The sequence below is a fragment of the Ovis canadensis genome, chromosome 1 (assembly GCF_042477335.2).
Source record: "Ovis canadensis isolate MfBH-ARS-UI-01 breed Bighorn chromosome 1, ARS-UI_OviCan_v2, whole genome shotgun sequence".
In the NCBI taxonomy this organism is placed as follows: domain Eukaryota; kingdom Metazoa; phylum Chordata; class Mammalia; order Artiodactyla; family Bovidae; genus Ovis; species Ovis canadensis.
The window spans coordinates 262,863,992-262,997,236 of NC_091245.1; the positions used below are offsets into that span (position 1 = coordinate 262,863,992).

A 133,245-nucleotide genomic window follows, 5' to 3' on the forward strand; every position below is an offset into this window, starting at 1 on the left:
CATGTGTCCTCGGCTGCACTGGAGGTGGGGGGAGGCAAGGCAGAAAGTGCTGAGAAAAGCATGTTCTCCTGGTTCCACAGAGAGAAGGATCCAGTACTTGGGAAAAACTTACACACCCACTTAGCTTACATAATACTCAACAACCCTGTTCCAAGAGTAGCCACTGTTTTCTGCCCCGTGGACTTTGGGGACAGTGCCATCCATGCATGAGTATCAAAAACCAAGTTCATGTCTCAAGTGCCTCAACAAGCTTCCTTTCATCTGTGTTCATGAACTTAGATGTCATGTTACCAAATGGATATCATATAATAGCAGAAATAACAGGCGTATCACACCATTATTCATTTCTTTTGATTTTTTCTGCTTTAGAATATCATTCTCCAAAGTGAGGACCTTGAAACAACAGTCCTACAGTATGTTCTTTGAAAAGTGGGTTGTGTGTGTGTGTGTGTTAGTTGCTCAGGCATGTCTGACTCTTTGTGATCCTATGGACTGTAGCTTGACAGGCTGCTCTATCCATGAAATTCTCCAGGCAAGATTACTGGAGTGGGTTGCCTTTCCCTTCTCCAGGGAATCTTCCCAACCCAGAGATTGAACCTGGGTCTTCTGCATTGCAGACAGATTCTTTACCATCAGAGCCACTAGGTTACATTATTGGACATGTTTGGAAAAGACTGTTGTCCTCATGCCCTTTTTGATTATTCATAATACAGGCTCTGAGAAGGCCTGCACTAAAAAACCATATGGACTAGATCTCCCAAAGTTGTTAGTACCTGAGACTCCAGACACTGTTTTAAATATGTTTAAATACATTTTTAATGCCCAGGGGACAGACTTGGGCAAATGCTGCCCTAGCATACACAAACCACAAAGACCTTAAATGTCATGTTCTTAAGTTCAATAAAAAATGAAGAAGAGTTGAAAAAACATGGGTAATGGACTGCAGGGCTGGTCCTGGACCTCTAAAGATGATCTTACTTTATTTCTGCTCCGTGGAAGGGAGCTGGCATACCACTGATTGACACTGGTTTTCCTTGACCCACCCCAGCACACCCACCAGGGGCTAAAGGGAAGAAGTGTTTGAAAGGTAGGAGCTGGAGGGGAAGCAGAGGGCCCTAGCTTACAGCTTTGGAAGCAAGCGGTGCCCTCAATTCCTTAACCCCCTCCCTGTTCTGTACGTCACTTCCCTAACCAACATGATGGTTAGAATTGGAAGGAAATGTCCCTATGTTCAGGTCTAGAGAAACTGAGGGCTTGGGCAATGTCCTAGGGGTGTAAGATGTGATCTCTGGGACAATGGAAGGAAGGAAGAGGGTGTTGAGTGGGCTGGGGGCCCCGTAACCTCCTACAGAACAACTTCTGACCTTCCTTGTTTTGGGGTATTAGGGGTCCACACATACTCCGTTTGTAAAGGGAGTGTCTAATGTTAAAGTGTTAGTTGCTCATTCATGTTCAACTCTTTTCGATACCATAGTCTGTAGCCCACAAGCCTCCTCTGCCGATGGGATTCTCCAGGCAAGAATACTGGAGTGGGGTGCCATGGCCTCCTCCAGGGGATCTTCCTGATCAAGAGGTTGAATGTGGGTCTCCTGCATTGCAAGCAGATTCTTTATCATCTGGGTCACCAGGGAAGCCCCTTCTAATGTTAAAAAAAGATGGAAAACAATGATGAAGTCTAAACGATGAAGTCTTGGCTCTCAATGGTGAATGATGTTGGGTGACTGTTATGAGTTTACTAGCTGTCCATATACCTTCTTTGGGGAAGCGACTGTTTAAGTCTTTTGTACATATTTATGTTCAGTTGTTTGTTTTCTTACTATTGAGTTTTGAAAGTTCTGTTTTTTAAAACTTCACTTTTTATTGTATGCAATTCAGAAGTTTTCAGCATATTCATGGAATTCTGCATCCATTACCACTAACTGTATAACATTTTCGTCATTTCCAAAGAAATCACACATGCAGTAACTGATGGATTTCCCTGGTGGCTCAGCTGGTAAAGAATCTACCTGCAAGGCAGGAGACTCTAGTTTGATTCCTGGGTTGGGAAGATCCCCTGAAGAAGGAATAGGCTAGCCACTCCAGTATTCTTGCCTGGAGAATCCCCATGGACAGAGCCTGGCGGACTACAGTCCATGGGGTCGCAAAGAGTCAGACGTGGCTTAGCGACTCAGCACAGCATAGCACATGTAGTAACAGACACTCTCTATTGAGGTTTTTTTTTTTTAATATTTGTTTCTTTTTGGCTGTGCTGGGTCTTCCTTGCTGCATGGGCTTTTCTCTAATTGCAGAGAGTAGGGGCTACTCTTCTAGCTGTGGTGCACGGGTTTCTCACTGTGGTAGCTTTTCTTATTGCAGAGCATGGCCTCTAGGCACGCAGGCTTCAGTAGTTGCAGTGAGTGGGATCAGTACTTGGGGCTCCCAGGCTCCAAAGTGTGGGCTCAGGAGTTGTGGTGCACTGGCTTATTTGCTCTGCAGCATGTAGAATCTTCCCAAACTAGGGATATAACCTGTGTCCCCTGCATTAGCAGGTGGATTCTTTACCACTGAGCCACCAGGGAAGCCCTCTTTTGAGTTTTGAAAGTTCTTCACATATACTGGATACAAGTTCTTCCTCATCCCCCGACTTAGAATGAAGTGATTCTTCCTCATCCTCCCATGACATTCTGTTAAACTTCATTCACATCCAGATTTAACTCTTGAAATGAACAGTTACTGATGAGTTGGTCTCTCTCCTGCCACTGGGGCTCCTGAAGAAGAAAGATAATGACTTTTATCTTCTTCTGTGCCCTCCTCAAAGGATGAGCAATGTGTGAAGACAATGCTCCAGAGTTTGTGCTTTTGAAATGAAAGTCTGCTTTTGCAAATGGTCCTCAGGAGGCGATTCTCTACAATGACCCTCTAGGAGCAAAACTCAAGACATGTATAAGTCTCAACTGTAAAAGAATATTTGATTGTGAAGTTGATTTCAACACCCCCCAAAATAGTTTCAAGGTAGGTAGACAGCGTCTCTGACAATGATGTGCATACCTCCAAAGAATGGCTTTCTTGAGAGGAGGGCAAATTCTTCTGAAGGCAATGCTGACATAAGTGGTGGGGACTCTCATATAACCCTCCATCCTGTTGCCCACTGTTCAGGTGAGGATACTGGAGGAGCCAACTTCCAAAGACAGCATCTTGCAGAATCAGAATGACTGGACTCTCAGTGACCCCACCTTTCTGTCACCTCTGTGACTTGGAACTTCTATCCTTAAGATGCAAGGTGAACATCTGTTTGTAGACTTCAGAATCTGGTTAGGTTTAGATGTTCCAGCATTCACTGGAGATGTCAAGGGATGCAAGGCAAACACCTGTTTGTAGACTTCAGAATCTGGTTAGGTTTATCTATTAATTTTTTCGGAGGCTAATTACTATACAACATTGTATTGGTTTTGTCATACATTGACATGAATCCGCCACGGGTGTACATGTGCTCCCCATCCTGAACCCCGCTCCCACCTCCCTCCCCATCCCATCCCTCTGGGTCACCCTAGTGCACCAGCCCTGAGCACCCTGTCTCATGCATCAAACCTGGACTGGCGATCAGTTTCACATATGACAATATACATGTTTCAATGCCATTCTCCCAAATCATCCTGCCCTCGCCCTCTTCCACAGAGTCCAAAAGACTATTCTATACGTCTGTGTCTTTTTTGCTGTCTTGCATACAGGGTTATCATTACCATCTTTCTAAATTCCATATATATGTGTTAGTATACTGTATTGGTGCTTTTCTTTCTGGCTTACTTCACCCTGTATAATAGGCTCCAGTTTCATCCTCCTCATTAGAACTGATTCAAATGTATTCTTTTTAATGGCTGAGTAATACTCCATTGTGTATATGTACCACAGCTTTCTCATCCATTCATCTGCTAATGGACATCTAGGTTGCTTCCATGTCCTGACTATTGTAAACAGTGCTGCGATGAACACTGGGGTACACGTGTCTCTTTCAAATCTGGTTTACTTGGTGTGTATGCCCAGCAGTGGGATTGCTGGGTCATCAGTTCAGTTCAGTTCAGTCGCTCAGTGTTGTCCGACTCTTTGCGACCCCATGAATCGCAGCACCCCAGGCCTCCCTGTCCATCACCATCTCCCACAGTTCACTCAGACTCACGTTCATCGAGTCTGTGATGCCATCCAGCCATCTCATCCTCTGTCGTCCCCTTCTCCTCCTGCCCCCAATCCCTCCCAGCATCAGAGTCCTTTCCAGTGAGTCAACTGTTTGCATGAGGTGGCCAAAGTCCTGGAGTTTCAGCTTTAGCATCATTCCTTCCAAAGAAATCCCAGGGCTGATCTCCTTCACAATGGACTGGTTGGATCTCCTTGCAGTCCAAGGGATTCTCAAGAGTCTTCTCCAACACCACAGTTCAAAAGCATCAATTCTTCAGCGCTCAGCCTTCTTCACAGTCCAACTCTCATATCCATACGTGACCACAGGAAAAAACCATAGCCTTGACTGGACGGACCTTTGTTGGCAAAGTAATGTCTCTGCTTTTGAATATACTAAGTTGGTCGTATGGCAGTTCTATTTCCAGTTTTTGAAGGAATCTCCACACTGTTCTCCATAGTGGCTGTACTAGTTTGCATTCCCACCAACAGTGTAAGAGGGTTCCCTTTTCTCCATACCCTCTCCAGCATTTATTGCTTGTAAACCTTTGGATAGCAGCCATTCTGACTGGTGTAAAATGGTATCTCATTGTGGTTTTGATTTTCATTTCTCTAATATGAGTGATGTTGAGCATCTTTTCATGTGTTTATTCAGTTCAGTTCAGTTCAGTTCAGCCGCTCAGTTGTGTCTGACTCTTTGCGACCCCATGAATCGCAGCACACCATGCCTCCCTGTTCATCACCATCTCCCGGAGTTCACTCAGACTCATGTCCATCAAGCCCGTGATGCCATCCAGCCAGCCATCTGTATGTCTTCTTTGGAGAAATGTCTGTTTAGGTCTTTGGCCCATTTTTTTGATTGGGTCATTTATTTTTCTGGAATTGAGCTGCAGGAGTTGCTTGTATATTTTTGAGATTAATTCTTTGTCAGTTGCTTCGTTTGCTATTATTTTCTCCCATTCTGAATGTTGTCTTTTCACCTTTCTTATAGTTTCTTTGTTGTGCAAAAGTTTTTAATTTTAATTAGGTCCCATTTGTTTATTTTTGCTTTTATTTCCAATATGCTGGGAGATGGGTCATAGAGGATCCTGCTGTGGTTTGTCGGAGAGTGTTTTGCCTATATTTTCCTCTAGGAGTTTTATAGTTTCTGGTCTTACATTTAGGTCTTTAATCCATTTTGAGTTTGTTTTTGTGTATGGTGTTAGAAAGTGTTCTAGTTTCATTTTTTTACAAGTCATTGATCAATTTTCCCAGCACCACTTGTTAAAAAGATTGTCTTTTCTCCCTTGTATATTCTTGCCTCCTTTGTCAAAGATAAGGTGTCCACAGGTGAGTGGATTTATCTCTGGGCTTTCTACTTTGTTCCATTGATCTATATTTCTGTCTTTGTGCCAGTACCATACTGTATTGATGACTGTGACTTTGTAGTAGAGACTGAAGTCAGGCAGGTTGATTCCTCCAGTTCCATTCTTCTTTCTCAAGATTGCTTTGGCTATTTGAGGTTTTTTGTATTTCCATAGAAATTGTGAAATTATTTGTTCTAGTTCTGTGAAAAATACTGTTGGTAGCTTGTAGATATTGCATTGAATCTATAGATTGCTTTGGGTAGTATATTCATTTTCACTATATTCATTCTTCCGATCCATGAACATGGTATATTTCTCCATCTATTTGCGTCCTCTTTGATTTCTTCACCAGTGTTTTATAGTTTTCTATATATAGGTCTTTTGTTTCTTTAGGTAGATATATTCCTAAGTATTTTATTCTTTTCGTTGCAATGGTGAATGGAATTGTTTCCTTAATTTCTCTTTCTGTTTTCTCATTGTTAGTGTATAGGAATGCAAGAGATTTCTGTGTGTTGATTTTATATCCTGAAACTTTACTATATACATTAATTATCTCTAGTAATTTTCTGGTGGAGTCTTTAGGGTTTTCTATGTAGAGGATCATGTCATCTGCAAACAGTGAGAGTTTTACTTCTTCTTTTCCAGTTTGGATTCCTTTTATTTCTTTTTCTGCTCTGATTGCTGTGGCCAAAACTTCCAAAAGTATGTTGAATAGTAGTGGTGAGAGTGGGCACCCGTGTCTTGTTCCTGACTTTAGAGGAAATGCTTTCAATTTTTCACCATTGAGGATAATGTTTGCTGTGGGTTTGTCATATATAGCTTTTATTATGTTGAGGTATGTTCCTTCTATTCCTGCTTTCTGGAGGGTTTTTATCATAAATGGATGTTGAATTTTGTCAAAGGCTTTCTCTGCATCTATTGAGATAATCATATGGCCTTTATTTTTCAATTCGTTAATATGGTGTATTACATTGATTGATCTATGGATATTGAAGAATCCTTGCATCCCTGGGATAAAGCTCACTTGGTCATGATGTATGATCTTTTTAATTGTTGTTGGATTCTGTTTGCTAGAATTTTGTTAAGGATTTTTGCATCTATGTTCATCAGTGATATTGACCTGTAGTTTTCTTTTTTGGTGGCATCTTTATCATGTTTTGGTATTAGGGTGATGGTGGCCTCATAGAATGAGTTTGGAAGTTTACCTCCCTCTGCAATTTTCTGGAAGAGTTTGAGTAGGATAGGTGTTAGCTCTTCTCTAAATTTTTGGTAGAATTCAGCTGTGAAGCTGTCTGGTCCTGGGATTTTGTTTGCTGGAAGATTTCTGATTACAGTTTCAATTTCCATGCTTGTGATGGGTGTGTGAAGATTTTCCAATTCTTCCTGGTTCAGTTTTGGAAAGTTGTACTTTTCTAAGAATTTGTCCATTTCTTCCAAGTTGTCCATTTTATTGGCGGATAGTTGCTGATAGTAGTCTTTTATGATCCTTTGTATTTCTGTGTTGTGATTTCTCCATTTGCATTTCTAATTTTGTTGATTTGGTTTTTCTCCCTTTGTTTCTTGATGAGTCTGGCTAATGGTTTGTCAATTTTATTTATCTTCTCAAAGAACCAGCTTTTAGCTTTGTTGATTTTTGCTATGGTCTCTTTGGTTTCTTTTGCATTTATTTCTGCCCTAATTTTTAAGAGTTCTTTACTTCTGCTAACACTGGGGTTCTTCATTTCTTCCTTTTCTAGTTGTTTTAGGTGTAGAGTTAGCTTATTTATTTGATTTTTTTCTTGTTTCTTGATGTAAGCCTGTATTGCTATGAACCTTCCCCTTAGCACTGCTTTTACAGTGTCCCATAGGTTTTGGGTTGTTGTGTTCTCATTTTCATTCATTTCTATGCATATTTTTATTTCTTTTTGATTTCTTCTGTGATTTGTTAGTTATTCAGCAGCATGTTGTTCAGCCTCCATATGTTGGAATTTTTCATAGTTTTTCTCCTGTAATTGAGACCTAAACTTAGTGCATTGTGGTCAGAAGAGATGCTTGGAATGATCTCAATTTTTTAAAATTTACCAAGGCTAGATTCATGGCCCAGGATGTGATCTATCCTGGAGAAGGTTCCGTGTGCATTTGAGAAAAAGGTGAAATTCATTGTTTTTGGAAAATGTCCTATAGATATCAATTAGGTCTAACTGGTCTATTGTACCATTTAAAGTTTGTCTTTCCTTGTTAATTTTGTTTAGTTGATCTATCCATAGGTGTGAGTGGGGTATTAAAGTCTCCCACTATTATTGTGTTATTATTACTATCCCCTTTCATACTTGTTAGCATTTTGTGGTGCTCCTATGTTGGGTGCATATATAATTGTTATATCTTCTTCTTGGATTGATCCTTTGATCATTATGTAGTGTCCTTTGTCTCTTTTCACAGCTGTTGTTTTAAAGTCTATTTTATCTGATATGAGTATTGATACTCCTGCTTTCTTTCGGTCTCTATTTGTGTGGAATATCTTTTTCCAGCCCTTCACTTTCAGTCTGTATGTGTCCCTTGTTTCGAGGTGGGTCTCTTGTAGACAACATATCCATTCAGCCAGTATTTGTCTTTTGGTTGAGGCATTCAACCTATTTACATTTAAAGTAATTATTGATAAGTGAGTAGCCATCATGGTCAACAAAAGAGTCCAAAATGCAGTACTTAGATGTAGTCTCAAAAATGACAGAATGATCTCTGTTCGTCTCCAAGGCAAACCATTCAATATCACGGTAATGCAAGTCTATGCTCTAACCAGTAACGCTGAAGAAGCTAAAGTTGAATGATTCTATAAAGACCAACAAGACCTTTTAGAACTAACACCTAAAAAAGATGTCCTTTTCATTATAGGGGACTGGAATGCAAAAGTAGGAAGTCAAGAAACACCTGGAGTAACAGACAAATTTGGCCTTGGGATGCGGAATGAAGCAGGGCAAAGACTAATAGAGTTTTGCCAAGAAAATGCACTGGTCATAGCAAACACACTCTTCCAACAACACAAGAGAAGACTCTACACATGGACATCACCAGATGGTCAACACCGAAATCAGATTGATTATATTCTTTGCAGCCAAAGATGGAGAAGCTCTATACAGTCAACAAAAACAAGACCAGGAGCTGACTGTGGCTCAGATCATGAACTCCTTATTGCCAAATTCAGACTTAAATTGAAGAAAGTAGGGAAAACCACTAGACCATTCAGGTATGAGCTAAATCAAATCCCTTATGATTATACAGTGGAAGTGAGAAATAGAATTAAGGGCCTAGATCTGATAGACAGAGTGCCTGATGAACTATGGAATGAGGTTTGTAACATTGTACAGGAGCCAGGGATCAAACTATCCCCATGGAAAAGAAATGCAAAAAAAGCAAAATGGCTGTCTGGGGAGGCCTTACAAATAGCCGAGAAAAGAGAAGTGAAAAGCAAAAGAAAAAAGGAAAGATATAAGCATCTGAATGCAGAATTCCAAAGAATAGCAAGAAGAGATAAGAAAGCCTTCTTCAGTGATCAATGCCATGAAATAGAGGAAAACAACAGAATGGGAAAGACTAGAGATCTCTTCAAGAAAATTAGAGATACCAAGGGAACATTTCATGCAAAGATGGGCTCGATAAAGGACAAAAATGGTATGGACCTAACAGAAGCAGAAGATATTAAGAAGAGGTGGCAAGAATACACAGAAGAACTGTACAAAAAAGATCTTCACGACACAGATAATCACGATGGTGTGATTACTCATCTAGAGCCAGACATTCTGGTATGTGAAGTCAAGTGGGCCTTAGAAAGCATCACTATGAACAAAGCTAGTGGAGGTGATGGAATTCCAGTTGAGCTGTTTCAAATCCTGAAAGATGATGCTGTGAAAATGCTGCACTCAATATGCCAGCAAATTTGGAAAGCTCAGCAGTGGCCACAGGACTGGAAAAAGTCAGTTTTCATTCATCCCAAAGAAAGGCAATGCCAAAGAATGCTCAAACTACCGCACAAATGCACTCATCTCACATGCTAGTAAAGTAATGCTCAAAATTCTCCAAGCCAGGCTTCAGCAATATGTGAACTGTGAACTCCCTGATATTCAAGCTGGTTTTAGAAAAGGCAGAGGAACCAGAAATCAAATTGCCAACATCCGCTGGATCATGGAAAAAGCAAGAGAGTTCCAGAAAAATATCTATTTCTGCTTTATTGACTATGCCAAAGCCTTTGACTGTGTGGATCACAATAAACTGTGGAAAATTCTTCAAGAGATGGGAATACCAGACCACCTAACCTGCCTCTTGAGAAATCTGTATGCTGGTGAGGAAGCAACAGTTAGGACTGGACATGGAACGACAGACTGGTTCCAAATAGGAAAAGGAGTACATCAAGGCTGTATATTGTCACCCTGCTTATTTAACTTCTATGCAGAGTACATCATGAGAAATGCTGGACTGGAAGAAACACAAGCTGGAATGAAGATTGCCCGGAGAAATATCAATAACCTCAGATATGGAGATGACACCATCCTTATGGCAGAAAGTAAAGAGGAACTAAAAAGCCTCTTGATGAAAGTGAAAGAGGAGAGTGAAAAAGTTGGCTTAAAGCCCAACATGCAGAAAATGAAGATCATGGCATCTGGTCCCATCACTTCATGGGAAATAGATGGGGAAACAGTGGAAACAGTGTCAGACTTTATTTTTTTGGGCTCCAAAATCACTGCAGATGGTCACTGCAGCCATGAAATTAAAAGACGATTACTCCTTGGAAGGAAAGCTATGATCAACCTAGATAGCATATTCAAAAGCAGAGACATTACTTTGCCGACTAAGGTCCGTCTAGTCAAGGCTATGGTTTTTCCAGTAGTCATGTATGGATGTGAGAGTTGGACTGTGAAGAAGGCTGAGCGCCGAAGAATTGATGCTTTGAACAGTGGTGTTGGAGAAGACTCTTGAGAGTCCCATGGACTGCAAGGAGATCCAATCAGTCCATTCTGAAGGAGATCAGTTCAGTTCAGTTCAGTCACTCAGTCATGTCCGACTCTTTGTGACCCCATGATTCGCAGCACGCCAGGACTCCCTGTCCATCACCATCCCCCGGAGTTTACTCAGACTCACATCCATCGAGTGCATTTTGCCATCCAGCCATCTCATCCTCTGTCGTCCCCTTCTCCTTCTGCCCCCAATCCCTCCCAGCATCAGAGTCTTTTCCAATGAGTCAACTCTTCTCATGTGGTGGCCAGAGTACTGAAGCTTCCGCTTTAGCATCAATCCTTCCAAAGAAATCCCAGGGTTGATCTCCTTCACAATGGACTGGTTGGATCTCCTTGCAGTCCAAGGGATTCTCAAGAGTCTTCTCCAACACCACAGTTCAAAAGCATCAATTTTTCAGTGCTCAGCCTTCTTCACAGTCCAACTTTCACATCCATTCATGACCACTGTGAAAACCATAGCCTTGACTAGACGGACCTTAGTTGGCAATGTAATGTCTCTGTTTTTCAATATGCTATCTAGGTTGGTCATAACTTTCCTTCCAAGGAGTAAGCGTCTTTTAATTTCATGGCTGCAGTCACCATCTGCAGTGATTTTGGAGCCCTAAAAAATAAAGTCTGACACTGTTTCTACTGTTTCCCCATCTATTTCCCATGAAGTGATGGGACCAGATGCCATGATCTTTGTTTTCTGAATGTTGGGCTTTAAGCCAACTTTTTCACCCTCCTCTTTCACTTTCATCAAGAGGCTTTTTAGTTCCTCTTCACTTTCTGCCATAAGGGTGATGTCATCTGCATATCTGAGATTATTGATATTTCTCCTGAGAATCTTGATTCCAACTTGTGTTTCTTCCAATCCAGCATTTCTCATGATGTACTCTGCATAGAAGTTAAATAAGCAGGGTGACAATATACAGCCTTGACGTACTCCTTTTCCTATTTGAAACCAGTCTGTCGTTCCATGTCCAGTCCTAACTGATGCTTCCTCACCAGCATACAGATTTCTCAAGAGGCAGGTTAGGTGGTCTGGTATTCCCATCTCTTGAAGAATTTTCCACAGTTTATTGTGATCCACACAGTCAAAGGCTTTGGCATAGTCAATAAAGCAGAAATAGATGTTTTTTCTGGAACTCTCTTGCTTTTTCCATGATCCAGCAGATGTTGGCAATTTGATCTCTGGTTCCTCTGCCTTTTCTAAAACCAGCTTGAATATCAGGGAGTTCACGGTTCACGTATTGCTGAAGCCTGGCTTGGAGAATTTTGAGCATTACTTTACTAGCATGTTAGATGAGTGCAATTGTGCAGTAGTTTGAGCATTCTTTGGCATTGCCTTTCTTTGGGATGAATGAAAACTGACTTTTTCCAGTCCTGTGGCCACTGCTGAGCTTTCCAAATTTGCTGGCATATTGAGTGCAGCACTTTCACAGCATCATCTTTCAGGATTTGAAACAGCTCAACTGGAATTCCATTACCTCCACTAGCTTTGTTCATAGTGATGCTTTCTAAGGCCCACTTGACTTCACATTCCAAGATGTCTGGCTCTAGATTAGTGATCACATCATCATGATTACCTGGGTCGTGACGATCTTTTTTGTACAGTTCTTCTGTGTATTCTTGCCACCTCTTCTTAATATCTTCTGCTTCTGTTAGGTCCATACCATTTTTGTCCTTTATCGAGCCCATCTTTGCATGAAATGTTCCCTTGGTATCTCTAATTTTCTTGAAGAGATCTCTAGTCCTTCCCATTCTGTTGTTTTCCTCTATTTCTTTGCACTGATCACTGAAGAAGGCTTTCTTGTCTCTTCTTGCTATTCTTTGGAATTCTGCATTCAGATGCTTATATCTTTCCTTTTCTCCTTTGCTTTTCGCTGGTCTTCTTTTCACAGCTATTTGTAAGGCCTCCCCAGACAGTTATTTTGCTTTTTTGCATTTCTTTTCCGTGAGAGTGGTCTTGATCCCTGTTTCCTGTACAATGTCAGGAAGCTCATTCCATAGTTCATCAGGCACTCTATCAGATCTAGGCCCTTAATTCTATTTCTCACTTCCACTGTATAATCATAAGGGATTTGATTTAGGTCATACAGCCTTGGGATTTCTTTGGAGGGAATGATGCTAAAGCTGAAACTCCCGTACTTTGGCCACCTCATGCGAAGAGTTGACTCATTGGAAAAGACTTTGATGCTGGGAGGGATTGGGGGCAGGAGGAGAAGGGGATGACAAAGAATGAGATGGCTGGATGGCATCACTGACTCGATGGACGTGAGTTTGAGTGAACTCCGGGAGTTGGTGATGGACAGGGAGGCCTGGCGTGCTGCGATTCATGGGGTCGCAAAGAGTCGGACACGACTGAGCGACTGAACTGAGCTGAACTGATGATCCCGTTACCATTTACTTCATTGTTTTGGGTTCAAGTTTATACACCTTTTCTGTGTTTCCTGTGTAGAGAAGATCCTTTAGCATTTGTTGGAGAGCTGGTTTGGTGGTGATGAATTCTCTCAGCTTTTGCTTGTCTGTAGAGCTTTTGATTTCTCTTTCATATTTGAATGAGATCCTTGCTGGGTACAGTAATCTGGGCTTAGGTTGTTTTCTTTCGTCACTTTAAGTATATCTTATCAGTCCCTTCTGGCCTGAAGAGTTTCTATTGAAAGATCAGCTGTTATCCTTATGGGAAGCCCCTTGGGTGTTATTTCTTGTTTTTCCCTTGCTGCTTTTAATATTTGTTCTTTGTGTTTGATATTTGTTACTTTGATTAATATGTTTCTTGGGGTGTTTCGCCTAGGGTTTATCCTGTTTGGGACTCTCTGGGTTTCTTGGACTTGAGTGATTATTTCCTTCCCCATTTTAGGGAAGTTTTCAATTATTATCTCCGCAAGTATTTTCTCATGGCCTTTCTTTTTGTCTTCTTCTTCTGCGACTCCTATGATTTGAATGTTGGGGCATTTAACATTGTCCCAGAGGTCTCTGACTTTGTCCTCATTTCTTTTAATTCTTTTTTCCTCTCTGTTTCATTTATTTCTACCATTCTGTCTTCTACCTCACTAATCCTATTTTCTGCCTCCTTTATTCTACTGTGGTTCCCTCCAGAGTGTTTTTGATCTCATTTATTGCATTATTCATTATATATTGACTCTTTTTTTATTTCTTCTAGGTCCTAGTTAAACCTTTCTTGCATCTTCTCGATCCTTGTCTCCAGGCTATTTATCTGTAACTCCATTTTGTTTTCAAGATTTTGGATCATTTCCCCTATCATTATTTGTAATTCTTTATCAGGTAGATTCCCTATCTCTTCCTCTTTTATTTGGTTTGGTGGGCATTTATCCTGTTCCTTTACCTACTGGGTGTTTCTCTGCCTTTTCATCTTGTTTATATTGCTGTGTTTGCAGTCGCCTTTCCGTATTCTGGCAGTTTGTGGTTCTTCTTTATTGTGGAGGTTCCTTGCTGTGGGTGGGGTTGGACATGTGGCTTGTCGAGTTTTCCTGGTTAGGGAAGCTTGTGTCAGTGTTCTGGTGGGGAAGCTAGATTTCTCTCTGGAGTGCACTGAAGTGTGCAGTAATGAGTTTTGAGATGTCAGTGGGTTTGGTGTGACTTTGGACAGCCTGTATATTGAAGCTCAGGCTTATCTTCCTGTGTTGCTAGAGAATTTGCATGGTATGTCTTGCTCTGGAACTTGTTGGCCCTTGGGTGGTGCTTGGCTTCAGTGTAGGTATGGAGGCATTTGAAGAGCTCCTATCGATTAATGTTCCCTGGAGTCAGGAGTTCTCTGGTGTTCTCAGGATTTGGACTTAAGCCTCCTGCCTCTGGTTTTCAGTTTTATTCTTACAGTAGCCTCAAGACTTCTCCATCTATACAGCACCGATGATAAAACATCTAGGTTAATGATGAAAAGTTTCTCCACAGTGAGGGACACCCAGAGAGGTACACAGAGTTACATGGAGAAGAGAAGAGGGCAGAGGGAGATAGAGGTGACCAGGAGGGGAAGAGGAGGAATCAAAAGGGGAGAGTGCAAGCTAGCCAGTAATCACTTCCCTATGTGCTCTCCACAGTCTGGATCCCTCAGAGATGTTCACCGAGTTACACAGAGAAGAGAAGAGGGAGGAAGGAGTCAGAGGTGGCCAGGAGGATAAAAGCGGGAATCAAAAGGAAAGAGACAGATCCAGCCAGTAATCAGTTCCCTAGGTGTTCTCCACAACCCGGAACACACAAAGAAATTCACAGAGTTGGGTAGAGAAGAGAAGGGGGAGGGAGGAGATAGAGGTGACCTGGTGGAGAAAAAGGAGACTCCAAAGGGGGAGAGAGCAATCCAGCCAGTAATCCAGTTCCCATGTAAACATGGGTACTGAAGACTGGGTTCTTAAAGGTACAAAATTGATAACAAATACCAAAAAGCAAGGATTACAAATCTAGAGTAGAGGTTATATTCTCAAAAATACAATATTAAAGGAAAACAAAAAGTCGCAAAAATTATAAAATATATACATATATGAAGTTTGCTTTAAAAATTGGGTCTTTTTTTTGCAAAGTAATATTAGGTTATAAGAATGAAAATTAAAGGAGTAATAGAGGACTTAAAAATTAAAAAAATTTTAAATTAAAAAAATGATAATAGAAAAAATATATCTAGGAATTTCTCTGGAGTTGTTGTGGACACTGTGGGGGCAATTCATTTTCAGATAGTTCCTTGATATGGCTTACACTTCTCAAGATCTATAGGCCCCTTCTTATGTAGTCTGTGCTAACTGCAGGGTTTTAATCTATTGCACTTATCACTTCCAAAGCGGTTCCCTCTGTTTACTTTAGCTTCTTCTGTTTGCTGGCCTCTTCAGTGTCTAATTTCTGCCCTGACACAAGGGGGTGGTGGTGGTCACTTTTTTAGGCTCACTTGTTCAGTTGTGCTGTGGGGAGGGAGGAACACTGCAGACAAATATCACTGGTGTCTGTGGGGAGTGCTTCCAGTGTCTCGGCCACACTGGGTTTGCCCCAGCTCATGGCGTGTGTGCTTTCCTAGTCTACACTGCTCAGGGTCTAGGTTGCTCTGGCGGGAACTGTCTGAGGCTAGCCCTGGGTTGTATGCACTTCCCAGGTCTAAGCCGCTCAAGTTCAGGTACTCGCGAACTCCACAAAGGCACAGACTCAGTTGGGCCTGCGTTTTGTGCCCTTCCCAGGTCCGAGCAGCTCAGGTGACCAGGTGCTTGGCGAGCGTGGCTGCTGTGCCTTATACTGGCACGCCTTCTCAGGTGTACTGTTTGTCTCTCCTGGGGAGCTGATATCTGGTTGCGACCCTCCCGGCGGATGTCAACCGTCCAGAATCCCAAGGAGTCTTGGTTAGCAACAGAGCCTGCTTGCAGTTTGGTAGATGATGCCTCTCTGGGGCTGCGAATGCCCCCTTCCGGCTCTGTCTGCCCTCGCCTGCCTGTCTCTGGCAGGGGATGGGCTGGTCCGCAGCTGGCTAGCTCTGCTCAATACTTTGTTCTGTGAGCGGGCCTGGCGGTGTCTTAGGTTAAAGGGGCTTTTGTCACTGGATAGCTATCCCACAGTCTGGGTTGCTATCTCAAGCTAGTTCCCTCAAATTGCCCGCAGGGCATTCAGGCCAGGTCCTTACCCTAAGCAATGCAGCCCACGCCTCCCTGTCCAGCCCCTGCTTGCTAGTGGCAGATGCAAGTGTCTCTGCTGCTTCTCTGCTGGGAGTTGCCTTTAGGCACGTAACCTGCGGGTTTTAATTATTTATTTTTCCTCCTGGTTATGTTGCCCTCTGAGGTTCCAAGGCTCGCCACAGACTTGCAGGTGAGAGTGTTTCCTGGTGTTTGGAAACTTCTCTCTTTTCTAAGACTCCCTTCCCGGGAGGGATCTCTGTTCCTACCTCTTTTGCCTCTCTTTTTATCTTTTATATTTTGTCCTGCCTCCTTTTGAAGACAATGGGTTGCCTTTCTGGGTGCCTAATGTCCTCTGCCAGCATTCAGAAGTTGTTTCGTGGAATTTGCTCAGTGTTCAAATGTTCTTTCGATGAATTTGTGGGGGAGAAAGTGGTCTCCACGTCCTATTCCTCTGCCATCTTAGGACCGCTCCCCTCCTGGTTAGGTTTAGATGTTCCAGCATTCACTGGAGATGTCCAGGGGAGCATGTCCCTGTGTGAATGATGTGCACTATGCTGAGAAGTTAAAAGTCAGTATGGTCAGAAGTTAGCATACAGCATGAAAGTAAAGTGTTAATTGCTCTGTCCTGTCTGACTCTTTGCAACCTTATGGACTATTACCCATCAGGCTCCTCTGTCCATGGGGATTCTCCAGGCAAGAGTACTGGGGTGGGTAGCCATTCCCTTCTCCAAGGGATCTTCCCGACTCAGGGATCAAACTCCAGTCCCTTGCAGGCAGATTCTTCACTGTCTAAGCCACCATGGTAGCCCAGTATACGCATTATAATGTGTACTATGCAGAGAAGTTAGAGCTGATTCTCAACAGTTGAAAGTTAGAGGGGTCATTTTATAAGAGTCTTTGGGTTTCTTATGTGTCATGAAACTGCATTATTCTGAAATAATTCCCTCAATAAAATACACGAAAGTACAAAATACAGAATATACTGATGCAGGTTTATATACACTCTGGCCATGCCCTGAGGGCTGAAGCACTCTATTTTTTCTGAGATGGCTGGTGTCATCCAAACTCAGCCCTCCTTCCTAACCTGACCTAGCTAACTCTAACCCTCTCTAGCTGAAGATTGTCTCTGTGGTGCCCCTCAGAGTGTGAAGCTCTTTATTATTTGGGAAGGTGTGGTCCTATCTACTTATAGGAATGAGCAGCTACCCTTATTCCAATCTGTAGGGCATGACTGGCCATAGCTTTGTCTTGTTAGGACCACATGGGCCAACCTGGCTCTAGCCAGAATCTCCTCACTGTCTCCTGTATTGGCAGGTGGGTTCTTTACCACTAGTTCCACCTGGGGAGCCCACATACACCAAACCCTGAGCTAATTTCAGCCACTTCCTCTGAGTTCAGAATATCAGTTCCCAAACCCTTCACCTTGGCCCATGAGAACCTTATTTAAGGCTTCAGGAAACTGCTGATGGCCTGAAAAACCTCACTGGCTCAGTCATTCTAATTGGTAGTGAATTCCCAGGAAGCACTATTTTTCAAGCTTCAAAGAACCTCTGATCAGCTCTCTAATTTGCATGAAGGCCCGGGGACCATCCCAACAGATGCTGGTTCCACCAGCTTCTTGAACGCAGGACTCCTCACTGGCAGCTGTTCTCTCCTCTCTAACACAGATGAGAAGTAGGCAACACGCCCACCTCCTGTGATCACTAATGAAGGGAAGGATCTTTCCCTGCCTCCCACAACACCTGAGACCCAACCCAATGGCATAAAGGGAGTTTTCTCCATCACTCCAGCCCCTCTGCACTCTCTGCCCTTGGTCCCTCCTCCCGCCTGTCTATCCAGAAAGTATGGTTCAAGTATTCACTCTGTGCCAGGGTGAACTTGTGCTGGGGATATGCTGGCCTGCCCCGAAGTCCCTGAGGTTCTGGAAGGGGAGACAAGCACACGCAAGGGAGCAGATGGTCTTGGCAGTGCCAAGGGGCAGAAGGGTAGAGTCATGTGATAAGGAGTGACAAGGGTGGAGCATATGGGCACTAGTGGTGTTCAGGGGAAGCCTGTCTGGTACGTGGTACCCAAGTAGGATCCGAGTAAAGCCACGGAGAGTCCCAGGGATATCTGGAGGAGGAACATTCCAGACAGAGGGAAGAGGAGAGGAGGGGCCCAGACCCTGCTGTGGGAGTGAGCTTGACCTGATCAAGAGACACAGGAAGTCGGCTGTGACCGCAGGAAGTGGACTTTGGCCAGAGTCCCCACTCTACATGTAGTGAAGCCTTCCAGTCTGAGAAATGGCCCTTTTCCATGGGGCCATCACTGATAGATGTGTTCTGCAGGATCTGTGGGGTGCTGGGTCCCCTATCTTCCTATTAGAGCAGTGCTTTTCAATTAGGGGCAACTTTGCTTCCTTTGGGACACGAAGCAATGTCTGGAGACAGGTGTGTGTGTGTGTGTGTGTGTGTGTGTGTGTGTATTTGCACACACACCAGCGTGCCTAGCATCTAGCGGAGGAGAGGACAGGTTTCCTGCTAAATACCCCACAACACACAGGATGGTCCCTACAGCAGAGTTCTCTGAGCCAAAGTGTCCACTGTGCCGAGGTTGGGCACTCTGGTTTGGGTCCGGATGGTGTGGGATTGGCAGTCACGTCCCTGGTGCAGAGAGGAGTGGAGGCGGGGGTGGGGACGGGTGGACACAGAGCCAGAGATGCCTCTGCTTCAGCAAAACCCTTTCTTCAAGGGGAGCGTAGTGCACAGCACTTATGGTGGGGTGGGGAAGGGGGCGGAGGGGGAATCCACCCCACGGTAACAAGCACAGCAGCCAGAATTCCCCTCTTTCCCTCCCTCCCCCCCGACCCCTCCTGGAGCTCAGCAAACACCAGCCAGCGTCAGAGCCTCAGCCAGGGGGAACTGGGATCCATACATAAGGTGGTGCTTCCCCTTTCCGGACAGGTGTGTCCAATGCTACGCGATTTGTGTACACCAACCACAGTCATCACGCGGTAGTGCTGAGCCACCGAGAGGCAAACTCCAGTCTCAGCTTTCCCTCTGCCTTTTCAGCATTCTCATCTCAGGGGGACACTGGCCTCCACCCTGGGTCCCATGTCCCCAGCCCCTTTTCTCTAGGTCCTGGACTTTCCTTGCTCCGCCGCACACCCCCTCCCCACGCCCTCAAGATTAAAATACATCTGCTCCATGTCACGGTCCCTTGGGATCCCAGAAGCGAAGCCCTGAGCCCACGGAGCTGAGGTGTCTGTGACTTGGTACCCACGTTCAGAAAAATGAGCACGAGATTGGGAGGGACTTAGCTGAGGGAGTGAGAAAGAGAGAGGGATGAGAGGGGTCCCTGGGGAGACCAGGCTTCACCTCGCTCACCCGTTGCGCTCTGCCCGCCCCACCTAACCGCTGTGGAGCCTGCGTCCGCCTGGTCTTGCAGGATGAGAAGCGCTCAGCTGTGAGGCCGTTTGGTTACCCCAGGGAACTTGCGGTATCCACCGAGAGCTGCGCAGCAGCGCGGGGGAGGCGGGTGATCGCATCGCCCTGACTCTAGAGCTCACTCCCATCAGATCAGCCTCTTCCCCGGGGGTCCGCCCGCCACCCACAGCTCCGCCCACTGGCTCCCGGGAGCCACTTCCTTTCTCTGCAAGCCCGCAACAGCGGTTCTGCGCATCTTAGGCTTTGGCGCTGCCCCTAAGTATTCAGGGGTCTTCTTCCTCCCTTCCCCCCACGAGAGCGCACTTCATCTTTGCGCCAGAACGATCACGTGCTCACCGTGGCGAAATAAGGCCTGCCAGTCTTCCGAGGTTATGGCAGATACGAGCTTAAGGAAAAGCAGTCAGTTCATTTTGTCTGCGGTAGGGCCTGAGCTTTGGGAATTATAAAACTTTCCCACGCAATTTTACTGTGTGGCCAGGGTTGACAACCCTGAATTAGATGATCATGGACAAGTCCGCCGCTCTTAAAAAAAAAAAAAAAAAAAAAGCGAAAGCGAAGCGAAAGTATCTCAGTCGTGTCCGATTCTTTGCGACCCCATGGACTATACAGTCCATGGAATTCTCCAGACCAGAATACTGGAGTGGGTAGCCTTTCCCTTCTCCAGGGAATCTTCCCAACCCAGGGATCGAACCCAGGTCTCCTGCATTGTAGGTGGATTCTTTACCAGCTGAGCCACAAAGATATACATGAATATCTGTCTGTCTATATTTTCTCTACCAGAGACAGCTGGGGTCCCCTAGGCAACTTCTCATTCATCTGATCCCCTTCGCGCTTCCCATAGACTGTAGCCTGCCAGACTCCTCTCTCCATGATACTGGAGTGGGTTGCCATGCCCTCCTCCAGCGGATTTTCCTGACCCAGGGATTGAACCTACAGCTCCTGCACTGGCAGGTGGACTCTACCACTGAGCTACCTGGGAAGTCCACATGAGTATCTATCTGTCTATATTTTCCCTGCCAGTGAGAGCTGGGGTCTCCCAGGCACCTTCTCATCCATCTGACCCCCTTCACGCTCCCTAACTTCCCCACCCCTCAGTTTCCTCATCTGCTAAGTGGGAACAGTGCCTACTTCACTTGGCGGTCCTAAGGATTAAACAGCCCCCGTAATTTGCCCTTCTGTTATCTGACCTCGAATCTGCCCATCACCAAATGGCTCTGAAAATGGCATCTCTTTTGTGAAGGAGCGGAGGCGCTCCTTCTTGAGGCATCTGGGGTTTGGGGAAGTGTGGGACCGCGGGGCCTTCCCGGACAGAGGGCGTTTTGGTTTTTTCGAAGTTAACTACGGGACAGTTTCCATGGTGGACAGGGAGAGAACCTCAAAGCTCCCCCCTCCCCCCAAGGTGTGTGTGTGTGTGTGTGTGTGTGTGTGTGTGTGTGTGTGTGTGTGTGTGTGTGTGTGTGTGTTGGGGGGTGGTCTATTGGAGAAGGAAATGGCAACCCGCTCCAGTATTCTTGCCTGGGAAATCTCATGGACAGAAGAGCCTGGCGGGCTAGAGTCCCTGGGCTCCCAAAGAGCTGGACACGACAGAGCGACTAAACAACAACAACCAACGGGAATTTGAGCAAACTCCATCGCCGTGAATGTCCGGTGCTGCGCGAAAGATGCTCTTCCGCTGGGGGGCCACCAAAGCGGAACAGCGCAGACGGTGCCTGCCGCCTTCCCTGGCGCTGGGCGTTGGGGTCCAGTCACCTCCCGGAGCCCCGCGCGGGGCACTGGTGGGGACTCGGGGGGCCCAGCCATCCCCAGCAGCAGCGCCCCGAGTCCCCGCCCGCCCGCCGGCTCCTCACCTATCAGATTTCCTGTGCGCACCGCGCGCCGCTCCTCCCACCTCCTAAAGGCCAGCGCAGGGGACCGCCGCGCTCCGGCAGGACCCAGCTACTCAAGGGACGGCGCAATGCGGCTCTGAGCTCGGCCAGCTGCACGGCCCCGCGCAGGGAGTGCGGGGTGCACGGTGAGGCCCGGCGGCGCGGCGTGCGGGAGGTGCGGGGGCGCGAGAGATGCGGTCCCTGGGGACCCGGAGGCGGGGGCGCGGGCCCCGTGCACTTCTGAGGATCGCCTAGCCTACTGCGGGCTTGACTTCTCTCTTTCTGCTTTGTAAATTAAGGAAATGGTTACAAGACCACATTTGACCAAACTTGGTCTGTAACAGTGTACTAATTTTAAAAAATTTACCTTTTTGTTGTTGTTGTTGTTTTGTTGTTGAGAAGTTCTAACCTTTTAGGAGATTTCTGTTATACAGCATAGTGTTATCAACTGTCTTCATCCCCGGTGGTTCAGACGGTAGTCTGCCTGCAATGTAGGAGACCCAGGTTTAGTCCCTGGGTCCGGAAGATCTCGTGGAGAAGGAAATGGCAACCCACTCCAGTATTCTTGCCTGGAGAATTCCACGACAGAGGAACCTGGTGGGCTACAGTCCATGGAGTCGCTATAGCCACCTTGCTATAAACATTAGGTTGTCAGAAACACTAGTTCCTTCACCTCTCTAGCTCCTGACAACCATTCTTGTACTGTTTCTATGATTTCCACTTTGTTTTTTAAAAATTAAGATTCCACATATAAGTGATACCAGGTAATATTGGCAGCACTTGCCTTTCTGTGGCTTACTTCACTTAGCATAATGCCCCCTTGGGTCATCCATGGTGTTGCAGAGGGCAGGATTTTTCCCCCCTTTTTAAGGCTGAAAGCATGGAACGTCTGTATATCTTTATCTATATCCATATATACACATACATATAGCATTTCCTTCATGTTTGCCTGTCCACCCTAAGATTGTGTCTGTACCTTAGCTCTTGAGAATAATTCTGCAGTGAGCATTGGAGTACAGTTAGCTCTTTCAGATGATGCTTTCGTTTCCTTTAGGTTTTAAACTCAGAGACGGAATTGCTGGATCCTATGGTAGTTCTGATTTCTTAAGGCACCTCCACAGTGTTTTCCACAGTGGCTGCACCCGTTTGCATTTCCACGAACAGTACACGAGTTCTGTTACTTTTTTCTCCACATGCACAGGGACATTGTTATCTCTTGTTCTTTTGATAATAAGCATCCTAACAGGTGTGAGGTGATGGCTCACTGTGGTTTTGATTTGTATTCTCCTGATGATTACAGTTTTTGACCACATTTTCACATACCTGTTGGCCATAAGTATGTCTTCTTGGGAAGAAGGATTCCTTGCTTTTTGCCCATGTTTAAATTGGATGCTTTGTTTATTTCTTGTTATTGATAACTAGAGGAGGAAATGGCAATCCACTCCAGTATTCTTGCCTGCAGAGTCCCATGGACAGAGGAGCCTGGTGGGCTACAGTGCATGGGATTGCAAGGAGTCGGACAGGACTGAGAGACTGAGCATGCGTGCATGCTATTGATAACAAGGTGTTGATTTCTGAAGAGTTATCCCTGCTCTCATTACCCGCCCAGGAAGTTGGGTTACTGACTGGACACAGTGTAAGCAGAAGACTAGGGAATTAACACTGAATAGAAAGTCTCACAGTTAAAATGAGTAAGCCAATCTAAGAAAAAACAAAAATCAATTCCTTAGCACTGGGCCCAGACAGCTCCTGCAGAGCGTGGGCGTCGTGGGGGTGCTGACAGGCGATGTGGTGAAAAGATGTCTTTTCACTGAGTGCCAGTAGGGTTTTGATTTTGAGTCTCTTTAGCTCATTCCTAAATGCCTTACAATTTTATAATCAACATTTTAGTAATATCTCTGCCAGTTGTGTGTGTGTGTGTGTGTGTGTGTGTGTGTGTGTGTGTTTTGCACGGTAAATATTGCGCCTAACTTTTTAAGGAATCCTGTTTCTGTTTCACTTTATTTTTCGTTTGTTTTGGTATCTGACCTGTTGGGGATAAATACAGCTTCCAAAACCCTTTCCAAATCACCAGTAATCAGATATTGTGAAGTTATTTTTCGCTTTCTCTTTGTATTAGCATGACAAACTTAAAATCTTTCTTATGTATTTTCCTTTTGTAAATAATTATTAATACCTCCCATCCCCTTGTCTCCCTCACTTACTGTTTGTGCCCCTGCACCTTGACTTGGAGGAGTAGAATTTAATGAAGATAGAGATCTGAGGAAAGTGTCATATTCTAGTGAGCACTAGTGGTGGGGCATGGCTACTGTGTAGAGTAGTTTATAGACAGGAAATTCCTAGAGTCACATTTGTGGTTAAATGCATGCTGGTTCTGACCATCCTTACATGTAACAGAATATTTCAGTTAAGTTACATAGTGTGGTAGATGGCCATTTTTTATGGTGTTTCCTCCTCTTTTTTTGTAAACCAATAGGTTTTTATTTTTGCTTTTTAGTTAATTATCTATTTGTTTTTGGCTCTGCTGGGTCTTTGTTTCTGCGGGTTTCTGTTTTGCTTTCTCTCGTTGTGGCAGGGACTACTCTTCTTCGTGGTATGCAGGCTTCTCATTGCTGTGGCTTCTCCTGTTTTGGAGCATGGACTCTAGGCACACAGCCTTCAGTAGTTGTAGCTCCCAGGCACAAGCTCAGTTGTCAGTGTACTGCTGTACAGGCTTAGTTGGGGCATGTGGAATCTTCCCTGACCAGGGATCAAACCTGTGTCTCCGTATTGACAGGTGACCACCCAGCCACCAGGGAAGCCCTGGTATTTCTTCTTAAACAGCTACATGTAAGAGGCAAATTGTTTCCAAGAGAGAGCATTTCGCATTTTCCTTTAAGTGAAATAAGTCAGACAAAGGCAAACACTGTATGATCTTACTTACGTGTGGAATCTAAAACAAAAAAATGAAAACCTCTCCAAAACTGAACCCAGAGATATAGAGAACAGATGGCAGTTATCCGAGGCTGCGAGAGTAGGGGGTGGAGGTGGGTTGGGGGGTGTTGCCCTAATGGTGCGGGAGTGAGTGGTGAGAATGAAGACAGAACAGGAAAGCTAGTGCCATGGGTCAGGGACCTGCAGCCTCTACTGGACTGAGGTTCAGAGTCCACTCTGAGTCCAGCTTTATTCCTAATTGCAGACTACAAGACTTTCTTTGATCTTATCTTTCTCCAAATGCTACACTGACTTGGTCCAGATCTCCTTGTTTTCACCCCAGGCCATTCCCTTCTGGGCTAGTCTTTGGAATAGTCAACAAGTGTGTAGGCAGTGTTCATGCCCGGTGCTGACCCGGTGTTCCGAGGTCCATAATTTCATGATCTCAGTCATAATCCTTTCTGGGTCTGCCCTTGGGGTTTGTAACAAGGCAGTTATTCTAAGAAAAGCATAAAAGATAATCATTAACATAGTGTCTTAATATACACTGTTTTTGTAGGTGCTATTTCTGTGGAATTTCTCAAGGTTATGAAAGTACATTATTAGGAATTCCCACTACCAGGGTAAGGGGGTGTTAGGCAGAATGAGTGAAGACGCTCAAAAATTACAAACTTATAAGAGAAATATGTTCTGAGAATGTTATCAATACATGGGGAAAAATAAATCTCTCTCTCAAATCTTCCTTTTAAGGAATGGCTGCATAATCTATTAAGATCTCTTTTCTATGTCTTTTCATTTTTTCTTTCTCTTCTCAAGTCAGTTCATCTTAAATAGTTTCTTTGTTAGGTAAAATTAAGCTCTGATATGTGCAAAGAGGATTTCAATATGAGGTCCATTGACATATAACTCCTACAAATGCAACTCGAGTATAAAGATATTTCACTAAATTGTTACCTTAAAAGATTGACAAGGACAATGGTGTCTTTGGAAAGAGTCTTCCACACACGGGCACCCTTTCTTCTGTAGGATTCCTCAGTCGGTGTTTTGAATAAACAAGGATCACAATTAATATCTGATTTTCTGAGAGGCTGCATGCCTGTCCTAGGCTTCCTTGCAGGGGCGACAGATTCATCCTTTCATGAATGGAGCAGTGTGCAGCCCCCCTTCCTCAGTCCTGCTTGCTTATCTGTATGCAGTGACAAGTGCAGACTTAGGTCAGTTCAGCTCAGTTCAGTCGCTCAGTTGTGTCCAACTCTTTGCGACCCTATGAACTGCAGCACGCCAGGCTTCCCTGTCTGTCACCAACTCCCAGAGTTTACCCAAACTCTTGTCCGTTGAGTCAGTGATGCCATCCAGCCATCTCATCCTCTGTCGTCCCCTTCTGCTCCTGCCCTCAATCCCTCCCAGCATCAGAGTCTTTTCCGATGAGTCAACTCTTTGCATCAGGTGGCCAAAGTATTGGAGTTTCAGCTTTAGCATCAGTCCTGAAAGTGAAAGAGGAGAGTGAAAAAGTTAGTTTAAAGCTCAACATTCAGAAAACTAAGATCATGGCATCTGGTCCCGTCAGTTCATGGGAAATAGATGAGACTTAGGTCAGTTCAGACCAATTCTGGAAGGGAGTCAGGGGCTCCACTGCCACCTACCTGGGCATGGACTTGGACTTCAAGCCAGGCGCTGGTGTCCCAGGAGAGTCCTTTGTTTCTCAGGATGCTTGTCTATTTTGACCCGGCTTCTGATCAAATTTTCACTTGGTTCTCTGCCAGAAGGTAGATCCTTGTCGTGGATCCAGGTTCCAATGGCTTTGAAACTCAATTTGACCTTGGTCAGCCTCTCTCCCCAGCTGCCTGGGAGGCTGCCTAAGATGAACCCGGAGACTTTGAACTACCTCATTCCTACCCCTCTGAATATAATTGTCAACACCAGTCAGGAGCTCACTGACTTTGTTGTGTAGAGGCCTTGTTTGGTCTAATGCCACCCCACCGCCAACTGATGCTCTTGGGTGATCCCAGGTTTGTGACCTCCTGTGGTGTTCTTTTGACCTCCTCTGCTGCTGCTCCCCCACCCCTAGGAAAGCCCCCTGAATTTGGGTAGGGGCTTCTTCCAGCCCTCCTAATTCCAGACTCTTCTCCTTTGCCCTTGGCCTGAGCCTGCTTCTATGACTGGCCTCTTGTGGGTTTTGACAAGACCTCACTTATTAAGGGACTGAACCTGTGACTGAAGAGGCAAGGTGAAGGGATGGGTAAGGTGGCTTCTAGACATTTTGACAAATGTGACCTTCCTTGAAAACCAGATTAGGAGGGATGGGTATTGTGGAATGAGGTGCACTTGAAAGAAGATATCAACCAGAATTTTTATATCTGATTTTGAATGGTTTCCCATAGTCTCAATAGAAGAAACAGAGTAAGAAGTGGAGTGGGACCACGCTGGGTAAAGGAAGCAGCTGGCCATTTATTCGCACATTCGTGGAGGAATAAAGATTATGAATGCTGGACCCAGATGCCTGAGTTCACATCCCAGCTGTGTCAGGTACTTGTTTGATGATCTTGGGCAAGTTACTTCATTTCTCCCTGCCTCACTTTCCTCAGGGGCTTCCCTGGTGGCTCAGACGGTAAAGAATCTGCCTGCAAGGCAGGAGACCTGGGTTCCATCTCTGGGTTGGGAAGATCCCCTGGAGAAGGGAGTGGCTACCCACTCCAGTATTCTTGCCTGGAGAATACCTTGGACAGAGTAGCCTGGCAGGCTATAGTCCACGGGGTCACAAAGAAGTGGACCAGTCTGAGCAATTAACACTTTCACTTTACTCTACTGAGATGGGAGACAATAATGGTATTTATTTTCTTGGGGGATAGTTATGAGATTGAATGGTTTCATAGGTATAAAGTTTTACAATAGTGCCATTATGTAATACATGCTATAGAAGTTACAGCTATTACTGTTATTTGCCTTTTATGTGCCAATACTTTAGTCATGTTGTATACAGTTGTTGCAGATCAAGGATGAGGAAGGAAAATAAAGTAACAAAGCTAGTTTTCTTTTATTATATTAAAAACATAAAGCCACCTTGGTTTTAAAAGCAATTGTCTCCCAAATGTGCCCAGACTCTTTTGAGAAGTAGTAGAACTGCTGGAATAAAATAACTGATGTCAGGGCTATAGTATTTAATTTGATGTCTCAGTTTTGGTCTCTAAACCCTTTCATTTAACTTCTGACTCTCTGTAGTTATTTCAAACCATTCCTGGGCATTACTATTTAAGTTTTCAACTCTGTCTATGCTATTTCTCACCATTTCTAATTTATTTATTAGTTTTGTAGAGGTGTTTTGCTCTCAGGATGTTTCCTGAATTCTTTAGTTTCCCTTTGTAATCTCCTTTCATTGCCTTGTCCGCTCATGTTTTCTTTCTTGTTTTGCTGATTTATGTTCTTAGTTTTTCATAGCAGATCATTTATTGGAAGAACTTTTTTTTTTCTTTTTGTAGCTTAGAGTGTGGTCAACACTTTTAAAGCCTGAAGTGAGTGGTAGGACACAGAGAGCTTAATTTTTAAAAATGTTTTGGCCACACCTTGAGTCATACAGGATCTTAGTTCCTTGACCAGGGATTGAACCCATGCCCCCTGCATTGAGAGTGTAGAGTCTTAACCACTGGACCAGGGATGTTCCACAGACAGCTTTGAAAGAGTTGAGAAGTACTAATCACTCCAGTTTCGAATGAAATATTCCAAATTGGGCTCAAGGCAAAAAATGCTTGATCTAGAGATGGACTCAAGGGTGGAGAAATAGCCACCCAGAGGTACTTCTTTTGTGTTGGCTATCACCAGGACCTGTATGAGAACTTCTCACCCATTTCTGGGAGGATATTTCCTTCCAGGCTGGCTTCTGCACTTGGTTTTCCTTCTTTACTTTTGTCATAGTTGTGTGTATTTGCTCTGCCATTTCTTTTTATATCAAGTATATTTAAGAAGGGCAGCTTCAGCTGTACCTTCCAACTTAATTTGAGTGACTTGTCCTTGATGGCTTCTGTCCTTGTGTGAGAAGTGTTTTCTTTCTGAGCTTCAGTTTGCACCCTGGACATCATGCTTAATCTGCTTTTCTGTTGCCTGAGGAGATGAAGGAGGAGAAAGTATAGGTGGTTGTTGTTGTTGAGGCACTAAGTCATGTCCGACTCTTTGTGATCCCATGGACTAAAGCCCCATGCCAGGCTTCCCTGTCCTTCACTACCTCCCAGAGTTTGCTCAAGTTCATGTCCTTTGAGTTGGTGATGTTCCTAACCATCTCATCCTCTGCCACTCCCTTCTCCTTTGGCTTTCAACCATTCCCAGCTTAGGGGTTTTTTCCAATGAGTTGGCTCTTCACATCAGGTGACCAAAGTGTTGGAGCTTCAGCTTCAGCATCACTCCCTCCAATGAATATTCAGTGTTGATTTTCTTTACGATTGACCAGTTTGATCTTGCAGTCCAAGGGACGCTCAAGAGTCTTCTCCAGCACCATAATTCAAAAGCATCAATTCCTTGGCACTCAGCCTTCTTTATGGTCCAACTCTCAATTCCATACATGACTACTGGAAAAACCATAGCTTTGATTATACGGACCTTTGTCAGCAAGTGATGTCTTTGCTTTTTAATATGCCGTCTAGGTTTGTCATGGCTTTCTTTCCAAGAGGCAGGCATCGTCTGATTTCACGTTTACAGTCACCATCTGCAGTAATTTTGGAGCCCAAGAAAAGAAAATCTGTCACTGCTTTTATTTTTCCCCTTACATTTGCCATGAAGTGATGGGGCCGGATTCTATGAGCTTAGTTATTTTTTAATGGTGTAGCTGGAGTTGTGACTAATCGTGATGTTACGATTGGTGGATTTAATATCTGTTTTTCCTGTCATTTTATTCAAAGCTGCTTGAAAAGTTCTTGGAAATTCACAATATGATGATAGCATTCTTGTATGTTTGTGTCTCCTGTTGCACACAGGTGTGTTGCCTTTAGAGTACATTTCTAGAAGAGAGTAAATGGATAAAAAGGCTTGTTAACTACACCTTTCTAAGGTGGTTGTACTAATTTATGCCCCCACCTACTCAGTGTACAGTTTTTGTTTCTCTGTAGCCTCCTCATTGCTTAGAATTATTGGGACTTTTATGAACATATGGGATGCATGTATCTTTTTGAATTATAATTTAGTCTAGATATATGCCCAGGAGTGGAACTGCTGAATCATGGACTTTAAAATTTTTGTTAATTTGATGGGTGTGAAATAGTATAGTTTTTTTATGCTGTTAAAAAAGATATTTATTTTTAATTGAAGGATAATTGCTTTACAATATTGTGTTGGCTTCTGCCATGTCAACTTGAATCAACTATAGGTGTATATATGTCCTCTCCCTTTTGAACTTCCCTCCCACCTCCTACCCCTGTAGGTTGGGACAGAGCCTGGGTTTGAGTTCCCTGAGTCATGCAGCAAATTCCCACTGGCTATCTAAATAGTCAGAGAAGGCAATGGCAACCCATTCCAGTACTCTTGCCTGGAAAATCCCATGGATGGAGGAGCCTGGTTGGCTGCAGTCCATGGGGTCACTAAGAGTCGGACACGACTGAGCGACTTCACTTTTGCTTTTCACTTTCATGCATTGGAGAAGGAAATGGCAACCCACTTCAGTATTCTTGCTTGGAGAATCCCTGGGATGGGGGAGCTTGGTGGGCTGCCGTCTGTGGAGCCGCACAGAGTCGGACACTACTGAAGCGACTTCACAGCAGCAGCAGCATCTAAATAGTAGCTCTGTTTTAATGTGCATTTGCCTGATTCTAGTAGAGCATCTTTTCATGTATATATATATATATATATATATATATATATATACACACACATAATAATAAAAATGTCTATGTATATATATATGTAATGACTCATCTATGAATGGTCTGTTTATGTATTTTGCTCATTTTTCATGTGGGGGTATCTTTTTAATCTAGAGAAGTCTTTTTTACCCATTCTAGAGCCTTCATGTCAGTAATATACATTGTAAGTATCTACTACTAGCCTATGGCTTATATTTTTTCATTTTTAATTTGCTAATTTTTCATTTATGGTTTGTGCTTTTTTTTTCTGCCTTAAAAATTTCCCCCCTTTTTACCAATAGCCATGTATATTTTCTTCTAATCATCTTTACTTCTTGCTTTTCATGTTCAGATTTTTAATTCTCCTTGAATTTACTTTTGCTGTCGTCGACTTAAAAAAGACACACTACCAGAGTTGGGAGTTAAGTTTTATTTGGAGCAGAAATGAGGACTGCAGCCCGGGAGACAGCACCTCAGAGAGCTGAGAAACTGCTCCAAAAAGGTAGTGGTAGAAGGTCAGTATACGTGATTTTGGTGAAGGAGAAATTCGATGCATTAAAGCACTTATCTTACAAAAGGTTTTCTGTTAGTCTTGAGTAGCTGATGTCACCATGAAGGGATTTAGTGCTTTTCTAGATATGAGGAGATGCAGGGATTGGGGCCATGAAACCAGGAAAATATCTATCTAAAAGCCTGTTCCACCAGTTTTCCTGGAGCACAAAGTGCCTCATTCTCCAGCCTGAACTCCCTTCAGGGCCTATTGAAGGCCAACAGCTGCAGCAGTGTAGGATTCAATCTCTGCAGAGGCAGATGGCAAATGCCCTTGGCGAGTGGCAATTTGTAGTTGACAGTATGTTGTGAGCTAGGATTTCAAATTTAATTTTTCCATTTGAATTATCACTAGCCCCAGGTCATTCATTCAGTAGTCAAGTCCTTTCCTTGGTGATTTGTGATACCATTTCTCTGTGTATATATGTAGATTTCCAGGCTGTCTCTTCTCTTTTATTGGTTATTTTGATCTGCTCAGGCTGCCGTAGCAAAAATGCCATAGACTGGGTACCTTAAACAACAGAAATGGATTTTCTCACAGTCCTGGAGGTTGGCAGTGGGATATCATGGTGTCAACAGAGTTGGGTTCTCATGAGAACCCTCTTCCTAGCTTTCAGATGGCAGACTTGTGGCTGTGTCCTCCCGAGAGAGTGAGATCTTGCCCTTCCTCTTCTCAAAAGATCATCCTGTTGAATTAGAATCCCACCCTATGACCTCATTTATTCTTAATGACCTTCTAGGATCCCCAGTCAAATTGGGTTTAGAGCTTTTTGTGGGAGGAAAGAGTTGGGTCCATTTTTGTTGTTTAGTTGCTCAGTCGTGTCTGACTCTTTGAAATGGCATGGACTGCAGCACCCCAGGTTTTCCTGCCCCTCACTATCTCCTGGAATTTGCTCACACTCACATCCATTGAGTAGGTGATGCCATCCAACTATCTCATTTTTTGTCACCCTCTTCTCCTCCTGCCCTCAATGTTTCCCAGCATCAGGGTCTTTTCAGTGAAGCATTTTAACTATATATAATTTAAAGTTTTTCAGCATTTTTTTTTTTATCAATTTCTCTATCATGATGAGGACCCTAGCACACTTTAATTATCAAACAACTGCTCTCCTTTATTTTTCAACTGTTTCTAGAGTTTGGTTATAATTTTTCAGACATGAAAATTAGTTTACATGGATATAAATTAATTAAATTTAATCACATATTTGGTCTACTTCTGTGCCATTTTTGTGTCCCATATTGATAAAGGTGAAAGAGGAGAGTGAAAAATCTGGCTTAAAACTCAACATTCAAAAAACTAAGATCATTGGCATCTGGTCCTATCACTTCATGGCAAGTAGATGGGGAAAAATGGAAACAGTGGCAGATTTTCTTTTCTTGGGCTCCAAAATCATTGTGGACAGTGACTGCATCCATGAAGTAAAAAGGCAGTTGCTCCTTGGAAGAAAAGCTATGACAAAGCTAGACAGCGTATTTAAAAGCAGAGATGTCACTTTGCCAACCAAGGTGTGACTAGTCAAAGCTATGGTTTTTCCACTAGTTACGTGTGGATGTGAGAGTTGGACCATAAAGAAGGCTGAGCACCAAAGGATTAATGCTTTTGAACTGTGATGTTGGAGAAGATTCTTGAGAGTCCCTTGGACTACAAGGAGATCAAACCAGTCAATCCCAAAGGAAATCAGCCCTGAATATTCATTGAAAGGACTGTACTGGAGCTGAAACTCCAATACTTTGGCTTCCTGATGTGAAAAGCTGACTCACTGGAAGAGACCCTGATGCTGGGAAAGATTGAGGGCAGGAGAAGAGGGCAACAGAGGATGAGATGGTTGGATGGCATCACTGACTCAGTGGACATGAGCTTGAGCAAACTCCTGGTGACAGGGAAGGACAGGGAAGCCTGGTGTGCTGCAGTCCATGGGGTCGCACAAAATCTTAGCAACTGCTTGATGCCATGTGGTGTACAGTGTGGGCAAGCCTGACCCAGTCTGACGGAAAGGATTCCATGTTCCCACTCACCCTGACCTTGGCTTCTCTTCAACCCGTGATTCATTTTCTTTTTTTTTTAATTAACAATTTTATTGGAATATAATATCCACAGCATATATTTTATGCATAGAGTTTATAATTCATTGAATCTGAAATTCTTTTTTATTAACTTGTGTAAAATATATTTAAGTTGAGTTGACTACCTTAGTGACAATCCCAGAACGTTTAGTGCGTCCTCCATGGTTTGCATCCATTTCTCCTATCTAGTTGCTAAACATTTCATCATTTCAAAGAGAAACCTTATACCCGTTATCATTCACTTCTCCCCAGAGCCCCTGGCCCTTGGGAACCCGCATCCTGCCTTCTGTCTATGAGTTTGACCACTCTAGGAATCTCATGTAAGTATTTTTCCTTGTGTGGCTGGCTTATTTCACTTAGCATCATGTCTTCAACATTCATTCATGTTGTAAAGTATATCATAATTTCTTTGTTTTTCAAAGCTGAATATTATTCCATTATATGAATATGCCACATTTTGTTTATCCATTAAATTGTCAGTGGGCACTTAGGCTGCCTCTACCCTTTTGGCTATTGTGAGTAATGCTGCTATAAACATGGGTGTACAAATATTTTCTCAAATCCCTATTTTCATTTCTTTTGAGTTTATACTCAGAAGGAGAATTACTGGATCATATGGTATGCCTATGTCTTCTTATTTTAAGAATTACCATACTGTTTTTCACAGTGCCTCATCATTTTATATTTCCACTAGCAGTGCACGGGGTAGGTTCTAATTACTTCACATACTTGGCAGCACTTTTTAATTTTTAAAAATCTGTGTTTTTATAATAGCCATCCTAGTGGGTGTGAAGTAGTAGCTCACTGTGGTTTTGATCTAATGACCAACCTAGATAGCGCATTCAAAAGCAGAGACATTAATTTGCTGACTAAGGTCCATCTAGTCAAGGCTGTGGTTTTTCCAGTAGTCATGTATGGATGTGAGAGTTGGACTGTGAAGAAGGCTGAGCGCCGAAGAATTGATGCTTTTGAACTGTGGTGTTGGAGAAGACTCTTGAGAGTCCCTTGGACTGCAAGGAGATCCAACCAGTCCATTCTGAAGGACATCAGTCCTGGAATTTCTTTGGAAGGAATGATGCTAAAGCTGAAACTCCAGTACTTTGGCCACCTCATGCAAAGAGTTGACTCATTGGAAAAGACTCAGATTCTGGGAGGGAATGGGGGCAGGAGGATAAGGGGATGACAGAGGATGAGATGGCTGGATGGCATCACTGACTCGATTCACATGAGTTTGAGTGAACTTCAGGAGTTGGTGATGGACAGGGAGGCCTGGGGTGCTGTGATTCATGGGGTCGCAAAAAATTGGACACGACTTAGTGACTGAACTGAACTGAATGATTAGTGATGTTGAGCATTTTTCATGCATTTATTTGTTGTCTGAATATCTTCTGTGGAGAAATGCCTTTTCAAGTCTTTTGCCCATTTTTAAATCAAGGTGTTTGTTTTTTTGTTGTTGATGAGCCCCTATTTGTTAACAGGTAAGATATTTTTACTGTCATGAACTTTGCTTTGGGGAAAGCTATTGACTGGCACTTTATTTATTTTCTGCTTTTCTCTCTGCATCATAGTTCCCCTCAGTTATTTTTTATTGCTGTCCTAGTTCGTCCTGTTCTCAGAGTTATCCCAGCAGATCCATTCCTTCTCTTCCCTTCCCATGTCCCTTGTTCTGGACTCTCGTCTTTTTAACCGTTGATTCCTTAGATGGAGAGTTTTACTTAAGCCAGCTGTCCCATGTTGCCTTCTTTTTGTTCCTAAGGATTGTCATCTGCTTTCTGATTTTAGCCACAGTTCCTCCACTGATGGCAATCCACTCCAGTACTCTTGCCTGGAAAATCCCATGGACAGAGGAGCCTGGTAGGCTACAGTCCATGGGGTCGCAAAGAGTTGGACACGACTGAGCGACTGCATGTTCACGTTCATGTTCCTCCACTGAAGCTGCATATGGGAAGTCCGGGAGCTTCTGACGCCACATTTTTTTTTTTTTTTGTAGGATTGGCACTAATGATTACTTCTTCCTTCTTGAAGCTCCTTTGGTCCCTGGGACACTTCTCTGTGAAGGGAGTGAGCAGTGGGGTTTAGAACTATGGGCCTTTGCCTGGCTATAGATGCCAGCTTTGACCATGAACTCACTCTAGGTTCCACGCTGCTGATCTCATTCTGTGGGAATTCTGACCTCATTCTCCTCAGTGAAGGAGAACGTTAACACCCACCTCTGTGTGATGAGCACGGAATGAGTTATCACATGAAACCATCTTAGACACAGTAGTTCACACACAGGAAGTGTTGATTTTTAACCACTACTGGGACACTACAGTTGGTCCTCTAAATCAGTGGGCTCTCTATCTTTGAATTTAACCAGCTATGGATAGAAAATATTCAGGAAGAGAAATTATGAAAAGTATCTAAAAGCAAACCTTGAAGTTGCCTTGTACCTGCCAGTGTTGATGTAGCACTTGGATTGTATAAGTATACAGGAGGATATGCATAGATTATATGCAAATACTTTGCCATTTTATAAGAGAATTGAGCTTCCTTGAATTTTGGTGTCTGCAGGGGTGCTAGACCCAGCATCCCATAGACACCGAGGGGTAAATATAATTGGTTTTCCTCTTACGTGTCCGGTTGATCCTTTTTCACCTCCCTTCGTTCCGCTCCTGACTCTTGTTTACTAAATAATTCTGTTCTTTGCTCCTCATTGTTCTTTTCCTAGACATTGTGTGGCTCTTGTCATTTTAATGTCCACCTTTATGCAGACAGATTCTCACCAGGTCACCTCTCTACCTTTTAAAAGGAGACTTCTTGCAACAGGAAACTGCTGTATAGACATATTTTGGGGAGGACATTTTGACCGTTGTCAAATCACTCCATGTTGGCTGCCCCCTCACTATCTCATACACAGCCATGTCAGTTCCATTTAAAGCCTGGACAAATTTGATCTTTCACTTTTTCCGTAAATTGCATTAAAAAAATTTTTTTTTGAGTGTTTTTGATGCAGGCCTTTCTTTATAAAGCATTTGTTGAATTTGTTAGAATGTTGCTTTTGTATTATTTTTTGATTTTTGTGGCCATGAGACATGTGGAATCTTAGCTCCTTGACCAGGGATCAAACCTGCACCCTCTGCATTGGAAGGTAAAGTCTCAACCACTGGACTGCCAGGGCAGTCCCTGAATTGCATTATTTTGAAGATGAAATCACAAGTGTCACCCTGCACCATGCACCTAACAAGACCATGTTAAGTGATTATATTCTGAGCAAATGTAAGAAGGGATGGTGGGGCTTTACAAATCAAGCAAACTAATGTCATGGAAGTCTTAGGAATGATCTAGAATAGAGCCTGGTGCTTACTAGTTCCTATACTGTGAGGTGCTTTGTTGACTTTTGCAAAAACTTTAGGAGGGAGGTAGTATTATCTTCTCTTTTAAGAAATTTTCCATTTCTCGTTTATAGAGAAAATAGGCTTAAGAAGGTAGATATACCTGGAGTCTCATAACTAGCAAGTGACTGACTTAAGATTTGACCCAGTTCCTTGGGTTCCAAACACAGAACTCTTTAACATCTTGATCATCTTTTATATGTCTCATTTCTCATTTTCCATTTCTCATTTTGTTCTTTCCTGCCCTCTTCCTATATTTCTTAGATACGCTAGAGCTTAGTTCCTTTCAAAGAGATGATGTGTGTGATTTATCAATAATATCACATTTTAATGTCTGAATGAATTCAATCCTGCTTTTAGTTTTATTCTCTCTCTTTTCTGTGATTTTTGTTTGTTGTCTAAATTCTTTTATGAGCTGAGTCCTTTTCTCTCCTTCTTTTCTTTAATAATGGAAACACTTAAGGCTATACATTTGCCTTTGAAAGCAACTTAGAGCACATTCTGAAGGATCTTATCTAGTGTTCTTTTTTGTTTTACAAGTAGTCTGTTATTACGTCTTTAATGTCTCCTTTTCACCTCATAGTTAATTTTCTTTATTTCCAAGGGACTGCGATTTTATGACCTTTTTAAAAGGTGTTAGTCTCTCAGTCATATCCAACTCTTTGTGACCCCATGGACTGTAGTCTGCCAGGCTCCTGTCCATGAATTTTCCAGGCAAGAATACTCAAGTGGGTAGCATTCCCTTCTTGTTAAACTTAATGTTTCTTCTTGGTTTTAGTTTATTGCTGTGATGATGGTCGATTGTTTTCCTCTTAAGTCTGTATACAGATATATTGCTATTTAGAAATATGCGTAGTTATAATTATGGAAATGCTGGTTTGAAATGAAAATGAGCAGGATTTGAAAACAGTGCTTATAATTCACTTCAGTTCAGTTCATTTCAGTCGCTCAGTCGTGTCCGACTCTTGGCGACCCCATGAATCGCAGCACGCCTGGCCTCCCTGTCCATCACCATCTCCCGGAGTTCACTCAGACTCGCGTCCATCGAGTCTGCAATGCCATCCAACCATCTCACCCTCTGTTGTCCCCTTTTCCTCCTGCCCCCAATCCCTCCCAGCGTCAGAGTCTTTTCCAACTCTTTGCGTGAGGTGGCCAAAGTCCTGGAGTTTCAGCTTTAGCATATAATTCACTTACTTTAGTCTAAATTTTGAGTTCTTATTTCTCCAACTAATGTGCTTTGTTTCTTTTATTATTAAAATAAAATATATATTCTCAATAAAATTCTTAGGGCACATTTCTAGCTTTGGTTTTTATAGGAAAATGGTTCCAGCCTGTTCTGTAACAACCAGCACACAGTGAAAAAATGAAGAGCTATTGTTAAGTTGAACAGTAAGACTAGCTAACAAACCCATCAACGTTTAACAATTTTAATGAGCTTTTCCAAAATGTCATATTTTCGCTTTGAATCATTTCACATTAAAATCTATGGTCTTCCTGCCAACGTTATATTTAATGAAGCTGTGTGCTTTCAGCCAGATTTGGATCAAAGTGAATGTGAGTGAGCTGGAAGGAGAATCCATTACAAACCCAAGTGGCTAAGGGGAAATTTCCTGAGCATGTGGGGCTAGGTTCTATTCATTCCTTCGGGGCAATCTTAGCCACAGTTCTTGATGCCCCAAGGCAGTGAGTCATTCAGGACTACTTGGGAATTGGTAAATTAGGTCAGTGAAATGTCTGTCTCACATATTTCTCCTTCTTCCACTGATTCATGGTGTCTGTGCTGGGTTTCCAAAGGAGAAACCATGAAAGACACAAGGAAGTGACTGGCATTTGATCCAGGAGATGATGTTTGCATGTTAGTATTTTCTTTTATATTTCAGGAAAGGTGGTTTATGTAGATTTACTGACAAGTTATGATGACCTAGAGGTGGCAGAGGAGTGTCAACTTAAAAAAAAAATAGTCACAACTTAGAAAGTGAGAGTTATATTTTATTTGATGGAAATTTTTAGGACTTCAAGCCTGGGAGACAACATTTCAAGTGACTCTGAGAGAACTGTTCCAAGGAAGTGAAGAGGGGAGCCAGGTTATATAGAAGTTTTGCAGCAAAGAGCAGGTAGTCTGAACATCGAAAGATTATCGTCAGTTAAGGAAAAGCAGATATCTCAAGGAATTTAGCACTTTTCTCTGTATGGGAAGATACAAGAGTTTGGGCTCACTGAAACAGTTTCCTTTCATATGCATCTTAGCTGTCTGGGGCCAGTTGTTCAGTTACTCAGTCGGGTCCGACTGCAACCCCATGGATTGCAGCACACCAGGCTTCCTTTACCATCTCCCGGAGTGTGTTCAAACACATGTCCATTGAGTCAGTGATGCCATCCAACCATCACCCCCTTCTCCTCCTGCCCTCAACCTTTCTCAGCGTCAGTCTGTTTTCCAGTGAGTCAGCTCTTCATATCAGGTGGCCAAAGTATTGGAATTTCAGCTTCAGCATCAGTCCTTCCAATGAATATTAAGGGTTGATTTCCTTTAGGATTGACTGGCTTAGTCTCCTTGCTGTTTAAGGAACTGTATCCTGTTTCTGTGTGTGTGTGTGTGTGTGTGTGTGTGTATGTGTGTGTGTGCCCCCCCCCCCACCATAGCTCCTCAGTACTGCCTTAGGGAGTGGGTGGGCTGCCAGATCACAGGTATGGCTCTTTCTGGGTACCCTCGGGGCTCATAAATTCACCTTTGGAGGGCCGGAGTTACTGATGGCTGTGACAATCTTGTTTATTGATATGGCAGGAAATACTCCATTTCTCAGGAAGGGGGGCAGTTCTGGAGAGGTAAGATGTGGCAGGAAAAACTAAGAAAGGAGGGGACACAGCTGAATGGAAGTACTCCCATCTGTTTTCGACTCTTGAATGTTGTAACCATCTGTCTGCTCTTCAATTACAGTTCCTGCCTTTCGAGCTTTCTTTAAACAGAAATAAAAACCTAGTGGGTAAAAGTTATGGAAAAAACTGTTTTCCTTTCAAAATATTCATAGAGAGAGGAGGAAGTCTGTCCTGACAGATCTAAATGCAGTATGGCTTGTGGGTGGAATTCTGCCCAATACCCCACTATTGTGTTTGCAGCTTAGCAAAGCTTGCACAGGTGCATTGCTGATATTCAGGCAATTACTGCTTTGAGTAATTTTATTCATTTATTCACTTAGTAAATGCTGAAATGTTCTAGGGCTGACATATCAAGGGACCAGAAATGAGGGTCTTAAAGAATAGAAATTGCTTGTCTCACAGCTTTGGAGGCTGGAAGTCTGAGGTCAAGGTGTTTGCAGGACTGGTTTTGAGATCTGTGAGGGGAAAATCTGCTCCAGATCTCTCCTTTCATTTTTCCTTAAAAATTTTTTTTTTGATTGGAGGATAGTTGATTTACAATGTTGTGTTGGTTTCTGCTGTACAACAAAGTAAATTAGCTATAAGTATACATATGTCCTCTCCCTCTTGAGCTTCGCTCCCACCATTCCCCATCATACCCTTCTAGGCCATCACAGCACAGAGCTGGGCTCCCTGTCTTATACAGCAGCTTCCCACTAGCTGTCTATTTTACATATCATTCAGTTGCTAAATGGTGTGTGACTCTTTGTGACCCCATGAACTGCAGCATGCCAGGCTTCCCTGTCTTTCATTATTTCCCAGAGTTTTCTCAAACTCATGTCCATTGAGTCAGCGATGCCATCCAACCGTCTCATCCTCTGTCACCTCTTTCTCCTCCTGTCCTCAGTCTTTCCCAGCATCAGGATCTTTTCCAATGAGTTGGCTCTTTGCATCAGGTGGTCAAAGTATTGGAGCTTCAGCTTCAGCATCAGTCCTTGCAATGAATATTCAGGGTTGATTTCCTTTAGGATATAGTGGCTTGATCTCCTTGCCGTCCAAGTTACTCTCAAGAGTCTTCTCCAGTGCCACAGTTTGAAAGCATGAATTCTTTGGTGCTCAGCCTTCTTTATATAAGGTCTAACTCTCATATCCATATGTGACTACTGGAAAAACCGTAGCTTTGACTTATATTGACCTTTATTGGCAAAGTGATGTCTCTGCTTTTTAATATGCTGTTTAGATTTGTCATAGTTTTTCTTCCAAGAGGTAAGTTGTCTTTTAATTTTTTGTCTGCTGTTGCTGTCTGCAGTGATTTTGGAGCCCAAGAAAATAAAATCTGTCTCTGTTTCCACTTTTTATCCATCTGTTTGCCATGAAGTGATGGGACTGGATGCCATGATCTTTGTTTTTTGAACGTTGAGTTTTAAGCCAGGTTTTTCACTCTCCTCTTCACCCTCCTCAAGAAAGAGGCTCTCTAGTTCTTCTTCAGTTTCTGCTATCAGGATGGTATCATCTGCATATCTGAGGTTGTTGATATTTCTCTCAGAAATCTTGATTTCAGCTTGTGATTCATCCAGCCCTGCATTTTGTATGAGGCTCAAATGGTAAAGAATCCACCTACAATGCAGGAGATCCGAGTTCAATTCTTGGGTTGGGAAGATCCCCTGGAGAAGGGAATGGCAACCCACCGTGGTATAGTATACTTGCTTGGAGAATCCCATGGACAGAGGAGCCTGGCAGGCTACAGTTCATGGGTTGCAAAGAGTCAGACATGACTGTGTGACTAACACTTTCATTTTCACTCTGCATAGAAGTTAAATAAGCAAGGTGACAATATACATCCTTGATGCACCACTTTCCCAATTTTGAACTAGTCCGTTGTTCCATGTCTGGTTCTAACTGTTGCTTCTCGGCCTGCATACAAGTTTTTCTGGAGGCAGGTAAGGTGGTCTGGTACTCCCATCTCTTGAAGAATTTTCCACAGTTGGTTGTGATCCACATAATCAAAGGCTTTGGCATAGTCAATGAAGCAGAAGTAGATGTTGTTTTGGAATTCCCTTGCTTTTTCTGTGATCCAACGGATGCTGGCAATTTGATCTCTGGTTTACTAGAAAAGGCAGAGGAACCAGGTATCAAATTTTACACATGGTAGTGTAAGTATGTCAATGTTAGTGTATGTGTGTCAGTGGTAGTATGTGTGTGTCAATGATAGTGTATGTCTGTCCGTGGTAGTGTACGTGTGTCCGGGGTAGGGTATATATCACTACTACTGTCTCAATTCATCTCACTTTCCCTTTTATCCACGTGTGAACAGGTTCTTTCTCTATGTCTGTGTCTCTATTCCTGCCCTGCAAATACCATCAGTTCCATTTTTCTAGATTTCATATATATGTGCTAATATGCAGTACTTGTTTCTTGCTGACTTGCTTCACTTTGTATAACAGGCTCTAGGTGCTTTGATGACAATTTTTGACATTCCTTGGCTTATGGAAACATTACCCTGATCTCTTTCTTCATCGTCACTCGATGTTCTGTGTGTGTGTGTGTGTGTGCACGTCTTTGTTCAAATTTCTATTCACTAAGGATCCCAGTCATATTGGATCAGGGACCACCCTGCTCCAGTATGAGCTCATCTTAAGTAGTTACATCTGCAGGGACCCTGTTTGCACATGAGGCCACTTTCTGGGGTCCTGAGGGTTAGGACTCCATATGGATTAGGGGGAAGACAATTCAAACCATTAACCGTACTATTTATTTACACACACAGTGAATGTTTAGCTTGATAGCCATAAGTTTGTTTTCTAAGTCTGTGAGTCTGTTTCTGTTTTGTAAATAAGTTCTTGTGTATTATTATTATTTTTAGATTCTGCATGTAAGTGATATCATATGACATTTGGTCTTCTCTGTCTGACTTAATTTACTCATTCTGACAGTCTCTAGATCCATCCGTGTTGCTGCAAATGACAATATTCCATTCTTTTTAAAAGGCTGAGTAATATTCCATTGCCACTGGAAAGTTTTAAGTGCTGGAATGACGCTGTTGGACTTGTGGTTTTGAAAAGTTCAGAGGCATGCAGCATAGAGGCTGGAGTGACGGCGATTAAGTCTAGTGTTCGTGAGATTAAAGCAGTGAAAATGGGTTTGAGTTTGCTTCTTGTGGGCAAATTCAAAGATCCTTCAGCCTGAAAAAAGGAGTGGGATTTGAGATGTCTATGGATGTTCATAGGCTTTGGGATTTGGAGTATGGAACAGGCTTCCCAATCAGAGATCAGAGATCAGGGAAGTGGCACAGTGGTAAAGAATCTGCCTGCCAATGTGGGAAATGCAGGAGACTTGGGTTTGATATCTGGGTTGGGAAGGTCCCCTGGAGAAGGAAGTGGCAACCCACTCCAATATTCTTGCCTGGGAAATCCCATGGACAGAGGAGCCTAGTGGGCTATAGTCCGTGGGGTTGCAAAAGAGTCTGACACAGCTTAGTGACTGAGTGAGCATGTATCAAAAAGTGTGGAAGGACAATATGGATTGAGGGATGATTTTGAGTATAACCAGAGAAGTAGATAAGTGAGACTGTGTTAAGTAAGAAGAGAGGGTCAAGAGCACATCTCAATTTTAGGGGCAAGATGAGGACAAGAGCTAACAAAGGAGAGTCAGAATGAAAAATCAGAGTGCTTAGAGAAGAAACAGATGAGCAACTCTCAGCTGCAGCCTGTGGGATCTAATTCCCTGACCAGGAGTTGAAGCCAGGCCCCTTGCATTGGGAGCAGAGTCTTAGCCACTCGACCACCAGGGAAATTCCAGTGGCTCAGTCTTGACACTATATCTTTTACAGTCTCATCTGATGAATATGAAAATATCAGCAGTTTGACAGCCAAAAGGCATTTAGAATCTTTACTGAAATCTTTTATTTATTTATTTTTGTCTGCGTTGGGTCTTTGTTGCTGATTGCAAGCTTTCTTTAGTTACTTGGTTTCTTTTGTTGCAAAGCTCAGGCGCACCCAGCGAACTTCAACAGTTGTAGCGTGTGGGCTCAGTAGCTGTGGTTCTGGGTCTCTGAAGCACAGGCTGTGGCCTGTGGGCTTAGTTGCTCTGCAGCAAGTGGAATCTTCCCAGACCAGGGATCACACTTGTGTTCCCAGCATTGGCAGGCAGATTCTTAACCTCTGGACCACCAAGGAAGTTCCCTGAAATCTTTTGAAGAGCATCAAAGGCGATTCCATTCATAATGCAAAACAAAAGTTTAAATTCTCCCTCCTCCCTTCCTGTAATCTTCTGCCTTCTGAGTTACCCTGTCCCCTTGCTCTAAATCCTCCACTGTGTCTCCAGCCCTTCCTATCCCTTTCTTTGATCCTGGCACCTCTTATCTTCCATGTTGATTTTCTTCTGTTCTACTGTATTTCTCAATTCTTCCCTCATCTGTGGCCCATAAAGGACAGAAATGGTATGGACCTGATAGAAGCAGAAGATATTAAGAAGAGGTGGCAAGAATACACAGGAGAACTGTACAAGAAAGATCTTCATGACCCAGATAATCACAGTGGTGTTATCATTCACCTAGAGCCAGACATCCTGGAATGTGAAGTCAAGTGGGCCTTAGGAAGCATCACTACAAACAAAGCTAGTGGAGGTGATAGAATTCCAGTTGAGCTATTTCAAATCCTAAAACGTTATGCTGTGAAAGTGCAACACTCAATATGTCAACAAATTTGGAAAACTCAGCAGTGGCCACAGGACTGGAAAAGGTCAGTTTTTATTCCAATCCCAAAGAAAGGCAATGCCAAAGAATGCTCAAACTACTGCACAATTGCACTCATCTCACACATTAGTAAAGCACTGCTCAAAATTCTCCAAGCCAGGCTTCAGCAGTACGTGAACCATGAACTTCCAGATTTTCAAGCTGGTTTTAGAAAAGGCAGAGGAACCAGAGATCAAATTGCCAATATCTGCTGGATCATGGAAACAGCAAGAGAGTTCCAGAAAAACATATATTTCTGCTTTATTGACTATGCCAAAGCCTTTGACTGTGTGGATCACAATAAACTGTGGAAAATTCTGAAAGAGATGGGAATACCAGAGCACCTGACCTGCCTCTTGAGAAATCTGTATGCAGGTCAAGAAGCAACAGTTAGAACTGGACATGGAACAACAGACTGATTCCAAATTGGGAAAGGAGTATGTCAAGGCTGTATATTGTCACTGTGTTTATTTAACATATGCAGATTACATCATGAGAAATGCTGGGCTGAAAGAAGCACAAGCTGGAATCAAGATTTCCGGGAGAAATATCAGTAACCACAGATAAGCAGATGACACCACCCTTATGGCAGAAATTGAAGAACTAAAGAGCCTCTTAATGCAAGTGAAAGCGGAGAGTGAAAAAGTTGGCTTAAAGTTCAACATTCAGAAAACTAAGATCATGGCATCTGGTCCCATCACTTCATGGCAAATAGATGGGGAAACAATGGAAACAGTGCGAGACTTTATTTTTTTGGGCTCCAGAATCACTGCAGATGGTGATTGCAGCCATCAAATTAAAAGACGCTTACTCCTTAAAGGGAAGTTATGACCAAGCTAGACAGCATATTGAAAAACAGAGATATTACTTTGTCAACAAAGGTCCGTCTAGTCAAGGCTATAGTTTTTCCAGTAGTAATGTATGGATGTGAGAGTTGGACTGTGAAGAAAGCTGAGCGCCAAATAATTGATGCTTTTGAACTGTGGTATTGGAGAAGACTCTTGAGAGTCCCTTGGACTGCAAGGAGATCCAATCAGCCCATCCTAAAGGAGATCAGTCCTGGATGTTCATTGAAAGGACTGATGTTGAAACTGAAGCTCCAATACTTTGGCCACCTGATGCGAAGAGCTGACTCATTTGAAAAGACTTTGATGCTGGGAAGGATCGAGGGCAGGAGGAGAAGGGGCAGACAGAGGATGAGATGGTTGGATGGCATCACCGACTCAATGGACATGAGTTTGGGTAAACTCCGAGAGCTGATGATGGACAGGTGTGCTGCGGTTCATGGGGTCGCAAAGAGTCAAACACGACTGAGTGACTGAACTGAACTGTGACCTTAATTCCATGCAAGGAACATGTTGGTAATGGCAGTATTCTTGGCAGAGTGGGTCAGAGGAATATCCTGTCAGTATTCCTCTGTTAACTGTTTGCTGACCCAAAGCAGGTTAATGGTGACTTTTGCTAGAATGCTTTTAGATAACCAACAGGAGCAGAAGCTGATTGCAGTGTGTTGAAGATTAAATTCATTGGTGGATAAGACCGTTCAGAGTGGTGAGTGGAGACTATTTTTTCCAGAAGCTTGATTTGGAAACAAGAAAATAAGAGGCTTACTAGAAGATGCCAGGTTGCTTAGATAAGGTCCCTTAATTGTTTTTTTTTTTTTTTTTTGGGGGGGGGAATGAAATTTTACTTTGCAACCATACTTAAAGCAGAAATTCATGTAGGTAGTGGCTGTTATCTTAAGAGAAAAAACAATACCATTTGCGTTCCTTGTTATCAGTATGTACTGTCATTGGAACTGATGAGGAGGAAATTCACCGTGTCCTTCCCCCTCCCCAGCCAGAAACCTGGATCCCAGAAGAGGAACATTTTCTGCTGTGTGTGTGTGCTCAGTTGTGTCTGACCCTTTGCAACCCCGTGGACTGTAGCCCTCCAAGCTCCTCTGTCCATGGATTTCTCCATGCAGGAATAGTGAAGTGGGTAGCCGTTCCCTTCTCCAGGGGATCTTCCTGACCTGGGGACTGAACCCACATCTCTTGTGTCTCCTGCATTGGCAGGTGGGTTCTTTTCCACTCAAACCACCTGGGAAGCCCCACTTTCTACTTAGAGATGTTTAAACATTATGAGAACATGGTGAGCTGTGAGTGGGAGTCCACCTTGAGGGGAAGGAATGAGGAGAGTGATAGGGAATGATGCAGGGGAAAAGTGTCCTTTGTTTTGTGATCATAGACTCCCCCCAGATGATTTATTCAGCAAATATTTGTGCATCTCCCACCATTTCCTTCCAATTGTGCTATTCCTTGGGTTCCTGGGAATGTAGCAGGTGGACAGAATACCCCATCATTCCCTTGCTAATTTTTTTCCTGACCCCAAAATTCCCAATGGGAACTGGCTATTGAACTCTTCTATTAAGAGACTGCGTTCTTTATGTCTGTAAACAGGGGAATGGTTGCATGATTGCTCTAGTTGGAGAGGCAATGTAGACAGGTGGCTCCATCCATCACAGGAGACTAGCTGTGTTTATACCTGGGTGCCGGGGTCCAGCCCCGGTGGATCCAGGGTAATTTGAAGGTGGGGATGGAATCGGCGTCCTGGAAAAAACTTATTTAATTACAGATATAGAGGGAGATTAGAAACAGATAGTGTAGTAGGAGAATTAATGGAGAAAAGAGGCTGAATAACTGGTTTACATGGAATACTAATCACCACCTACGTAGGCCACAGGCGTCTTTCCATTCTCCCGAAGGAGAGGAGGCACTGAGGCCTCTCCAGTCCCATCTCAGAAGCCCAGGCAGAATTAGCAGGCTTGGTGAGTACCCACATTTCAGATGGGAATTCAGCCAGGAAAGCGGGGAGCAAGAAAGAAACGACACGGGGGAATCAGTCTTTCCAGAAACTGATCCGATTTCTTTATTTTTCAGGTTTGTTTATATACCTTTTTGTTACACATAGGGATGAATACAGAGTCACGCGGGGGTCAGCAGACCTGACCCTTGTCACAATCAGGTGCTTCATATAAAATTATACAAAGGTCTTATGAGTTTCATCATCTTCTGGCCATGAGGTCTGCTGACATTTTATGGCCCTTTCTGATACTGGTCAGTTAACCAGAAAACTTATTTTTCCAGGGGTGATTTTTTCTTAAATCAGGTGCCACCCTCCAAACAAAGTTGCATTCCTATAGGGTGAGGGTGTAGTGAGTTACAATCAAGAAAGGAATTGACTTAACCTAAGGTTTAACATGATTAATCTTAAAGGTTAATACTTATTTCTCCTATATGCTAGTTATACTCATTATAAGGGCAGGAATATGGAGATTTAGCAGCAAATATTGGCTCAACAAATGTACCCTTCACCAATGTTCCCCTTAAGATCTATTTTGTCTTAAGATAGTGATAAAGTTACATTTTTACATAGCATAATGATTTATAGTGATTTATAACAAAGTACAGTGATCTATAACAAAAGAGAAAATTCATTAACTCAAAAAGTCTAGTATTGCTAACATCAAAAAACTACTATATTTCCTTTTCTATATTACAAATACATTGATTAATATATTCCCAGGTGCCTAAGGGTATGGAGGCCTGATGGCAATCATTGACTCATCAATGAAAAAAGCGCTATGCTAATACTCCAAACTCTCTGTGCTGTTTATGGTTGAGAGGTTTTCACACAAGCTAGTCTGTCAGCAGAGAGGTTTGACCTGAGACATCCTTGTCACACCCAGGGCAGGGAATTAGCAGTAATTATTGGCATGAGAAATGAAAAAACCCTTCACCAATATAATTCCTAATCAACCCACTACTAGTATGCTAATGGTCTTCTAACTTCTCAAAAGAGTCTGTATTTAGAAAGTTTTAAAACATCCCATGCCTCTAACAGTTGGGAGGCTATAAACAATCACATGCGGCCGGACGAGCCTGATCAGGCAGGCCAGAGAACCTTCAGAGTTCGTAAGCTGAAACACTCTTGTCATGCCTAGGAATTTTTATTAACTGGAGCTGCAAGTTAACTCTTTCTCTGAGAGAAATGGTTATGGGGGAGAGCTCCCCGTAAAGTACTCTGGTTTTGGGGGTAGATGCTCAGGAACAGGGGGTTTCCTTAGGCTTGATCCCGCCTTTGTGTATGCCAAGCTTCCTTCCTCATGACCTTTGCCATGGGCAGAGTTCCTCACACTGGCTCCCAACACCTGGGCCCCTTGGTAATAATTAGTGAAGTTGCTCAGACATGTCTGACTCTTTGCGACCCCATGGACTGTAGCCTACCAGGCTTCTCTGTCCATGGGGTTTTCCAGGCAAGAGTCCTGGAGTGGGTTGCCATTTCCTTCTCCAGAGGATCTTCCCAACACAGGAATCGAACCCAGGTATCCCACATTGTAGGCACACACTTTACTGTCTGAGTCACCAGGGAAGGCCTTTGGTAATAATGGACTCCCAAAAAGTATGTGTGATACCTGTCAGCATACCTGTCACCACTATGGTAGGTGATCCCAAGTTTAAAAGTGTAAGGAAAGGTCAAGTTTAAATTAGCGAATGTTGTGCAGTGCTATTCATTTTCTTTGCTTCTGCAGTCTATACGGCCTGGAAATACAGGATGGTTAACAGATATTGCTATGGAAGGGTCTTGACAAGGTCTGAACTAGGGTCTGAGTAGGAATGTTAATAACCAGCACAATATTTATATACACGTTGCAGTTGGGAAGCTTGTATCTAGCATGTCATGTGGAAATTTGCTTTCTTGAGAAGACTGCAGAGGTGTCTGCTCAATCTTTCCTCCTAGTTGCTAATTCTCCACAAATGTTTACTGTTTACTCTTCACGGTGATTTTTGTAAATGAAAAGCTGGGTTGAACAGTCTTGGGAGTTTGAGTGAAGTCTCTTGGCAACTGTGTAGATCAGTGTTTGAATTTAAAAAAAAAAAGGGGTTCTTAACTCTCCCCCATCAGTGAATTTCTTGGCCGAGTGTCATGGCTTCAACATTTTGTCTAGACCCTGGGGACAGGGTCTGCTTCAGGCCAGGCCAAATGACCTTGAACTCAATGGGCAGAAGTCGTGCTATTGCTACTGTCGTTTAGTTATCAAAGAAAAGAAAAAAGAAAGTGAAAGTTGCTCAGTCCTCTCTGAGTCTTTGCAACCCCATGGACTATAAAGTCCATGGAATTCTCCAGGTCAGAATACTGAAGTGGGTAGCCTTTCCCTTCTCCAGGGGATCTTCCCAACCCAGGGGTAGAACCCAGGTCTCCCACATTGCAGGCAGATTCATTACCAGCTAAGCCACAAGGGAAACCCAAGAATACTGGAGTGGGTAGCCTATTCCTTCTCCAGGGGATCTTCCTGACCCAGGAATCGAACTGTGGTCTCCCACATTGCAGGCAGATTTTTTTTGCCAATGAGCTATCAGGAAAGCTCATTTAGTTACTGTCACATCCAACTCTTTGCAACCCCATGGACCGAAGTAGCTTGCCAGGCTTTCTGTCCATGGAATTTCCCAGGCAAGAATACTGGAGTGGATTGCCGTTCTCTTGTCCAGGAGATCTTTCTGACCCAGGTATAGAACCCATGTCTCCTACATTGGCTGACAGGTTCTTTATCACTGAGCCACCAGGAAAGCCTTGCAGAGGTCATGAAGTTTTCTGTATGTTTGCTAGAAAAACAAAGCTCCTTTCCTAGCCACAGGTCATCAGTAGAATCTGCCCACTTTTTTAAAGACAAGCAGTGAGTAACAGCAAGCTGGAGGAAGCTATGTGATTACTACACAGGAAAAGCTGACAGGCATAAAGAAGTATTGGTCATCTTGGGTAGACATCATGCCCTTGTTATAAGAGCATCTGCTGTGAGATCAGATTGTCCTGCAATGATGTCTAGGACCTGAAATAGCTCACAGTTCAAAGGACATTTCAGTGCAAGATAGATGATGATAATCATAATTACCAGGGGCTGCTCAAGTGTGGGCCTGCCTGTGTGGACGAGATTGCCTGTGTTTGGATTCAGTTTTTCCCTGTCTGCTTGTAGATTTCTTTGGTTGTTGGCTGTCATGCTTGAGAGTGAGCTGCTGAGTGATGAAATCTGTGGTGAGAAAGTCATCCCACACTAAAAGGAAGTTTCTGATTGAAGGTTATCTGCTTGTGCTATGGAGGGGCAGGTCTGTAAGTCAAGAGGCTGTTCTGCCAGAGATTTATCTCCTTCTGAAAAAAGTCACTCTGCTATATTGACAAGTGACATAGGCTTTTGAATTTTGTCTCTGGACAGCAATGGTTTATTATGTGTGTCTGCAGCCATGAAGTTAAAAGACACTTCCTCCTTGGAAGAAAAGCTATGACAAACCTAGACAGCGTATTATAAAGCAGACACGTCACTTTGCCAACAGAGGTTTGTATAGTAAGGTTTTTCCAGTAGTCATGTATGAATGTGAGAGTTGGGCCATAAAGAAGGCTGAGCCCCAAGGAACTGTGGTGCTGGAGAAGACTCTTGAACATCCCTTGTATAGAAAGGAGATCAAACCAGTCAATCTTAAAGAAAGTCAGCCCAGAATATTCATTGAAAGGATTGAAGCTGAAGCTACCATACTTTGGCCACCTGATACAGTTGGAGGAGGAGCTGACTCATTGGAAAAGACCCTGATGCTGGGAAAGATTGAGGGTAGGAGGAGAAGGGGGCAACAGAGTATGAGATGGTTGGATGGCACCACCAACTCAATGGACATGAGTTTGAGCAAACTCTGGGAGATAGTGAAGAACAGGGAAGTCTGGTGTCTATGGGGTTGCAAAGACACAACTGAGCGACTGAACAACAACAGAAATTACTGTGTGTGCTCTATTCTCTAAATGAAGACAGTCTTTTCTCTGTCGCTTTTATTGATATATGGCTGATTTACAATGTTGTGTTAATTATTGCTCTACAGCAAAGTGTCTCAGTTATACACACAGATATATTCTTTTTCGTAGTCTTTTCCATCATGGTTTATCACAGGATATTGGATATAGTTCCCTGTGCTCTACGGTAGGACCTTGTTGTTTATTCACCCTATATATATAAGTTGGCATCTGCTAATCCCTACCTCCCACTCCACCCCTCTCCTACCCACCACCCACTTGGCAGCCACCAGTCTGATCTTTATGTCCCTGATTCTGTTTCATAGACAGGTTTGTTTGTGTCATATTTTAGGTTCCGTGTATAAGTGGTATCACAGGGTGTTTGTCTTTCTCCTTCTGACTTACTTCACTTACTATGATGATATGGTAATATTTGGAGTTGGGGCTTTTGGGAGGTGACTTGGTTTAGACTTAGTGCATTCTCTCTGCCTCTCTCTCTCTCCCTCCTCTCTCACCTCTGCCACGTGAGGACAGAAGGAGAAACCGGCCATCACAAGCCAGGAAGAGGGCTTTTGCTGCAACCCAGCCCTACTGCCAGCCTGATCTCAGACTCCAGCCACGGGATCTGTGAGAAAATAAATGTCCGTGGTTTAAGCCTCCATGTCAACGGTGTTCTGTTAAGGCAGCCTTACTGCCCTAAAATGCCTTAAAAAAAAAAAAATTCAGAGATAACTTTTTCTTAAAGAACAGTATGCGTACAGAAAAAAAAAAATACCATAACTACAAGTTTCATTGAATTTTTACACACTGAATGAATTCATAAAACATATTTCCCCTTTGTTTTTAAACTAGCTGCATTACCTAAACTTATTTGTTCACTTTTACCTAAATGAAATAACATACTCGACTCTTCATTAGGATTTCATCCATGTTCTAATAATATCTTTAGAACATCATAATTGTTAGTGCATTTAATGTTTAAAGTCTACATGTGAAATAACTAAGCTTGTTTTTTTCTTCTGTCTCAATATGGGTTGGGAGACGGGTGGAATTACCGTTAGAGCATTATTTCTGGAGTACCATATAGAATTCTATTTATTTTGAACAACTTAAATTCCAACAGAAACAGGCTTCATTACCTTTATTTTTTCTCCTTTTGTTCCTTTAGAAGTTCAAATAGATACAACATGTGCATTATTATACTTGCTGTTCAGTTGCTTAGTTGTGTCTGACTCATTGCAACCCCATGAACTGCAGCACTCCAGGCTTCTCTGTCCTTCACCATCTCCTGGAGTTTGCTCAGACTCATGTCCTTTGAATCAGTGATGCCATCCAACCATCTCATACTCTGTCACCCTCTTCTCTTCCTGCCCTCAATCTTTCCTAGCATTAGGGTCTTTTTCAGTGAGTCAGCTGTTCACATCAGGTGGCCAAAGTATGGGAACTTCAGCTTCAGTGTCAGTCCTTCTAATGAATATTCAGAGTTGATTTCCTTTGAGACTGACTGGTTTGATCTCCTTGAAGTCCAGGGGATGCTCAAGAGTCTTCTCCAGTACCATAGTCAGAAAGCATTAATTCTTCAGCACTCAGCCTTCTTTATGGTTCAACTCTCACATCTGTACATGACCAGTGGGAAAAAACATAGCTTGAACTATACCGACCTTGCTGTCTAGGTTTGTCATAGCTTTTCTTCCAAGAAGCAAGTGTCTTTTAATTTTGGAGCCCCAAATCATAAAATCTGTTACTGTTTCCACTTTTTGCCCATCTATTTGCCATGAAGTGATGGGACCAGATGCCATAATCTTCATTTTTTGAATGTTGGTTTTTAAGCCAGCTTTTTCACTCTCCTCTTGCACCGTCATCAAGAAGCTCTTTAGTTCCTCTTCACTTTCTGCCATTAAAGTGATATTATCTGCATATCTGATGTAGCTGATGTTTCTCCTGGCAATCTTGATTCCAGTCTTGATTCCAATCTTGCCTGTGAGTCTTCTAGCCAGGCAATTCGTATAATGCATTATTATTAACCAATGAAATTATCCTGCTTTGGTGTATTTTAAGTTGCTAAGTGCTAACTTACTAACAATCATGACTTCCTTCTGGCCATTTCTTTTCTGTGATAATAGTTAAATACTGTAAAACTGAACTGGAGACTAAATGTGTTCTCAAAGCTCAGCATCTGCTGGTTCTGAGACCAGAGATCATTGGTGTGAATCTCTGGACTCTATTTTCTCAGCCACTTGGGGTGGTTGGAGCTGCCATGTTCAAAGTAAGCGGGAGGCTTCTGTGTTGTATTATGGATGGGGAGAGAGGTCCCCCGACCCCGGGACCCCAGACTCAGCAGTTCATAAAGCCTAGAGAAGCTCTGGACCAATTCCCTGACGTCCTCAGAAAAGTCAGACTCCTCAAGGCCATGCTGGTCTCCAGCCTCACTTCCAAGCTCCCCCTTTGTCCCTCCTAGATTCCTGCCTCTGCCTGTGGGCCTCCCTGGAGCAGCAATCCTGAGCATCCTCAGGTAGGACTTCTCTCCTCTGTGCTGTGAAAGCAAAGCCAGAGTGGGATGCAGATAAAACAGTAAGAACAGATTTTATCCCAGAAGTACTGTCGTAGGGGAAACTTGACCTTGGCACAGAGCTGAGCTCAACTCTGAGTACTGGGGATTTACAGCCAAGGAGGAGGGTGGGTGGGGGGGTGGAGTGGGTTTGTGGTTGGGGAATTACTGTGAGGAAACACTAGGGGTCAGGGAATTCCGGCCAAACTGAATTTGACAGAATGATTGCCAAAGGTGGGCCTCAAGTTTGGGGGAAGGAAATCTGACCAGATAATAATAAAAAACTTATTTATTTGTTTGTGTTGGGTCTCAGGTGCGGCACGTGGAACCCTCATTAGGTCATGTGGGGTCTTTCATGGCGGTGCATGGTCTCAGTAGTTGTGGCGACCAGGCTTAGCTGCCCTGAGGCATGTGGGTTCTTAGTTCCCCGACTGGGGATTGAACCCATGTCCCCTGCATTGCAAGGTGGATTCTTAACCACTGGACCACCAGGGAAGTCCCTTGACCAGATACTGAGGGTGAAGGATTCTGGGTAAACCCACTTAGCAGGATGCTTGATGAAACCAGGTGACACAAAGATGGCATGGGAGTCCAAGGCTGAGGTCTTGCTGAGAAGGGGGTTCAGAGCAGGCTGATGGAAGTTCTGTCAAGGACGGCCTTCCGGGTTCATAGGCAGGTTCTCCTTGCTATGTCATGCCCATAGTTATAGCTCTGTCATCCTTAGGGCTGTGAGCACCTCAAAAGTTTACTTTCTTTATCCTTGAGCCACAGGCCCCTGGACCCCGCCCCTCCTCCGCAGAGGAGACACTCAGAAGAGGTTTTCTGAGGCCGTGAAAGCATCCAGGGTGTGAGGGGCCAGGGCTAGCTCCCTCTCGAAAGCCAGAGACCACATGAAAGCTCTTCCAGTGGGAAGTGTTCCTGTCCTAGCCGGTCAGCCATAGAGGATAAGCACAGGATGCCCCTGAGGCCGTGTCAGTGGGGCCTCTTCACCAACATAATTTCCTGCAGTCCCAGCAGCAGGAGCAGTGAATGATGAATGGGATTTTTGTTCACGGTCCTTGGTTGAAGTCATGAGGTGATGGGAAAGGCAGAGGAAGAAACTATTTGTCGTGGGTCTGGATGTTCAAATTCCCTTCTCCCAAAGAGGAGGCCCCAGATGCTCTCTGAACACCTCTGGGCCCAGAATCCAGCCACTGGCCCAGCGATGACCCACAGTGTCACAGACAGCTGGTGTGCCAGGCCACGGTCCAAGGACACCTCCCAGGGGAAGGGAGGGGGCCTCCACAGAGCTGGCACAGGGAGCCAGAGCAGATGGTTTTGAACATTTTTGAAATGGGAGAGGGGTTGAATTAGGGTTAATGGTTTATTTTGTTAAGTAGAAAAAAATTTTTAAATGGTCAGCCACCATCACCCTTCCCCCTCCCCCATAAAATTGAAAAATATATTTTACCCCCCAAAAGTGGTAAAAATGTGCAAAGCTTTCACTCCACACAACCCTGGTGCCCAGGTCCTTGAGGGAGGTCAGATAAAAACAAGTATTAAAACCTTCTTAGAGGGACTGGAAATGTGGGGGTGATGTCACCCAGTGCTTCAAATAGCTACGACTGCTGTCTTTCCTCCTGTTTCCCTGGTCCCTCAGTGGTAAAGAATCTGCCTGCAATGCAGAAAACTTGGGTTCGATGCCTGGGTCGGGAAGATCCCCTGGAGAAGGAAGTCACAACCCACTCTAGTATTCTTGCCTGCAGAATCCCATGGACAGAGGAGGCTGGCAGACGTCAGTCTGTGGGGTCGCAAAAGCTGGACGTGGCTGAGCATGCACGCATCTTCCCTCTCCTGGGATCACGGCCGTCACGTTTTTGAAGCATGACCATCCCTCGGTTCGGGTGTGACAACCTGTCTACCAGGGGTGACAGAAGACCCTGAGCACCAGAGCAGGTCCAGCACCTTGAAAGCACGTCCTTCCATCATGAATATGGCGCTGTGTTAGGTTCCTAGGGCTGTGGTAACAAAGTACCACAAACCGAGGGCTCAGGACCCGAGGAGATAGGATGTGGCTGTTGACAGATGCTTACCTTCTCGTGGGGCTGGTGGCTGGAAATTTGCAGTCAGGTGTGGGCAGGGTTGGTTCCTTCTGAGGCTGTGGGGAGAGTGTCCTAGTCCGGTTGCTGGTAATCCTTGATGATCCCTGTCTGTAGACGTATCACCACCATCTCTGCCTTTATCTTCACTTAGTGTTCTTCCAGTGCACCTATCTGTGTCCAAATTTCTTTTAAAACTTTATTTATTTATTTATGTAATTTTTGGCTGTGCTGGGTCTTCCTGATCCAGGGGTCCAACCCACATCTTCTGTGTCTCCTGCCATGCAGGCATATTCTTTATCATTGAGCCCTCAGTGAAGCCTGAGTATTATTTTGGTGCACTTTAAAAAGTATTTTCAGACATTTATTTCAAAATACTTGATTTCCTTGGTTATCTTGTATCTTTTGTTTCATGAGCTGCATTGAAAGTTTCCATGATATAAAAATGTTTGTGGAGGGTTTGTGGCTCCCGCTGGCTTCAGGAAGAACTCACTCTCACAGAGAACTGTTAGGAGGCCCAGTTCTCTTCCTCTCACTGGCCCTCTAAGAGGTGGCCACTGTCCTCTGAACCCACCAGGCTGTGTTTTCTCTCTGGTGCTCCCAGACCCTCCAGGGCTGTGGCCTGTGATGTGAGCATCCAGCCAGGGGTGGAGCTCTGGGGCATCCCTGGGCCACTCTCCCCATGCTCCTCCGGGCTGGGGTCATCCTTAGGTAGGGTACCCTCTGCTTGTTGTGACAGAATCCCCTTGCAAAGTGGACTTGAAAGGGGGGACCGAGGTGACAGTGTGGAGTGTCCCCAATCCCGCTTCAATTAGAAGTCAGGGGGGTGACATTCCCCTCTGCACTCATCTGGAGCTCTTGCAGTTGTACTCTTAGCAAAACTGGATGTGGGCAGATGAACAGGAGAAAAAGAAACAATTTTACTTCCTATGTACTGAAATCTCCTAGAATTGGGACTTGAGAAGAGGTCAAAGCAGGCAGCCTTTAAACTTTTGAGACAAAGAAACAATAGACTTGCGGGATGTTGACAAGATAAAGAATCTCAGGTTTTGGGTGCTACTTAGTGAAAAATCTAAACAGCATCTGGGCTGGAGTAGTAAATTAAAGAAGTAACAAGGTTTGTTTATATCGGCTTTTCTGCCCCAGATTCTTCATTTCTGGAGATAAAGGTGTCTCTCTACTTCCAGATTCAGAGAGGGCACCTTTCACATGAGAGATTTTTTTATTTTGGGGGGACAGAAAGGAGGGTCAGAGTGTCCCTTGCATTGGCTGCTTCTTAAATAACTGTAATTCAAAATAATCCATATGCCATTGAAACATATTTTGGAGTGACCTGCCGTAAGCCCCCCAAAAGTCATGACAGAAGTAATTGCCACCAGACATCCAATGGTTTCCAACCATATTGAGCAGCAGGCATGGTTCTCCCCAGTTGGAGACATAGACACAAGTGGGTAGTATTTAAATACTTTGTCTCAAATAACACTCTCTTGTGATCTAGCCTGATGTGAATAAGATCTTGTGTTTCCAAATTCCTCCATCTTTCCATCCAAGCAGGCTGCCTGAGGTTAACAAAAGAGAACTTTTAAGAATCTGTTCTGCCGCGTCTTAAACTGATCTAAAATGGAAAATGGAGTGCATACTGATTTGGCAATTAATGAAATATTGGAGCATCATCATAGCAACCACACATTTTGATTTGGAAGCCTGCTCTTCATGTCTGGCCAACTGGTATGTTACAGCAGTCTTTCAGGCCAGCAGCCATCCAGGCTTCAGAGTTTGCAGAAAAAGTAAAGCCCAGACTTCCTGGGGTTGTGTTAATCCTGTTTTAAATTTTCTCTTTATTATGGTGTTTTGACTTTAAAAAAGCATCATAATATACAGAAAACCTTTCTAGGGACTTCCCTGGCAGTCCAGTGGTTCAGACTCTGAGCTTCCACTGTGTGGTGAGAGGGGTTCCATCCACATTAGGGAGAGCAATCTGCTTTATCCAGACTCCCGATTCAAATTTTCATGTCATCCAAAACACAGCATCACAGACACAACCAGCATGTCTGACCAGATGTCCAGGCACCTCATGGCTCAGGCAAGCTGACACACACTCATTGCCCTGCAAGAACTGTATTGCTCCCGTAGCTTCAGATGCTGGCTCCCAGCTTTCCTCCAATGGGCTGAGTCTGGACTCTGGCTGGAAGCAGAGAGCTGTGGCCTAGCGTGGGCTTGGGGCAGTTGTAGAGAGCCTCATTCACATGGCTTTATTCAAGTGGTGCCCACTGGTGTTTTCAAAGGGGCCAGCCTAGAGTGGAATTGTTATGCACCGAGCCCGTATCTCCGAACCGACCGAGAGAGCAAGTCCACCACAGTAATGCAAAGGCAAGAAGGGAGTTTATTTCTAGCGTGCTAGGGCCCAAGTCTCATCCAGCACAGTGGAATCCGACAAGAGCCCCGAACAAAGGAGTATGGCGGCTTATATACAGGCAGTTCTTTGTCTCAGTTACAGGAGTAGCTGGCGTTACATGATTGGCCAGGCAGGATGAGCACATGTCCTGTCTCTTTCTGGTAAACATGACTCAGGTCCTAGAGCCCATCGTTTGGTCCCTAACATTCCACCTTGTCCTTAGATCATATAGAGGAATCTTCCTCTCGGTCCTGAGACAGTTTGATATTGTTGCCGAAGCACAAACAGCTGTACTGTATTTATGTGTTCCTTTACAAAGGCTACAAGTCTATTGATAATACATGGGCCAAAGGTAAGCATCAGTAGAAGTACTAGCAGGGGTCCCAGCAAGGTGGAGATTAGGGTGGTCAACCAAGGGGATTGTTGAAACCAAGACTCAAACCATCCTTGTTGAGCCTCACATTCTCATTTACATTGGGCTAGTCCCTCTCTTACTTTGGCCATAGATTCTCTAACTATTTCTGTGTGATCAGCATAAAATCAACACTCTTCTCCTAGGGCAGCACAGAGTCCTCCCTATTGCAGAAAGAGCAGATCTAATCCTCTTCTGTTTTGCAGAACTACTTCAGATAGGGAAGTTAAAGACGATTCCAAATGACTAATAGATTGCTCTATATGGGTGATGTCCTCATCTATGGCCGCTCTCAGGGAGTTAAATCCTTGGCTTTGCAGGGACAAAGCTGTTATTCCTGTTCCGGCCCTGGCTATTCCAAGACCAAACATAGTTGCTATGGTTATGGCAGTAAGAGGTTCCCTCTTGACTTTGTAAGTTCTTTCTTGAGGATTTAGGGTCAATTTTTGGGCCCAGTAATCATATATTGTTTCCTCTGGTTGGTACAGAATCTTTGCACGACTGCTACCATAACACAGAATTTTTCTTTGGGATCAAAGATTGAGCTGTGTAAGCATGGAGTCAGCCCCGTGTGTGAACAGACCCACCATCCTCCCATCCATGGTATTAGCCACCTGACTATGGGCAAGTCCGTAGGCTCAATGACATGCGCACACAGTGGAGACTTCTCTGATAATACCTTGCCCATAAATAACCCTTTCCCCCATACCTCTCTCATTGTAAGGCCTACTTTTCGGTCTCCCCATTGACATTGAGGAGGATCGGTGCCATTGGCCAGGTCGTAAGAGGCGTTGAGGCCTACTGCCTCATAATAAGGGGGAATTAAGTTGTAACATAACCAACAGGATTTAGTTGCCTCAGGATGGGTTTGATTTAAGGTAGCATAAGCTGCCTTTACTAATTTCCATAGTGGATCTGTTTGTCCGAGTTTAGCAAGGGGGCCCGCCTCTGGGTCTTTTGTTGGTCCCTGGGATGTAGGTAGGGAGGTTGTTGGGTAGAGAGTTGCATGGGCCTGTTCAATGGGGTTTGGACCGATACTATACATTTGTACTGGTTCTAAAACTTGACTCACAACAATGATCCCATTATAATACTCCCGATATGGGAACCCGTCAGTTCTGGTCTGAAGCCCCCATGATATCCCATTGACCCAGGCCTTTTCTTTTTTTTGATTTGTCAATGTTAAACCTTATTTTTACCTGGGCAAAGTTATGATCCTTTTCCCAAACGGTGTATGGAGGTATGGGTCCTACAAATGAGAAGTTAAGCAAGTCCCGATTTCCTACATCCCACCGTCTATACCCTGGAGTCTCCGACCCATCATTGGAAGTTACACAGTCCCAAGATTTACAATAAGAGTCCTGTATCCCCCCACAGATCTTCCAGTTATGCCTGGGCACACCTGGACATGCCCAGAATGCATGATTCTGGAGCTTGCCCCTTTTCCAGGGTACATTCACCACCGGCTTAAGGTCAAAATATAAGTCTGGCCACCAAGTATTTGGTGGATGTATTGCGGTGGTGGAGTTAAGCATCTCACATGTTAGTCCATTTTGCAGTTTCCAGGTGATTCTGACGGGTTGGTGCGGGTTTATGCTGGCAGCTTTGGAGCAGAGTAACATGGTCATCCATAAGATGGTCCAGACGAGTTGTCTTGGTCCTTTCGACGACGCCGGAGCTTCAGCCTCAGGGGTTGGACGGGTGCAGAGAAGCTTCCCATTCTTTTTTAGCGTCTTCCTGCTCTGCTGAAGTAGCTGGGCGTACACGGTTGCAATGCACCCAAGGCCCGGTCCGTCGACCTTTAGGGCAGTTGGGGTGGTAAGAAGAACAACATAAGAACCTTTCCATTTGGGTTCTAGTGCCTTGGTTTGGTGCCTTTTGACCCATACCCAATCTCCTGGGCCAATGTCATGTGAGGGAATAGTTTCCTTATTTTGACCTACATGTATTTCCCGGAGCAGTTTCCAGACACGAGAGTGCACCTTGCTTAAGGCCATCAAGGCCTCTTGGAATTGTCCCAACATGGGAGGCGGTAGTTTTTTTTCCTTCAAATATTGGACATACAGGGGGAGGTCTCCCATACAGAATTTTACATGGGGTCAGATTAAGTTGATAAGGAGTATTATGCGCAAGGAAGAGGGCGAAGGGAAGGAGGGTCACCCAGTCCCCGCCAGTCTCTATAGCCAATTTAGTTACAGTTTCTTTTAGGGTCCGATTCATTCTTTCTACTTGCCCTGAGCTCTGTGGACTGTATTCACAATGTAACTTCCATTTAGTCCCCAGGGCTAGGGCAAGGCTCTGAACTATTTGACTCACAAAAGCAGGTCCATTATCAGAGCCGATGGTCACCGGCAGGCCAAACCTGGGAACTATTTCTTCTAAAATCTTTTTCGCCACTATCATCGCGGTTTCTCCCTTTGTAGGAAAAGCTTCCACCCACCCTAAGAAGGTATCCACCAACACTAACAAGTACCGGTAACCATACTTGCCTGGCCTTACCTCGGTGAAATCTATTTCCCAATGTTGCCCTGGTCCTTCTCCCCGATACCTCAGTCCTGCATGTTGTCCTTTTCCTGGCCTCATCTGTTGACACGCCTTACAAGCATGCACTATGTTCTTTACAGTTGTCTGGTGCCGGGGAAATCGCAGGCCCGCAGTTTGAAAGAGCATCAGAGTCTTCTTTTCTCCCAGATGAGTAGACAAGTGTAAATGCTCACATAGTTGCCGTCCCAACTGAGCAGGGAGTATCAAGTAGCCGTCTGAGTCTCGGTACCATCCATCTTCACCTTTTTGAAGGTTGGTGTGTTCTTGGATCCAAGCAAGGTCTGTGGATGAATACTCAGGGGTTGGGGGCAGAGTTCCCATACCTGGAGGTGGAAGTCCGATCACCAACACAGGGATGATGAAATCTTCATCAGCTACTTTTTGAGCTGCCAGGTCTGTGGCATGATTCCCTCATGCTGTGGGGCTGTCACCCTTCTGATGTCCAGGTACGTGTACTATTGACACAGCCCGAGGCATCTGTACAGCCTCTAAAAGTCTACAGATTTCAGGCAAATTTTTAATTTCTTTTCCTTCAGCTGTCAAAAAACCCCTGTTCCCGATATATTGGGCCCTGGATGTGTACCGTGCCAAAAGCATAGCGACTGTCAGTGAAAATAGTTATTCTTTTTCTTTTGGCTCTCTCTAATGCTTGAATCAGGGCAATTAACTCTGCTTTTTGTGCTGAGGCATCCGGGGGAAGGGCCTCTGCCCATATCGTCTGTCCAGAGTCATCTACTACTGCGGCTCCCGCCCGTCTCTGTCCATCTTTCACATAACTGCTGCCATCTGTGAACCATTTTAGCTCACTGTTATCCAATGGAGTATTGGTTAAGTCCTTTCGTATTGCTGTTACCCCGGCCAGTATCTCATCACAATCATGGAGGGGGCTATTTTCCTCCGGATTGGGCAAAAGAGTGGCCGGATTTAGAGTGCAGGGCGTTTGGAAATGAATCCGTGGGGTGTCAAGTAGCAAGACCTGGTAGTGTGTCAAGCGGGCATTAGAAATCCATTTACCTGGGGGTTGCTTTAAAACTCTCTCTATGGCATGAGGAGTGTAGACCAAGAATCTCTGTCCATAAGTCAGTTTATCAGCATCGTGGACTAAGAGCGTGGTGGCCGCGATGATACGGAGGCAAGGTGGCCATCCGGCTGCCACTGGGTCCAGTCTCTTGGAAAGGTAAGCTACAGGTCGCTTCCATGGTCCCCATCTCTGTGTTAGTACCCCTTTTCTTATCCCCCACTTTTCATCTACAAATAATTGGAAAGGCTTAGATGGATCAGGGAGGGCAAGGGCAGGAGCTTTTAGCAAGGCTCACCTGAGCTCTTGGAAGGCCTCTTTCATTGGCTCAGTCCATTTCCAGTCCTTGTTTTCTTTGGTCCCTTCATATAGGGGTCTGGCCTTTTCTGCAAACCCCAAGATCCATAACCGGCAATATCCCACAGTTCCCAGAAATTCTCACTTGTCTAGGGTTAGCCAGCTCAGGGATCTGGAGGATGGTTTCTTTCATAGCCTGTGTTAGCCACCTCTGGCCCTGTTTTATCTTATAACCGAGGTATGTAACCTCTTGCTTGGCAATCTGGGCCTTTTTGGCACTGGCCCTGTAACCTAAAGTCCCCAAGGTTTGGAGAAGGTCACCTGTTGCCTCTTGGCACTCTTTCTCTGTAGCCGCTGCCAGCATAAGGTCATCAACATATTATAATAAAACAATGGTAGGGTGTTCAACCCGATACTCACGGAGGTCTTCGTCCAGGGCCTCATTAAATAACGTGGGCGAGTTTTTGAAACCCTGTGGTAAGCGAGTCCATGTCAGCTGCACAGGGGTCTGACCACCGTCTTCCTGCCATTCGAAGGCAAAGATCTCTTGGCTTGTGGGGGCAAGAGGCAAACTGAAAAAGGCATCTTTTAAATCTAAAACAGTATACCAAATGTAGTTTGGAGGCCAGTTGCTTAGCAATGTATAAGGGTTAGGAACCGTAGGATGAATATCACTTACCCGTTTGTTGACTTCTCATAGATCTTGAACCGGTCTAAAATCAGTTCCCCCAGGCTTTTTCACAGGCAACAGGGGAGTGTTCCATGGGGACCGGCACCTTTTCAGGACCCCAGCGTCTATGAGGCGTTGTGTATGAGGAGTAATTCCTTGTCAAGCCTCTTGACTCATGGGATACTGCCGTACCCTCACCGGGGAAGCACTTGCTTTCAGTTCCACAATGATAGGGGCCTCTGTTTGGCCAGTCCCATTCCTGCTGTTTCAGCCCAGGCCTGAGGGTATCTTTGAACCCATGGTTGTACTTCGGGGCTTATTGTCGCTGGGGCCTCTGGCAAGTAGAATCTATTCATCTTTTAATGTCAGAGACAGGACCTGAAGAGGATGCCCGGTCTCATCTAAAACCGACAATTGTCCGTGGTTGAAATGAATTTAGGCATTCACTTTAGACAGTAAATCCCTTCCCAACAAGGGCGCTGGACACTCAGGTATCACCAGAAAAGAATGGGTTACCTGGTGGGCCCCCAAGTTCACATGCCGTTTTGTAGTCCGTCCATATCGTTTAGTCCCGGCTGCTCCCTGCACCCAGCTACTTTTCTTGGACATGGGTCCATCTTTTTGGTTTAAGACTGAGTATTGGGCTCCCGTGTCCACCATGAAGCCAACCGGTTTCCCCTCCACATTTATAGTTACCCAGGACTCGGGGAGGGGCTTCGAGCCCTGACCCCCCTAGTCGCTATCCTCACCCGTGTAGAGGATATGACTGTCTGGAGAGGGAGTCTCGTTCTTGGGGTTCTTGGGCCCCTCTTTTAGATTTTTCTTGGGGCATTTATCTTTCCAATGTCAAAACTCTTTACAAAACGCACATTGGTTTTTCTCAAGCTTACGCCTTGTCATTTTTTCTTCAGTTTTTGAGTCCAATTTTTTCCCTTTCTGGAACCTGTTTTTGTTTTCAACCCCAGCAAAAAATATCTGGGCCAGGTCTTTTTGATTTTTATGGTTTTCTTCAGCTCTAAATTCTCTTCTAATGCAGTCCTCTCTCTTTTCTGGGGTCTCTCTATGATTAAAAACTCTCTCGGCTGCCCTCACTAGATCTTGCAAGGATTGTTCACTTAACCTCTCTATCTTTTGTAACTTTTTTCTAATATCAGGGGCTGCTTGATTTACAAATGCTAACATAACTGCCGCTCGTGACTCATCTGCCTGTGGGTCCATAGGGGTATACTGTCTAAAAGCTTCCATTATCCTTTCAAGGAAGGCTACTGGCTCTCATTTGGCTCCTGCCTCACTGAATTTATTTTGGCCAAATTAGTTGGCTTCCTGGCGGCCGCTCTAAGGCCGGCCATAAGAGTCTGGCGGTACATTCGGAGACGCTCCCTACCTTCAGCGCGTTCGAAGTCCCAGTTGGGTCGCACCAAGGGGAACCCCTCCTCAATGAGGTTAGGCTGTATTGTGGGCCTCCCATCCACCCCTGGCACATTCTTCCGAGCTTCTGACAGGATCCGCTCACACTCCTCTGTAGTAAAAAGCACCTGTAACAGTTGCTGACAATCATCCCAAGTGGGATTGTGAGTAAAAAGGATAGACTCTAAAAGATCAATAAGACCCTGCGGTTTTTCAGAGAAGGAGGGAGTCTGGGTTTTCCAATTGTACAAATCACTAGTGGAGAAGGGCCAATACTGATATGTCCGCTCTCCACCCTCTCTGGCTGGCCCTGCCCGGACCGGAAATGCGTGAATGGTGGAGGAGGGGACTTCTGGGTCTTCTTCCGCTACGCTGGCCATTTCCCTTGTTCTTCCCTGAGTTCCCTGGGTGGGGCCCCCTTCTCTGGGAGGAGCTGAAAGCTCGGTTCTCCTCCTGGCTTCTCCTGATGAAACCTGTGGAACCTGTGGAAGCAAGGGCAGATGTGGATCCGCATACGTGGGTGGGAACAATTCGGTCTCCAGATCTATCAGATTAGGATACAGAGAAGATTCCTGGAAGACCGGCTTTGGTCAATTCTCGTCCTTTTTTCCTTCTTTTTCTTCGGAAGCCTTCATGACTAGCACCTGTGGGCTTGGCGAGGTTGGAGTTGGGGAAGAGGGACGGGGAGGTTTAGAAGGAGTGAGAACAAAGGGTTTAAGCCATTCTGGCGGGTTTCTCACTAGATCCTGCCAGACCAGAATGTAGGGAGTCTGATCTGGGTGCCCGGCAGGACTAGGAGTAAGCACCCTCTCTTTAACTGCCTGGATAATTTGGGGATTGAAGGTTCCCTCTTGTGGCCATCTGATGTCAAAGGTGGGCCACTCAGCGGAACAGAAAGTCACCAGTTTGCTCTTCTTCACCAGTAACAAAAGATTCTGAGCTCTAGACTTGAAATCAGAGAAGTGGTTAATCATAAGAGATAAAGGAGTAGAAGTTGTTTGTCCCATGATCACAGAAAAGTACATTGGGAGCCAACAGAGCACACAAAGAGCAACGCAGACACCACAAATAGACAAACAGATAATAAACGCAAGGTGGCCACCGACAATGCACTCAGTCTTACCTGCAGGGTGTTCACAGAGCCAGCCGCCTCCCCAGCACGATACCGGGCCTTGGCCTTACACCGGACTTAATCCAGTAACCAGAGCCAGCCACCTCCCCAGCACAATACCGGGCCTTGGCCTTACACCGGACTTAATCTAGTAACCAGAGCCAGCTGCCTCCCCAGCACGATACTGGGCCTCAGCCTTACACTGGACTTGCCTCTGCACTTCACACCCAGATGCCTCCCCAGTACGATACTGGGCCCCGGACTTAATCTGGGCTTCTACAACGTTAGCACCAGTGCTCAGAGCTCTTATCTCCTAACGAGGTTACTCCCTTCTACCAGGAGAGTTGTCCTCCCCAGTGGGATGGAGATCCCGGACGAGCCCCCAAATGTTATGCACCGAGCCCGTATCTCTGAACCGACCGAGAGAGCAAGTCCACCACAGTAATGCAAAGGCAAGAAGGGAGTTTATTTCTAGCGTGCTAAGGCCCAAGTCTCATCCAGCACAGTGGAATCCGACAAGAGCCCCGAACAAAGGAGTATGGTGGCTTATATACAGGCAGTTCTTTGTCTCAGTTACAGGAGTAGCTGGCGTTACATGATTGGCCAGGCAGGATGAGCGCATGTCCTGTCTCTTTCTGGTAAACATGACTCAGGTCCTAGAACCCGTCGTTTGGTCCCTAACAGAATCACCTGGGACATACTAAAATGCAGATTCCTGGGTTCCAGACCTGCTTTATATGAGTCTGTGTGGGATGTAATTTTTTCTTAAAAAGCAATTTATTTTATCAAAATAAATATAGTTTTATATAGTTGATTTACAATGTTATATTAATTTCCACTGTCCATTGAAGTGACGCAGCTTTACCTGTATATACATTCTTTTTTGTATTCTTTTCCATTACAGTTTATCACAGGATATTGGATATAGTTCCCTGTGCCATACAGTAGGACCTTGTTTATCCATTCTGTATATGATAGTTAGCATCTGCTAATCCCAAACTCGTCTGTCCTTCCCCATACCCCTTCCCCTTTGGGAACTCTGTGTCTGCTCTCGACATCCATGAGTCTGTTGCTGTGTCATAGATAAGTTCACTTGTATCATATTTTGCATTCTAGATATAAGTGATATTGGATGATATTTATCTTTTTCTTCCTGACTTACTTCACTTCACCTCTAGGTCCATCGATATTGCTGTAAATGGCATTATTTCATTTTTTTTTTTAAAGGAATGGAAGCTTTGATCCTGCATTTTTAACCAGCCTCTTGGGAGATTCTTATACCTGAGTTTGAGAGCCTCTGGGTTGTTCAGGCTGCACGTTGCTTGTTCTTTCTTGCTTTCCCCACAATGCCCTTCTGCTCTCCAAAGGCCTGGGGGATGGTGAGAGTCTTCTCAGATGTATGAGGATGACGGCTCTGGAGCAGGTGTGCTGAAGGTGAAACCCAGCCCTCTGAATGTGAGGGCTGTCCTCTCACTGTCCTCTGTGAGTCCTGGGGCTGGGATTCCCATCCCTGTTCCCACCTGTCATGTCACACCTGCCCTTCAAGAATGAGCTTAAATACCACATCTTCCTCGTGGTCTATCCAGCAGGCTGGACAGTTCTCTTTCCTTTGAGGTCACAGGCCCCTTGGTTGTGTGCTTCAGCCCCAGGCACTCTCTCTGGCCTCAGAGTGGACCATTGCTGTCCATTCCAGATCTTTCCCTTCAGCAGGTGGTCCTCCCACCAGCCCCCTAAACTTAACTTTCCAGAGCATCCCCTTGGCTTCCCAGCCCTTGGGCTGTGGACTTCTGATGCCTTTGTCTCTGCAAAGTAAAACGTTTGGAGAGCATGCTTCTTGGTCTCTGCACTGTGGGCAGAAAGTTTCTTCCAGCTGCACATGAAAACAAACAGCCCCAGCGAGCTTTGGCCAGTTGGATGGTCAGGCGTGGTGCTCATCCTGCCCCTTGGATGCTGAGCATCCCTCCCTGGGACTGAGATTCATATGGAAGGTCCCAGGAAAGGGCACAGGATGGGGGATGAGAACCGAGGGTTACTATTGAGACAACTGCTGAGGAAGAGCAGACTTATCCGAGAAAGGCAGCAAAATTGAGAAAGAGCATCTTTTGCCTGCATTGGCTTTTATGTTTCTTTCTAAAGCATACTGCAGTAGAAAATGCAATTTGGTTTCCCTTCCCCGTTCCCCCACCAAAATAGACTACATATCCTAGCCCTGCAAGTACAGCCTCACAAAGAAAGGAACAGACTTCTTAGCCTCTTACAGCATCAGCTCAGCATCGTTCTCAAAGTCCATTTGCCTCCTGGGGTGATTTCTTTGAAGTCGGTGGGGGCTCCAGCTGATTACAAGCTCCATGGGGGACCCAGGAGAAATGGAGCTGGATTAAGGTGACCTCCAGAGAGTCGGCTAGTTGTTTCATTTCTTTTATGGGGAATGTATTTGGAACAGATTCTTCCTTAATGAAATTTCAAAGTACTCTTTTGCTGTCAAAATAACTGACCCTTTCTTTGTTTCACACAGTGGGTTTCTTTTCTTGCCCTTTGTCCGCTTATCCAGCATGATATTCTGAAAACACAGACATTGAGTTGAGAATTGATGTGTTTCCTCCCTATGTTAAGCCTTTAAACATCAGCCATGGACTCTATTATGTGACTGTAACTGACTTAGTTGTCTGCTGTGTCTCCTTAAAAAGTTCTGGAATGCTGTCCTAACCCATTAGGCTAAAAGGATTTTCAGATATTTGAATGCTCTTATTATTGCCAACAGAGCAAACATGTGATGGCATGTGTCTTGATTGGACCATTTTACAGATGAGAAAAGTGAGGCTGGGGAATAATGTCCTATCGATGAGTAGTGCATGGGCACTATGGCAAATGCTTCAGCACAGCAAATAGTAAAGAGCTGCTGCTGAGGCATGAGCAATGTGAATGACATTGGTCTTGGTTTTTCCTCATAGGGCTTCCCGAGGAAGAGAATCATCATTTTCCGGCAAACAAACCAAGCCCAAGACCTAACTGTGCTGAATGACATATGCTGACAGCTCTTGGAATCTACCCTTTGACTTAGCTTTCAAACAAGAGGTTCATCTTACCCAGGAAAAGGGTGAGTTATTTGCTTTCTTAATGTTATAATGCTGACGTGGATGATCCTGGATTTGTGGAGAATAAAAGAGACAGGTGAGCAAAAGAACATGTGTGCATGTATAGTTGCTTTAGTCATGTCTGACTCTGTGCGAACATATGGATTTTAGCCTGCCAGACTTCTCTGTCCATTGGATTCTCCAGGCAAGAATACTGGAATGGGTTGCCATGCCTTCTTCCAGGGGATCTTCCCCACTCAGGGATCGGACCCATGTCTCTTATATCTCCTGCATTGGCAGGTGAGTTCTTTACCACTAGTGCCACCTGGGAAGTCCAGTGAAAGAATAGATTTAAAAAGTAGCCAAAAAAAAAAAAAAAAGCCACTGCTTTGCGTGAATGGAATTCCAAGGTAGTTGTGCACATTGAAGACTGGTCTTGCTTCTTTCTGGGAGGGATGAAACGGTGTTTAAATCAGTCAAAGAAGAGAGCCAGGTGTCTGTACATTTGGGTCTAGGACATGTGCTTTCCAGCCTTGCAGGTTCTCTAGCTAGATGCCAGAATGGAGTCAGAGAAGGGCAGAACTGGAAGGACAGACCTAGTGAGCCATGTGGTTCCATGTCCTTCCAGATCAGGGATCCGAGACTCCCACCATGAAGGAGCCAGGACCGCTGCCTGGTTCCTGTGGTCCCGATCTTCCACCAGGGAGTGAGAGTTGGTGGCACTCATCTCTGCCTCCCTGTGGAATCTCATCACTCCACTTGTGTCTGCAACAAGACTCCAGGGTTTCTAAAACTTGAGCCATGAAGCATGGGTCTCATCTCGTCCCCCATCTCAGCCACCCAGGGCAAAGCTATCCTCCTGCTTTTTGAGGTCTAACCATTTGATTGTTTTTCTTTCAGATGGCTTGCATGAAGATGAGATGGGTATATATTTCCCTGGTGGTCCTGGGAGCCTTTTGTCTGTATTATAACCTGGAGGATCTGAATCCTTTTAAAGGAGAACCAATGATTTTCAAGAATGAACTTGGGGACTTCCTTCAGCTCCCAGATATAGACTGCAGGCAGGATCCCCCCTTCCTTGTACTGCTGGTGGCTTCATCTCATGAGCAGTGGTTTGTCCGCTTGGTCATCCGGAGCACGTGGGGAAGAGAAATGATCATAAAGGGAAAGCGGATAAAAACATTCTTTCTCCTGGGAACCTCTCCCAGTAAACACGTCTCAAGAGAAGTGGCCGAGGAGAGCCAGAAGTTTCGTGATATCATCCAGAAGGACTTCACAGATGTTTATTTCAATCTGACCCTGAAGACCATGATGGGGATGGAGTGGGTCTACAGCTTTTGTCCACAGACGACTTTCGTGATGAAAACCGACTCTGACATGTTTGTCAATATCTACTATCTGACCGAACTGCTCCTGAAGAAAAACAGAACAACTCGGTTTTTCACCGGCTTCCTAAAACTGAACGAGTATCCCATCAGGAAACGGTTCAATAAGTGGTTTGTCAGTAAGTACGAATATCCATGGGACAAGTACCCGCCCTTCTGCTCCGGCACTGGCTACGTTTTCTCCAGTGATGTGGCCGGTGAGGTGTACCATGTTGCCAATAGCGTGCCCTTCATTAAACTGGAAGATGTCTTTGTGGGGCTCTGCCTGAAAAGACTGGAGATCAGGCTGGAGGAACTTCACTCCGAGCAGACTTTCTTCCCTGATGGGTTACCGTTCACCACCTGCCGTTATAAGAAGATTGTGGCTTCCCATCATATCAAGCCGCGAGACATCCTGAGGTACTGGCAGGCTCTGGAAGGCTCCCTGCAAGAAGAGTGTCCAGATAACTGAGGGGAGCCTAGAAGTGCCTGTGGACCACTGCGGTGATGGCTTTCGAAAGAACTTTGATGGTGTGGCTGAGACTCCCCAGGTCAGGGAGGGAGCGAGGAAGGAAGAGGCAGAACACAAGGTCCTGCAGCCTTCCCCATCTGAATGGAAATGCCACCACGGATGAAGCCCCATTTGGTACCCAAGCCATAACAGACACCATCTCTTGAGCACCTACCCTGTGGCACTAACTGCTGTGCAGCTGCATCTTCTCCTGTCAGAGGATAGCAACAAGGAGACAGCAGCTTAGAGGGGGATGGGGACCTGTCTCAAGGATGACAGCCGGCAGACACCAGAGCGAGGGTGAGAACCCAGTGTCGTCAGATCCCAGGTGGCAGCCTCTGTCTCAGTCCACCCTTGTGAGCTGCCTCCTGGGAGAGGATGGTGGTGGTGGGGGCTTCAAGGGGGACCTTGCTGCTGGCATCCTTTGGTCCCTTGTAAGAATCCCCTCCTCCTCCTCAAGTCCCATTCTTGTGCTTTTTTGTGCAGAGACTGGGGTGAACCAATGCCCCCCATCCCTCTGGTGCCTAGTTCCCTGTGTTCATGATGAGTCTGGCTGGCCTGAGACCCTGTTAGCAGCTTGGCACTCAACTCACTACAAAGACATTGCTGCAGTGGCTGCAGTTCTACCCCCTGGGAAACACCCAGTTCCGGATAGAAACCAGTCTTTAGAAGCCAGACTCAGCTCAGAAATCACTGTGAAGCTTGGCCTGCTGTACAGACCTGTTGGCCCTTCTGCTGAGTGGGGGATCCCTGAGAGCACAGCGTTTCTTCCCTGCTGTCCGTGGTGACCCCGTCTGTTGGCTCCATCTGTCCTTGGTCTGCACTTCAGGTCTCCAAGTGCACACTGGAGGATGGTTGAATGCATCATCCATGAAGGATGCTGGGAGCTTTTCTGGGAACTGGGAATGATTTAAGTCAAGACCTTCTCAAATGGCCCTTGGGATATTGAACACTGAACTGAGTCCTGGTCCAAGGTGCGTCTCCCTGAGTGCGTGTCCGAAACCCAATCCCAGCTCAGCGTCACTGCATTCCTCAGATGGCCAAGGAACAGCTGCATTTTGTGATGTGGACTTTAGTATGCATCTCCTGGGGGTTTGGAAGAGCCTGTTCTGCAGGGTTGTGTGGAAACAAAACACTTTTTTTTTGTCAGGATCTGGCCATTCAGCCACTGTCACATGACATACAAAGCCACCTTGCTCCCAATCTCCAGGAGGATCGGTTCTTACTTTCTACTTTATTGTACCAAACTTTAGCAGCACTCAGAGCCGAGGCCTCACATGGCTGTGAAACTTACAAATGTTGGACGAAGCTCTGACCTGAACACGGGAAGAGGTGTCTGCTGCAGAATGGTCACAGCCGGGTTGATCTGCAAAGTGGCATCTTATTTTGCGCAACGTTTCTTGTTTCCAGATGGAGCTGCTTCTTGGCGAATGTGTTTTCTTATCCCGGCTTCTCTGAATGTGCTGGGTCATGTTCAGAAAAGCTACCTTCTCAGGTGGGAAAATCAGGGACTGAGCTTGTTTTCTGAAGCCTGGATTTAGCAGGGCCAGTCCTCAGTCCCGTGGGACAGACTCCCTCTGATTTGGGAGATAACGGTGGGCTTTGGGCTTTGAGGGTGAAGGAGTCTTTGGCAATAGGGCTGTGTCTGTGTTTAGATGTCCACCTTGTCTGGTGTGCGTGTCCGTGTGGCCACTGGGCTGGGAGGGGAGGTTCATCTCACTCAGGATCTGGTCTCAGCACCTGCCCAAAGCCCTCGCCATTGGAGCTCAAGCACACACTCGGCTCCACCCTCTGTGTCCTCTGAAACAGCTTTCTGCAAAACACATCCCTTGCCCCCCATCCCCAATTCTATTTCTTTATATAATGAAGACCTTTTATACCCTAAGGAAAAACATGTTTTGTGACTACAGAACTTGAAGGGATCTTTGAGCTCATTTGTTCTGGTATTTACAAAGGATGAAAATAAAGCTCAAAGAGACCCAGAGGCTTGCCCAAGACTTCACAGCTTGTTTGTCGTGGAATGCAGGCTCCAGCCAGAGGTGTAGTCTGTGCTGCTGTCTTGCTTGTATGTGAGAGTGAGAAACTGTGAAAGTGCAAATGAGGAGGCAAAGTGAGGCCTCTGGGCGCTTCCAATAGCACCCAGTGTGAATTTAAAAATGGGATTGGAGAGGAGGCCAGGCTGGTATCTTCACTCACAGGTCCAGGGAGGAACAGTGCTGATGTGTGCTCAGGTGTGTGTGCTCAGTTGCTAAGTCATGTCTGACTCTTTGTGATCCCAGTAACTGTAGCCCACCAGACTCCTCTGTCCATGGAATTCTCCAGGCAAGAATACTGGAGTGGATTGCCATGCCTCCTCCAGGGGGTCTTCCCCATCCAGGGATCTAACTCTCATCTCCTGCATCTCCTGAATGGGTAGCAGGGTTCTTTACCACCGACACACCTGGGAAGTCCATGACACTGATGGCCAAGGCTAATTGCCAGGCACCGAGATAAGGGCTTCACAAGTATTACTTCCTTAAATGCTCACAACTACTCCCCGGGAGGTGACTACCCACTTTCCTGCTTTTCAGTTCAGTTCAGTCACTATCGTGTCCAACTCTTTGCAACCCTATGGACTGCAGCAGGCCAGGCTTCCCTGTCCATCACCATCTCCTGGAGCTTGCTCAAATTCAGGTCTATCGAGTCAGTGATGCGATCCAACCTTCTTTACAGGTGAGGTAACCGAGCCATGAAATTAAAAGGTGCTTACTCCTTGGAAGGAAAGTTATGACCAACCTAGATAGCATATTCAAAAGCAGAGGCATTACTTTGCAGACTAAGGTCCGTCTAGTCAAGACTATGGTTTTTCCTGTGGTCATGTATGGATGTGAGAGTTGGACTGTGAAGAGGGTTGAGTGCCAAAGAATTGATGCTTTTGAACTGTGGTGTTGGAGAAGACTCTTAAGAGTCCCTTGGATTGCAAGGAGATCCAACCAGTCCATTCTGAAGGAGATCAACCCTGGGATTTCTTTGGAAGGAATGATGCTAAAGCTGAAACTCCAGTACTTTGGCCACCTCATGCAAAGAGTTGACTCATTGGAAAAGACTCTGATGCTGGGAGGGATTGGGGGCAGGAGGAGAAGGGGACAACAGAGGATGAGATGGCTGGATGGCATCACTGACTTGATGGACGTGAGTTTGAGTGAATTCCGGGAGATGGTGATGGACAGGGAGGCCTGGCATGCTGCGATTCATGGGGTCGCAAAGAGTCGGACACCACTGAGTGACTGAACTGAACTGAGTTGAACCAGGGCAGAGAGTGTGAACAGCTAGCTCAAGGTCACATAGCTGAAGTGTTCTTGGGAGCACCACACGTGTTGGTCACAATCAGCACTGCCTCCCCTAGACAGTCAGTTGGACTGAGGGATGCAGTCAGTGTTCAGAAGGAGGCAGGTGCCTCCTACCTTGCGGGCTCAGGCTGCACGTCTGGCCCTTCCACAGACTTCCCACACCACACACCCCCTCCCCTTAGGACATGAACCCCAAGTCTGCCGCTGGGCTGGAGACTGTACAGAGGAACCAGAGGGGCTCCCATAGGACCAGCCTCTCCACTCTGGGGCTTGATTCCCCGCTCTTCTAACCTCTGCAGAGCAAGCCCCTTGCTCAGGTTGTACTTTCATCCTCGCTGTGTTTTTCCCTTCTGCCAACTCAGCCCCCACACACCCAGAGGCTGTTGTTTCTGATCTTCCAAACCATCATTAAGCCCGTTCCCTTCACTGCCCCATGTCTGCTCCTTTGGCTCTTCTGCCCGAGACAGTTTTCCATATTTGTCCTCCTAAATTCGTTTCCTCTTCATCTGAAATCCCCTCTAATCAGACTCTGGTGCCTGGCTCCACAAGATGGTTCTCGCTGAAGTCACTTATGGCCTGAGATGTGGGTTCCAAGGTCAGGTCTCTGTCCTCATTCTGCCACCTGCACTGCTGGTCTTGCCTGCTTCTGGGGCACTGGACACTCTGGACTCTCCTTCTCGCTGGTCCCTCCTTTGCTCATTCCATCTCTTCATTCTGCCTTGGCCTCATTTATTTCCCCTTGTACTCCGGTGGTCTCATCCAACCCCATGGATTAAAATATCCTCTTGTGCCAAGGGTGCCCATTTATCTCTAGCCTGGGGCTCTCTCTTGCTCTCCAGCCTCATAAATTTCATGGCCTACTTGACATCACAAAGTGAGCAAATATGCAACTGAATTTGTCCTGAACTGTCTCCCCCAACTCCTGATCCACACTGCCTGCAGCCTTCACTTCCTCGGGTAATGACCCTTCCACCCTTCTGTCTTTGCTGTTGTTCAGTCACTAAGTTGTGCCCAACTCCTTGCGACCCCTTGGACTGCAGCATTCCAGGCTTCCCTAGCCTTCACTATCTCCTGGAGTTTGCTTAAACTTGTGTCCATTGAGTCAGTGATGCCATCCAGCCATCTCATCCCTGCCCTGCTTCTCCTCCTGCCCTCAATCTTTCCCAGCATCAGAGTCTTTTCCAATGAGTTGGCTCTTCCCATCAGGTGGCCAAAGTATTGGAGCTTCAGCTTCAGCATCAGTCCTTCCAATGAATATTCAGGACTGATTTCTTTTAGGATTGACTGGTTTGATCTCCTTGCAGTTCAAGGTACTCTCAAGACTCTTCTCCAGCACCACAATTGGAAAGCATCAATCCTTCAGTGCTCAGCCTTCATTATGGTCCATCTCTCACATCCATACATGACTACTGGAAAAAGCATACCTTTGACTAGATGGACCTCCGTTGGCAAAGTGATGTCTCTGCTTTTTAATATGTTGTCTAAGTTTGTCATAGCTTTTCTTCCAAGGAGCAAGGGTCTTTTAATTTCATGGCTGCAGTCACCATCTGCAGTGATTCTGGAGCCCAAGAAAATAAAGTCTGTCACTGTTTCCATTGTTTTCCCATCTATTTACCATGAAGTGATGGGATCGGATGCTGTAATCTTCATTTTTTGAATGTTGGGTTTTAAGCCAGCTTTTTCACTCTCCTCTTTCGCCTTCATCAAGAGGCTCAAGTCAGACACTTTGAAGGCATCTGTGACTCCTCTCTCTCAGCCAGTGCATTGGCTGTGCCTTTGTTTTATATCCAGAAGCCAATCACTGCCTCCACCTGCCCCCGCCCCAAGCCCCCATCATCTGGGACTTGTGTCCCTGCAGTAGCTTCTGCCTGGGCTCTTGGCCTCCATCGTTGCATCCTCTTCATCTGTTTCCTGAGCAGCATCCAGACTGCTCCTTTGAAAATATGGACCAGAGCATCTCACTTCTCTGCTCTAAACCCATCTCTGAGGAAACCCTCCAATGATGTCCCATCTTTTAAATCATTGTCTGCCTATGTTATCTCCTTTCTTCCTCCCTTCCTGCCCTCCCCTCACTTACTCTGGCCTCCCTGAAAGGGAGTACTGTTCCAGCCACACTGGCCTTCTTGCTCTTCCTGGAATGTCCCAGGCACACTCTAATGACCTCAGGGCCTCTGCCAGGGTCACCCTTTCCTTGGACAGTCTCATGGCCCATTTCTTTGCTTCTTTAATGCCTTTGGCCATACATCATCCCTTCTTTAAGAGCCTCATCCTGACCGCTTTCTATGGAATTGCAACTCATCCCACCTGGTGCCCCCTTGCCTTGTTATATTGTTTCATTGCACTGATCAATTTCTAACGAGTATAGCATATTTACTTATTATCATGCATCTATTTTGGTTATTGTTTAGAGTTTGCTCCAGTTGAACAAAAGCTTTGTGCAAGAATGGTTCTTTGTTTTCGCCACTGATATACCTTACATTCCTAGCACAGTTCCTGGTACAGTCTATACTCAATAAATATTTGCTGAATGGACATGTGATGACCTTTGTGGCCATTTTAAGGTAATCTTAAAGGGAAAGCAGGGAGCCTCAACTAAAAGGTGAAGGAGTTCTAAAATGTAGCCAACACTATGGATCCAATATGTAGTTCCAGTATCATTCAGTAAATGGGATGCTGAAATCCTATTTTTGCTGAAATCCTATTTTTACAGAAAATTAGGACCTGAAAACCAGGACCTGAAAACCTAGAAATGCTATATAGTAGTGCTTCTTGACTTCATGTCCTCTCCTTTTACGGAACAGGAAATCTCTCACACTGAGAAGCAAATAAAATTCTATAATGTACTTTGTGTGCCTGCCCACATCCTTCAACCCCATCTTATCTCATCTACAATCTCATTCCATTGCTGGTGGTGGTTTAGTTGCTAAGTCATGTCTGACTCTTGCCACCCCATGGACTGTGGCCCCCTAGGCTCCTCTGTCCATGGGATTTTCCAGGCAAGAATACTGGAAAGGGTAACCATTCCTTTCTCCAGGGGATCTTCCTGATCTAGGCCTTGAGACTGGGTTTCCTCTGGTGTAGGCAGATTCTTAACCTACTGAGCCACCAGGGAGGTCCTCCTGTTTTCACAATTGTGGAAATTTACTTCTTTTTCTCAACTGCATCTGACTTTTACTTCTAGGAGAATGACAACAATAAACCAAGTTGTCAGGAAATAGACCTCATTTCTAAAAATGGTGACAGCTGGAACAGAAGGTACAAAGGCAGTTTCAGATGAAGGTAGAATTGCTGGGCTTCCAAACTTCAAGAGGTTTTAGGGCTCATCCCTTTAGTTTACATGTGAAAATCAAGATTTGTAGAATTAGAGCTTCAAGGCAGCACTCAGAGGGGTGCTGACCCTCAGTCTGATGCTACACCCACTGTTGTGTCCTGCCTTTTTCCTTCTTATGTACTTAATTCCTGTTGTCTTAAAGCACACCACTGCAGCAACAGTGCACTCTATAAAAAAGGGAGGAAGGAAAACTCCAAACCAACAAAACTCACCAGACCTCCTCTACTGGAGTTCCCCAGTAGCACCTGCTCCCAGACATTCCCCAGGTGCATCTAAAAGGCACGTCAAAAGCACATTCCTCAGTCTCCTGCCCCCAAGCCCCGTTTTCCCCTGGAGTTTCCAGTTGCAGGGGATGTTGTCATCGACCATCCGCTCTTTCAGTTCTGTGACTCCCCTCTGCTCTCTGCTGCCCTGCCGTGCCTGTTGGTCGCCGATCCCTGTGGTTTGGACACCATCTCTCCATGTCCATCATTGAAGCCTCAGTGCAGGCCACCATCTTGGGTCAGCTGGCCTCGCAAAGCATGTTTCTAACTGATCTCACAGATCTAATCACTGTGCTTTCCAACCTCTCTTCCACTTTACAGCCAGAGTAATTTAAAAAAACTTTACTGGAGTATAATTGATTTGTGTGTTAGTTTCAGATGTACAGCAAAGTCATATATATATATATATATATATATATATATATATATGTTTTCTTTTTCAGATTCTTTTCCATCATAGGTTAATATGAAATGTTGACTCTAGTTCCCTGTACTCTACAGTATGTTCTTGTTGTTTATTTTCTTTATGCTGGTGTGTGTCTGCTAATCCCAAACTCCTAATTTACCCACCCCCCCCACCCCCCACCTTCCCCTTTGGTAACCATGAGTTTGTTCTCTAAGTCTGTGAGTTTATTTGTTTCATAAATAAGTTCATTTGTATCATTTTTTTTTTAGATTCCACATATAAGTGATATCCTTTGACTTCCTTCACTTAGTGTAATATTCTCTAGATCTATCCATTTTGCTGTGACTAGAGTAAATTTTTTTTTTTTTTGAAAAGATGATCTGATTAGGAAACTCCAAGACTCAGGGAAGCTGAACAATTCCCCCCAGGGAATTCTGTCCTCTTGTCCATGAGCTTCTGGCTGTTTTAGAGATCAGCCTGGTGACCCTAACTCCTGCTGGGCACCATAGCAATGTTCCACTGATTCCTGAAGGCTGGCATAAAGTGCTAACATGCACTTTTAAAACAAAACAAATTAATTTTCATGGGAGTTTTTGGATCCTCTTGAATGTGGCTACTCTGGGGGTGGGGCTGCCTGGGTTTGAATTTTACCTCCCTCTCTCACTCAAGAAGCAAGTCACTTATCTTGACTTCCTTTCTTTTTCCCCATCTGAAAAATGCGACAATAGTTGTTCTTACCTCACAGGGTTATTGTGTTGGTCAAGATGATGTGTGTGAATTGATCGGTAACTTGAATAGTTCTGCTGAAGGTCAGTGTCTGGACTTGGATTTTGGTGCATTTTATAATGATCTGTGGGCCGATCAAGACATCTTTGGGGTGAGTCTTTAAGACTGTTCAGCTCTGGCTCCTCTCTGTCCTTCTGATGTTCCCTGGCACTCCTGAAGTTCTTCTGTCCGTTGTGTTCTTCAGCATTGCAGAGTACAGTGTTTCTGACTCAGTTCATTCAAAAGGTGTGATAGCCTGAACAAGTGATAAACAAATGGAGTGGAGGTGCCTTTGAGGTTATCTGCAGTCTAAAAAATAGCCTCCTTTTTCCAGATAAGAAAACCAAGACTCAGGAAAGTGGAGTGACTTTGCCAAGTCCTTCAATTAGCAGCATCTCCAGGAGCAGAAACCAGCATCAGAAAGCTCATGTCAGCCCTTCATTCATCTGTTTATTCATGCTGGGCAAATATGGTCAGTGGTTTTTACAAGACACCAGGAATGAAGGTCAAGCTGAGGTTCACGGCCATGGGTTCTGCAAACAGAGTGATAGCTGGGCAAACACATGATGTCAAGAGGATAGAGGGGGTGTCTGTTCCCTTGGCAACCGAAAGAAGCAGTGTTTCTTCAGTGCCATCTCTGTCGATAGATGCCAGAAACCTCTTCCACACCTGCTGTCTCGATTCCTCACAGCAGCCATTCTTATTATAAACAACCCCCTGGTTTTGAGTTGAGGTTCAGAGTGACTCGTTGACTTGACAGGGAGGTTCAGATGTGAAGAGACCACCCCTCCCCCACCTCTCAGCCTTCAGTGCCTCGCCTTTCACCAGCACGTGGTAGGTGAGCCCTCCCATGGTGCTTAGGGACTGGCAAGCCTCCTGAGTCTCTCAGGAAGCTCAGCTCTGCCCCCGGCCCAGCTGTCCAGGGGGTCTTCCTTCTTGTTCCACTTGCCACCATGTCTTTCCCAAGTGTCGACAACATCTCTGTTCCTTCCCTGTCCTGTGTGACCTTCTGGGATTCAGCCCTTTGTCATCAGTGGTGTTCCAGGAACCTCTTCTTTAGCTGGGTCCTCTGACCTGTACTGCCCTGGCCTGCCCTGTCCTGAGCTCACTGAGCTCTCCATCTAATGGTTTGAACAAGTGTCTGGCTTCAGAACATGAACCCTTCCAGGCCAGCCCAGCCCACTTTCCACCTCTGTTTACCCAAAGACCTTGCCAAAGAAGCTATCCCTCAAATAGTGTGGATTCAACACTACAGGCATTGGCTTCTATCAGCCTGTGTGCGTGTGCGTGTGTGTGCCTGTGTGGGTGATCTGAGGCTGTAAGCAGAGGTGCTCAGTGGTGGCCAGTTTCTGTGTGTTACTTGACCTCCCCGAGTCTGTGAAGGGCAGTAAGAGGAGCGAGGTGAAGTTTGCTCACGTGGGTTGTAAAGAGCAAGAGGCCCCAGTGTTCTCAGTTCCGGGGGCGTCAGTGAGAGTCTGAGAGGTCCCTTTGTCCTCTGTGACAGAGCAGGTGCGTACTGCACTGGGTGTGGTGGGAATCGAGGCTGTAGGAATGGTCTAGAGTCACCTTGTTCAGAGATTTTCCGGACTCCACTTTTCAAGCAGGATATTTAGAAAAAGTGAAAAAAGTGAAAGAGATCAAACAGCATCTTGAATTTGGATGTATTTCTCAGAAGCAAGAAGTAGTGTGCACACACTACTATTTACAGTGGTCTGTGCCTCTGAGCCCTGATACACGGGCTAAAGGGAAGAGACCAGGTTGGGGCGGTTCTCAGGGGCTCTCCAGGCAGAAGTCTGTGGCTTTACCAGAGATAAAGTAATTAACAAGCCTGCTTTAATACAATAGCTGCTGTTCCTCCTGATTTTAAAAATAGATGAGATGCTTACCTCTTCTTCACATCTCCCACTGGGAAGTATTTGTCTTCTCTCTCTTTTTTTTTAAGAATTTATTTCAGTATTTGTCATATCAAGACGGACATTTTATCAATTTCACAGGTGTGGTCAATGTTTTGCAGGTGTCCCTTCTCTCTGTTCAGCCCCCTGCCTGGTAGGGAGGAGATACTTTGTCAGTTAGTTTTGGGGTTGAATATTTGGGCAGAGTGGTAGACTGGAGAAAAAGATGAAGCGAACTGCAGGTCCCTTCAAACACTATTCTTGAAGCCTCTTTTCTAGATTGTTGTTGACACATATTTTTATTTGTTTGGTTCTATATGATCCAGAAGTCTGTATGTGAGCTTGGGCTGAGTTGTGTTAGAAATAAACTCCCAGCGATGTGTTTGGGAGATGAATTGTACTGACATTCTCTGTTTTGAATTTGATGGGAGGATTAGTAGCTGGTGGGAAGTTAGAAACCTGAGTTCCTTTATTTTGCTGCTTTTTAAGTATGACTATGAGGGAAGAACTCTTTGCTCTCAGATCAGAAACTGAGCAGTGAAGCCACCTTCCCCCCATATGGGTTAAAGAACCGTGAAGGCTGGACGAGCCGAGGGGACCAGGAAGCAGGGTATGTCCCAGTGCCTGCCGATTGGAACAGAGACAGACAAAAAAATGAGTTTTTAATGAATTTAAAAACCCAATTCTTCTCTTACCAGACATAGTCAGCCTTAAGCGAAAGTGGAAAAATGAATTCCATAGCTAAATGTAGTTTTTGGAGGCATGCTGTTTTGCCTTATCTGTTTGTCGCATTGCCTGTGTACTCTGGTTGAGTACACAGAGTTCGGGTGGCTGGGGTGGCCTTTACCCAGTCTGGCCCAGAAATCCTTCCACACATGCTGTGGGGGAGGCCGTGCAAGGTCTTGAGTCCCCAAACAAAGAGGCAAACTGGGAATTCCCTTGTAGTTCAGTGGCTAAGACTCTGTGCTCCCAATGCAGGGGGCGGGGGTTTGATCCCCATCAGGTAATTAGATCTGTCTTGCTGCAACTAAGACCCAGTAGAGCCAAATAGATAAATATTAAAAAGAGAGAGAGAGAAACCAAAGAAATGGTGATACCCTTTGTTAAATTATGCTTTGGAAAATGTCAGATGGTAAGGGTTGGGGGTGGGGATTGATCTGTTTTCCACCTGGTCAAATAAGACATCAAGAAAAATCCAGCATGCCTGGAAATTATTTAATGCCAATTGAGAACACTTCGTGGACAAAATTTGCTTGTTTCAGAGGTCCCCAACTTCTTTGGTACCAAGGGCTGGTTTCCTGGAAGACAATTTTTCCATAGACCTGTGGCAGGGGGGATGCTTTGGGGATGATTCAAGCACATTACATTTATCATGCACTTTATTTCTACTACTACTACATCAGCTCCACCTCAGATCAGGCATTAGATCTTGGAGGCTGGGGACCTAAAAGACAAGAAGTAAAAATAAAACTCTATACTACTGACTGATAACCTGAAAATGCTGTCTCCCTGTATTTTAGGAGAATTTACTAGACTCTTATGTCATCATATTTTGGAAGTAGGCATATGTATTTATTTATGATATATTAATGATATTTATCTTTAATAAAATTAAGCTATTATGATAGCAGAGTTCACTTAACTTGGTTTGTTCTCAGTTGTTGATGATGTGATAAACTTGTGTTCTGGAAAGTCAGCAATGTAAGATTTAAACTGGACAATCTCCCCCCATCCCCCACATTGATATTTTCTATATATTTTTTTTTTGTTTGGGGAAAATACTTAAAAAATTCAACTTTGATTTTATATGTTTAGAAAAATAAGCTGAACAACCTTGACATGCTTATCATTGAAAGAGATGGGGATTACTTTTTTGCCTTGAGGTTTGGAAGCAAAGACATGGGGTTTAACTCTTGTGGGGTCCTGAGGGCACAGTGTTTGGCGAGAGGCAAGAGAGAGGTTTCCTGATGGGATTCATAAGCCCGGGGCTTTTGGGGCAGGCACCCTTTGCGATTTTCTTTCTCTCAGGTATATTCCTATTTTTTAAAACTACCATTTAAGTTTAAGAACTCAAGCCTTGCAAACTGCACCTTTACAACTGTACGTTTAGAATTTTCCTGGTGGCTCATCTCTGAGCTGGAGCTTGAATCCTTGACCTTTCAAAGTGTCATTTATATGGAAATAAAATGATCAAAACAGATGTATTTTTCTTTGACTTGCGTGTGTATTTGCCACAGTTCCTGTGGTACTGCAGACCTGCAGGTCACCATCTACCCATGCTTCCTGCAGACAGCAAATTCAGCCCATCTCAGACTCAAGACAGAAGTTGGAGGGAGTTTTCCCGGTAAACAACCTGTGACTTCTAAACATGACTTCTAAAGATGGTGTGCTTGACCCAGAAAACCCCATAAAGTCATGCAACTCAAGAGGTTCAGATCTTTGTGTTTACTTTGAGAACATGTGTGAAGCTTCCCAGGCCATTAAGGGTATGCATATCCAAAAAGCCACCATGTATCTGGAGGATGTCACCTTTAAGAAGCAATATGTGCCATTCCGTCATTACAATGACGGAGTTGGTAGGTGTGTACAGGCCAAGTAGTGGGACTGGATGCAGGGTTGGTGTCCAAAAAAGAGTGCTGAATTTTTACTGCACATGCTCAGAAATGCAGAGAGTAGTGCTGAACTTAAGGGCTTAGATGTAGATTCTCTGGTCATTGAGCACATCTGGTGAACAAAGCCCCCAAGATGCGGTGCAGGACATACAGAGCTCATGGTCGGATCAACCCATACATGGGCTCGCCCTGCCGCAGTGAGATGATCCTTACTGAAAAAGAACAGATTGTTCCTAAACCAGAAGAGGAGGTGGCACAGAAGAAAAAGATGGCTCAGAAGAAACTGAAGGAACAAAAACTTATGGCCTGGGAATAAATACTGCAAAAATAAACGCAAATAAGGGCAAAAAAGAAGTTGGAGGAATCAGACAGGGGGTGCAGGCTGTGTGTCATGGGGTGCGGAAGCCTAGAGACAGGCAGAGAATGGGACAGCTTCAAAGTGATGCCTCTGTGCTGTGCTTAGTCTCTCAGTCATGTTCGACTCTGCAACCCCATGGACTGTAGGCAGCCAGGCTCCTCTGTGGTGATTCTCCAGGCAGGAATACTGGAGTGGGTTGCCATTTCCCCCTCCAGGGGATCTTCCCAACCCAGGGATTGAACCCAGGTTTCCCGAATTGCAGGTGGATTCTTTACCATCTGCGCCACCACGGAAGTCAGGAATACTGGAGTGGGTAGCCCATCCCTTCTCCAGGGGATCTTCCTGACCCAGGAATTGAACCAGGGTCTCCTGCTTTGCAGGTGGATTCTTAACCAACTGAGCTACCAGGGAAGCCCACCCCGGTGCTGAATCAAATCATAGAGACAAGAATTTTGGGTGAAGTAGAAAAGAAGAGCTTTATTGCTTTGCCAGGAAAAGGAGAACACAGCGGGCTTGTGTCCTCAAAACTGTATGTTTCACCTGGGAGGATTTGGTGAGGAATTTATAGCAATGTTTCAAGGACGGGGTTGATCGGTTCAGGTATGTGGCAGGGCCTGCACTCCTTTAACCTGGCCCCAAGTGGTCACCTCCATTTGGTAAGGGTTTCTCAAACGGTAAAGAACCTGCCTGGAATCTGGGAGACCTGAGTTTGATCCCTCAGGTGGGAAGATCCCCTGGAGAAGGGCATGGCAACTCACTCCAGTATTCCTGCCTGCAGAATTCCATGGACAGAGGAGACTGGCAGCTACAGTTCATGGGATTCCAAAGAGTTGGGCACGACTGAGTGACCAACTTTTACTTTCACTTTTGGGACACAAGGAAGGTCATATAGGCTGGGGTCTGTTCCGCAAATAAGGGATGGGTGACACAGGAAGGCTCCCATGCCCAGGAGCCCCATAGGGTCCTGCTTGATTTCAGAAGGATGGGTGACCACACAGCCAAGAACTTCCCTCCCTCCAGTGATGAGATGGGACTGTCCTTGGTCCCCCGAAAGGCCTGACCTGCCCCTCCTGATGCTCCCTTCACAGACTCCACTCCCACTACTGTCACTTCCCCCATCTGCAGTGCCAGCATGCCTCCCTTCTAGAACATTCCCATGACACACAAACGTGCTCCCACTCTCCACTCAAAGACAGCTCACTGGACTTCCCTCCTTTCTCAGTATGGTCCCTTCCTCTCTTTTTCCTTAACATTACCACCTCTCCAAAGAGCAGCCTTCCCACTGCCCTTCCTCAGCTCCTGTTCTCCCTCACCTGGCCACTGTTCTGATCATCCTGGTGGAGGCACGCATGACCTACCTGCCCAGCACCTGCATCTTGCTGGGACCCTCAGCATGCTCTAACCCTGCTGAGCCCTGCCTGCTCCCTCAGACTCCCCCCTCCGAGTCCAAGATCACACGCTCTGCTGGATTTCCTCCCACCTTGGCCTCTCCTCCCTGGTCTCCTCTGCTGGTTCCACATATGCTTCCCAGGCTGGCCAGCCAGTGTTGGAGAACTCCAGGATGAGATTGCAGACCTCTTCTCTTCCCTGTCATTGACACTCCCTCTAAGTCAAATCGAGGCAGGAGGCAGGAGGCAGATGCCACCCCCACCCCCCTTCTCCAGGGTAAAGCAACTGGAGATTCATTCTCTATTGACCAAAACTCCCAGACAAGAATTGCAGGGCAATTAAGGGAGGAGGCTGGATCCTGCACAGACCACATACTTCTCATTCCCCAAGTCAGGAGACCTCCCTGACCACACATGTGCAGCAAAGGTCCCCTGGAGGCCAAAGGAGAGTCATGTCAAGGGTGTTCTACCCGCAGGCTTTGTCAGTAGGATTCATCTTGACTAAGAGATGCGTGCACATGCATGGGAGGTTCCTGAGATATACCAAATATGGCCTGTGAACCAGAACAAATCAGAATGACTGGCCAAATGGAACCCAGAAGAAATAGCCCATAAATGTAATTTAAATGCCGTGAGGGTGAGACTCAGGGACTTTCCCTCTGAGTCTACATATGTGTCTATTCACATGTACTGCACTTTTCTCCTCTTAACAAATACTTTACTTGGTTCACTACTTTCCATCTTTGTATAAATTATTTTCTGCAAAGCTGAAGGCTAAGGTCCCTGTCACTGACCACTGGTCTTGTGGCTTGGATCCAATGCGACCCAGCCTCAGTCTTGGGCTGGGAACCCAGGCCCTGCTTCAGGTTGTTGCAGGCTGATGTCACCCAAGATCAAAATACCTCTTTTCACATGTACTAGTCCTGCTGCTGTAACAAAATACCATAGAGCAGGAGACTTAAACTACAGACATTTATTTGCTGTCAGCCCTGGAGGTGGAAAGTCCTAGATCAAGGTATTGTTGGCAGTGCTGGTTCCCTCTGAAGCCTCTTGGCTTCCTGCAGGCCCTGACCATTTTGGCACCAGGGACTGGTTTCGTGGAAGATGGTTTTTCCATGGACTTGGTGCTGGGGTTGAGCGGAGATAGATGGGTGGGCAGAGGCAGGAGGGAGCAGGGGAGGGGGATGGCTTTGGGATGATTCAAGCACATTGTTGCACACTTTATTCCTATTATTATTACATCAGCTTCATATCAGATCATCAGACATCAGATTTTGGAGGTTGGGAACCTCTGTGTAGACAACTACCTTCTCCCTGTGTCCTCAGGTGGTCCCCCCTCTATCCTGATGTCTTATAAGGACACCCAGTTATATCAGGTCAGGGCCCACCCTAACGACTTCATTTTATCTTAAAGACCTTACCAGCAAAGACTAGACAACCTTATTTTCTTCTATTGAGTCAAGTTCTCTGTCAGTGGACAGAGGCCATGGACCCTGGGAGTTGTACCTGAAGAAGGAGAAAGGATCTTTTGAGCTTCTGTTCCTTCATTCAAAGTCCTCTGACTGGTCTGCTTGTGGCATAGGCCCATGCCTTGGGTAAATCCATGTTGCAGAGGGTAGGGGTGGTGGAGGGAGAGGGAGTTCTGATGGGCCACATCTGAATTGTGGTTCATTCTTATGGCCCTGCAGCCTTGACAGTCACAGATGGTGACTGATACAGTCTCAGTCAAACCACATGAATTAAGACAGAAGCTTTATCCAAAGGAAAGAATGCTACCCATGATACCCAATGCTCAGGTTCTTTGAACACCATTGTTGAACCAAATCTTGGAGACAGAGTTTTGGGTGAAGTAGAAAAGGAGAGCTTTATCACGTTGCCAGGCAAAGGGAACTATAGCGGGCTAATGCCCTCAAAACCAACTGTCCCAACTTGGGGAAGACAGTGACAAGTGTTATAGTAAAAGAGGGCATGATCAGCTCATAAACATTCTTCTGATGGGTTGGTGGTGAGGTAAACAGGAGTCAATATTGTCAACGTTTAGGTCTAACTGGTCTAAAAATCCGCCTGCAAAATGTTGGAGACCTGGGTTTGATCCCTTGGTTGGGAAAATCTCCTGGAGAAGGGAATGGCTACCCACTCTAGTATTCTTGCCTGGAGAAATTCCATGGACAGAGGAGCCTGATGAGCTATAGTCCAAGGGGTCGCAAAGCGTCGGACACGACTGAATGACTAACTACACATTCACGACTGAATGTCTTACACATGATGGTATATATATGTCAGTGCGACTTTCGCAATTCTTCCTACCATGTCCTTCCCCTGCTGTGTCTACAAGTCTGTTCTCTACATCCACACCTCCATTTCTTCCCTATAATAGGGTCATCAGTACTATTTTCTAGATTCAATACATATATGCATTAGTATATAATATTTGTTTTTCTCTTTCTGACTTATTTCACTCCAGAGGCATATATATTAAAGCAATTAGATGCTTAGATTTCCAAGTGTACTGACTGCCAACTGCTACCCATTCATTCATCAAAGTTTTGTTGAACGTTTATTGTTGTGGACCAGGGTTCTTGCCCTCTATAAAAAGGAAATGATTTGTAGACAGGTGTTCACAGTGCAGTGTGATAAGGGCTTTGGTAAATTATATGCAGGGTGCAGTGTGTGCCCATAGAGAGGTACTGATGTATTCTTGAGGGACCAGGAGAGCTCTCTAGAAAAAGTGAACTCTAACCTGAGACCTGTGTGAGACTCAGCCTCGTGGGAGGAGCTGGAAGGCTTCAGGGACAAAAAGTTGTGTGTGTGGAAGGGCTGGATGTCAGTAGGAGCATGGTGAGTTAGTGGGGGGAATGTTGTCATGGTCCAAAGGGAAGGACTAAATGATGACTTGCTCTGGACTCAATGTCTGTACCCCTTTCAAATTCATATATTGCAGCTCTTATCCCCAATGTGATGGTATATGGAGGTGGGACCTTGTAGAGGTGGTTAGATTGGGAGGATGGAGTCCTCGTGATGGGGTCAATGCCTATATAAGCAGTGATGTGAGAGACAGAATGTCTCTCGCGTAGGAACTGAGCCTGCTGGGGCCTTGATCTTAGACCCTGAGCCTGCAGGATGGTAAGAAATAAACGTCTGTCCTTTAAACCACCCAGTCTATTGTATTTGTTATGGCAGCCTGAGCTGAAAAGGACAAGACTAGGTAATTTAGAGCCAGATAATGAACAACTTCATAAGATATGGTGGGACCGAATTCTAAAATGGTCCCTCAAGATATGATGAAACACCACAGCCATGATTATGTTGTATTACATATAAAGGGATTTTGCAGATGTAATTAAGGTTACTAATTAGTTGACTCTAAGTTAATAAAAAGAGCTATTATTTGGGTGGTGGGTGTGTGGGTGTGCGTGTTCAGTTGTGTCTGACTTTTTGCAACCCCCTGGACTGTAGCCTGCTAGGCTCCTCTGTCCATGGAATTCTCCAGGAGACTGGCAGTCCAGTCCAGTGGTTAGGATTCCAAGCTTCCAATGCAGGGGACGTGAGTTTGATCCCTGGTCAAGGAACTAATATCCCACAAGTCTTGTAGTACAGCCAAAAATAAGATTAAGAAAAAAAACACAGAGAGTTTTTCCTGGCTGGTGGCAGGAGGAAAAGTCACAGTGATGCCAAGATTGAGGAAACAGCATGCTATTGCTGGGTTAAGGGTGGGGCAGCCATTGTCAGGGAATGTGGGCATCTTCAGCTGATAGCCAACGCAGAAGTTGGACTTCAGTCTTACAGCTTCGAGGAAATGAATGTGCCAAAAAACTGGATGAACCTGGAAACAAATTCTTCCCCCAAGCTTTCAAATAAAGATCCAGCTTGAGTGACACTTTGCAACAGTGAGAGGTCCTTAGTAGAATGCTCTCCAGCACACCCAGACTTGTCACCTGCAGAGATGTGAGAGAATAAATGGTATGAGGTGATTTGCTACACAGCAATAGAAAACTCACATTCAAGTCAAATTAAAAAGAAAATAGATGTAAAAATCATAAACTAGCCCTCATGCCAAAAAAAAAAAAAGGCTTTGAAAGTATTTCCTTAATGTGATAAATGCATACTGATTATTTTTTACATCTCAATGTTCGTGCAAAAGGAGAAGGGGACAGCAGAGGATAAGATGTTTAGATAGCATCACTGATTCAGTGGATATGAATTTAAGCAAACTCTGGGAGATGGTGAAGGACTGGGAAGCCTGGCATGCTGCAGTCCATGGGGTCGCAAAGAGCTGGACACAATTTAGTGACTGAACAACAACATTTGCACATATTTTTAGGCGGCCCAGCATCTGAATCTACTTCCTACATCTGGAAAATCCACTTAACTGTGAGTGTCAGTGAGACCCTGGTCCCATTAACCACTCTAGAAAGTCCCAAAGTCCAGATCCCGCCCCCTGCCTACCCCAGCTGCTTTGTGACTTGAGCCTCATGGATACAATGCTCTACCAGTGACCTTGATCAGGAACAATTTTCACAAAGAAGTGGGACTGATGTGGGACTGTCTCTGGTGGGCAAGGAAAGAAGCTTCTAGCCAGTACCCTCACCAGGTTGTTCTTGGAAACTTTCCTGGGCCCTGGCTTCCCACATCACTCCTTGGTTCATGCCTATTCTCTAAGCCTGCTTTTCTCAGCCTTCTCATTGATTCTGTTAGAAGCCAGATATCTCTCTTTTGTTGTGACTTTTGTGATAAGTTTAGCCTGAAACAGTTTCTGTGGTTTGTAACCCTAAACCCTAATTGGTGTATATGGAAAGCTCAGAGCAAAATTCAAACCTAATGGTGAAATATGAGAACACCTTTGAAAGTTGTTTCTGGACTGGGACAGGGGCAATATTGCCCCTCAAGGGACATCTGGTAATGTTTGGAGATGTTTTTGGTTGTCACGACCTGCAGGGGCAGAGGGTGTGGTTGGGATGTGGGCTCTCTGCTAGCGCGTCCAGTGGGTGGAGGCCAGGAATGCTGATATACCTCATATAGAGTCAGTAGTGCTGAGACTAAGAAACCCTGCCTGCTTTCTTTTTCTTTTTGCACTCATGTATGAAGTATAGGCAGAGAAGGCAATGGCGCCCCACTCCAGTACTCTTGCCTGGAAAATCCCATGGATGGAGGAGCCTGGTAGGCTGCAGTCCACGGGGTCGCTAAGAGTCGGATACGACTGAATGATTTCACTTTCACTTTTCACTTTCATGCATTGGAGAAGGAAATGGCAACCCACTCCAGTGTTCTTGCCTGGAGAATCCCAGGGACGGGGGAGCCTGGTGGACTGCCATCTATGGGGTCGCACAGAGTTGGACATGACTGAAGTGACTTAGCAGCAGCATGAAGTATAGGGCTTCCCAGGTTGTGCTAATGGTAAAAAATCTGCCTGCCAAAGCAGGAGTCATAAGAGATGTGGTTTGATCTTTGAGTCAGGGAGATATCCTGGAGGAGGGCATGGCAATCCACTCCAGTATTCTTGCCTGGAGAATCCAATGGATAGAGGAGCCTGGTGGGCTATAGTTCATAGAGCTGCAAACAATGAGACACAACTCAAGCCACTAAGCATGTACACATATGAAATATCATAAAAATAATAAATCAAATAAATGAGCAAACCAAACCAAACCAAAACAAACAAGATACAGAGAACAGAGTAGTCATACCAGAGGGGAAGAGGGGGGAGGAAGGGCAAAATGGGTAAAGGAGGTCAACTATAGGGTGACTGGTAAAACTAAACATTTAGCAGCAAACATGCTATATAGCTTGCACTGAAGTCAAAAGATAATGTTGTATTCATGAAACATATAATGTTATAAACCAGTGCCTCAATAAAAAGTACTTTTAAAAAAGGATCCTCTATGTTTAGCAAAGTGGAATAAATGAGTATTAACTAATTGATTACTCAATTAACTGGCAAATTAATGCATGAGGAAAATAAGACCCACACATGTTAATCTGCCTAGATCATGCAGTTCCTTTGTGTTGAATTACGTCATCTCAAAAGCCTTAAAATTTATTTGAATACATAGTTCAGCAAAGGGAAGAAACCCTGCTTTAAAGGGAGAAATAAGACAGGAAGCTTAATTTACCATTTCTATAACATTCTATTCAATGTTATACTAACAAATTTAGAAAACAAAGCAAATAAAAAACAGATATAAGGACTGTAATGGAAAAAGTGAGATGAAGAAGCATACATCAAAATGACATACTGATATTTTATATAAAATTCATTAAGGATGCATGACCCAGATAAGAACAGACAGAGGGAGCAGCAAGTCACCTTGACTTCCTGCAGAGGTGGAAAAGAATGCTATTGTTTAAGAAGCTACATTATTAGAGTCAGAAGAAAGAAAGAAATCAATCTTTACAGTCAAGCAGGCACACTGGTCTTTGGGCAGCTCTGGTTAATGTGAAATACCAACACCCAGTACTCAAGGGAGGAGGCCCAAACAGACACACAGACAGAATTCTATGTTATTTTTTCTTGTTTTGCCCTAGCATATGCATTTTATTTTATCAACTTGCACAGAGAGAGTTTGCAGTGGATGGAGCTGTTTGAGTAGTGCTGTCTGGGAGGTAGTAGATTGTACAGGTCTGAGAGCCCAGGAGAAACATCTGAGCTGGAGACCTATATCTAGGAATTGAGATATTAATATTAGAAGCAATAAGAATAAATGAAAAAGCAGCTTAAAACTCAGCACTGAAAAAACAAATATCATGGTATCTGGTCCCATTACTTCATGGCAAATAGATGGGGAAATAATGGAAACAGCGACAGACTTGATCTTCTTGGGCTCCAAAAACACTTGTTTCTTGGAAGAAAAGCTATGACAAACCTAGACAGCATATTAGCAAGCAGAGACATTACTTTGCTGACAAAGTACAGTCAAAGCTATGGTTTTTCCAGTAATCATGTATGGATGTGAGCGTTGGACCATAAAAGAGGCTGTGCACCAAAGAACTGATGCTTTTGAGCTGTAGTGTTGGAGAAGACCTTGAGAGTTTCTTGGACTGCAAGGGGATCAAATCAGGCAGTCCTAAAGGAAATCAGTCCTGAATATTCATTGGAAGGACTGAAGCTGAAGCTCCAATACTTTGGCCACCTGACGGGAAGAGCCAATTCGTTGGAAGAGACTCTGATGCTGGGAAAGATTGAGGGCAGGAGAAGGGGGTCACAGAGGATGAGATGATTGGATGGCATCACTGACTCAATGGACATGGGCTTGAGCAAACTTCTGGAGATAGGGAAGGACAGGGAAGCCTGGCGTGATGCAGTCCATGGGGTCACAAAGAGTCAGACAACCTATCCCGTGATGTAGATATGGGTTTGTGTATCTTCCTGATTGTTTTAGTGATGCTACTCAGGTGGTAGCAGGTGCCATAGGTGGTAAACTTTACTACTATTTTTGTGTTTGAAAATGTCTTAATTGTGGCTTTACATTTGTGTGTTAGTTCAACTGGATATAAAATTCTAGATTAGCAATTATTTTCTTCCAACATTTTGAAGATAACACTCCATTATATTCATGTGAAATTTCTGTCAGTCTAGTTGTGTGGCCTTACTAAGGTGTGGGTGTAAATGGCAGAATGGTGGTCAACATTCCATAGATACAACCTGTCACGATTGCTCTTGCTCCATATTCAACTCTCAAAGTTTTCTGGAGAACCCACAAATAACTGAAATTGGATTTTTTGGATAGACTTATTTGAATTCCTCAAGGACAAAATGCCCAAATTCCCACCTTGCTAGTTATTAACTAGTCAATTTACCCCCCACCCCCAAAAAGCATAAGTAAGATTTATTATCCCAAGACTGAAGTTTTTCTCCCTAACCTCATTCTCTCTCTCTCTTTTTTTGTAGACTTTCTTTTTGATTTATTGTGTAATGACAGACTGATGTCATTGAAATGAAAGAAATATTAGACATACTTAACATTTTACATGCTATATGTCATCATAATGGCAAAGTACGTAGATCATATCATCATCATTATTATTATTTTTATAGATTAATGGATCATAAGTGTGTGAGTTTATTTCTGGGCTTTTTTTTTATGTTACAATATTGTACTGGACACCTGGAGAGGTACACAGAATTACATGGAGCAGAGAACAGGGAGGAGGGAGATAGAGGTGACCAGGAGGAGAAGAGGGGGAATCAAAAGAGGAGAGTGCAACTAGCCAGTAATCACTTCCCTGTGTGCTCTCCACAGTCTGGATCCCTCAGAGATGTTCATGGAGTTACACAGAGAAGAGAAGAGGGATGAAGGAGCCAGAGGTGGCCTGGAGAATAAAAGGGGGAATCAAAAGGAGAGAGACAGACCCAGCCAGTAATCAGTTCGCTAAGTGTTCTCCACAGCCCAGAACACACAAAGAGATTCAGAGTTGGGTAGAGAAGAAAAGGGGGGGAGGAGATAGAGGTGACCTGGTGGAGAAAAAGGAGAGTTAAAAGTGGTTGAGAGCAATCAAGCCAGTGATCTTGTTCCCAAGTAAAAATGGGTACTGAAGATTGGGTTCTTAAAGGTACAAAGTTGATAACAAATACCATAAAGCAAAGATTAAAAATCTTGAGTAGATGTTAGATTCTCAAAAATTCAGTATGAAAAAAAAGAAAAAGAAAACCAAAGTCACAAAGATTATAAAAAATATGTATATATGGTTTGCTTTAAAAATAGCATCTTTCTTTTTTTGCAAGGTAATAGTAGGTTATAAAAATTAAAATTAAAATTAAAGGAGTAATAGAGGACTTAAAATAAAAAAATTTAATAGTAATAGTAAAAATATAATAGTAAAAATATATCTAGGACTTTCTCTGGAGCTGTTGCAGACAGTGTGGGGTCAGTTCATTTTCAGATAGTTCCTTGGCCCAGCTTATACTTCAAGGTCTATAGGCCCCTTCCTATGTGTAGACGGTGCTAACTACAGGGTTTTAATCTATTGCACCTGTCATTTCCAAAGCTGTTCCCTCTATTTAAGCTTCATCTGTTTGCTGGTCTCTTCAGCATCTAATTTCCGCCCTGGCACAATGTGGGTGGTGGTGGTCACTTTTTTTAGCCTCACTTGTTCAGTTGTGCTGTGAGGAGGGAGGAACACTGCAAACAAATATCACTGGCATGTGTGGTGAGTGCTCACAGTGTTTCAGCCACACTGGGTTTGTCCCCACTCACAGAGTGTGTGGTTTCCCAGTCTACACTGCTCAGACTCTAGATTGCTCTGCCAGGAACTGTCTGATGAGGGCCGTGGGTTGCATGCATTCCCCAGGTCTAAGCCACTTAGGTTCAGGTTCTCGGGTACTCCACAGAGGCACAGACTTGGTTGGGCCTGCGTTTTGTGCCCGTCCCAGGTCTGAGCAGCTCAGGTAACCAGGTGCTTGGCGAGCACAATTGCCCCCAATTGAAGGCTGTGTCTTATCACTTCCCCTGTCCTAGCTGCTCAGTTTTCTGGGTGTACAATGGGCATGCCTTCTCAGGTTTGCCATGTGTCTCTTCTGGGGAGCTGATCTCTGGTTGCAACCCTCCCAGGGTATGTCAACCATCCAGAATCCCAAGGAGTCTTGGTTAGCAACAAAGTCTGCTTGCAGTTTGGTATAGAATGCGTCTCTGGGGCTGGATTGCCCTCTTCTGGCTCTGGCTGCCCTCACATGCCTGTCTCTGGCGGGGGATGGGCTGGTCCACAGCTGGCTAGCTCTGCTCAGTCCTTTGTTCTGTGAGGGGGCCTGGCAGTGTCTTAGGTTAGGGCTCTTAGTGGGATAGCTATCCCACAGTCTGGGTTGCTATCTCAAGCTAGTTCCCTCAGATTTCCCTTGGGGCATTCAGGCCCGGTCCTTACCCTAAGCAATGCAGCCCACGCCTCCCTGTCCATTCCCCCGCTTGCTAGTGGGGAATGCGAATCTGGGCTGCTGCTCTGCTGGGAGTTGATGTTAGGCACATAATCTGTGGGGTTTAATTATTTATTTATTTTTCCTCCCGGTTATTTTGCCCTCTGAGATTCCAAGGCTCGCCACAGACCCACCAGAGAGAGTGTTTCCTGGTGTTTGGAAACTTCTCTCTTTTTTAAGACTCCCTTCCAGGGATGGATCTCTGTCCCTACCTCTTTTGCCTCTCTTTTAATCTTTTACATTTTGTCCTACCTCCTTTTGAAGAGAATGGCTGCCTTTCTGGGTGCCTGATGTCCTCTGCCAGCATTCAGAAGTTGTTCTGTGGAATTTGCTTGGCGTTCAAATGTTCTTTCGATGAATTTGTGGGGGAGAAAGTGGTCTCCCCATCCTATTCCTCCACCATCTTAGGGCCACCTCCCCTCTCATTCTCTTGTAAATCTTGCTTTTGCTTCTACTCTGAAAGTCAATTTACCAACTGATTCTCATGGGGGAACATCATTTATACATACATAAAAAATGAACTAAGCTGCATGCAAAGTGTGACTTTTTCCCTGAGTCACTTACATGTCCCATTTTAGACTTAGGCTGTGGCACTTACATACAATATCTTACAACTCACTTTTCCAGGTTCTTATTTTGCTGACATCTGACATGCTCTTCATGCTTGTCTAATTGAAGCTCCTTCTTGGATCATCTATAGTCTCTACTTGTTTTCCCATCAAGTAAAACAGAGGAGTGTTTTCAGACAAATGAAAACCTGATCTTCCAGCCATCATGTAGGAGACTTGAATTGGTTCGAAAAGCATTCTGAGGTCAGAAAGGCATTTTGCATGTGGGTTGGTTACTCAGAAGGAACTGATGGCCTTTGATGTCCTACTGACCCACGCCATCCAGGCTGTAATACCACTTAGTCAGTCTGTTCTTTATCTGCTCAATTTTTTTCATTAGTCTGTGGCAGGGTGTTCAAAGATCGGAGAAATTTGGGTAACCATGCCTGTGAATCTTCTCTTGAGGTTCACTCTGTCCATGGACTTTGTAGTTTCCCAAAAGTCCTGCAGTAAAGAAGCCTGTTTAAGTTGTTTAATCCAGTGGTTCTTCAACATACAGTTCCGCTTCTCTTCCACCCCCACCCCACTGCCCCCAATACGCACACAGTCCACTTGACATAATGTGGTGCTGTGTGGGCAAGCTTGTCCCATTCTGACAGAAAGAATTCCATGTTTCTGCTTATTCTGACCTTGGCTTCCCTTCAATCCATGATTCTTTCTTTTTCTTTTTTATTAGCAATTTTATTGGAATATAATATCCACAGCATTTATTTTATGTGTTGTTGTTGTTCAGCTGCTCAGTTATGTCCAACTCTTTGTAACTTCATGGACTGCAGCAGGCCAGGTCTCCCTGTCCTTCAGCATCACCTGGAGCCTGCTCAAACTCATGTCCACTGAGTTGGTGATGCCATCCAACCATCTCATCCTCTGTTGTCCCCTTCTCCTCCTGCCTCTGATTTTTCCCAGAATCAGGGTCTTTTCCAATGAGTCAGTTCTTCACATCAGGTGACCAAGGTATTGGAGTCTCCACTTCGGCATCAGTCCTTCTAATGAATATTCTGCACTGATTTCCTTTAGGATGGACTGATTTGATCTCCTTGCAGTCCAAGGGACTCTAAAGAGTCTTCTCCAGCACCACAGTTGGAAAGCATCAATTCTTCAGTGCTCAGCCTTCTTTATGGTCCAACTCTCACCTCTGTACATGACTACTGGAAAAACCACAGCTTTGATTATATGGGTCTTTGTCAGCAAAGTAATGTCTCTGATTCTTTGCCAGAGTCCAGCTCCAGCAGCCTGGGATTCAGCCTGAAGGGATGGGCAGTGTTGGCGAGAAACTGAGGCAGCCTCTCAGTTTTTTTTGGACTGCATGTTTATTTCAAGCTTATGATTCTTTTTTATACTTTTACAAAAGCATTAGGTCAGAGGTTTGATATTTTTAGTTCCCATTGACCCAGATTTATTTTTTTCCAAAAATTATTGTTGCCCCTCAAAAGGAGTTCCTTCCTCAGCGATTCTCTTATCTACTTTTTCTCATGTGTCCTTGTGAATACACTGTAACTCATGCTAATGTCTGGGCTACATACCACATTCCTCAGTTTAATTCTTATCTTTCTAAGTCCTGTTTGCCCCTAGTATCCTAGGCTCACTATTTCTTAGAAAGGGCTTCTAGCTAATAATATCTCTAAAGTCCCTAATTTTTATAAGCTATAGTAGAATATTGTAACATTACAGCAATCCTTAAATCTTTAGCTTCTAACTATTTTAATTATTACTAAGCCCTAGATTCAGCAAACTCCTTTGCCATAAACACTTTTCTCACAAATAGGCTTCAGATAGGAATCCCTCCCAGGTCTCAAGCTGCGGCCTCTGTGCTTACCCTGGAACACTCTTTTGTAAAAGTCCTTGAACTAATGTCAGTGATTAACTTTATGAATTATTCTTTGAGCACAGCTGCAGAAGGCTTTATGCTTTCTGCAGCTTAATATTCTCTTCAGTCAACTCAGCCGAGGAAAGGAAAAAACAAGTCAGAATCACAAAGCCTAACTCCTTCATTCTGGGTCCGTGCCTACGGAACAGAGGGAGGAGGTTTAAGGCCGTGCCTCTGTTTTGTCAGTAATGCTTAACACGGCTCCCAACACTTCTTAATACCCTGTCTAGGTTGTCATAGTTTTTCTTCCAAGGAGCAAGCATCTTTTAATTTCATGGCTGCAGTCACTATCTGCAGTGATTTTGGAGCCAAAGAAAATAAATTCTGTCACTGTCTTCATTGTTTCCCCATCTATTTGCCATGAAGTGATTGGACAGGATGCTGTGATCTTTGCTTTTTGAATGTTGAGTTTTAAACCAGCCTTTTCAGTCTCCTCTTTCACCTTCATCAAGATGTTCTTTAGTTCCTCTTTGCTTTCTACTCTAAGGATAGTGTCATCTACATATTTATTGATTGCTCCCAGCAACCTTGATTCCAGCTTGCGCTTCATCCAGCCTGGCATTTCTCATGATGTTCTACACATATAAGTTAAATAAGCAGGGTAACAATACACAGTCTTGATGTACTCCTTGCCCAATTTGGAACCAGTTCATTGTCATGTCCAATTCCAACTGTTGCTTCTTGACCTGTATACAGATAAGGTGGTCTGTTATACCCATCTCTTTCAGAATTTCTAGTTTGTGGTGATTTGCACAGTTGAATGCTTTGGTGTAGTCAATGAAGTAGAAGTAGGTGTTTTTCTGGAATTCTCTTGCTTTTTTAATGATCCAATGGATGCTGGAAATTTGATCTATGGTTTCTCTGCCTTTTCTAAATCCAGCTTGAATATCTTGAGGTTTTCAGTTCAAGTACTATTGAAGCCTAGCTTGGAGACTTTTTTTAGCATTACTTTGCTTTCATGTGAAATGAGTGCAATCGTGCAGTATTTTGAACATTCTTTGGCATAGACCTTCTTTGGGATTGGAATGAAAACTGAACTTTTCCAGCCCTGTAGCCACTGCTGAGTTTTCAAATTTGCTGGCATAATGAATGCAACACTTTCACAGCATCATCTTTTAGGATTTGAAATAACTCAGCTGTAATTCCATCACTTCCACTAACTTTGTTCATAGTGATACTTCTTAAGGCCGACTTGACTTCATACACCTGGATGTCTGGCTCCATCTATCTACCTACCATTTGTCTAGATCTATGTGTGCATGTTAAATTGCTCCAGTTGTGTCTGACTCTTTGTGATGTTACGGATGTACCTTACCAGGCTCCTCCATCCATGGGATTCTCCAGGCAAGAATACTGGAGTGGGTTGCCACTCCCTACTTTAGGGGATCTTCCTGACCCAGGGATTGAACCTGAGTCTCTAATGCCTCCTGCATTGGCAGGAGGGTTCTTTACCACTAATGCCACCTGGGAAGCCCCATTTATATTTATATCTCTCTATTATTTATGCATATCTATATCTCTATTATTTCTATCTTTCTACTTATCTATCTCTGTCTTTTATTTCTATCTTTCTATCTATATCTCTATTATTTCTATCTATCCATCTATCATGTCTGTCTATCTATCATTTATATCACTCTGTCCCTTGTTTATATAGCTGTCATTTATATCTAAATCTATCTATCCCTATATTTTTGTCTACTGATTGATTTATCTTCTTATCTATTATCTATTTATTATATATTTTGAGTGGTCAGCTGCTGGGAATTACATGGGCATATTTAAAATGCAGCTCAATGCCAGTGCTTTGCAAAAATCCTGTCTGCACCTGGAGAAATGAGTTTGTGGTGCACTGAAAGCATAAACACAGTACTGCCCACCAAGGCCTCTGTGTACTGTGGGAAGAGTTGACTAAAGTACTTCCTGCCCCTTGCCATTACTTCTTCTGAAAACAGATTCAGGGCTGATCAGGGTGAGTGTGACCAGAACCACATCCCTCATCTGTTACCATACGCCCTGGCAACTTGCCACTAGGCTCTAAATAGTGTCCCTTCATGTGAGAGATGAGAATGGAGAAATTTACCATTATCAGAGGGTACCCAGGTGGTGGGTGGCTGAGGTAGGGTCTTAACATAGGCTGTTTCAACCCCAAACCTCAAAAAACCACAGAGACCATTTGTAGCATTTTTTTTCTGTGAGGGGGGCCGGTTGGAAAGATGGATGCTTGACCATGTGCTTTGGAGAGAACGGTCAGTGGGGAGGAGCTGGATAAGAGGCTCAAGGGGGTGGGACAAGCTGAAATACACCAGGATATCTGTGTTTATCTGTCTGTCACTGCTTCTGACCCTGAGGGCCTGCAGAGTGTAATAGCGCTGCTCAATTGTATCCTTCCAAATTTTGCCAAATTCCAGTTTCACCACCTCTACCCAGAGCCTGCTGGCTCAGTGGTAAAGAATTTGCCTGTCAATGCAGGAGACTCAGGTTTGATCCCTGGGTTGGGAGATCCCTTGGGGAAGGAAACCCCCTCCAGTATTCTTGCCTGAGATATTCCATGGACAGAGGAGCCTGGCAGGCACAGTCCATGGGGTCGCAACGAGTAGGACATGACAGAGACTAAACAACAACCTAGAGCCCTAGTATGAAAGGGCATGTTGGGAAACAGGATTGTAGCTTCATTAAGTCGTTACATGGAAGCTTGCCAAGATTTTTTTATGGAAGACCTCCACTTTAGAGGAGGCCTGTGCAGAGCAACTTGGCAAGATCTACCAAAATCACAAATCTATCAAAAGTACAAAATCATCAGAAATCCCAGTTCTGGGGATCTATCCCAAAGATACCTGGGCCAATACCCAAAATGACTAATTACTGGAGTGTTGCGTACTGTTTGAGGGAGAAAGTTTTGTCAGAACACAGCCACTTCCATCTGTGGGTTGTCTGGGGCAGCTTTTGTGTGGCAATGGTAGAGCTGAGTAGCTCAACAGAAACTGTGTGAACCCCAGAGTTCAAAGTGCTTACCATCTGGCCCCAGTGCAGGCTGACCGCGTGTGATATGGGGAAGTTTCTTTTTATAGTTGTACTCAAGATCAAAGGGACTTGACTGGCAGCCCAGATGGTACAGAATCTGTTAGGTAGTTAGAATAGGAAACAGCTGTCCAAAATGGCGGTGGCTAAAAGACAAGGAAGGGAAAATTTTGCGAAAATAGAACAAAGGAAGGTCAAAGGAAGGTCCGAGGACCTGAGTGAGGACCTTAGGTAGAACAAACAGCACTCCTGGCTAGCCCAATTTACGTACATAGGGCAGGCCCCGGGGGAGGAAAACACATACAAAAAGAGGAGCCAAAGGGCTCTCTCTCTCTCTCTCTCTCTCTCTCTCTCTCTCTCTCTCTCTCGCTCTCTCTCTCTCTCTCTCTCTCGCGTGCGCTGCACGCGCATGCTGGGGAGCTCTTCTCTTCATGTCTTTGGGTCGACATGCCCTCATGCCTCGAGGATGGATTTTCCTGCTATTTTCTAAATAAAATAGAGCTGTAAAACTGATTTGTCTAAGAGCTATAACATGGTCTGTCCAAGACCCGAGAGTTGTGACGTGCTGAGGGCTGTAATGTCCGTCATTCCAAATCTTTGTTGTGATGAGACAGGATCAAAGAGAATACACTCACCTGACAAATCTGTCTGCAATGTGGGAGACCCAGGTTCAATCCCTGGGTCGAGAAAATGGCCTGGAGAAGGGCATGGCTACCTACTCCAGTATTCTTGCCTGAAGAATTCCATGGATAGAGGAGCCTGGTGGGGTAGTTCATGGGTTTGAAAAGAGCTGGGCACGACTGAGCAACTAACACTGAAGATGGGAAGTAAAGGAGCCCTAAACTGAGAGTGCCTCCATTTAGCAACTCTTGGTTTACAAAGGATGGAACAAAGCAATAATTATAAATGACTACTTATTTCAGAGAAGAAAATGGCAATCTGTTCCAGTATTCTTGCCTGGGAAATCCCACAGACAGAGGAGCCTGGCAAACTACAGACCATGGAGTTGCAAAAGAGTCAGACATGACTTAGTGACTATGTACACACATTTATTTCAGAGAAAAGAGAGACCACTAGATGTTATGCTTTCTGATAGAATGGAACAAAACCAGCCATGAAATATTCTTGCAAACAACAACAACAACAACAACAACTCTAATGGGATTAAACCTTTTTATCTAACTACCAGTGGGCAGGAAACACAGGGGACAGAAGAACCTGCCTGATGACACAGCACACAGTAAAGTCCCATATAGTGGGAAACTAACTCTTTGGGACACACAATCCACTCTCTTCCATAAGTACATTGTTAGAAATAAAGATGGTGGCAAGGGGACGATGTAATGGAGTAAAAGAGAATAAAGGAACGTTTTGACCAATTGTAATTTATGGCTATTTTTACCTTCTGATTCAAACACAGAGACTCTAGTAAAACATTGCCGAGATAATGAAGAAGTAGGAACTCACGCTGAATATTTCACAATGTTATGGGATTATCATTAATTTTGAGTTGTGATGGTTGTATCATGGTTATGTTTAAAAGAAGAGCTCTACCAACAAGGTCCTACTGTACAGCATGGGGAACTCTGCTCAATGTTATGTGGCAGCCTTGATGGGAGGGGAGTTTGGGGGAAAATGGATACATGTATATGTATGGCTGAATCCCTTCACTGTTCACCTGAAACTATCACAACATTGTTAACTGGCTATACCCCAACACAAAATAAAAAGTATAAAGTTAAAACAAACAAACAAAAAATGAACTTATTTACAAAACAGAAACAAACTCACAGAAAATAAAATTATGGTTATCAGGGGGGAAAATATGGGGGAAGGGATAGTTAACGAGCTTGGACGGACATATACACACTGCTATATTTAAAACGGATGACAGTCAAGGTCCTACTGTACAGCACAGGGAACTCTGCTCATGTTATGTGGCAGCCTGGATGGAAGAGGAGTTTTGGGGAAAATGGGTACATGTATATGTATGGCTAAGCCCCTTTGCTGTCCACCTGAAACTATTACTACATTGTTAATCAACTATACTCCAAAATAAAATGAAAAGTTAAAAAGAAAAGTTTTTCCATTTTACAGACACTTGCTGAAATTTTTAAGAGTCAAGAGACACAATGTCTGGGATTTTCTTCAAAGTTAATTGATGTGATTGGGAGGAAGTGGGTGAGTGTGTCAGTGAAGCAAGATGAGTGGATGGTTATTGAAGTCTGGTTAATAGGTGCATGGAGTTTTTGATTTTTTTTTCCCTATTCTCTCTACTTTCATATATGTATTAGTTTTCTATGAATGTTGTAAGAAGTAACCACAAGTGCAGCGATTTAAAACAACTTAAATTTATTCTCTTACAATCCAGTAGACTCAGAAATTCAACGGGGGCCTCCGTGGGCTAAGACTGCAGTGCCTGAGGGGCACCCGCATGCTTCCTGGGACACTGCAGGAGAGGGTCTCTTTTCTTGCCTTTCAGTCTTCCAGAAACTTCTCATCTTCCCAGGCTCAGGCCTCTTTGCCTTCATCTTCAAATCCTCAAAGGTAGGTTGAGGCCTTCTCATGCTGTCGTCACTCTGGTTCTCACCAGCCAGGGAATCTTTTCTGCTTTGAAGGATCCTAGTGATTACCAAGGGCTTTCTGAGTGGCTCAGATGGTAAAGAATTTGCCTGCAATGCAGGACACTGGGGTTCTATCCCTGGGTTGGGAGGATCCCCTGGTGAAGAGAGTGGCTACCCACTCCAATATTCTTGCCTAGAGAATTCCATGGACAGAGGAGCCTGGCGGGCCTCAATCCATGAGGTTGCCAAGGGTCAAACATGACTGAGCGACTAGCACCTTGGGCCCACCAGGTTTATCCAAGATGATTTCCCATCTCAAAGCCAGCTGATTGGTAACCTTAATTCCATCTGCAACCTTAATTTCCCATTTTCGTGTAACCTAATGTATTCACAGATTCCAGGAGTTAAGGAGTAGACATCTTGGGGGAGGCATTATTTTGCCTACCACAGTATATGTTAGACATTTTCCAAAATAAACACACATGCACAAAATGGAGAAAAATTACCCTTAATGTAGTCCTTAGACTGTCTCTACAAGTCAACAGCACTACCAGGTAGGTCTGGAACAAAAACAAAACTTTTAGTTGAGCATGGTCTATGTATGTGAGGACTCTATTTTTGCCCAATATATTATACCAAAGAGGGAAAATGTGGGCATTGCAAAAACTCATCACTATGTTTATTGCATCTAAAGCATTAAACAGAAAGATGAACTATTACAAGGTGATACCACAGGTAAAACTTGTTTGTCCTAATTAATTTTTTAATTTTCAAAGCCCAACTGTAACATGGTGAGTTATATAAAAAGAAGCCAGTTGGTAAAACAAAACCCTCCATCAATTAAAGATTGCACTTTATCATCACAGAACACTTTCATGCATAATCTCACTTGACTTCACAACAGCCTTTGAGTTGGGCAGAACAATAGTTTTTTTTTCCCCTTTTAGCTGTAGAACTTAATTGAGATGCAGTAGACCCTGACTTGCTTTAATGTTTTCTAGTTGATTGGCAGGGTGGAGAATGAAATTTAACTCAAAAAAAAAAAAAAAAAATCCCACAGCACTAAACTGCTTTTGCAGCCACCAGAGAAAAGCTAAGTTGTGCCCAGATTATAGACATACTTGGTGTTACTGTGCTTCATTTGATTTGCTTTGTGGGCATCTGTATATTTTTAATTGAAGATTTGTGGCAACCCTGTGTTGTCAGCTGGTGAGTAGCATTTTTTTAGCAATAAAATCTTTTAAAATTATGTATGTACTTTTTAAGACATTGCTATTTCACACTCAGCAGACTACAGTATAGGGTAAATACAACTTTTATATGTGCTAGGAAACCAAAAATTTGTGTGACTCATTTTATTATGTTTGCTTTTTTTGCAATGGTCTGGAAGCAAACTGCCTCATATCTCTGAGGTTTGCCTACACTCTATTTAATTAAGACAAAGACAAGTGTAAATCCACTTTGTTTCCAGAAACACTTGATTCTTGGGATATAAATGTGAAGGTACCTCGTTATGGTGGTCACTTGCTTTGGGATTTTGTTCCTGAAGCCCTTCTTGCTGAGTTCCTATATCAACCTATGAACTCTGGTTGTGAATTCTCAGGGAACCTTTGCATTTCTGTATGAAGATAGACATAATATCCCCAAATCTCATTTAAGTTTCCCCTTCCTGGTACAGCAGAAGATAGTGGCTCCCCTGCTACTAGGCTGAGGTCATGTGACCAGTTCCAACCAATAGGCTGTAAGCAGAAATGTCAGGTGTGACTTCCCGGTTGAAGCATTAAAGAAGAGGTGTGGGTTCCTCTGGCCTTTTCTCCACTGTTGATAGCGAGTTTCGAGGCAACTTGTTGTAATGGTATTGCTCCTGTTTGGAGATGGCTTATGTCTCAGGGAACCACAGAAGTCCCATTTGATAACAGGAGACACCGATTTAAGGAAGGAGACACAGATTTAAGGAAACTTTGAAATTGTGTGTTTCTTCCATAATTTCTTAGAGTATCATGGTGAGCAAGAGTGTATATTCAGATGAATATATTTTTTTTCTCTATAGTCTGACACCAATATATCTTACAGTCTTATCAGAGATGCTTACTGCCATTAAAGGAAAGAAAATGGCTTAGCAAAAGGTAAAAGGTGTAAAGACTAAGCAATATATGTACCTTTGGAGAATAATAAAGATGGAACAAAATAATATAACTGGATTAGGAAGATAAGATGTAGGTTAGAGATTGATGTTAGCAGTGTACTTGACACTTGTGCTTAGAGGAAGCCTTGGTTTCAGTTAGAATGATGGTGTGCAGGCTCATTTTACAGAGGATGGTACAGCAAGCCTTCTGTGCCCAACATGGGCAGAGAGCTCGAGAATAAGCAGGTGACCCGTAACACTTTGTGTTCTCAAGGGAATCTTTTTTTTTTTTTTTTTTAGCTATAGTATACAATCCTTAGTTAAGACCTTTAAAAACAAAGTAAGTGATAAGGAAGATTTTCTCCCAGTAATTATGCAATATACAAATAATAAATGTGTTATAGAACATAGGTTTGGCAAAGAGTACTCATATCTCCCTGTGGCTATGACACAATTTAACACCCAGTGTTTGTGGACTGTCAATGATTTACAGAGCCTGTTCTCCTAGGGCACGTCTCAGGATGGATCTGGGAGGTGGACAGAGGGATTTGATCCCCATTTCCTGGGAAGACAGGTGAGATTCGTACACCTATCCCCTCTCACATGGTGATCCACTTTCCTTTCCTGTTTGTCCATTTACAGATAATGCTTTTCTGGATTGTTCTACTGATCGAGCTTGAGAACGTTCACCTAATAATTTTGGAAGTCTTGTCAGTTTCCTTGTGATTCATTTGGGGCCAACTTCTTTGACCAATTCAAAACAGAAGGTGACTAAGAGACACTGTCCACACTTGTCCACAGAAGTGACTTTGGAGGTCATGACCTTGATCCCACATTCCACGAGTGAGAAGTAAGCCTTTATTGTGTTCAGTCCTCAACATTTCAGGGTTTCTTTGGCTGTTTCATCAAACATCTTATCCTGATTAATAAAGTTACTTTTCAACCCTTCTAAGTATATGATTAAGAGTTGTGTGCTGAAGAATCCATAGAAATTAATAGCTCTGAAGTTGGGATGCTGAACCACATAGAAGATGAGCAATGTCATTTTTATGTTTAAATTTATATGAATTTTCCTATAGACACATTTGAAAAATTAATTATTTTTAAACAAAATGATACACGTCCATGCTGTAAAAGGCCACTGGTGCTATAGGGCTTTAAGTAATGAAAAAAGCAGTCCTTTACCCCACCTCCCCTGCCAGACTGATCCCCTTCGCTGTCTCTTCTGGTATTTGTGTCGCTATTTCTAAATAATACACTTAAACTGCTATGTTTATCATAATAATAATAATGCTATGCTTATAATAACATGCTTACATTGCTTCAGGCATTTTCTATTGACTTCCTGCCGAAAATGATTCAGCCACTTCACCCATCCTGCCACCAACTAACCACCCTCATCTTCTCGTTATATCACAATTTGGGATTGAAACTTTATTTGCTATTTATTATTTATGACCACTGGGAAAGACCCTGATGCAGGGAAAGAGTGAAGGTGAAGGAAAGTTACATGGCTCAAAATAGCCTGGAGTTAAAACTCCCCTCTGGGCCCTCCCCACCATTCCATGCAAAACAAAGAACTCTCTCACCCGAAGTGAAAAATGGACTTTAAGGTTAATTAGCCCAGCTCCCAGCCGTCTCAGCCTCTGGCCGATCTCCAGAATTCCTTGTTCAGCTGTTTAAGAGACTACTAACTCGAACAACCTTGGAGAAGAACAGTAGATTTCCACATATATACCTATATATACTTACTCTTTTCTTGGGTTAGTGCAGCAGCTCACTAATCTGACTGCTGCTCTTTCTTGCCTCATTAAAGGTGATCTGTTCCTGTAAAGTGCCAGTCTCCTTCTTTTTCCGAACCTCACCTTCTCTAACTCCCTTACTCTACAGAAGGCAAAAGAAGAGGGCCGCAGAGAGTGAGATGGTTAGATAGCAAAACCAACTTGTAGACATGAGTTTTAGCAAATCATAGGAGATAGTGAAGGACAGGGAAGCCTGGCATGCTACAGTCCAAGGGGTCACAGAGAGTTGGACACGACTCAGCACCTGAACAACAACAAATTTATGACCATGTAAATATCATTAACTGCTAGGAAAAGTATTGCGTAGTGCTTACATTTTTGTTCATGAAAGTTTCTCCTACCCTGTTGGAATTTATCTATTTTTCATTTGCATAGTTTACATATTTGTTGTTATTCAGTTGCTAAGTTAAGTCCAACTCTGCGACCCCATGGACTGTAGCATGCCCGGCTTCCCTGTCCTTCACCATCTCCCAGAGTTTGCTCAGATTCACGTCCATTGAGTCGTTGATGCTATCCAACCATCTCAACCTCTGTTACCCGCTTCTCCTCCTGCCCTCAATCTTTCCCAGCATGAGGGTCTTTTCCAGTGAGTCAGCTCTCTGCACCAAGTGGTAACCTTCCTGATGTAATTCTTCCCAGAGCCCTCTCTCGGAGTTCTTGCCCCTGTTGGACCTGGCAGGGAGGCTGCATAGCTGACAGGCTGGATCCCATTTCCTGGAACCAAAACCTCCTTTCTCCCTGTTTGCCCTCTTTTATGGGTGGAGCACACCCTTCTGTTGCTTCCGGAGAAACTGTGCACAAAAGATGAAATTTTTAGTATCCTGCTTACGTGATGTTGTTGCATTGATACCTTGCCCAGTTTGCCCGCATTGCTGTTACTAGTTTGGTTGGATTTTGAAATGGAATTGAAAATACATAATTTCCTGCCCAACCCATCTCTGGAAGTATATCCTGAAAATGCTGATAGTGGTTACCTCGCAGAAGAACACTGGGGTTAGGGATGAAGGGAGTCTTCCTTTCCAATGATGTAACCTTTCATACTATTTGATTTTGAAAAGCCATTTGTAGTCTACAAACAATAAATGCTGGAGACGATGTGGAGAAAAGGGAACCCTCTTACACTGTTGGTGGGAATGCAAACTAGTACAACCACTGTGGAGAACAGTGCGGACATTACTTAAAAAACTGGAAATAGAACTGCCATATCACCCAGCAATCCCAGTCCTTGGCATACACACCAAGGAAACCAGAATTGAAAGAGACACATGTACCCCAGTGTTCATTACTGCACTGTTTACAATAGCCAGGATATGAAAGCAACCTAGATGCCCCTTGGCAGATGAATGGATAAAGAAGCTGTGGTACATATACACAATGGAATATTACTCAGCTATAAAAATGACACATTTAAGTCAGTTCTAATGAGGCTGATGAAACTGGAGCCTATTATTCAGAGTGAAGTAAGTCAGAAACAAAAACACCAATACAGTATAATAACACATATATATGGAATTTAGAAAGACGGTAACAATGACCCTATATGCAAGACAGCAAAAGAGACACAGATGTAAAGAACAGACTTTTGAATTATGTGGGAGAAGGCAAGAGTGGGAAGATTTGAGAGAACAGCACTGAAACATGTACATTACCATACGTAAAACAGATGACCAGTGCAAGTTTGATGCATGAAGCAGGGCACCCAAAGTCAGTGCTCTGGGGCAACCCAGAGGGATGGGGTGGGGAGGGAGGCAGGAGGGGGGTTCAGGATGGCAGGATACATGTGTACCTATGGCTGATTCATATCAATGTATGGCAAAAGCCATCACAATATTGTAATTATTCAATTAAAATAAATAAATTGATTTTAAAAAACCGTTTGTAGACACTGTCATATGAAACAAACAAAAAATCATTAGAAAACAGAAAATATAGCAAACATGGAGAATTTATGCCCCAATTTGCCATGCATTACATCGTATTTAATATGATCTGTGCCCAATGAGACACTCATTCAGTAAAATACAATAATTTTAAGATTACAGGGGTTTTCTATAGCTGATGTTATTGGGGAGGCCCAGATAGAAGGATCATAACTGCAATATGTAGTGGAATCTCATAATCTTGTAATCTGAGAGCTTTAAAAAAGTTAGTGAAGTTTTAGAAATTTTAGGGGCAGAGTGTATGTTGAAATCAAAATTTGGCTGCCAAAAGTTAGAAGGAGTTGTTTTATGTCTTTCCGGGTATTGAAATTCTTGCTGCTGCTGCTGCTAAGTCACTTCAGTTGTGTCCGACTCTGTGTGACCCCATAGACGGCAGCCAACCAGGCTCCCCTGTCCCTGGGATTCTTACTTCTCACCATTTCCATTCTCAACATCGCCACCCCAAACTATTTCCACATTAAACACTTCACTTGTAAACTTATTTTGCTTGGGTTTTCACAGTTCAACTAAATAGCAACTATGCAGAAAGAAAGACCTTTCAGTGAACGATGCAAAGCAAGAAAGATAACATCGGCTGAAGCTTCACTGCGGCAATTAGATTATATGAGACAAACTTCAGAGTTAAAAGAATATGAGGTTGGAAATGGTTAAACCCTATTATTTTTTGTGATAGGTTTTCTGTTTATAAAAAGCTATCAACCTTGTTCTTAGGCATGAGAGCACTTTTAAATACACAGATATTCTTTATTAATTCTTCCTGTTTTTCCTAATCATCGTGGGGAAAATGGCCAATGAGGAGTCTCTCCTTACATATATGCACACAAAAAAAGGATGCTGGGCAAAGGTAAATCTCATGATAACCTTTTAATCTCGAGAGCAGCTCTCAGCCCAGGCTGAACACTGTAATCACCCTGGAACCTTAAAAAATACTGACACGTGGATCTCTCTGGAGGGACTCTGAGTTAATTGCTTTGCTTATCCTGGGCCTGGGGAGTTTTAAAAGCTCTCCTGGTGATGCTAATATGTTGCCAGACCTGCCAGCGGAGCCAGCGGGGTGATGCCGCCCTCTAGAGGCAGAAAGTGAAAGCAGTCCTTGTTCCATTCTGATGGATAATTGACTTGGCTTTTCAGATATCTTATTATTTATTCACTACAGCTTTTCAGGCTTCTCAGGTGGCACTAAGTAGTAGAGAACCTCTCTGCCTCTCTGCCAATGCAGGAAACCTTAGAAATGTGGGTTTGATCTCTGTTGGGACGATCCCCTGGAGGAGGACAAAGCAAGGAAATCCCATGGACAGAGAAACCTAGTGGGCTAGTCTATAGGATCCGAAGAGTAGGACAACAACTGAAGCAACTTAGCTTGCACACACGCACAGCTTTTTCATTAACTTTGAAAATTAAATAGTGTTTTGGGGTTTTATTTCTACCCCCAGAAGTCATACATGCTATATGCTTTCCAGACATCAAGATTGTTGAGTTTTGGGCATGAGTTTTGTTTATCTACTTTCTCACATTAAAAAAGTCACATCTGACTTTTTTGCGACCCAATGTACTGCAGCCCCTCAGGCTCCTCTGTCCATGGGATTTTCCAGGCAAGAGTACTAGAGTGGGTTGTCATTTCCTCTTCCAGGGGATCTTCCTGACTCAGGGATCACACCTGCATCTATTGTGTCTCCTGCATTGCAGCCAGAATCTTTACCCACTGTTGTTGGGTAACAAGAAACAAGAAAAAAAAAGTAACAAGAAAAAAAGTAACAATTAAAAAGCTTAATTGCATACATATATACAAGAGTCCAATAAAAATATGAGACTCAAAGAAGTGATAAAAGCAGGAAGTTTTCATATCTTTTAGACAAAGAATATTTGTGAAGAATTTAGACAAAGACATTTGTGAAGAATTGAAGAAAATTTGTGAAGAATTTAGACAAAGACATTTGTGAAGAATTGATAAGACAAAGGGGTTTGGACTTGGGGTAGTAAATTGGTGAAAAAGTAACAAGTTTTGTTTACACAGCCTTATCGGTTCTAAATTTCCAGGCTCTGATGATGAAGATGTCTTCTGTCTTCCTGGTACAGGGAAGGCTCCTTTCACCTTGGGAATTTATCTTCTACTTCCAGGAAGACAGAGTGTTCTTGGAACAGTTGTTTCTCAAATCCCTTTAATGCAAAATAATCAGTCATATTTGGGGCTGGCATATTCTTCCTGAGTTTACTAATCTCCATAAAATCCTCTCCCACACTTTCGTTTAATTAAACGAGAGGGTTCTTAAACTCACTTCTGTTCAGCTAATGCTTTAAGAGCAGGATGTGCACATTCCACAGCAGTAAGGTAATTGACAGGGCTTCCCTGGTGGTTCAGATGATAAAGACTCTGCTTGGAATGTAGGAGATCTAAAATCCTGGGCTAGGAAGATCCTCTGGAAGAGGGTATGGCAACCCACTCCAGTAGTCTTGCCTGGAGAATTCCATGGACAGAGGAGCCTGGCAGGCTACAGTCCATAGGGTCACAAAGAGTCAGACATGATTGAACAACTTTCACTTTTCACATTCGAGGTAATTGACAAATATTTTATGTTCTGCCGTTCGTTTTACTTTAAACTCCTAAATCTCCTGCATTTACTAAGTGATTTCTGAGAACTTAACTACCAGCTGTGCTCTGGCTCCGGAGCTGTCAGTCAGTCATACAGCTGGCTGTGGTGTGCTGGCCAATGCTTAGGGCTGGGCAGGACCTCATTTGTGTATATCCCATTTCTGTGGTGTAAATACTGACATCAAGGTCATTCAGTTCAGTTCAGTTCAGTCGCTCAGTCGTGTCCAACTCTCTGCGACCCCATGAATCGCAGCACGCCAGGCCTCCCTGTCCATCACCAACATCTGGAGTTCACTCAGACTCATGTCCTTTGAGTCGGTGATGCCATCCAGCCATCTCATCCTCGGTCGTCCCCTTCTCCTCCTGCCCTCAATCCCTCCCAGCATCAGAGTCCTTTCCAATGAGTCAACTCTTCACATGAGGTGGCCAAAGTATTGGAGTTTCAGCTTTAGCATCATTCCTTCCAAAGAAATCCCAGGGTTGATCTCCTTTAGAATGGACTGGTTGGATCTCCCCGCAGTCCAAGGGACTCTCAAGAGTCTTCTCCAACACCACAGCTCAAAAGCATCAATTCTTCGGCACTCAGCTTTCTTCACAGTCCAACTCTCACATCCATACATGACCACTGGAAAAACCATAGCCTTGACTAGATAGACCTTTGTTGGCAAAGTAATGTCTCTGCTTTTCAGTATGATTACACACTTCCAATAAAGATGCACACAACTGATGCCTGCGGTCCTGAATGCCATCTGCAGCACACCTCTGGGACTCAGGGCCCCAAAATAATATCAGGGCTCTTGCAAAAATCATTTTCTGAAGGGTGAACCTTAAACCCACTTCTCTAGATACAAGGCTTTTGATGACTAGCTCCAAGCCCCAGGCAGTGGCTGGGAGGCTGAGCAGGACTGGCCCTTGGTGAGTGGTTTTGCTTTACTCTGAAGTCCCCCAAAGGCTTGGTAAGAGCTCTACCATCTTCCCATTTTTGCCTGTGTGTGTGTCATGTAGATTATGAAACACACTATCTTTATTGTAATTTATTGTGTGTGTGGCAGATTTAATAGGCATGTTTTTCTGATGGTTGTGTTTGATCATCTACCCTAGGACGATCTGAAGTGTTCAAAACCATGATGAATTACTTCTATCTTTGGTCATTTCACAAGCTATTTCCTTATGCTGGAGTTCACCTAAGGAATTCTTCCACTAGGGAGTGTCTGAACTAAGATGGGCTGGCCACACAGGGTTGATCAAGGCTATCTGTTAGTGATGCTGGGGAGGGTACCGCTCCTCCATGAATCCTCACCTTCCTCTTGCTTGGACTGTAGAGACTGTTCCGTCCTGTTGGGCTGAGCTGGCGGGATCCCAATTATGTCATCTGAAGTTACAGTTTCATCAATTGGGTCTCATTAACCAGAGATTGGCTATACCTCTATGTGTTTAGTTGAGGCTTCCTGTTATACTTGGAAGGAAGTGTTTGCTAAGCAAATTAACAGTGTAATCTGAGATCCCAGGGAGAATGTTTAAGTGATTAGTCAAAGGTAAATTACAATAGAGTATAATTACTATTTAAATAAATGCCCCAGGGTCTTTCCCTAGAAACACCTTGAAAGGCAAATGATCTTAGTTATTTTTAAAGTGAAAGTGAAAATAAAAGTTGCTTAGTGTTGTCCACCTCTTTGCGGCCCCATGGAATTCTCCAGTCCACGGAATTCTCCAGGCCAGAATACTGGAGTGGGTAGCCTTTCCCTTCTCCAGGGGATCTTCCCAACCCAGGGATTGAAACCAGGTCTCCTGCATTGCAGGCAGATTCTTAGTTATTTTATACACTGAGAAATCATAAAAGCAAGTTTTTTATGTTATTCTATAATTGAGAATATTCAGATTGATGTAACTGCACCCAAATTATGCAAATGAGTGTTTTTCAAACAGTATTTGCAGAAACACTAATTATATCTTGTATGGGTTATATTATTTTTTAGCCTTAAAGAAGATGTACAGTCTTTTCATGTGATTCCAGCTTGAGTGTGGATTGCTTGCTTATCAATTCACTTCTGTTTTTCCGTTTTCTCAAATTTAAAAATAGCATTTGTCTGCCCACACAAAGACTTGGACGTGAATATTCATGGCGGTTTTTATTTAGAGTAGCCCCAGCTATAACTAACCCAAATATCCACCAACAGAAAAATGGATGAATAAATGTTGATATATTCAAACAATGTAACACTGCTCAACAGTAGGAAAAGAACAAAGAGCAGATACATGCAATATGGATAAGTCTCAAAAACAGGTTGCTGAGCAAAGGAAAGCTGGACACAAGGGCATGAATACTGTATGATTCCATTGATATGAATTCTAGAAAAGACTAACCTCAGCTACAATGACCAAGAATAGAATAGTGGTTGTCTTGGAAGGCAGAGGTTGAGAATCTGGATATCTTTCAGGGACTACTCACTATTCAGTCTACTACAGTCTGCTTCAGGCTCCCAAAGATTCCTGCTCATCTTATGTGTAAAATATAGTCACCCTGTCCCAGAGCGCCCCCCCCCCCCAACCCCTGCCCCAGATTCTCAAATGACTACAGCATCAACTCAAATCCCAAATCTTATCTGTCTTACCAGATCAAAAGTCTCAAATTTCTTTATCCAGTACTTTGGCCACCTCATGTGACTCATTGGAAAAGACTCTGATGCTGGGAGGGATTGAGGGCAGGAGGAAAAGGGGACGGCAGAGGATGAGATGGCTGGATGGCATCACCGACTCGATGGACTTGAGTCTGAGTGAACTCTGGGTGTTGGTGACGGACAGGGAGGCCTGGTGTGCTGTGATGCATGGGGTCACAAAGAGTCGGACACGACTGAGCGACTGAACTGAACTGAAACCATTGAAATCAAGTATCAGGAAGACTCTGGGTAGGATCCATCCTGGGTCAAAGTTTCTCTCCATCTGTGGAAAGCTAAAACTGGAGTCCCGAGTTTCAACAACGGGAAGCGTGAGCCACCAGGCCGGTCACTGGAAGTGGTGGTAGGTAGGCCAATGTGACTGCCATACTCGGTTTCCACGCTGACATGTAACACCTAATGGGGACACAGCATCACGTTTGGTTGTTGATTTAGAAGTGATGCTATATCCTAGAGGGTGCCTGGATGGGTACCGGCTCCAAGCTGATGCTTTATTTGTGTCTTCGAAGAAGTTTTTCATTGTGCTGTCAGATCAGAAGCTTCAGTATATGGTAGGACCAATCGATCTGTGTTCTGTGGGCCACTATCATACTTTTTTGCTGTAAGAGTGTCTGAGCCCAGGAGTTATTATGTGGGACCAGACTGGTGGATTCAGTATTCTGTAAACCTTCAACTAGTGATGACTACCCAGGTGGCGCTAGTGGTAAAGAACCTGATTGCCAATGCAGGAGACATAAGAGATGTGGGATCGATCCCTGGGTCAGGAAGATCCCCCAGAAGAGGGCATGGCAACCCACTTCAGTACTCTTGCCTGGAGAATCCCATGGACAAAGGAGCTTTGCAGGCTCTCTGTGGTCCATAGGGTCACAAAGAGTTGGACACGACTGAAGCGACTTAGCACACACAGTGATGCTGCCTGAAGCCCTGTAGACAGGCAAGGCAAATTCACCCCAGCATGTAGGCTAATGCCTGTCACGTTGAATCATTTCCTTCCAGGACGGCTGGTTGGTCTCTGCATGATGGCACCATATTGAGAATTCAGGGTGGGATTCTAGTGCTTGCGGGTTGGGCGTTCAGCACACAGTAGCTAAATCAGCCTTTGTGAGTTGGAACCCACACTTTGGGACACTTGCATAGCTTCCTTCCAGTTACCATGTGACTCTGTTCATGTATGCATGTACAAGCGCTGGAGTGACCCATGAATGAAGAAGGTTGACCTCAGTTGGCAAAGTCCTTTTGTCTACTTGGTTGCAAGGTGAATACTCTCTGGTGGCTGCTGACATAGAACACAAAGATCTTTGCATTTATTGCCCCTTCCTACAGGACCATCCATAGCCCTTTTTGTCCCTAAGCTTCAAACTTCCTTCTTCCATACCACTGAACAGGGAGCCGAGCCGTGACCATTGTCCATGAGTCTATATATGTTTTAATCTCAGGCCACTTCTGCTCAGGTAGCAAGCTGACTCATCAATGGACCAAAGCTTAGCCTTTAACCTCCCCTTTAGCAGGTGACAAGGCACAGCCCTAATCCTTGTGGCCACAGATGTGAGCTGCAGGAGAGAGGCAGGTGCAGCAGTGGTCAGTGACAGGTCTCTAGGCCACCTGCAGGTGCAACTTACCTGTGCCTTCTGGCCCTCTGGTGCCTCATCTGTAGGCTCCACTTCCATTGTTAAGAATTCCCTGCTGATTGGTTGCCTGGCCTTGCGAGTGTGGGGGTCCGGATGGGCAGTGATGGCCACAGGGTCACTTGGTGGTCACGGTCAGGTCATCAGTCTCAATCAGGACCTGGCACAGGACAAATACTTTTCTTTTCAGGGAGTATATATCTCTCTGCTGCAGCTGGCATGGTCCTGCTCTAGAATCCTAGGGGTCTAGGTTGTGGTATGCCTGCTGGGATTTGTCTTAAGCTGTGTATGATGTATTTTCCCACCACAGATATTCAGAGTCTACCAGGGTGCATGGCCAAGCAGCAGGCTCACTTGTACCACAGCCTGGACCAGCTGTGATGCCTTTTCCTTTTGTTCACTGTCATTGAGAGATGGCACCTTCCATGTGTGTGCTCAGTTGAGTGTGACGCTGAGGCACCATGGACTGTAGCCTAGCAGTCTCCTCTGTCCATGGGATTTTCCCAGGCAAGAATACTGGAGTGAGTTGCCATTTCCTTCTCCAGAGGACCTTCCTGACCCAGGGATCAAACCTGCATCTCCTGCACTGGCAAGGGGATTCTTTACTGCTAGCACCTCCTGGGAAGCCCTACACATTTCACATCACATGGTAAATGTGTTGAGAAATATTCCTATTTGAAATACTCCATCTCCAGAACCCAAAGCAACAGGGTGTGCTTCCTTCTTTGGGGTGGAAGGTTAAAGACGCAATAGTTCATCCTTGACTTACAGGGGCTGTGCCAGCAAACTCCAGCCCACTGGACCCTTAAAACTTTCCTGAATACCCTGGGTCCCTGAATCTTTACAGCATTTTCTCCCACCCTCTGGGGCACTTCTGTCTTTCAGAAACCTCCAGCACACTAGCCTTTTACTACGGCATCTATAAAGTGGACCAGTGTGATGTTCTGGGAAAAGTCCAGATGGCCCAGGTCTTTTCAGATTAAATTATGACAGAAGGCAGGCACATTAACAGCCTTGGGGCAGAGCTATAAATAAATACTGCTGTCCATCTCATGGGACTGTGCATGGCTCTAATCCTCCTCCCTGATAAAGATGAAGAGTAATGCAGCCATCAAATCTAGGGCCGCACATCATTCCCACACTAACTGACTCTAGAATAGAGGCCACACCTGGCACAACAGCTGTATTCAGGGCCTCTGTGGGGCTGAGTCTGCAGTTCAGTTCAGTTCATTCGTTCAGTCATGTCCGTCTCTTTGCGACCCCATGGACTGCAGCACGCCAGGCTCATAGTTATCTTCTAAAATCTCCATGACTTTGAAAGGGCTCAATTAATAAATAAAATGAAGGAGATGACAGAACCCACTGCCCCCCCGCCCTCTGTGCTGGTCTCTAAAAGTCTTTCATGTCTCTGGGGAATATTGTTTTTAATTTATACTCTTGGCCTGAAGTCAACTGCATGAGTTTCTGCTTTTCCTTCCCATTGTGATCACTCTTACCTCTTAGGCCAAGAAATCCAAATGTGATGGAGCAGAGCCCTAGGGCTACCATAATAAGATACCACTGGCCAGATGGTTTAAACAACAAATGTTTATATTCTCACAGCTCTGGAGCCAGAAGTCCATGATTGAGGTGATGGCAGGGTTGGCTCCATCTGAGGCTGTGAGGGAGACTCTGTCCTCTGCCCACTGTCCATCCCTTAGCTTCTGGTGGTTTTCTGGAAGTCTTTGGTGATCCTTGGCGTGTAGAAACATCACTCCAATCTCAGCCTCCATCGTCCTGAGACGTTCTCCCCTGTGTGTCTCTGGGTCTAAATTTATCTTTTTTTCTAGGACACCAGTCATGTTAGATTAGGGCCTGTCCTAATGACCTTAACTGATTACATTCACAACTGTCATTTCCTACCCAGGGGACAGTCTGAGATAACGGGCTTAGGACTTCAACATGGGAGGTTCTGGGGATACAGGTCAAGCCATAGCGTGTGGGTTCTGCCACTTACTAAGTCGCTGCCTTCCAATTATACACGGAGGATGGGGAAAGGAGCACTGGGTGAGTAGGTGCACCTGCCCTGATGGACCAAGTCTGTCCAGGTAGTTTTTTTCCCTCTCCAGTAGTTTACATATTTTTAAAATTAATCACTTGGGCTGCGTTGGGGCTTAGTCGCACACTGCTTCACGTGGGGTCTTCTGTTGTGGTGCACGGCTCTCTCCTCGTGGCGAGTGGGCCCGGTAGTTGCAAGCATAGTTGTCTGCAACATGGGGTGTTAGGGTCCCCGACTAGTGATTGAACCCGCATCCCCTGCCCTGCATGGTGAATCTTTACCACTGGGCCACCAGGGTAGTCCTCTAAGTCTGTCTTTACTATCAAACCCCAATGTGCCCCCTACTCCAGCAGGGCACCCTGGTGATGCTTAAAATCCCCGAGTATCAACCACCATGTACAGCAGCCCTCAGGCTGTATATGTCCCTGTTCCATTAGGAGCTTGGGGTCCCTTTGGGGAACGACTAGGGGATCCTGACCAGGTGCATTTGCTGAGGTGTTGAGGGTCCTTCTTCTTGAGATTCCAGCATCTTCTTTAGTCAATGGGCTTCAGCTCTGAGAATGGGCTTGGGCACAGAGAGTGGTCAGGACTTGTCATTGGTGGTTGTCCCCCGCATCCCCATCATGCGACCTTCATTTTGGTGGGTTGTATAGGGCAGTACCCTACTGTCTGCCCCCCATCTTCCTCTGCAGGATGCTGTCCTAGATTGCACGTCAGGGTTCTCTGAGGGGCGGTCTCCTCCACCTGCCCTCCAACGTGCTGTCCGTCACTGTCATCAGCTCCCTGTGGCCGGTGACGGGAAATTGCTGCTCCCAGCCCTCTGTACTTTGTGGATTTCCTCCTCCCACCAGGGAGCCTCGTCCTGCCACAGCATCCTGGCATCAGTCACCCTATAACTTCCCAACAGTTCTGGGGGCTTCTCACCAGCGGATTCCTCACCACTGTCTTCAGATGGTACCCAAGAAGCCAGCTGGTGTGGTCACTGTTGTGGACAAGTCCCTCACCTGCTCCCCCCGCTCCTGCTGGTGCCTGTCGGCTGGGTTCTGCAACTGCAGTGGGCAGAGTCCCTCTCTGCCTTCGCTTATCCTTCCCTGGCTGGGGTACGTGGCAAGTAAACCCAGTTTGGGCTTCCCCAGTGGCTCAGAGGTTAAGAATCCATCTGCCAGTGAAGTAGACATGGGTTCAGTCCCTGGACTCAGAAGATCCCCTGGAGAGGGAAATGGCAACCCACTCCAGTATTCTTGCCGGAAAGATCCCCGTGGACAGAAGAGCCTGGCAGGCTACAGTCCACGAGGTCATGAAGAGTCAGACATGACTTAGCAACTGAACAATAACAAACCTAAGTTGCTGGCTGGGTGGTGAGTTTGGAGTAGAACCTGGGGAGGGGATGGGGGACACGTGTTTGCCTACAAGGCAAGGGCCTCTGCACTGTGTTCAAGCAAGGATGGGGGTGATGTGTTAATCAGAGAAGAGCTGACTGCTTGAATCAACCCAGAGGGTTTAGAATTTTCCTACTGACTCAGCTGTCCCCATCCTGAGTCTCTAAATCCCCATCTTTCTCCACCAGGGCCCTCTCCTCACCATCCCAGTCCTGCTGGGATGGAGAAGTCGATCTTTCCCACAGGGTTGTTATCCTTACACTTAATTCTTGGGCCTGATCCTCAGCTGGTTCAAACCTCCAGTGTAGGAGACGCCAGTCTCTCCTCTCTACACACAGCTGAAGAGGACCTCCAGCTTCTGCATTAGTCTTTTCTTCTCTTTTTGAAAAAAGATTATTATAGTTGATTCACAACATTGTGTTGGTTTCTGCAGTACAGCAAAGTGACTCAGTTATACACATACATACACTGTCATATTATTTTTTATTATGGTTTATCACAAGACGTAGAATATAGTTTCCTGTGCGATACAGCAGGACCCTGTTTATCCTTTCTATATGTACTAGTTTCCACCTGCTAATCCCAAACTCCCCATCCACCTCTGTCTTAAGTTGCTGGCTGAGCACCGTCAGGCTTTTGTCGTGTTTCTCCAAATAGGGAAAGGAGTACATCAAGGCTGTATGTTGTCACCCTGCTTATTTAACTTATATGCAGAGAACATCATGAGAAACGCTGGGCTGGAAGAAGCACAAGCTGGAATCAAGATTGCAGGGAGAAATATCAATAACCTCAGATATGCAGATGACACCACCCTTATGGCAGAAAGTGAAGAAGAACTAAAGAGCTTCTTGATGAAAGCAAAAGAGGAGAGTGAAAAAGTTGGCTTAAAGCTCAACATTCAGAAAACGAAGATCATGACATCCAGTCCCATCACTTCATGACAAATAGACGGGAAAACAGTGGAAACAGTGGCTAACTTTATTTTTCTGGGTTCCAAAATCACTGCAGATGGTGACTGCAGCCATGAAATTAGAAGACGCTTGCTCTTTGGAAGGAAAGTTATGACCAACCTAGACAGCATATTAAAAAGCAGAGACATTACTTTGCCAACCAAGTTCCGTCTAGTCAAGGCTATGGTTTTTCCAGTGGTCATGTATGAATGTGAGAGTTGGACTATAAAGAAAGCTGAGCACCGAAAAATTGATGCTTTTGTTACTGTGGTGTTGGAGAAGACTCTTGAGAGTCCCTTAGACTGCAAGCAGATCCAACCAGTCCATCCTAAAGGAGATCAGTCCTGGGTGTTCACTGGAAGGACTGATGTTGAAGCTGAAGCTCCAATACTTTGGCCACCTGATGCAAAGACCTGACTCATTTGAAAAGACTCTGATGCTGGGAAAGATTGAGGGCAGGAGGAGAAGGGGATGACAGAGGATGAGATGGTTGGATGGCATCACTGACTCAATGGACATGGGTTTGGGTGGACTCCGAGAGTTGGTGATGGACAGGGAGGCCTGGCGTGCTGCAGTTCATGGGGTCGCAAAGAGTCGGACACGACTGAGCAACTGAACTGAACTGAACTGAAGTGCACTGACTGCACCCGGCCACAGCCTCTGTTCCCACTGTCCCTTGGTGCTTCCGTTTCGGGGAGCTCTCATCCAGGTCCACTGTCTGCGAGGGACATCACTACTGCACTTGGACTGAACCATCCAAGTACGTTGAATTCTTCCCGGAACGGTCCGTCCTTGCCCATCACCACGGTGCAGTCCACACGGCCAACCCAACGTGCATTTTGGGGGTGTGTGCCTTATTTATTAACAGAGCTGAAAGAGAAATTATTAATGCTTTTCTTGGTGTACTGGCTTGGAAAAATATTTTTGTCATCGACTAGTTCCTTGCTTGGCATATGCTGGCTCCTGAAAGTGGGCAAATCTCCCTTGATGATGACTGTCTTTCCTTTACAGCAAAGGGAAAAGGAAAGCTTTATTTTCATCTTGAGGGTAGAATCAGCAAAAAGTGAGCTGAGGAAAATTGTAGCTTTATATTTTAGTTGACCTCTTTTTTTTTGAAAAGAGCATTCTCCCTTAAGACATCACGTTGATAATTTCTGGTGCTGTGAACCTCTTTCTAAACGTAAATAAATATGTGCTTTTGTTTTCAACTGAGCCACATCATTCCAGCTTCCAGAAAATTTCAGTTCAAGTCATGGGAGTCCAGATATGTATCTTCTCAATGTCAGCGCTGGCATCCATTCATTCTCCACTGAGCACTGTTTATGCCTGGTCCTGTTTAAGAGGCTAACAAGACATTGCAGGCAAGTAAGAAAACACATCCCTGTTCTTGCGGAGTACAGTGAATGTTCTGGCTAGTTTTAGCCTGGATGATGAAAGTAGAAATACAATTTTATTCAATTGAAGAACAAAATACGGCTTGAAGATAATCATTCACGGGTTTTAGAATTAATGTTACAATCTTCTCGTATTCCAACTTTAGGGTGAATGTTCACAGAATCACTGAGTCACCCAATTTCAATAGATAAAATGAAGCTTGTGAGTGTGTTTATTGGGGTGGGAAGAGAACCAATCCTGGGTTATTGCTAAGGTAATATTTTATATATTAGTCTTTCCATTCAGTTTATCACCCTGCAGTGCCATCTGGTGGTTGAAGTGAAGAAAAACATCCCCGGGTACACTGAAATGGTTGTAGCACAATTCTCTGGCCCTTGTATCCGGAGGCTTAAGAGACCTGGGTACTATCCCTGGGTTGAGAAGATCCCCTGGAGAAGGAAATGACAACCCACTCCAATATTCTTGCCTGGAGAATCCCATGGACAGAGGAGCCTGGCGGCTACAGTCCATGGGGTCACAGAGAGTCGGACACAACTGAGCGACTAGGCATGCACCAGGTACGTGAGATGAGGGCTTCAAAGGTGGCACAGTGGTTAAGAATCCACCAGCTAATCCAGGAGGCCTGGGTTTGATCCTTGGATTGGGAAGATCTCCCAGAAAAGGAAATGGCAATCTGCTCCAGTATTCTTGCCTGGAAAATCCCATGGACAGAGGAGCCTGGTGAGCTACAGTCCATGTGGCCGCTAAGAGTGGGTCAGGCCTGAGCATGCATGCCTGCACGTGTGATGATTGTAAAACTTATCATCTCTACTGGGATAGTTTTGCATATAAATGGGAAACTGTAAATAATTTCCCAGGGGCAACAGGCATACATAAGATTGTCAAAGACAAACCTTTGTATATTAGATACAAAGGTAATAATTTTACTATATCAGGCATTTATGATATACCAATGCTTTACATGCGTTATTTAATCAAATCCACATAGTAACCTCATGAAGGGTAAATTCAATTACCCTCATTTTGCAGTTGAAGGCATGGGGCTTGAAGATTTTCTAGAGGATATATCAGTTCAATTCAGTTGCTCAGTTGTGTCTGACTCTTTGCTACCCCATGGACGGCAGCACGCCAGGGCTCCCTGTCCAAAACCAACTCCTAGAGTTTGCTCAAACTCATGTCCATTGAGTTGGTGATGCCATCCAGCCATTTCATCCTCTGTTGTCCCCTTCTCCTCCCACCTTCAATCTTTCCCAGCATAAAGGTCTCTTCAAATGAGTCAGTGTTTTGCATCAGGTGGCCAAAGTATTGGAGTTTCAGCTTCAGCATCAGTCCTTCCAATGAATATTCAGGACTGATCTCCTTTAGAATGGACTGGTTGGATCTCCTTGTAGTACAAGGGACTCTCAAGAGTCTTCTCCAACACCACAGTTCAAAAGCATCAATTTTTCGGTGCTCAGCTTTCTTTGTAGTCCAACTCTCACATCCATACATGACCACTGGAAAAACCATATCCTTTAGATGGACCTTTGTTGGCAAAGTAACATCTCTACTTTTTAATATGCTGTCTAGATTGGTCGTAGCTTTCCTTCCAAAGAGCAAGCGTCTTTTAATTTCATGGCTGCAGTCACCATCTGCAGTGATATTGGAGCCCCTCAAAATAAAGTCTGTCACTGTTTCCACTGTTTTCCCATCTATTTCCCATGAAGTGATGGGACCAGATACCATGATCTTCATTTTCTGAATGTTGAGCTTTAAGCCAACTTTTTCACTCTTCTCTTTCACTTTCATCGAGGCTTTTTAGTTCTTCTTCATTTTCTTCCATAAGGGTGGTGTCATCTGCATATCTGAGGTTATTGATATTTCTCCTGTCAATCTTGATTCCAGCTTGTGCTTCTTCCAGCCCAGCATTTCTCATGATGTACTCTGCATATAAATTAAATAAGCAGGGTGACAATATGCAGCCTTGACATACTCCTTTTCCTATTTGGAACCAGTCTGTTGTTCCATGTCCAGTTCTAACTGTTGCTTCCTGACCTGCATACAAGTTTCTCAAGAGGCAGGTCAGGTGCTCTGGTATTCCTATCTCTTTCAGAATTTTCCACAGTTTGTGGTGATCCACACAGTCAAAGGCTTTGGCATAATCAATAAAGCAGAGATAGATGTTTTTCTGGAACTCTCTTGCTTTTTCCATGATCCAACGAATGTTGGCAATTTGATCTGTGATTCCTCTGCCTTTTCTAAAATGAGCTGGAACATCTGGAATTTCACAGTTCAGGTACCGTTGAAGCCTGGCTTGGAAAATTTTGAGCATTACTTTACTAGCATGTGAGATGAGTGTAACTGTGTGGTAGTTTGAGCATTCTTTGGCATTGCCTTTCTTTGGAATTGGAATGAGAACTGACCTTTGGGTAGGGAGGCAGAAGTCTGTTGACTAAAAAATATAGTCTCAACTGAAAGTAAATAATCATTTTATTTGTGGGAATGTTTAGGACTCTGAGCCCGGGAGATAGCATCGCAATAGCTCTGAGAAAACTGCTCCAAGAAGGCAGGAGGGGGAAGTCAGGCTATATACAAGTTTGCAACAAAGAGGGCAGGCAGTCTGGCCTTCAAAGGTCAGGTATCAAGTTGAAGAATTTAGCATCCTATGTATGGGAAGACACAGCCTCTGTGCTCACTGAATTAATTTCCTTCATATGCACCGTAGCTCTCTGGGGGCCAGCCCTGTTTGCTTGTTTACCTTGCTTCTAGCATTTCCCCAGCTCTTCAGCAAGGAGGAATGGACCGCAAAGAGACCAAACCAGTCCATCCTAAAGGAAATCAACCCTGAATATTCATTGGAAGGACTGATACTGAAGCTCCAATACTTTGGCCACCAGATGCGAAGAGCCGACTCATTGGAAAAGACCCTGATGCTGGGAAAGATTGAAGGCAGGGAGAGAAGGGGACGACAGAAGATGAGATGGTTGGATGGCATCACCGACTCAATGGACATGAGTTTGAGCAAAGTCAGGGAGATGTTGGGGAAAAGGGAAGCCTGGAGCGCTGCAAGTCCATGGGGTTGAAGAGTCGAACACAACTTAGCAATGAAACAACAAAGCTCCTCAGCAATCACCATGGGGGGTTGGTAGCATTTGCTAGATTACAGTTCTGGGAGCTCTCATTCTTGTTTATTAATGTGGCAGGAAATATTTCTCTGTTTATGGGATTCTCCAGGCAAGAATACTGGAGTGGGTTGCCATTTCCTCCTCCAGGGGATCTTCCCGACCCAGAGATCGAACCCACGTCTCTTTTGTGTCCTGCACTGGGGGGCGGGTTCTTTATCACGGAGCCACAGGGAAGTCCAGCAGTCACCTTAACAGAGAGGAATCCAAGTGTAAAGGGGCTGATGGACTGAGCTGCAGCTGGCAGCCATGCAAGCTGTAGAGACAGAGAGCTGAAATCACAGCTTTCATTACGATGGCAGTTGTCCTCAGGAGGGATGGGATTAGTGAAGCACCTTATACTTTATCATAAGCATCCTAATAAAAAGGCAGCCCAGTAGAGAGGGAAGAGAACAGGGAGACTTCGGTGTCAAGGACAGAGGCGGAACTCCTGGCTTACCGATGGCATGGCTCTCGGCAGTGGAATGAAATGTCTAGAATCTCAGTTTTAATCTCTAAAATGGGTATAATGCCCCCTCTCAGGACTGTTGGGCTGGTTAAATAAGACCATGGAAACTGCCACCGACGCAGTGCTGGACCAGGGGAGGCAGTCTCAGCAATCATAAGCAATCATAAGCCCCATAACAGGTGGGAATCACAGGAAGGTCTCACTTGAAAGTGAAATTCTGTTTGTAAAATGTGCTTGATTGAATTAGTTTTCTTTCTAGTGAGTATGCTATCTAAAACTGGAACACCAGTTCAATATTTTATTGCCTGTTAATGCTAATTACCTGCCAATAACTGATTAAAGTCCTTTAAAAATTACACCCTCAGCAGTAAATTTCTGTATCTTATTTAATTCTTAACTTGATTCACAACAGTTAATTAATTTCAAGTTTGGTATTGAAATTACCAGCATATTACCAATTATCATATATTCCAAATTGATGAAATTTAAATCCACAAGGCTTTATAGTTAAAATCAGTTCAGTCGCTCAGTCATGTCCAACTCTTTGCGACCCCATGGGCGGCTGCACACCAGGCCTCCCTGTCCATCACCAACTCCGAGTTTACTCAAACTCATGTCCATTGAGTTGGTGATGCCATCCAACCGTCTCCTCCTCTGTTGGCCCCTTCTCCTCCCACCTTCAGTCTTTCCCAGCATCAGGGTCTTTTCAAATGAGTCAGTGTTTTGCATCAGGTGGCCAAATTATTGGAGTTTCAGCTTCAGCATCAGTCCTTCCAATGAATATTCAGGACTGATTTCCTTTAGGATGGACTAGTTGGATCTCCTTGCAGTCCAAGGGACTCGCAAGAGTCTTCTCCAACACCACAGTTCAAAAGTATCAGTTCTGTGGCGCTCAGCTTTCTTTATAGTCCAACTCTCACATCCATACACGACCACTGGAAAAACCATAGCCTTGACTAGACGGACCTTTGTTGGCAAAGTAATGTCTCTGCTTTTAATATGCTGTCTAGGTTGGTCATAACTTTCCTTCCAAGGAGCAAACGTCTTTTAATTTCATGGCTGCAGTCACCATCTGCAGTGATTTTGGAGCCCAGAAAAATAAAGTTAGCCACTGTTTCCACTGTTTCCCCATCTATTTGCCATGAAGTGATGGGACCAGATGCCACGATCTTCGTTTTCTGGATGTTGAACTTTAAGCCAACTTTTTCACTCTCCTCTTTCACTTTCATCAAGAGGCTCTTTAGTTCTTCTTTACTTTCTGCCATAAGGATGGTGTCATCTGCATATCTGAGATTATTGGTATCTTGTTATTGGTATCTTGGTATCTTATCTCCCGGCAATCTTGATTCCAGCGTGTGCTTCATCCAGTCCAGCATGTCTTATGATGCACTCTGCATATAAGTTAAATAAAATAGGATTAAAGTAGCCAGGTGCTTAAACAATGGGGTGTCCTTTCCCCTACAGACCACACTCCTATCCTGACAGCGTCTGGTCTGGGTCTTATGAGGCAGCTTAAATACAAAGACTGTGTTTCTCTCCCCCTGCTAAACCAGGTGACATACTCATCTAGGGGAGCAGGGGAACTCACGGAAAACCCTGGGAAGTGTGTTGTTCTAAGCTATTTTGTGGTAAGTTTACTACACAGAAAAAGCTAACAAATACATTTCTTATAAGTAAAATGAAAATAATTCACCTATAAGGACAAGTAAGGCCAACAATACCTCCTCCAGGATATGCTGTGTGCTCAGCCGTGTCCACCTCTTTTGTGACCCCACAGACTCTGGGTTTCTCTCTCCATTGAATTTTCCAGTCAAGAATACTGGAGTAGGTTGCCATCTCCTCCTCCAGGGGATCTTTCTGTCCCAGGGATAGAACCTGCATCTTGCGTCGGCAGGCAGATTCTTCACCCTAGTGCCACTTTGCACAGCAGAGTGAGTGCCAGATGAGATCCTGCATATCTGCAGGTTGGACCAGGACTGAGGTTTCATCTGAAGACTTGCCGGAGGAGGGATCCACTTCCAGGCTCATGTTGTGGCCAGCAGGGTTCATTTCCTTGCAGGCTGTTGGCTGGAGTCTAGGCTTAGTCTCAGTTCCCTATGATAGATCTCTCCAATCTGGCTGCTAGCTTTATCAAAGTGTGCCAGCTGTGAGGGAGATGGAAACTGGCTAGCAAGGTGGAAGTTACCACCATCTTCAATCACAGAGGTGAAAGGTTGCTGCTGCGAGCTGTGTGTTGTGCTGGAATTCATGACCTCTGGAGGAGAGGATTTCAATCTGGGGGTCAGAGATGAGGCTCTGCTACTTGGAGCTTTGTGTGTAGCCAAGTTTTATTAAAGTATAAAAGAGATAGGGAAAGCTTCTGACAAAGATATCAGAAGGCGACAGAAAGAGTGCCCCCTTGCTAGTTTTTAGCAAGGTGTTTTATGTCTGTTAGAAAGCTATTAAGCGGGTAAAAGAGACACCTCAAGGCTGAGGGAGTTTCACCAGGCCCCTCTCCCACAATGTGCATTTTTGAGATGGGATGGCGTGAGGTATGTCATCCCCTGGCCATAAAACAATTGACATGAATACTGGTTTGTTGAGGCATTATCAGCCCCAGGTTTGAGAAGAGAAAAAAGTTTCGTCTTAGGCAGAACCGGTTTCATCAACAGAGAAGGGGAGAGAAAACGCCTGCCACTTGCTGTTTATTTCCTCCTGCTGCTCGGGGACCTTTGGCCTGTCTACCTATTACCCTCTCAGAGTTGATGCCTTATCACTTTGGCTGTATCTATTGGTTAGAAGCTGAGTTGGCAACTGGACGGAGAAGGCAATGGCAACTCACTCCAGTACTCTTGCCGGGAAGGTCCCATGGATGGAGGAGCCTGGTAGGCTGCAGTCCATGGGATCGCTATAAGTCAGACATGACTTCACTTTCACTTTCATGCATTGGAGAAGGAAATGGCAACCCACTCCAGTATTCTTGCCTGGAGAATCCCAGGGATGGGAGAGCCGGGTGGGCTGCTGTCTGTGGAGTCGCACAGAGTCGGACACAACTGAAGCGACTTGGCAGTAGCGGCATTGGTTAGAAGTGGCATTGGTTAGAAGGGAGGAGACTCAAAGGGAGGAGACTACACAGGACACACCAGGAAAGAAAGTGCAAGTGAAAGTTGCTCAGTCCTGTCTGACTCTTTGTGATCCCACGGACTATACAATCCATGGAATTCCCCAGGCCAGAATACTGGAGTGGGTGGCCTTTCCCTTCACCCGGGGATCTTCCCAACCCAGGGATCAAACCCAGGTCTCCTGCATTTGCAGGCAGATTCTTTTCCAGCTGAGCCACAAGGGAAGCCCAGGACACCTGGAGGCAGGCGTTACTGAGACTATCTGGGAGCTTGCCTACCACAAGGAGTTGTAAGTTCAGAGAAGGGACATTGCTAATACAGGGTCACATAGGAGGTGAGTGGTAAGGACCATGCTCCCCAGAACCTACCTCACTGAGACATTACTCAAGCTGTAGGTGATTACAAATTAAAAAGTAGTTTGTGGTCACTAAGCAAGTTGTTTAGTCCCTAAGTTGTGTCTGACTCTTTTGCAGCTCCATGGACTGAAGCCCAGTCTTGTGTGACTCTTTGTGATCCCTTGGACTGTAGCCAACTGGGTTCCTCTGTCCGTGGGATTTCCCAGGCAAGAATATTGGAGCGGGTTGCCATTTCTCTCTTCAGCTGATTTTTCCGACCTGGGCATCAAAGCCACATCTTCTCCAGCGGCAGGCAGATTCTTTACCACTGAACCACCAGGGAAGCCCCACCAAGCAAGACGCAAACATTAAATTTATTCCCAGATCAGAAAGTTTAGACTTATTTTTAGAAAGAAATAAGCTTTTGATGGCATGTAATTATGAAACAAATTGCTTGGATCAAAGAGTACTTTGCTTCTTCAGATAAGGTGATCATTTTTCTCTCTATGCTGATAACAAAAGTCAGTGAAACTACTTCTATTCACACCTTTGTCCTAAGTCCTTTTACTTGGGCTAAAAATATGCCCAGTTAAAAGAGTACATTTCTCTCCCTTAAATGTGGAATCTAAAAGGAAATGATACAAATGAGCTGGACAGAAGCAGACTCACAGACTTAGACAGTGAGCTTATGGTTGCCAGGGGGAAGGGACAGTTAAGGAGTCTGGGATGGTCATGTACACACTGCTCTGTTTAAAATGGATAACCAAGAAGGACATATTATATGGCACAGGGAACTCTGCTCAATGTTATGTGGCAGCCTGGATGGGAGGGGAGTTTAGGGGAGAATGGATGCATGTATATCTATGGCCGAGTCCCTGTGCTGTTCTATCACAAACTATCACAATATTGTTAATCAGCTATACCCCAACAAAAAATGAAATGTTACAAAAAAGAGTACATTTCTCATCCTTCTTTGTAGGTACAGCGGACATTTGACTAAATTCTGGCCGCTGTGCTATGGTGCCTCCTGGGAAGGTGTCTCGTCTGTTTAGCAGGTGTCTCGGTTGAGCCAGTGAGGTGGCTCAACCGCTCAGTGTAGTACCCTTTCTGCTGCTCCAGCCACCAGCTCAGGCTGCAGAGGAGAAAGAAGAAAGGACTCTGTGAACCTGTCCAGAATTTTTGCCTCTGGACTTTTTTCTACAATCGAAAACACTTATGTGCCTGAGCCCCTGTTTGCTGGAGTTTCTCTCCTGTATATTTGAAGCATATGTGGCTGCAGCTAATCCTGCCACAACAGGGAATATTTACAACCTAGGGACGTATCATAAAAGAACCAATTTGCCATCTCATCGGGTTAGCAATGAGGCAAGGTGTTCAGTAAGCCCCGGTCGGACTGTATTTTCTTTTCTGCCAATATATCTGATTTATTGCTCATGTATTGCTCTTCCAAATAAAAAGATCAGGACTCACTTGCCTGCTGGCTTTATTGCAAAGCCTGCTTTACCTGTCTGGAATGTAAAACTCTGCTTTTGTGTGCATGCCAAGAGGCTTAAACATGTTTTAAATATTTCTTTTTGTAGTTATTAAACATGAGAAACAGTGGCAGTTCATAAATACTACTTGGTGATAATCATGTCAGATGTCACTAGGTTTCCTCAAAAAGGAACCAGGATATTTTTTCTTTTGTTGTGTAAAGTCAGGCCCCTTTGTTCCCCAACATAGAAAGCCCCAAGTGGTTTTCAGCATTTGAAAATGCTATTTCTTTCCTCTCTGCTGTGGTTGAAATAAAGCTTCTAACACCCCCGAAATGTGAACCCAAAATGCGAGTTTTAAACACTTCAGTGGATCCAAAAGAAAACAACTTTCTCCTGCAGAGATAAAACAGGACTAAATACATAAAATCTGACTTTTGACCAGATGACCGTTTTCTTACAAGCAGTCCATTAGAAGATTCTAGGAAGCACAAGCTCAATTTTAATTTTCGTAATTAGGACTTCAGTGTCAATCAGTAAAAAAACATTATGAGAAAACCATGGTCTTAATTCCACAGATATTACGATTTAGAGTGAGACTAAAGTAGCTAATGGTATTTTAAGCTGGAAATCAAGTTACGGTAAAATATTAAGTGAATGTTGACTATGAATGCTGGCTGCCATTTCAGAACATTGTACTCCACAGAAGGTAAGATTTGAAGAGATGGCAATAGTCTATGTGTTCATGTGACTTGCAGGATCTCAGATGGAGGGCAGACAAGGAGGGCCCCAGGGACTGGTCGATGCTTTAAGTCCCATCAGTATATCTGAATGAAAGGAGATTAAAATGTTTAATATGAGACTCATTTTGATAAGAGAATGACATGGTGCGGGGTGGAGTTGTGGGTTTCCTCCACTGCATGTTATCTGCTGCCTAACTCCGTCTCATTGCACGAATTTTAAACCTTATGTGTGTGAGCATGAACACGTGTGTGTGTGTGCAAGTACTCATGTATGTGTGCATGTTCTCACGTGTGCTTTCAACTCAGGGGGGAGGGTTTGGTGCAGAAAGGGAGCTAGAGTAGGGGAGATGAAGAGGAAAGATCTTGACCCACAGGTATGGACTCTGAGAGCTTTCCCTCTGTGTGTGCCTGCTAGGTCGCTTCAGTCATGTCTGACTCTTTGCAACCCTATGGGCTGTAGCCTGCTGTCCATGACGTTATTCAGGCAAGAATACTGGAGTGGGTTGCCACGCCCTTCTCCAGGGGATTGTCCAGACCCAGAGATTGAACTCTGGGTCTCCTGCACTGCAGGCAGATTCTTTACTGTCTGAGCCACCAGCAAATTAAAACATCAACCAAAAATTCAAAAATTGGATGGAGACCTCTGGTGGAGACCCAGAAGATGAAGGATTGTCAGACCAGAGACGGGGTGCTATGGACTGATTTGTGTCTCCACCTCCCCCTTCCAAAATTCATATACTGAAGCCCTGACCCCTAAAGTGATGGTCTTAGGAGACAGCATCTTGGGGAGGTAACTGGGATTAGATGAAGTCACGACAGGGGATCCTCATGATGGATTAGCGGCTCATAAGGAGAGACCAGGGAGCTCTCTCTCTGTTCTGTGAGGACATAGTAAGAACGTGATCATGTACAAGCCAGAAAGAGAGCTCAGGACCCAGCCATGCCCACACTCTGAACTTCCGCCTTCAGAATGTGGGAAAATGTTCCTTGCTCTCAGTCTATGATATTTTTTCCCTAATTTTGTTTTAATTGGAGTGTAGTTGCCTTACAATATTGTGCTAGTTTCTGCTGTAAGGTTAAGTGAATTGGCCACATGTGTACATATATCCCTTCTTTCTTGGATTTCCTTTCCATTTAGGCCACCACAGAGCACTGAGTAGGCTTCAGGTTGTGCCAGTGGTAAAGAATGTGCCTGCCAATGCAGGAGACTCAGATTCAATCCCTGGGTTGCGAAGATCCCCTGGAGGAGGAAATGGCAGCCCACTCCAGTTTTCTTGCCTGGAAAATTCCATGGACAGAGGAACCTGGCAGGCTATAGTTCTTGGGGATGCAAATAGCTGGATGTGACTGAACGGCTAAGCATTGTGCTGAGCATTGAATAGAGTTCCTTGCGCTATACAGTATGTTCACATCAGTTATATACATGCATATGTCAACCCCAGTCTCCTAATCCATCCCACTCCTCCGCCCCACCTCAGTATCCACACCTTGGTTCTCTGTGTTTGTATCTCTATTTGTGCTTTGCAAGTGGTGAAGATGAACTTACGGTATTTTGTTATATCAGCCCCAGCAGCCAAAGACACTGGAGCCCCAAGGAAAAGAAATGTGGGTGGGCTTTGGGGAGTGGACATGCAAATCCCTGTGTCTCATGGTGATGTTCACGGAGGGTCTCTGTTGCTCTACAACCACTGGGACAGGATGACTGGTCTGGTGGGGTCAGATGGCCTTCATCCTCAGTCGCCCAGTTCTGTGCAATGGCCCATAAGTATAGCCAAGATGGCAGGGATGGAAAAGGTTATGAACGGCCCCCTTGCCAAGGTTGACCTAGCCCCCGTCTCTGCTGAATGCTGGCTCCATTTGCCCTGCTACCAGCCTTAGGGGGACCAGCAGTCATTTGGTAGCAAATTGATCACATCAGTCCCTCAATTGCGCTGGGGGGTCAGTTATTCTTACTGGAGCTGACACCCAACATGCGTTTGCCTTTTCTGCTCCTGTGCTGCCAGCACCCATTGGAGGGCTTCAGGATGAAAGATTCATCAAATAGGAACCTGCATGATGTCAGCTCAAACCAAGGACTCATTTTGTGGACACAGGTATGTCATGAGTGTATGATCATGGGATTCATTGTCTCTATCAAGTTCTGCATCACCTTGAAAACAACCAGTCTAAATCAACAATGAAAAGGCCAGAATGATACAAAATTGTATAGACAACAACACATTCTCTATATAATACATGAAATGTATATGGTGGTTCAAGTAAAAGATTTCTGACAGTTAAAATATAGATGCACTTTAAAGTCACGGCTATGGTTTTTCCAGTAGTCATGTATGGATGTGAGAGTTGGACTGGGAAGAAGGCTGAGTGCCGAAGAATTGGTGCTTTTGAACTGTGATGTTGGAGAAGACTCTTGAGAGTCCCTTAGACTGCAAGGACATCCAACCAGTCCATTCTGAAGGAGATCAACCCTGGGATTTCTTTGGAAGGAATGATGCTGAAGCTGAAACTCCAGTACTTTGGCCACCTCATGCAAAGAGTTGACTCATTGGAAAAGACTCTGATGCTGGGAGGGATTGGGGGCAGGAGGAGAAGGGGACGACAGAGGATGAGATGGCTGGATGGCATCGCTGACTCAATGGACATGAATCTGAGTGAACTCCGGGAGTTGGTGATGGACAGGGAGGCCTGGAGTGCTGTGATTCATGGGGTCACCAAGAGTCGGACACGACTGAGCGACTGAACTGAACTGAATGTTTTGTTTAAAACTTTTTATTTTGTGTTGGGGTATAGCCTAGTAACAATGTTGTGATAGTTTCAGATGAACAGTGAAGGGACTCAGCCATACATATATATGTATCCATTCTCCTCCAAACTCCCCTCCCATCCAGGCTGCCACATATCATTGAGCAGAGTTCCCTGTGCTATACACCGGGTCCTTGTTGGTTATGCATTTTAAATAGAGCAACAACTTGATGTTTAATAATAAATTATTTAAGTAACTTATGGTCCACCCATTAAACATAACAGTTTTTAACTGCTTAAAATTATTTCATAAGAATGCATCGATTTATGGAAAAACTTTTAAGTCGTTTGGTTAAGTAAGAGTGTTAGTCTCCTAGGGCAACTGTTACGAAGTACCACAGATGAGGTGCCTCGAAACAGCATGCCTTCATTGCCTTACAGTTCTGGAGGCTGGAGGTCTGAAATCAAGGTGGCCTCTTCCATCTCCCAGCGTGGAGTCCTGGGCCTTCCTTGGC

The 133,245-nt window shown here is 44.5% G+C and overlaps 1 protein-coding gene and 1 long non-coding RNA gene across 5 annotated transcripts; one reads left to right on the forward strand and one right to left on the reverse strand.

Annotated features, from left to right (window-relative positions):
* Nucleotides 1-21,390: 21,390 nt before the first annotated feature.
* Nucleotides 21,391-71,886, forward strand: B3GALT5 (beta-1,3-galactosyltransferase 5). 4 transcript variants are annotated; one of them, XM_069566140.1, is made up of 8 exons: nt 21,391-21,501; nt 26,650-26,794; nt 30,443-30,605; nt 32,956-33,023; nt 52,934-52,987; nt 54,769-54,958; nt 67,907-68,052; nt 68,930-71,886. In XM_069566140.1, the coding sequence occupies exon 8, from the start codon at nt 68,930-68,932 to the stop codon at nt 69,863-69,865; it is 936 nt and encodes a 311-aa protein (XP_069422241.1). In that variant the 5' UTR covers nt 21,391-21,501; nt 26,650-26,794; nt 30,443-30,605; nt 32,956-33,023; nt 52,934-52,987; nt 54,769-54,958; nt 67,907-68,052; the 3' UTR covers nt 69,866-71,886. The 4 variants fall into 4 exon arrangements, with proteins under 4 accessions (XP_069422241.1, XP_069422233.1, XP_069422249.1 ...); XM_069566132.1 differs by lacking the exons at nt 52,934-52,987; nt 54,769-54,958 and adding an exon at nt 68,201-68,329; XM_069566148.1 differs by lacking the exons at nt 52,934-52,987; nt 54,769-54,958.
* LOC138427074 (uncharacterized) lies at nt 57,465-78,531 on the reverse strand. Its single transcript, XR_011251885.1, has 2 exons — nt 77,972-78,531; nt 57,465-59,707 (listed from the first exon to the last, which is right to left on the reverse strand). It is a non-coding gene; the product is annotated as an uncharacterized lncRNA (long non-coding RNA).
* Between the last annotated feature and the right edge of the window lie 54,714 nt (nt 78,532-133,245).

What these genes read in the sequence shown, in the direction of transcription:
- B3GALT5 (XM_069566132.1), top strand. Translation starts at nt 68,249, where the DNA reads ATGGGTTGCCATGCCTTCTTCCAGGGGATCTTCCCCACTCAGGGATCG. An exon ending in TATATCTCCTGCATTGGCAG is followed by an intron (nt 68,330 to 68,929) that starts GTGAGTTCTTTA and finishes TTTTTCTTTCAG; the next exon opens with ATGGCTTGCATGAAGATGAG.